Here is a 144,179-nt window from a genome sequence, read left to right on the forward strand (position 1 = left end):
ATCTCGCATACGAGCCGTCATGAGTGTTAGGATCTTAGATGACTAGAGGGGGGGTCAATAGCCTCTTAAAAACTTAAACAAAAACCTTCTACAAAAAACTTGTTAGCACAGCGGAATTAGAAAACTAAAACAAGAAGGAAACAAGCACACTAACACACTGATTTACGAGGTTCGGGGATAGCTTGCCCCTACTCCTCGGCGTGTCCGTAAGGTGGACGAGCCCTTGATCTTCGGTAGATCACACCCCGGATGACTCCCGCTAATAAAGCTCTCCTTCTCGGTGGAGTAACCTCTCCACAAAGTCTCAAGAAATATATATGTTAAAGCACAAGACTTACAGAGCTCGGTGACAAAGAAGAATGAACTAAAGCTTACAACCACGCGAGGATCAGTGGAAACAGAGAACTCACAGATCGCAGTTTTTCACCCGAGAGCTCAAGAACTTAGCACACCACAACGATCAACAGAACGTTTTTCTTTTTCTTGCTTTCTCTTGTTCTTTTCTCTCGCTTTTTACTGCTTCTTAAGCCCCTGTCTTCCGCTGTCACGGATCGTGGTCAAACTGCACAGAATCATCGCTGCAGCCAATCCCTCTTCCTCCTTACCTGGTTCTCTGAACTCACACCAATGAAATCACAGTCTTCACTGGTGTCTTCTGAGCTCGAACCAATCACCAGGAGTCAAGCGGATCGCAACCAGATCACACCAGTAGCCGTTGTTGCTTCAAATACACCATGCGCCGCGAATCACAGCAGAAAGACCATTTGTCGTATTCCTCTTATGGACTTAATTTGAAATTAAGCTCGGAATGATACCTGTGATCCTGCAAACTCAAAAGCTAACAGCACAGAGGGTTATATGATTCAGGCAAATCAAATGCAGTGGAGGAATCGCAGAAACAACAAATTTGATTGTGTGTGGATCGGTCACCAGACCGATCCATGGACCGATCAGGGCATATCCTGATCGGTCCGAAGCTTGTCTGATCGGTCGTGGAGACCGATCAGACTGCCGGTGGATCGGTCTCCACGACCGATCCCCTCCTTCTTCTCTTCGCAATACCCTCTCCTGATCGGTCCAAAGACCGATCAGATTACACTCAGTGTGCTACTGAGTGTTTCCTGATCGGTCCGCAGACCGATCAGATTACACTCAGTGTGCTACTGAGTGTTTCCTGATCGGTCACCAGACCGATCCATGGAAACTCAGTTTCACAGTTTCACTGGATCGGTCTGCCGACCGATCCACTGTCTTATGTATCACTGGATCGGTCTGCCGACCGATCCAATGTACCATGGAATGTCCACTTAGGTCCCTCTCTGACCTAATTCGGTCCAGAGAACGAGCTCCCGAGCCCTCTCTGACCTAGTCCGGAGAACGAGCTGCCGAGCCCTCTCCGACTTCGTCTGGTCCAGAGAACGAGCTACCGAGCCCTCTCTGACCTAGTCCGGAGAACGAGCTACCGAGCCCTCTCCGACTTCGTCAGGTCCAGAGAACGAGCTACCGAGCCCTCTCTGACCTAGTCCGGAGAACGAGCTACCGAGCCCTCTCCGACTTCGTCAGGTCCAGAGAACGAGCTACCGAGCCCTCTCTGACCTAGTCCGGAGAACGAGCTACCAAGCCCTCTCCGACTTCGCGTGCCAAGTTTCCAACTTGGACTTTTCCCTTCCACTTGATCAACCTTGATCATTAATCAAACCGAGTTTAATTAACATCTGATACAAACTTAAATCCGTGTCAACATCAAAACAACAGCCAGGTCAGACTGTATCAACAATGAGCTCCTTGACAGTTGCGTGCCTGACTGAACGAGTTTGTGCACCATACAACTCTTGTAGGTGTATGTGAATATCTTTAGCATCCACAATCTCCTCGAACCGTCTTTGCAGTTCATTTGACATTGAAGCTAGCATATAACATCCTGCTTGATTATGGTCCGACCATTTTTCAAGTTTTTCCAACTCACCAGGGGTGGCATTAACAGGAGCCTCTTTTGGAGGTTCCTTATCCAATGTATATGTAATCTTTTCAGATGCCAAAACAATCTTTAAATTTCTTAGTCAGTCAGAATAGTTAGGTCCAGTTAATTTGTTTTGATCAAGTATCACAGATAGTGGATTCCGAGATGCCATATCGAAATATACTGAAATGAAAACAAATCATTAATATTATTGATTATTTTAAATAATTCATAAGACAAAATATGTGGGCTTTTATATTTTGAATTACCTCCCACTATTTTTAACATTTCCATCACCCTCTAATGGAAACGGGAAATTATATTTCCTTAATGAGTACATAGAGCTCAATTAACCAATTGTGATCCCTGAATGATATCAGCCGATCATAATTCCTAAAAGGTAGAACTCAATTATATCATATGCAACCTCTATGTAATTCGCCTCACATTTGATAAGGGCCCAATAATATGACGTCAATTGTCTTTACGTGTCAAGCCGACCCATCAATGTTAGATTGTAATGGACGGTCGTCATGTGTCCCCTCAATGATATGAGTCGAAGTCATGGGAGTTCCACCTAATCCACATCATTTATATCAGTGGAAGACACAGCTTTTTGCCGTTCATGCCTCCCCAATGATATGAGTCAGACACTGACTGCGGGTAACTTTCATCATGCAACCATCGTTGATGGAAGGCAGTGAAAAATATACTCATATATTTTTCTCGTTATGGCTTGATATAAATTTTGAATCATATTCAAAATGAGACATTTTAATTTAAATATTTATATCATCACTCAAAAAATATAATATGTTTTATGTATGTTTGCCAAATTCAAGCAAATATGTTATAAAATAACATACATACATATATCTCATACTATATATCAAATATATCATATTTTAAGGTTATGATTTGTTATGTAGAAAGAGATCTAATTCTTCCAATATGTTATTTTTTATTTATAGTTATAAATTACCATGACATAATAGATGGATTAGTTATTTAACATTTGATAAAACGGGGAGAGAGACTCTCAATCACATAAAAAATTGATAGAAAAAAGCGGTGAGAGCCATTTAATCATCCTTCTTGCATCGGATGCATAATATCAAATATTTTATATCAATTAATTAATTGATCAATTTATGCTTCTTATTAATTCTTTAAATTTGACCACAAGATTATCAACTAAATTGATAAATCAATTTATCTATAATCAATTTTGATAAACCTATTATTACAGGTAAAATCAAGTTTCACCATAATATGCTATCAAATATTTACGTGATCAAATTAATTAACAAAAACATATATACTTTTGTCTTAAAGTACATACAACAAACAAAGATAACTTGGCTCTGATACCACTGTTAGAACCGAATTCGAAATTCAGTGATCGTGTTTCTACACTCTTATGCACAACGAAAAATTAAAATTTTATTTATGATTTAACAATTAAATCAAAGGAGTGTTCGTATGGTTTTTAAAACAAACATAAGGATGATCTTTATCTAAGCATGCATTACAATCTAATCGTATAAGTAAGATCCTAAAAGCATAACAAAAATAAAGTATCATGTGATTGATTCATATAATGCTAATTTAATCATTTTATTTATACATGCTAAATTATCTAAAATAAATATATTAGATCATTTAAGCATAACATAAATAAAACAATTAACATACATATGAATCATAGTACAAGCATAAACATACCTTCCAAATAACCTGTGTTTGGGGATGACTCCAACTATTTCGGTTGTAGCAAAATAACTCTTCGTCGTTGTCACGAGATCATATTTCCTTCGTCTAATACGGGCCACGATCGGAGTCCTCTTTCCAACATTTGATTGCACTAGAGATCAAGTGTCATTTTTAGTCGAGACGATCAAAACGACTTCCTCGAAGATGAGGAAGGGGCTGCCCAATTACCCTTCACAAGGGGTTGTCTAATAGTCCTCAACAAGCGACTACGCCTTCCAAAATTTTGCAAGAAGGTGGATGGCAACAATATTTTTTGAAGAGGAGAAGTAACAATAAGGAGATGGAACTTTTTGATGGAAGAGAGAGAAGGAGATCTCTATCTTCTTCTTTGGAAATGGCCGCCGAAATTCTAAAGAGAAGATGAAGATATGGCTGCCGAAACTCAAGGAAAGGAAAAAAATACTTGAACACTCCACGAAAGAATCCCTTTCTGTCTAAATTCAGCCCGCACACAAAAATATTGCTATTGTATATATTTCTATCAAGCAATTAGCAAGCAAAATAAGTAAAAAACGTGGAGTGCATTTCATGTGTTAGTGGAGTTAATAGGTGAGTGGGAAAGTGGAGGACAAGGAAAAAGACAAAACAAAATTAATTATTTTTTCTCTTGATTTCATTTCAAGTGGAAATGAAATTCCTTCTTTTTTTATTTATTTTTATTTTCTTCTCATGATGCAATATTTAATGTAATTACATTTTCTCTTGATGCAAACATTAATGTATTACATTTTCTTTTGGACTTGAATTTTTAAAGCTCAATATCTCTTCCATCTTTACCTCTTGGATTTTTAGAACTTTTCTAAAATCCAATAATACAAGTCCATTGTAATCATATCAACGATCCAATATCGTTGACATGACAAACACATTTGCTCGCTATTACAATAATATAAATCTAATTTATAGAGTTCATGTGGAACTCGTCCACTCTCCTTATTTTCATTGACTGGAAATCAATCTAACATTTGATCATATCAAATTTAATTTGTCAATTCACTATTTGATCACATCAAACTTTATTCGCCAAATTCAACTACTTGAATTTGATTTTCTCAACGGGAAATACGGAAACCAATACTTGTGTGACTCTCAATGGTTCAAGGATACAGTTAGCCATGAGTTCACAACTCTTTGTGATTCGGGATTATACTTTTCCTTTATTCGGGCATACCCTCAATAATCTCATCCTATGATTTACTCCTTAATTATAGAATGTCAGAACGAATTCTGATTAACACTCAATGAATCATGGTAAGAGCGTCTAGCAACACCGTCCCATGATTCCCTAGGTATCACTTAATAGTGTCTACAAGAACCAGTCGATCATGGTTAATGTACAGTCTGGTCCCTTCATCTCATATATCCCAGTCGAATCTACAACCATTGGTACATCGAGGGTTGTATATTGATTCAACAACCATGTGATATATCTTATAGTGATATCGCATGTGTAATTAGGAAACTCCGGCCTTTCCTAATGTACATCTTACAACTCTGATCAAAGACTTCATTCATTATAAAATAATATATTATATAGGATATCCACACTTGTAGGTGTGTGGTGAATCCCCGACTACAATACACTGACTCCTATATGTTTCATTACTACACCCAATCTCACAACCTGATGACCATATTAGAGTCGGTAAATAAGTCAAAGTGCAATCCTAACATATAGAGTCTCAGTGTTGTCCCAGTTCATAAGGACTACTAGTGTACAACCACAATCAAAGACTTATCCACTCGATAAATGATAACCACTTAGAAAGTCTGTGTGAGGGATGTTCGATGAACTCATCATATAATCACCCATCTATATGTTTGAACATCTTTATGTTCTTACCAATGAAACATGATACACTACATCACGGATGCTAGTCTCTAACTCAAGCAGCCTTTTATCCTTATTTATTAGGCGACCCAATTGACTAGGAACAAATTTAGAATATACAGTGAATATTGATGTATTTCATGATGACCATCATATATACCACCACATCTTACTATAATATATTCAAGGACTTTATCTATGCATATCGCATGGGTATAAAGATAAAGTAATGTCAAACTGAATTGAATTATATTAAAATAAAGGTTGTTTATTTACAAAAGTCAATAAAGCCCTAGCCAACAGTTGACTTTACAGGGCACCTACTCTAACAAAAATATTGTTCAATTAGGGGGGAAATATCTATATTTCTCAATGTCTTAATGGAAGTATATATTTGACTTGCTCAAGGAGGATGGTATGTGAAGAGTAAAGCTAGTTGATATTCCCATAGATTCAAATATTATATATTGATATCAGGATAAAAAAGAGTTATTATCAAGTCCAAAGAAATATAAGAGAAAGTTAGATGCTAAACAACCTCACCTTCACTAAGCTTAACATTTTATTTATTGTATGATTGATCGGTGAATTCTTGAAGCTTCGTATCATGATCATAGAGAAGCATCCTCAAGAATTCTATGACATTTCAAAAATTATCTAAAAAGGATCTTTTAGATCATGATGATGGCCATTTTCAAACAATAGGTACATCAATGTTGATCGGGCAAACTCTTCACAGTTTACATTAATATTGTGCTCTTCTTGGGGATAACTTAATATTTTGAAGAGCAAGAATAAAATTGTTTTGGATAGGTTATGTATAAAAGCATAGTACAAAGTTATTACTCTTGTTACATCTAAGCTTATCTTGTTTAATAATAAATTCAATAGGTAAAGCTCTTACTATTTCTTTACTTTTGCAAATTGTCTGCTATCTTTGGAATTTCATCTTCGTTTATCCCCTATACCTAATTCCATTAAAATAACAAAGGATCAATGACATGTAGCCCTATTATAGCAATCACATTAATGGAATGATAAACTCTAGGCTTGTGGGAATCGGTCAAAACATTGCACTGACTAATGTAATATGACTAGTTACTTCATCTTCTTTTATCCTACTTATTGATCCATGAAAATTGACCCTTAATGGTTTAAAATAAGCATTTAAGAACTATTATAAATTTAATGATATAATAACTTTAAGTAAAATTTTAATGAAGTTAGTGACTATTTATTAAAAAAAAAACTATTTTTAAGTTATGACATGGTTTAACTAAAATTATAATTTAAGGGAATTTTTATCTTTCTATTTTTTTTTAGTCCTAATGATTTGATAATTCCGTAATAATCCATCATTTTTATATTTTTTTTATATATCCCTATTTTAAGAAAAAAATTATTTTACTAAAAAAAATCATGACCGACATTAATGAAAATTTAAATCATTCAATATAACGTAACTTAACTTTCAAAAACCTCAAAAATAACAATAAAATATTTAATCTTTTAACTTAACATTCATAAAAGTTAACTTATAGACTTAAGACTTGACTCCTTAAGCTTCCCGGAACTGACAATAAGCATCAACACATTCAAACCATAATAACTAATACATAAATATAGATTTACATATATTTAAAAATACTTTTAAGAAAAATACATTTAACTTTAAAATCATTTGTATTTACATTCACATAAATCTTTAAAATACTTTAAGCTAGATATAACTTTTTCCTCATAATTAATCATAAACATTTTAGGTAAAATTTATTCATTGAAAGTGACTCCTTTATCCTTTGTTTGATTAATCAATTTATAAAAAAAAAAATCATGGTACCAGTCGGCAAAGTTCAACGACTATTTTTTCGTCACATCTCTTTGGCCTGAATATGGAAATCCAATACTAGGCTCCCTCTAAGGCATTTTCCCATAAACAGACTCCCTCTTAGGCCTTTTCTCTCATGGTATTCCCATCAATCATTTGTAAATTCACCTCCCACATTTTCATGGATTCCTTACATATCCTCTTTGTTAGAGTCAAATCACATTCCTCAAAAAATATTTTTCCTTTCCTTTCTTTTTCTTTTAAAAATAAATAACTTTTTTCTCATTTTCATGAAATAAGCATGCATCCGAAAATTTCATACATTTAACATAATGTCTCGAAACATAAAACTTTTCATATAATTGTTCAAGCAATTATTATGGTTACTTGGGACACTACTAGGACTTCTATTTTTTCCCCTCAAACATAACTTTCCTATTTTACCCTTTATCATACCCATAAACTCCTAAACTTTACCCTTTTGACTCTTTACCATATATAAACTTCGACTCGAGCCCTTCCTAAATAATTCCATATACATTTTTTTTACTTCTAAAAATTCCTCAAATATGTTGTCAAGCCTCTCAACTCATTCAACACGACTTAACTTCCCATACAAATCCTATGCTCGCTTTTGACCCTAATTGACTCAAATCTTAAAAACTTCCTCCCCAACTCGAACCACGACTCGACTATACCCTTACAATCATCCTAGGACTCTCCTGGACCACAACAAATCAGTATCCAGCCTGCCCCCATACTCAGTCCTAGCCTGTTTTCCCTCAAATTGTGTGCCCTAGGTGGAGAATAAGCCCATAGCCGAGCTCTCCATGGTTCCCTCGACTCCAAACTGATTAGCACCTTTTCTAAGACTCCTCTAGGCCTTGACATGACCTACAACCACCGTTGCACCTAGCCATGCACAGTCCCTCTCCTTCCTTCCATTAACCTATGGCCTCATGACTCAAAAACCCTAGCCATTCGACCACTTCCCTCTCTATCCAGACCCCTCCATCATACATGAATGACCCGTTCAAGCGCCAATTCAACCCGTGGTTAATGGTCGATTCACTTTTAAACATTTTAATAATATTAATGGTGTGATTCACTATAAATAAACCCTTTTGCTTTAAATTTTCAATATGAATTATTGTACTTATGAAGCTAATTTTTCAATTTATTTGCCCTAAATTTTCTAATATGGAATTATTCTACTTTTCGATTAAATCACTTTTCAACCTCTTGAATTTTCTAATGTAAATTCCACATTTAAATCCTTAAATTTATTGATTCATTTAACTCTTTTAATAGACCACTCGTGCCTTATTTTTTTTATTCATTCAACGCTTAACTAAGCAAGTTTATAGATATCATGTTAATTACATAATATATTTAATATAATTTATTAAAAAATATAATATATTCAATAATAAAACTATATAGGACTATCATCAAAATTAATATATAGAGAGAATTTTTTTTTATCCTAGGTGACATTCGTACGCAACGTGTGTGAACACCTCTCTACATGGGAGACGTCTCCAATGAATGGAAGTGCCCCCTATGCAGAGAGGCATCCACGCGCGCCACCTACGAATGTCACCCAGGATATCAAACTTGCGTGTGTAAAAAAATCATTTGTAAAATACCGGAAATAGGCGAATATGATTTAGGGAATTTTTCCGGAATTTTTGGAAATTTTTCGGGAATTTTTTCGGAGCTCGTACGGATGAGTTGACGGGGATAAAAACGGGGTCCGGAAAAGCCTGTTTAGGCTACCCCATTTAAATGAGGAAAAGTTGAATTTCTAAATTCCTTTTTCTTTCTTTATTTTTCTTTTCATTTCTTTGTGTCGCCGTTTACTCCTTTCCCCTCGCGAACCCGAGCCCTAACCGCCTCTTCCCCGGCCGGTACAAATTTCCCCCGAGCCCGATGCCATCTCCTTCCTCTTACATCTTCTCCTCTGCCGACGCCGAGTATCAGCCACAAGAACTCCGACGGTTTCGCTCTTTGCCCTAGCCGACCCCTTCGTTTGCCGGCGATCTTCCCTGAGCCTTAGTCATCTTCTCAGCCGCGTTTTCTCCACCCGACGGCGTCGCCATCCGTAGTGTCGCCGGCCTTCTCCACCCCGTCGCCTCTGCCCTAGCCGAACCTTGAAGGTAAGGGCTATACCAAGCTGTGTTGTGGATTTGATCTACGGAGGTGACTTCTTATTTCTTGGGTACTGATTTTCTTCCTTGTTTCTGATCTCGTCACCAGAAATTGGAGAGGCAGGGGGAAACAGTGAGGAAGGGCTCTGCTGTGCAGTGTTCCGACAGCAACAATTAGAGTTCCAGCAGCAATAAATTTAAGTTGGCAGCAACAGACCTGGTGTGGATCAACAAACACAGCTACGAGATAGGTAAGGAAATTTAGGTATTTTTGGTTTGAAGCTCAGATTTACAGAGTTATGGGTGCTGCCTAATTGATAGTATAGGGTATTTAATTGTTGTTGTGGATTTTATTTTGATCCTGGTAGTGTGGAGGATTTTTCAGCAGCAAACAACCTTTCACTGCAGTCATTTGGATTGTGAACTGAGGTAAGGTTTAGGGTTTTACTTTGATCATGTTGTTGATGATTGATTGATAGGATTAGGTAGTTTGGAATTGATCTAATGGTGGATTGGGGATTAGGTAACTAACCCTAATTTATCGTTAGACTTTATTTAGATAAGTTGATGATTATTATTTAGGGTTTTGCCCTAAATGGTTTTAAGGATTTATTTAGCAATTCATTCGAATTTTAGCTAAATAAAAATGTATTTATTGGATACAGGATTTTGACGCGAGACGAGTATCTCGATGTCGGATTTGGACATTCCTATTGGAGGCGGGTACTTTTGACTTATGTCATTTGATATGCTTAGTAATTAAATTAACATGTTGCATTAATTGTGTTTCTTATCTGTTTCGGTTAATCACTACCCAAATCTTACATGCCTGATTGATTGATTGGTTTTGCATCTCGGGTATATTTTACCTGTCTATACATGCTTATAGGGGTAGTGATATGTCATGCTTGACCATGTTCAGGACCTAGGTTTTATACCTTCTGTATACCTTTGGATTGTTTTGGATTCGTTGACCTTTGATGCATTTTTATATATATGTGGATTAGGTCAGGATATTCTTGTGGTTAGTGCCATGCACCATTTGCATGATTGCATGCTGTCGATAGTCCGCTCCATTATTGTTGAGCACATCGCCAGTTACATGGATCTGCACACACCACCACTCATGGGTTAGTGGTCGATTCAGGTCGAGTGTGTTGCAGCAGGGACTCTGTTAGGCACCGTTGGTCCGCTCATGGGTAGTGTGACACAACGTGTTATCCGGCAGGCCTCCCCGTCTTTGAGTACCGGAGTCGATCCTGGGCTCCTCTATGATTAGTGTAATATGAAATTGTTAATTTGATAAGCCTATTCGTGACATTGAGTATAGATTGTGTGCATTGTCACCCTACCCACTCGGCCTCACTATGTGTGTGAGATGATCGATGGCGTCTGGGGTGACCAGGACGCATTCATATGCATGATGCATTTATTGCTTGTGTTTGTGTATGCTGCATATTGTTTGGATACCTATGTTTGACATGCATACAGAGTTTCCTTATCCCTCGACCGTTTGACCTTATACTCAGACTGTTAGTACAAGATTCTCTGCTTATTTCGATGCATTCTTATCTTTCTTATCGGAGACCGCATGATTAGTGCTAGGTGTTGTTTCTTTACTTTGCATATCAACTGCACTGAGTGTTGGACTCACCCCGCCTCCATTGTTGATATTTTCAGGTTGATGCTGTCAGGAGGGAGTTCCAGTCGCTAGTCTCACTGCACGTAGTGCTGGTCCTGCAGACCTCCAGGATATGTTTGGTTTTCTTTGGTTCTTTCTGTTCTAGACTGTTTGAACTCGTTATGTTCTGGATTTATTTGCTTATGGACATGATATAGATTTTATTATATTGATGGATTTGGATTTGGTTTTTATTCTACTACATGCCTGCCTGGATGACAGAAGAGGTGAGTTCGTCGATTTTGAGCTTTACGAGTGTAGTTGAGTAGGGTGGTTTTTGAGTCAGAGTATTATTACTGCGTGGTTGTGTCAGCCAGAGGCTGAATATATATATAAACTGCGTGGTGATTGGTTTTTATTATTGTTATGATTCCAGCCGCATGTGGCTGAGTATTTAGTGCTTGTAGAAAATTTTTGATTGTCCGCCGTACAGGGGAGATGCTGCCGAAATTTTCTTGGACAGGGTCTCCTCTGGGGCGTGACATCATTAGTATCAAGTGCAAAATCAAGTGACATGAAAATTGTATAAATAATTTTCAAAAATTAATTTTCAAAAGAGGAATTATAAAATTTTGGTACCTAAGGAATTAACAACTACATGTACTTTAATTCCCTATCTAAAAAGATTAACCTAAATAAGTTTACATTGTTTTAATTTATATTTATAATTTTTAAAAAATAATAAAAATATATATAAATCATAATCTTGAACTATCATAAATCGTAAATCAGACTGTAAACAACGATTGTAAACTGTGTATTATAACCATCTTTGAAGATTGAGATTAATGGGCAAGATTCTTTGAACTATTGAACTGGAAAGATCTAAACTGTTAAACTGTTAATTCCGAGCTATTGAATCGTCGATTTTGAATTATAATCAAATTGATCTCCAATTTTACACACCATGTTCAAAATTTTACCAACAAGCTCCTTGATGGTATCTTTCTTTTTTGCACAGTTCTAAAACTCGAATTCAAACAAAGTGCTGCATCCCTTGTCCATCCTTTGATCATGTCCCCTCCATTTTAAATAAACAATTTCATTTCAACACTTCAAATACTTACAAATTCAACCAATCAATTCGTCTCATCAGTTCTCTAAAAAGTTCCAAAAAATTAAGGTTCACTGAGCACAAAAATGAATGGTTGTACAAAAGTCTATCACTTTTGTTTTTTAAAGTTGGCACCAAAGTCATCACATTTTATAAAATATAAGTAGGGCAATTAAATTTAACTCTCGTTTTGACCATACAATTATTTTCGACAATATTGCCATATCTGGACAATCTAAAAAAGTGCTATGACCATCCAAAAGAATGAAGCAATTAAATAATCATGACCAAGAAGTCATCAATCCCTCATCCAGCCATTGCCAACTATAATGATTCAATGAGCAGGCCCCTTAGAAGACAGCTACACCAACAACACATTCCTAATCTCTAGTGAGAATTTACTATGGAAAAGATGACTTCAAAAATCTCTCCCAATCAGTTGATTAAAACATAATCACAATCAAACATGTTCATTTCTATATAGAATGTTTGACCCCAATTGTAATAAAGACGATTACGCTCATCTTAGATACTCCTTACAGTCCATGTGAAGAGAGATAAATCACATGATCAACTTATAACCAACCGCCAAATAGCTAAATAGAAAAAGTTTTTTTTAAGAACATGTGTCCACTAGAAATTAATCTCTACTCATAATAAATCTATCACCTTTAACTAACTAAACACCCCATAGGAACAAATATTTGACCACAATGAATGCAAGTTTAGGCATTTTACTTGACAAAATGTGCAATTAACCTGAATAGGAAAGTAGCATGAATTCAAAGAAGGTATTTGAAACATGTAGCGCCGGCGATCTGTTTGTTCACTATATTTAATCTGTTAGTCATCTTAGTGCAATATGCATCTTGCCACATGAATGAATTTATCGTGACAGCAAAAAAACCAATTGCTGTAATGATGTTACAAGGAAAAAGAATAATCTGATCAAAGTAGAATGGGCAAATCCCCCATCACTTATAATGAGATCTGTATTCTGTATCATACAATTGTACACTTAATAGTATGGAGGTCAACCACAAAACCAATTGTTTTGACTTGAGTCAGTCTGCATCTCATTGTCTTGTAGAAGCCGTCAATTTGTTCATAGAAACTTAAATGACTGGGATAATCGAACAAAAACTTACAAAGACATTTTCCCTTAGGCCATTTCTCCTGAAAAACACTGAAAGATATTAATTTTACTGTAACTAACTACGCAAAATAAGAGAACCAAATGAAGATACTGCAAAGCAGGTTCAACTTTCAGTGTAAGAGGCATTTGAATCAGCTCTAGGACGTAAGGTCCATCAGAAATGTGATCAAATCTCATTGACTTTATGGTTTGGGTAAATTTCAGATGAGAATAAGTGATGACAAAATTTCTCCCATAGTCTTTTCAGGAACATCTTCATTATCCAGCTCGATTCCAGACTCAAGGACTGCAGCATCCAAAACCAATTTCCGCCTTGCAATCTCATATATGTTCTCATCAACAGTATCCTTGGTAACAAGCCTGTTAACAGACAACTGAGTACAGAAATGAGAAGTCCCATGATAGAAGTAGCCTTAGGATTTACTAACAATTGTGCATGTAAATTTCTTAAAACACAATTTACGCATCCAGAAAATTCACTTTAATTTAATGGTGCAAAGAATAATACAAACAAGTTTCTGAATGTCAAAGGAACTATTGTATCAGATGTTTCCCATTATGTACTATTGTTGCATATAAGAAAGTTGCACTGCCTAAAGCGAACTGTTAACTGATGGCAGTCTCTAACGCCACAGAAAAGTAAATTAGGGATAAGGAAAAAACTATGTACTCCACAAGTAGCACTGTAATTCCAGGCAATTGGAAATTGAAATATATGCTTTTGCAACTGAATGACTGAAATTATATTGATAGTTCCACATGTTATGCTAACTCAAGAGACATCTCTTTTTCTCCAAGGCTTCTTAGTCAGCACTATTTAGCTTTCAATTAGCCTTTGACCATTAAATGTGAATAACCCATTCTCCAGTTGGAAAAAAGGACGTTCCAGTTTTGTGCATGCTTTAAACAATTTTATCTTCTCCATATTAACATATCTCTAGAGTTAATAATTTTCTAAAATGAATTCCTAAACTCAATTTTCAGTTGTCGTTAATCAATAGTTTTCTATTAAGATCTATCTCAAAGTGGTGATCAAATTGGATTATTTCTAGCTTTCATCGCAAGCCTAATTGGTTGCTTCTAATTATACAAATTCAATAGTTTAAACAACATCCAAAGGTACCATAGCATTTCCTATTGAGATAGACACTACTGTACTAGTTATAGCCCCTCTAGAATGCAAAATATATCTCTTCTCACCATACTTGTAGTGTCATAATCAGTGGATGGGTTTAATGCACCTCACTAGAGACGGTTGAATAAGCAACACCCTTAAATGCAAATACTCATGCAAAACACGGTTAGTTGTTTGAAGGTGATCGTGTGGATTTGATCTTGTCAAGTAAATAAGTACGCAAACACAGCATACACTAACACAATAATTTAACATAATTTAGATATCTTTCAAATCCGTCCTATAACATGTCTAGAACCACCCCTTCACAAGATGCATTGGGGAAAAACTCTTACAATTCCAACTTGAGATCTTTTAAATAATATCCTCTCAAATTCAATGAAAGTGTAGAGAGAATACCAAGAGTTTGAGTTGAAGCCTTCAACCTTGTCCCCTTGATGACCTTTGAGCAATGTTAGCATTTGATTAGAGAATGAGTATGTTTCTATGTAACCTCTATGCAGCTCAAAGCTTCTTAAGAATTTTTATAAGAGGACTCTAATGGCTATATTTTTTCTAACTCTAATTGACTAAAAATTCTCCATTCAATTGATCAAGCAAATGTTAACATTATACAGCTAATGATTAGTCGACACTAGATTTCCCTTCAAGTCACCTACTCAATTCTCCAACCAACTGATACTTGAACAGGAATATTTTGTTTATCGAACCCTTCACTCGATTAATTGACATGCTTTAGTTGACTAAACTCACCTTCAACAAAAACCAATCGATGATCCATCCTTCAATTTACCTACTTGTAAAACTAGGCAATGTTTGGGACTGATCAAGCAACATATTATGACTTGGGATCAATAGTCATTTGGTGGAAGGCTTCAAACTAAGCCAATATGTAGTATCTAGCTAAACAACACATCAACAATAATGCTACCCAAAAATAAGCCCTAAGATGACATTTAACTCACATAATCTCTAATGCTCTTATGCTTAAATCCTAGCCCTAAATCATCTCACATTAGGCCTCTGATATAATATGCATCAAACTCCTTTGCATCTACCAAGCCCACTCATACTAGGCCTCCGAGCCACACATGATCTCCATAACTACATCCACAACCACTCAATGCTCAATCTTGTTGACTAAATAAGCTGGAAAAAAAAACTCCCACCATCTAGTCACTTGGCGGTCGACTATAAGCTGACCCCGTGATTTACGTCCCTTCACATAACCTAGGGACGAGCTGTGAGAGGCACCTGAAATGAAAGTAATCACCTTTTGTTACAATTGTTGACTACATAAGCTCTGCAAACTCTATGTGCAATGTGTCAAATCCATGTACACTTGATGCAACATCGTCGAATGCATCAACTAAAAAGCATAAAAAGCAACATGGTCAAATCTGAACACTTAGCAACATCATTTCCCTAACATATAATACATGAGACATATACATTCAATTATGATCATATTTTATAGTTATGACTGTACTAGATATATCTTTTTCATTCTATATAAAATCAATTTTACAGCATACACACTTATTGTTATATATATATATATATATATATATATATATATATATATATATAACAATAATAACAATAATGAATCAATTAAATCAACAAAAAAAATAATATAATAATAATATGATAATAATAATGAATCAACAAAAAAAAAGAGAATCAATATGAACCCTAACGTCTTTCCATTTACCCTCTTATATATATATTTATTTTCTCCTTTTACTTCCAAGTGCTCTCCTCATAGACGATCAGTAGAACATTGTCACGAAGTGAGGTGGGTAATTCTATCCTTTGACCTCTCCAATTTACCTTTGGTGCATGAATAGTTAATTAATAGGATTATATAAGTTGTAATACTGTTTTCAAAAGGGGTGCTTTAAAAAAACAAAACTAACAACTGATGCTCTATGTTACTCCTCAGATTGACACCTATCATTTTTGTTGTTTGTCCTTCCATACCTATTGATATCTAGGTAACTTTGTTTATTATTTATATTGTACTACACTTACCTATATGTCTTGGGATACCATATTTGAATTAGTTGAACCTATGCTAATTGTTAATTTACATTGTCATAGCCAAAATTCTAGTAGATAAACCCTATAATGCTATGTTTGATTTAGTAAGACTTATATTCACTATTGATTTTTAATTACAATAGTATGAACTCTAGCAATTAATAATGAAAACTCAACTGCCCACGAAGCTGATGTGGTAACATGTCGCCCGTAGTTGATTTTTATCTATGCATCCTGACCACCCACAAAGTTAACGTGGTAGCGTGTAGTCGCTCATGATCAGTATCTATTTTGACGGCTTTTAGTTCATATGACATTAATATACTTTAAGGACACTGGCTCTAGTAGTCCACTTCTTAGGGATTTACAATTATGATTGCATTACACCCTGCTTGTTTTGATTATACTTGTTATGGACTTACTTTTATTGTTGTCCTATAATCTAATTGTTGTTATTATGCTTTGACTGGATGATGACCATCTAGTAAAATGATCAAAGGTCAATAACTAGTGTTCTTTAATTTCTAAAAGTTAACAAAGAATTCAAAGAGAAATGTTCAGTGGTATTAAAAATGATTTCGTTAGTTTCCCTTGACCTCTTTAAGATATTAAATTCATGCACTTCTTTTCTGATTACCCACTAAGAAATTTGTGCTTAATTTCTGCTTCCTTTGACCCCAAGTTTGCATGTTAAAGGAGTATTTTTGACTAAAAAGTCAGATAGTTGTGTCTAGAACTACTTAGAGATCCTAGCTTGCTGGTCCTGGTTTGATGTTGTTTTGTGATTCTTTATTTCGTTTTGGCGTTAACTGTTTTAAACTTTTTCTCTATTTTGGTTTTGTGGTGCATACATACATACATACATACATACATACACACACACATATATACATACATACATACATGCATGGACATTTAGTAGTTCGGTTAATTATCGATTGTCTTGATTGGTGTTCTGTGTAATTGGTTTTGGATTTCTCTTTCTTATTGTACTGTCACCGGGTGGGATACCTTCTGGTCTACCGGAAGCGTGGCACTTATGACCTCACCTTTTATCTCATATTGTGATGATTTGTCTAACATTATGACCTTTACTAAAAGTGATATTGTCTATAGAACAAATTATTTCATTGACTGGATTTTACTACTCGAGACACCAAAGCATATAATTAGGGTAGAAATTTTGCATACATTTTTTACCATAATGGTCACGAATAGTATTGGTACAAACATGACTCAAGTGATCGAGTCTGACCAGCTTGTTTTGATGTAGTTAGCAAAAGGTTTTAGTTATGCTTATTAAGATATATTTGTTAAGCGTGTAGGTGCAAAAGCTTGAAAGGCAAGTGCAGGTATGGTGATGACTGAACAAGTATTAAGGTGGCAAGTTGGATAAGCCCAAGTAGATTATGGTTAATAAAATATTTCACAGATGAAAAAGTCTAAAAGGTTTTAGCAAATGAAGAAGTTCAACAGGTGTTGATAAAAATGCAAAAGGTCTTGGCAGATACAAGCCCAAGAGATCTTGGCAGATAGAATAGTTCTACAAATGTTAGCAAAGTTCAAGAGGTTTTAGTATATGGATCAATCCAATAAGGTGTTAGCATAAGTCCAACAAGGTCCAGGTTGATTGACCCATAATTGGTATGATACGCAAAAATCCAAAAGATTTTGGTTGGATGCTCAAAAGGTCAAGTTGGACAAGCACGACTAGCATCGTTGATAAAGACCTAAAGAAGGAACCTTTAGGTGGATGGATGAAAACCTAGGGACAAGACCTATAGGAAAGCAAATGAATATTGGGAGGAAAAACCTTTAGTTAAGAAGATAAGTGAGTCTTAAGAGGTTATGAGGGACTCTAAACTTGATTTTTTGGGGTAGAAGTCTACCTAGACATCTACTAGACCAAGCACGTGTTTTATGTCATAGTCAACAAACAATCTTGATCTCAAGTTATCTTAAGATCCTCAAGCAACTTTAATTGATTGAATGTATTTTTAATCGATTAAGCAGCGAGTCGACTTGGAAGACAATTGTTGGCATTCTACTCGTAAACAAAAGACTTCTATTTCAGCTTTTGTCAATTAAAGTTATTTGAGTCAATTAGGAAGTTAGCTGTTGCAAAAAAATTGCTCTGTGTTTGAATTCATTCAATAGAAGTTTTAAGTTAATCATTGGATGAATAAGGTTCTTGTCACATCCAATTAAGTCCACTAATTTAGATATAAAATGACTAAACATGGTTTCAAGCCGCCTAGAAATGTTAACAGTAGGCAAATAAATTTGCATTCTTATCTGGTTGAATCAACTAAATACGATTGAGTCTATTAAACAAATATTGAGTTGATTAAACAAGTGCAATTAGCATAAGGATTTCGTTATTAGCATTTCAGTCAACTGAATTCAAACAAAATAATTGTGTGATATTTATCCAAGCTTGGTTTGAAGGCTAGAATAGAGGAGTCAAGGGGAGTTCAAGAAAAACACTCCATCTTAGGATATTAATATTCATACTCTTTTGGTACTCTTGTTGAAACCTCAAAAAATTTAAGATTTTTATCCTTGAGTTTCTTTTTTATAAGTTTCTATTTTCGTACTTGTTTTTATATTTGTATGAGGTTTCTTTACCTCTTAACAAAGAATAATTTTCTAAAGGGATTTCTGAGGTGTGACTCAAAAAGCCATGGAGTAGGACAAGAGTGTCTGAATTGTGTTAAATTATTAATATTGTTTTTTTTTAATTTCTGTTGTATGTTTATAAATTTATTTGGGCCTTGTAATTTATACAAGAGTTATTCATTTTGATTTTTTATCTTTGTTTATGGATATTTACCCCTCCTCTCGTAGCGCCACAGATCCTAACAAAATAGTTGCTACCAAACTGGGTAATAGGGCTTAATGGATATAACTATAGCATCTATATTAACAATTATAATTTGACCCTTTTTTGTGCAATTCAAGGTATTAAAAACATTTCAAGGACCCTAGGCAGCAGCCTAGGCAATATTATTAAAATAGGATCATACATTACAACTATAAATATAATAAAAGATTATTTAATGGATTTAAAGTAACAGAGTGAAAAATATAAGATCCATATAAGCGAAAATAGGGTAAGGTAGAAAATAGGGTAAAAAGGATGAAGAGGATAGAGGTACGAATGACCTTATAAGGAATACTAATAAAAAGCAGAGAAAAATAGTAAAAAATCTAGAAAGAAATGTTAAATGGCTAGGATGAATGTTGAAAAACTAAAAAATATATGAGGAAAAGAAACAGGAGGGAGAACAAACTTAAAGAACAAAAGAAATTTTAGCCAAAAATAAAAAGTAAAAAAGGTTAGAAAATGGTCACGAAGAGAGAGCTCTGGTGTTGCTAAAAATAATAGGCTTGGTTGAAGTTAGATGTTTGTGGCAAATATGAAGATTTAGGGTTTAATTTTTCTTAATAACTGAACCTCAAAACTAAACAAAACTAATTTTCATTATCTAACTTCATATAGATCTCTGAGGCAAACCACATGTGCCACCTAGGTAGGGCAGTCCACGTACTCCATCTTTTAAAACCCCTGCTTACCAAAGGCCACCTATTAAGTGATGCAACACCTAGCTAATTGTGCCCAGGTGACACCTAGATTCTTTTTCAAAAAGATGGTGCAATGATGTAGTTCATATTTGAATAAACATACATCTTAACAAAAAGATTATCCAAAAATAATTACTTTAGATATCTCTTCCAATCCTAATAATTGTGAAGAAGAAAATGTCAATTCAAATGGAATGAATTCAAAATGATGTTTTCAGATGAATCTAGAAGAAAAAAAAGGGATTTTAGTTATAAGATACCTACTGAAACTTTAGAGGGAATTGAGATATTATTCAAAGAAAATGATAGCATTTAATATAGTGATAACCCAATCCATAAGGACCATGATTAGAAATGGTTTGATTGCCATTCTTTGAGGAAGAAAAAAATAATTAACATGAATTGAGTACGACTATTGGAATCTTAGAGAAAGACTTGATTTCATATCTTATGTTTCTTTTTTCATAAAAAAAACCAATTGAAGGGAGGGTTTCTTCAAACAAGGATATAAGACAACTACTCAATTAGATGATATTTAGCATTTTTCTAATCTATTATTGAGAAATAAGTGGGGTATTCCTTTAAAAAATTGTGCTCAATTTCATGTGGCAATTCTACCAATAACTCTTCATTAGTTGGGTGATAATGAGCACAATTAATTTTTTTTAAGAAGGCATGAAGAGAGAAATTGATTTGGTTAGATAATGTGTGGTTAGCAAACAATGATTGGACTTTTAGCAAGGTAAGTAATATATTGTAAAACATTTAATATAATTTCACAAAATTTATTTTTTGTTCAACAAATTCTAGTCAATTCAAATGATTTTCTCCTCAAATGAGAGATCATTTTGATCCCATTGAAAATGAGGTTCTAGAATAGCTCACCATGACATTTAAAAAATGAGTTGTGATACTCATCTAGAATTTTCATCTAGAAAATTCATCTAGATAGAAACATAAATGATGGGACCCACCATTTCACTTTTTGTGGGTCCATCATTTATGTGTCTATCTAGATGAATTTTCTAGATGAAAATTCTAGATGAATATCATTTCTCTTAAAAAATCACACAGAGATTTAACAATTAAAAGAAAGTCCAATTGTTCAGATTCTTTCATTCTTTACATCTACAGATTAGAAAATGCTTTGGAGTTCTTCTATTCAATCTTTTTCCTTCTTGTTGTTGAATATCTCATTCGTGTATATATCTTCTCTTTGTTTATGAAGTCTCTACTCAGTAATAGACAAAGTAAAAAAAAAAAAAAATCAAATATTTGATGATTCCATCATACATCATGGGAGTTCTAAAAAATATTTGATATCATCTTAACTGAATCCCTTAGGAACAAGAAAATCTCCTTGCTTTCATTTTTTTCCTTAGGTTCTATCAAAAGCTTTTGCCAGAAAATAACACTTTATTGTAGTTAATATCTTTCCTTGAAAAAATAGAAATACAAAAAATCTAGCAATTTACAATCTAGCCCTTCAAAATTTCCATTTCTTGAGGATAAATTATTGCATTTACGTTATCTGTGAGGTATATGGATACAACATCCGTCAATATGGAAATCTTAATGCAAATGCCTTAGTCGTAGATCCAAGATGTTCTCTTTATATTTATTTCAATTTCTTCTCCACAAATATTATCACATTATTTCAAAGAAATTATTAACATGCTTTCAAAAGAAAATGAGACTTTTTTATGTATATGAATGTAAATTGATATGAGTGTTTCTTTATAAACAATCTTCGCTACGCTTTTATAGTCATTTCCAAAGGCTCCCAGAGGTATGCAACCAATTAGTCCATTAGTTGATCCCATTCGAGGGGTCCCCTCTATGCTAATGTCTTCTATTGGTAATTACCTCTGGCTTGGTTTGATACAATTTAATAGGGGTATTCCTTGGTCATGGAATTGACATTGGCAAAATGGCTTTTCAATTTAATTGAACACGTGGTAAACTAACCTTAATGTTATGTGCAACTAGCCTTAACATTTTATGTGCACTAGCCTAAATGTATTGTGTATTTAAGGTGCTGATTTTTAACTTCCACCCTGGGGTGGAATTTTGGAGTCTTTCTTAAGCATATAAATTTATGTAAAAATAAAGTGTGTTTATACATAGCCTATTAACAGTTAAGGATCCTAAGAAATAACTCACTTTTTTATGCTTGTCAGTTACAACCCTTTCTAGTTGCTATAAAACAATTAAGGGGTTTTTAAAGAAATATTAGGATCTGCTTCTAGTGGTACCGTGCTATAGTTGGTGGCACTACTTATAGGGTTAAATTAATACATTTTATGAAGAAATATTTGAATATTAAGCTCATTCAATCTTAGATGCATGGTACAAACTCCCATCACTCGAATCACTTTTTTAAGAAATATTAGAGATCTAAATCGTACATAGAGAGATTTATTCATCACCAAGAAAAAGAAAAGGACTGAATGGCGATTAGATTTGAGACAAAATAGATCAATCATGCAAATAGACAACCATGTTTTATCGTGTAGTTTACTAGCTTTGCATTATTTCCTTCTCTAAGATATTTCACTTTCTTCTAGTCATCTCAATTATAGATTTTGTCAGCGTAAAGAGTTGACTGTTCCTATCACTCCTGGACTTGAAAATCCATAAATGACCAATTAGTTAAATAAAGGTAGACGAGCCTAATACCTACACTCAGAGTCTTTGCATTTAGCCCATTTAAGCAAAGTTAGACTCATAACCAGCCTTGCAAAAGAAAATTAAACCACTTGTAAATAGGTAATACCCTCCATTAGCAATGATTGACTCCTTATACCAACTCCATATCCACACACTTATCATACATATACGCAGGTAATAGATTTCATACCTATAAATGGTAACAGGCTTAGTTTGGCCAATGCGATGACAACGATCCTCAGCTTGTCGGTCCATTTGTGGGTTAAAATCCATATCATGAATGATAACTGTGTCAGCTCCAATCAAGTTAAGACCCTGTCCTCCAGCTCTAGTTGAGAGCAAGCATGCAAATATGGAACAATCATTGTTGAAGGTATCCACTATAGTTTGTCTTTCTAGCACTTGAGTACTGAAATGAATCAAGAATTCACTGAAAAGTTAGAATATGTTAAATCCAAAGAATGAATTGAAAAATAAGTAAAAATGACTCTACCTTCCATCCATACGTCTGTAAGTTACACCTATAACTTCTAATGCCCACTCTAGAATGTTAAGCATTGATGTCCATTGACTAAATATCAGAACTCTGTGCCCTTCCTTTTTCAAACGAGGTAGGAGTTCTGCCAAGACCTAATGGAAGTTGTCAAATTTGAAAAATAAGCAAACAATTCAAATCAAACTGTACTAATTTGATTTGGAATATCATGGTATAAATATTGAGAATCAAGAAGATGCCCAAGGAATGAGGAATGGAGGAATAATTTTCTTAGTACATATAAGTGACAGAAATATAGACTAATAACCTAACTATATAGGAACAAGTTGCTGAATCATAACATGAAACTTTGAAAAAGAGTTATTGAGAAAAGAATAAGATATGACACAACTTTATGAGAATCAATTTAATTTATGATGGGAAGATCTATTATAGATGTTAATTACTTAACAAGACAACTAATGGCAAGATATATAGAGAAAGAAAATAGTGAATGGCATATGATTTTTATTAACTTTATAATAGAAACCAAAAACAATTATTGTGATGGGGGTATAAAGAAGTAGTTATATAGATGTGACAAAAGATATGTGTGATGAAATAGTTACTAGTGCTAAGGTAATGAGATTGTGACAAATACGTTTATTTTAATTCTAGATTTACATCAAGGGTAAGTTTTAAATATCTATCAAATTATGTTACACTGTAGTGCCTAAAACCGGTTCTAGAAAATTTGACTAAATTGAGTTTTAAATTTTATTTTTTTAAATTCTTTAATTATGCACCATGACTATAATAAAGGGGGCTGGGTAAATAACATGCTAAGTAATAAAATTAACGGACCTAACCCAATTTGTTAGAAAACCTCTCTTCCCTACATTTTAAATAAATCCCTTGATGAGAGAAATTGAGGTTTCCTCATTTTGTTTGTTTTGTTGCCGCCGCCGCCCATCCGAACCCTAGCAACCTTTGAGGAGAATGAGGAAGAACCTTATCAAAGAACTTAACATCGGTTCCCCTACATCTCGCTAAGGATCTTCTCACACCAAATGCTAAGGTAAGTTTTCTAACAAGTTTGTCTACCCTATATGGGTCGTAGTATGAATGTTGAGGTTGGTTGCATGCCTTTTTGTTAAAAAGTTTGTTTTTCAATCCTTAGAAGGTTTTGATGAATTTCTATGACTTTCTTGCTCAGAAATTTTCATGTTGGAAATCTGTTTGTTTTGGGAAGTTCGGCTGCTATTTTTCATGCTAGAAATTTGTTTCGTTTTGAGAGGTTCGGCTGCTATTTTTCATGCTGAAAATTTGTATCGTTTTGGCAGGTTCGACGGTTGCTTTTCATGCTGGAAATCTATTTTGTTTGGATAAGTTCAAATGTTGTTTTTCAAGTTGGAAATCTGTTTTTTTTTTGTATTTGTTTCTTAATTGTCTGCATGCTGATTTAAGTTTCATTTTAACACTTAGAGATGGTACTTTTTTATTTATGACTAAGCATAATTAATTCATTTAACATATCATGTAGTAATGATTTATATATTTTTTAATTTTTTTATGCATGAAAAGCAAACCGTGTTGTTTTAGCAACGACTCTTGATGCATGAAAAGTAGATTGTTTTGTATGCAAAGTAAATTATCTTATTTTTTTTAATGACTATCAATGCATGAAAGGTGAGCTATTTTTCTTGTTGCTGAATGTGACAATGTGACGAGTAAAGGAATTTGGCTTAGAGGATATTGAAATTCTTTATCAAATCAAAAAAAAGGGATTGTGGGATTCGGCTTAGAGGATACCAAAAATCCTTACCTAAGGCAAGTGGACCCGACTTAGAGGATACCAGAAAACCCTACCAAACCTAGTACTATGGTAAGGATTTGACTTAGAGGATATCGGAAACCTTACCAAAGCTTGTGGAACCCGGCTTAAAGGATACAGAGTAACACTACCAAACCTAGTACTAAGGAAAATATTTGGCCAAACGAACGAAGGTTGATGTAAAAGAGCCACTTTTAATGAACTATACTCATTTAAATATTATGAAGTTTAATGTTGATGCGAAAGTAAATGTTTGATGTTATTAAATTACAGTATGAAGGTGCATGGAATTAAATGATGGCAGGAAATTCTAAATTTCAATTTAAATGTTCAAGTTATTTCCTTAAAGATATATTAAAAAGCATGTGTATGTGTAGTTATTTCTTGTTATAAAATGTTGAACTGGCTGAGTCATTAGACTCATTAGGCAAGGTTAAAAATTTCGACCCGTGCCGAGGTTTCGATCCTAGATCGAAACGATACAGTTTCGGTACCGTATCGTGTTGTGCCGATATAGTTTCAGTGTTTTTAAATATAAAATATATTAATTAAAAAATAAAATATTTAACATAAATATTTAAAAAATAAGCAATATAAAAAAATGAAGGGGAGCCTTGGCGCAATGGTAAAATTATTGCTTTGTGACCAAAAGGTCACGGGTTCGAATCCTGGAAACGGCCTCTTGCAAAAAAGCAAGGTAAGGCTGCGTACAATAAATCCTTCCCCGGACCCCGCATAGCGGGAGCTTCGTGCACCGGGCTACCCTTTTTAAAAAAATATATAATATAAAAAATAATCTTTAAAAAAAGAAAAAGATATAAAAATAGATAATAAATAAATAAAAAATTTATGAGAGTTTAATAAAGCCTATTTAGATTATCTCCATCATAACTAGGAGTTGATTAAAATAATTAACCTAAGTTTAATTAAAAAAAATCCGAAATCTGACACCACTAGCGAGCTCGCACTACTTTGGTGGTGCCTTGTGGTTGTGCGACCCCTCAGCCATAGCCGCGGGGTTCGCGTGACTCCTCCGGTGCAACCACGGTGGTTGTGCGACCCCTCTACAGCAGCCACAGGGTCGCACAACGTCTCTGTGGCGGTAGCGAAAGGGTTATGCGACCTCTCTGATATTGTTGCGAGGTCAACCGACCCCTCCGTTGCAGCCACGGGGTCACACAACACATCGCAACTGTCGTGGGTATGGTGTCGGGGTCGTGCTGACCCCTCCGTTGCAGCCACGAGGTCAAGCAACACATCGCAACTGTCGTGGGTCTGGTGTCGGGGTCGTGCCGGTGCCGGTCGTCAAGCGGAACGAGATGTTTTGCCCGTTTCGACCATCTCCACACGGCACTTTAAACCATGTCACTAGGTCTATATGGTGCAGGTAATGAGGGGACGGAGAGTCTTGATGGATGAGCTAGCTCGTACCAAGTAGTGCACACCCAATGGCCTTTTTATTTCAGTTTATATCATTCTCCGTATTAGGATGTTGAGTTTTCTTTTTTGAGTCAATGATGTAAGTTGATTACTAGATGTTTTACAACCCTTTAATTGGTTGGTTGCACTTTTCGATCTTTTGGATATTCATTTACTACTATGATGTTCAGACGCAAATAGTTTTTTTTTTTTATTTGGGTTTCTAGTTGAACATGTTCGGAATGCATGACATTGGAGTTGAGTTATTAAATTACGAAATTTCGGATGTTTGGTACTAAATGTTTAAAAAAAAACTTAAAAATCATAAAGTGTTAGGATGTTTCAATTGGTATCAGAGCATGATCCTAATTAAGGGTGTGACACTGTCGGTTGCGAAGCTCAAGAAGTCAAGCCTTTATAAATTTAAAAGTTCAGATAAGTCACACTGAGGAATTTAAGAACCTAATTGATGTACCTTTTATCTTAAAATACATATGGTTTATGTGCTTGTTTTGGACTGTGTACAAGGATGCCTCCTAGACGGTATGTAAGGAGGAATAGGGGGCATGGGGAGGAGAGGTATGAAGAGGCGCAACCTCCTCCGCCTCCGCAGCCACCGCCATCTGACAATGGGGATCGAGTGCTTCAGAAACCTTCGCCTTCACCGCTATCGTGTCTGACATTAGAGATCGTGTGCTTCAGGGGATGGCTTAGTTGTTGGAACAGCACGCTGAGACTCCTCACAGAGGCAATGTACGAGCATTTCAGGAAAATGGATCCGAAGAATTTTACGGGAATGACTGACCCACTAGTTGCCGAGGGATGGATTCAATCTATAGAGGTGATATTCAAATTCATGGCCCTTAGTGACGCTGACAGAGTAAGGTGTGTTACTTATTTACTGAAAGAGGATGCATTATTATGGTGAGAAGGAGCGGAGCTTTTTGTGGATATGAATATGCTATCATGGGATGGGTTAGAGAAGGTATTCTATGCCAAGTATTTCACTACAGATGTACGGATGACGCGGGAGTTTATGAACTTGAGGCAAGGAGACTTATCGATGGCTGAGTATGTGAGGAAGTTTAATCGGGGGTGTCATTTCATGCCCCTAATTGCCAAGGATGCGGCGGAGAAGCCGAAGCACTTTATGGATGGATTACGATCGACTATTCGTAGTGATGTCATGATGGAGGACCCTACGTAGTACTCTACTACGATTTCTAGGGCCTTCCGAACTAAGCAAGCTCTGAAGGACATTGCTTGTGAGATGCAGAGGAAGAGGCCACCATCAGTGCAACTACAGCAAGGGAAGAAATTGTTCAGAGAGCCACATAACAACAACCTCACAAGCATGTCACCCCTAACACTGAGTAAAAGCCCTTATACAAGGAGTGCAAGCGCAAGCCTTACAGTACATGCATGTGGGGATCGAACAAGTGCTTCAAATGCGGAGTTGCTAGACACATATCCAAAGATAGCCCGCAATTGAAGCAGCCTGCTTCAGGGCGGATATATGTAATGACACTCATTACAAATATACTTACTCATCAGCATTAATTTAGTTCTTTTTCCATTATTAGTGATTGAATCTTTAAAATTTTGAACCTACCTTGAAGTCATGAGGAAATTGCGTGTGACCAAGCACCTGCAAGAAAAATCTCCATAGCAGGGGTAGCCACTAAGGCATTATTGGATTCAGGGCTAATCACTCTTTCATATCTAAGACCTTTGTGAAACGTAGGGGCATTCAAACTGTTAAACTTGTTGTAAGTTATACTGTGACCGTCCCATAAGGGGAAGCACTTTGGTCTTCCAGCATGGCCAAAGAGCTTAAGCTTGACTTCCACAGTCACCCAATTTATGCCAATCTTATCATACTGCCACTGCCAGAGTTTGATGTTATACTCGGAATGGATTGGTTGTCTGAGAATGGGATATTGATTGACTACTAGCAGAGGTAGTGTTGATCAGATAGAACGGAAAAGAGCAATTCTGGTTTGAAGTATCGAGATGCTCGGCTTTGCCCAGAGTGATATCCTGTATAAGAGCAAGGAGACTCATTCTTAAAGGTTGTCGGGCTTTCTTAGCCGGTTTGATTCCGGCCCCTACTACAGGCAGTCCATCATTGGAAGAGGTAAAGGTGGTCAGGGAGTTTCCTAATATTTTCCTTGACGTTATTGGCATTCCACCCGAGGGAGGTGGAGTTTACTGTTGACCTTATGCCAGGTATAGTGCCAATTTCTAAGGCACCGTATCAATTAGCACCCCCAGAGATAAAGGAGTTGAAGGAACAGATTCAGGAGATGTTAGAGAAGGGTTTCATTCGCCCTAGTTTCTCCTTGTGGGGTGCGCCAATACTGTTTATCAAGAAGGACGATAGTATGAAGCTCTGTATTGATTATCGACAGTTGAACCGAGTCACAGTGAAAAATAAGTACCCACTCTCGAGATTCGAAAACCTATTTGATCAATTACCGCTGCAGTATTTTCAAAGCAGACCTTCGATCAAGGTATCATCAGCTGAAGGTGAAAGAAGCTACATAAGGCAACCTTCAGAACTCAGTATGGGCATTATGAGTTCCTATTGATGTCATTCGGGTTGACCAATGCTTTGGCGATCTTCATGGATCTCATGAATCACATATTTCAGCCACATCTCGATCAATTTATCATTGTCTTCATAGATGACATACTATCTATTCTAGGGATAGAGAGGAGCATAGTCAACATTTGAGGACAACACTACAGATTTTGCAAAACAGGAAACTATTTGCGACGTCCAGTAAGTGCGAGTTTTGGTTAAAAAGGGTAGCATTCCTTTCGAAGGAAGGGTTAGAAGTTGATCCGTCGAAGGTAGAGGCCATGAAAGAATGGACAATGCCTAGGAATGCATCTGAGATTCGTAGTTTCTTGGGCTTTGCGGGCTATTACCGGAAATTCATTAAGAGATTTTCGAGCATTATAGTACCACTGACAATGTTGACAAAAAGAATGCTATGTACAAGTGGGGAGCCTCCTGTCAAAGGAGCTTCAATGAATTGAAGCGAGTACTCACAACCACACCTATGTTATCCATGTCAGGGCAAGGGGACTTTGTGTTGTTTACTGACACTTCTAAGCTTGGGTTGGGTGCAGTTTTGATGCAGCATGAGAGCTATTGGCTATGTGTCCAGACAGTTGAAGTTGCATGAGTAAAATTACTCAACTCATGACCTAGAGTTAGTAACAGTGGTTTTGGCCTTGAAAATTAGGAGACACTACTTGTACGGTGAGAAGTGCAAGATATTCACCGATCACAAGAGTCTTAAGTACTTCACATAGAAAGAGCTGAACATGAGGCAGAGGCGTTGGTTTTAGCTTGTAAAGGTATGATTGCGAGATTAGCTATCACTCGAGAAAAACTAATGTCGTTGCAAATGCCTTGAGTCGAAAGACAGCCATTATAGCACAGATGGTATAAAAAACTTTCCAGACATAAAGAGGTTTGGACTGGAGATTTATGCAAGGGGCGACGCTCCGCGATTGTCCACTTTAACAATGCATCCTACACTGAGAGACCGTATTCGAGATGAGCAAACAACTGCAGAAGTGGAGGCAACGAGATGAGGCCAAGGGACGTGCCCTCTACACGGTGGAGGATGGTATCGTCAAGTTCAGAGGTCGTCTCTAGGTGCCAGGATCGAACACCTTGCGAGTCGATGTGATGACTGAGACTCATTCCACCCCGTCTTCCATTCATCCAGGGAGTACAAAGATGTACCGAGATCTACAGCAGTTGTATTGGTGGTCGGGTATGAAACGAGATATTATACGTTTTGTATCTGAATGTCTAACGTGTCAGCAAGTTAAGGCAGAATACTAGAGGCCAACGAGGATACTTAAGCCACTCCTTATTCCGAGTGGAAGTGGGAAAATATCATGACTAATTTCATAGTGGGGTTACCGCGGACAGAGAGAGGATCCTATGTTATATGGGTGATAGTTGACCATCTCACCAAATCTGCACATTGTCTGCCAGTAAAGACGACTTTCTCTATGACAGTATGCAGAGTTATATATTAGGGAAGTAGTCAGATTGCATGGCATACTCCATGACGTAAAAAGATCCATATAGCCGACCCCACCTAATGGGATAAGACTTGGTTATTATTGTAATCAGATTGCATGGCATTCCAATCTCTATAGTGTCAAATAGAGATCCACGATTCACTTCGACATTCTGGAAGAGTCTCCATTCTGCCATGGGAACGAAGTTATTGTTCAGTACAACGTTTCATTCGCAGCCTGAAAGGGTGATACAAATTCTAGAGGACCTACTTCGAGCGTGCGTGATAGACTATCCAGGAAGTTAGGAGAAGAAGCTATCGTTGGTGGAGTTTACCTACAACAACAGTTTCCAATCGATGATAAGTATGACTTCATACGAAGCCTTATACGGGAGGAAATGCAAATCGCCTATCCATTGGGACGAAGTAGGGGAAAGGACAGAGATGGGTCCGGAGACCATACAACAGATAGCAGTGGTAGTCAGAATCTGAAATCGGATGAAGACGGCTCAAAGTAGGCAAAAGAGTTATGCAAATAAAAGGAGAGACCTTGACTTTGCTGTTGGTGATCACGTTTTCGTGAAGATAGCACTCATGAAGGGTGTTATGCGATTGGGAGGGGCAAGCTTAGCCTAGGTTCATTGAGTCATTCGAGGTCCTAGACAGAGTGGGAGTATTGGCATACAAAGTGACTTTACCGCCGAATCTTGTAGGAGTGCACAATGTGTTCCACGTGTCAATACTGAGGAAGTACATGTCGAAGCCTTCGCATGTACTGAATTATGAGTCATTGCAGCTTACACCAAACTTGTCCTACGAAGAGAAGCTTATGCAAATCTTAGGCAGGCAAGAGAGGAATCTGCGGAATAGGGTGATCAAGATGGCCAAGGTCAAATGGTTGAATCATTCTGACGAGGCCATTTGGGACCGAGTCTGACATGAGGAGTCGTTATCCAGAACTGTTCTGTAAGTTTTAAAATTTTTAGGACGAAATTCATTTAAGCGGAAGGAATTGTAGTGCCTAAAACCAATTCTAGTAAATTTGATTAAATTGAGTTTTAAAATTTATTTTTTAAAATTATTTAATTATGCACCATAACTATACTAAAGGAGGCTGAGTAAATAACATGCTAAGTAATAAAATTAATGAACCCGACCCAATTGATTAGAAAACCCTTCTTCCCTACCCTAAATATATCCCTTGATGAGAGAAATTGAGGTTTCCTTATTTTTTTTGTTTTGTTGTCGTCGTCCCCCCACCTCATCCAAACCCTAGCAACCTTTGAGGAGATTGAGGAAGAACCTTATCGGAGAGCTTAACATTGTTTCCCCTACATCTCACTAAGAATCTTCACCGACACCAAACACTAAGGCAAGTTTTCTAACATGTTTGTTTGCGATATATGCATCGTAGTATGAATGTTTTGAGGTTGGTTGCATGCCTTGTTGTTAAAAAGTTTCTTTTTCAATCGTAGGAAGGTTTTGATGAAGTTCTATGACTATCTTGCTCAGAAATATTCATGCTAGAAATCTGTTTGTTTTGGGAGGTTCGGCTGCTGTTTTTCTATTTCGTTTCTGTTTTTCATGCTGGAAATCTATTTCGTTTTGGGAGGTTCAGCTGCAGTTTTTCATGCTGGAAATCTATTTTGTTTTGGGAAGTTCAGCTGCTGTTTTTCATGCTGGAAATCTGTTTTCCTTTGGGAAGTTCGGCTGCTGTTTTGCATGCTGGAAATATTATTTTTTTTGTGTTCGTTTTCTAGTTGCCTGCATGCTGATTTAAGTTTCTAAAATTTTAACCCTTAAAGATAGTACTTTTTATTTATGACTAAGCACAATTAATTCATTTAACATATCATGAAGTAATGATTTTTATTTATTTTTATACAAGAAAAGCAAAACGTGTTGTTTTAGCAACGACTCTTGATGCATGAAAAGTAGATTGCTTTGTCTTATCATGCAAAGTAAATTATCTTATTTTTTTTATAACTGTCAATGCATGAAAGGTAGCCTTGGCACAACGGTAGAGTTGTTGCTTTGTGACCAAAAAGGTCACAGGTTCAAATCCTGGAAACAACCTCTTACAAAAAGCAGGATAAGGCTGCATACAATGGATCCTTCCCCGGGATCCCGCATAGCAGAAGCTTCATGCATCGGGCTGCCTTTTTTTTTTTTTGTTAATGCATGAAAGGTAAGCTATTTTTCTTGTTGCTGAATATGGCAATGTGACGGGTAAAGGAGTCCAACTTAGAGAATATCGGAATTCTTTATCAAATTAGAGAAAAAAAGGATTGTGGGATCTGGCTTAAAGGATACCGGAAATCCTTACCCAAAGCAAGTGGAACCTGGCTTAGAGGATATCGAAAAACCTTCCAGTACTATGGTAAGGATCCAACTTAGAGGATACCGGAAACCTTACCCAAGCTTGTGGAACCTAGCTTAGAGGATACCAAGGAATACGACCAAACCTACTACTAGGGAAAATATTTGGCCAAACGAACAAAAGTTGATGTAAAGGAGCCACTTTCACTGAACTATACTCATTTAAATATTATGAAATTTAATGTTGATGCAAAAGTAAATGTTTGATGTTAGCAAATTGCAGTCTAAAGGTGCATGGAATTAAATGATGGCAGGAAATTCTAAATTTCATTTTAAATATTCCAGCTATTTCCTTAAAGATATATTAAAAAGCATGTGTATGTGTAGTTATTTCTTGTTATAAAATGTTGAACTTGCTAAGTCATTAGACTCACTAAGCCTATATGGTGTTGGTAATGAGGGGGCGGAGGGTCTTGATAGATGAGCTAGCTCGTACCGACAGTGCACTCCCCATGGCCTTTTCATTTCGTTTATGTCATTCTCTGCAATAGGATGTTGAGTTTTCCTTTTTTTTTGAGTCGATGATGTAAGTTGATTATTAGATGTTTTAGGACCCCTTAATTGATTGGTTGCACCTTTCGATCTTTTGGATATTCATTTACTACTATGATGTTCAGATGCAAATAGTTTCTTTTTTTATATGGGTTTCTAATTGAACGTGTTTAGAATGCATGACATTGGAGTTGAGTTATTAAATTACAAAATTTAGGATGTTTGGTACTACATGTTTAAAAAAAACTTTAAAAATCATAAAGTGTTAGGATGTTTCAAGCACTGCTTGAAGTCACCAATCTTATTCAATATAAATCTCCATCAAAACAAATATATACTACTTACAAAAATAAATTTGTAAAAAATAAACAAGACTAAATAAAATAAATTCAAAGCTTAAATTGTGAAGACCAACTTTGGGAAGTAAAAATGCTTAGTAGAATTAAAACTAAATAAATGAAATGTAATCTAAATAATAAAAAATATCTATATATATACAGAATGATTAAGATGGTCAAAAAGTAAATTCCCATAACTAAAAATTTTATCTTGAATGTATTATTCAGAAAGAAAATATTCAAAAAAGTATCATTAATATGATAAAAGAATGATAGTCAAAAGAGAGAGAAGCTTCTTAAATGTACTAAGAATGTTGCGTGCTTAGACTAAAAAGAAAACTTTATAAGACACTAGGATAATCTACCATACTTTATGGATCAAACAATAACTGGAAAACTTAGCTGATTCATAATTAAAGAAATGGCCAGCATGGTTGTTTGCCATGTCAATTCCTTGGCAATTTGAAGACAAGAATATGGACCATCATGCAATCCAGAAGAATTAAGTTAGAGGTGAAGAGATCTACGTTTAGAGCTTGCTAAGACATACTTCCCATGCAAGGGCACCCTGTGAATTGGGTGTATTTGCTTCATTTCAACAAATCAAATTAGGGAAGCACTGCTCCTGAGCTTGTAGATCAAATCAAAAGAATGCAAGATTCTACTTTGGATATAATTGTATTAATGGATCTGGATCTAACGAACACTAGGGGAATGCCACCTGTAGAGACAACGAGAGCTAAGATCTGAAGGATTTGGAATATTTCATTGGGTATAATGGTAATTGATCTAGCAGCTGCTTATTTTGCTTATTCCTTCATAGTTTCAATAAATATAAAAGGAGTGTTATGAAAGAGCCATGTTCACTCAATGATCTTGCTCAATCCTTATCACCTTGGAGGCCTTGTTTTCAGTTCAAGGGCTTCACCTTCACTTTATCTATCCAGAATTCTTCCTTTGACTGTTGCAGTGATATACAATACAATACTATAAGAATTGACCAGGTCACTGCATCAGATATGATTGAGATAATTTGCTATGTGTGTTCTCGTGGATAATATTTTGCCATGAGAACTTTAGAGAGAAGATTAGGGAAGTGATTTATTTTAAATCCACTGCAAGATTGGGCATAAGAGCCTTGAGTTCGTGCATGCTGTGAAGAGTAGGTTATTTTGGAGAAAGCCATGTTTGATGCTATGTCAGTAGATAGAGGTTCTGATGTGAAGAAAGATCTCTCCAATGCAAGGATAAAAGATTCTAATTGTTTATATGACCCTAAGATTCATGTTAGAGGTCGCAAAAGGAAATAAGGAAGGCATACAATAGCTCCAGTTGGATACAAGAAAAGGTATCTTGTGTTGGGACCATGAGGTTATAATTGTAGCAAAAAAGATGATTACGTTCATCTCAGACGCATCATGAGGTTACAATGGTTAGCTGGGTAGAGGGGGATGAATAGCACCCGACCTGCAATTTGATGATTCTTACTCTTACTAACACTCTATCAAAGTCAATCAACAATGTTAGTGCAACAAAAAGCAAACAACGTAAATGTAAATCCTAACATGGATGGTCAGGATCCTCATTCCTATTGCACAGCCTATGACTCTTTTGGCAACTCACTCTTGAATGCCCACTAGCTTCTCCTTAGATCCTTCCAGAGTTGGAGAACCCTTTTACACATCTTCTTATAAGGGATGAGAACAAAAAAGCACAACAATTAAGGTTTGGGATTACAATGAGAGCTTAGAGATGTAAGAAGTTAAGTGCAAACTACAAAACTTTGCAAGCTCCCCTGTCATCCGTTATAGCCTCCAAGTTACCTTCAACTTAACTGTTTTATTGTATCACTGCTCAGTCAGCTGCCTGCCATCCTAGTTGACTGCAATTGCTATAGTCTTCAGTCCTCCAATCCATCTCTAAGTTGACTCTATTTGTCACCAGTTGATTGCTCTCCAAGCCAACGACTACTTGAGTCAACTGGATCTATCTTCAATTTCTTACTTTTCAAGTTTTGCATACCTACATTCATGCAACCTTATAGTTGAAAATAATTCATCAATTGTATTTAAATTGAGGTCCTTCACAAATAAAAGTGATCCACCATGGTTATTGTTGCATCTGTGGGAATCCATTGAGAGCATTGTGAAGGAGATCCTAGTTTGATGTTTCATCTCTAATACTAATAAGCTCATGAATGAGCTCCTTGTATCCTGCATGCACTTAAGCCACTTTTCCCCTTCATTCTAAAAGTGTTTACTTGCATCAATAGAAAATCCCTCTTCACATGTTTTGCCTCCAATGTTTCTTCATGCAGTTTGACTACCCTTTCCCAATATTCTTTAGTATTTATGTACTTTCTAATCTTAATTATCTCTTACTCAGAAAGTGTGCTCTTGAGTGCCAATTTTGCTTTTAAATTTGAGGCTAGCTCTTCTTTTTTGCTTCTTGGTTAACCTAGACAAAGACAATATCTTTCAATTATTGTCTAAATGATGTTCATACCCTTCTTCCACCACTACTGCCGTATCAATGTCAATTCTAAAATACAGAAACATCCCCCTCTTCAATGAGTTGAAAATTCCCCTCGAGCTTCAATATTGAAAATTTTACTCTGGCCATTTTCTTTGATGCCACTTATTATAACCGTGAGGGTTCAATGGCCGAATACAAGAGGAGTAATAGCACTTGACCTAAAATGTATATTCCTAATAATTGATAGCAATGTCAATCAACAATGTTAGTGCAGCAGAAAGTAAATAACATAAATACAAACAGATTAATCACATGGTTCGAAACCCTTGCGCCTAAATGCCTACTAGTTTTCTCCTTCTTAAATCCTTCCAATAGGTGGAGAAGACCTCTTACATAAAATCCTTTTACATGAAATGAGAACAGAACAAGTAAGATGCACAACAATTGAGGGTTAGGATTACAATGAGAGAGGTTGGAGATGTGACAAGCTAACAAATCTGACTCAATTTTTTCAGTCATCAGTTGAGTGCTCTCCAAAACGATTGTTGCTTGAATCAACTGGATTCAGCTTCAATTGATTGCATCACTATAGCTCCTAGGTTATTGGTGGTCACAACCTTTCTATGTCAAATCAACAATTTTCTTTCAATTTCATGTTGGACCATCAGTTGAATAGATCCAACCCCCAATTGACTATTTAGTTGACTCAGTCATGATAAGAAATATTTGGTTCATCAACTAATTAGCTTGAATTGATTGCTTAGTCAACTCAAACATTAGTCAACTAAGACTAACCTTCGGTCAATTGGATCGACAATGATGACCATTCCAACAGTCAAGTTTTTACCTAATTCAAGAGCTACCCTAACCCAAGTTACACGTCTCTTGACTCTTATAACTCATTTAAGAGTTTACTTTTACATCTTGACACCACCCACGAAACCATCTCCTCAAAGTCAAAGTCCCTTGAATGCACTGAGCCCATGCTTTGTTCCACATGTCATCCTTATAGTGGTCGGTGTAGATAGATGGTCAAATAGGCTAGAGGGGGAGGGCAAGTAGTGATTGTACCATTAAAAGGTAATACTATTACTACTCTTGCTACAAGCTTAGCAAGGTCATACAACAATTGCACATACCACAATCGCTAACAAGACATGTAGCATGGTTCAGAACCTTAATTCCTACTTCATAGTCCATGACTCATAGACGAGTCACTCCCGGAAAGAGCACTATCGTTGTCTTTGCAGATAAAATTTAGAGGCGAAGAAACCTCTTGTAACATCAACAATTAGAAGAAGATTAGAGGAAGTGTTAGGGGTTACAATAGAGAAGCTCCATAAGATTTTACCGATCTAATTTTGACCGTCATTATTTGTCCACCTTACTCCCCTTTTATAGCCTTCACCCCTCTTCAATCTTCATTTGTTGTTCAGCTAATTTAACACGGATGAGTCAACTAGATCCATCGCTCAGTCCATTGCACTCTTGATTGGTCAAGCAGTCTGCCAATCACTACATGAGTTGACTAGATTCCACCATCAGTCCACTGGACCACTATAGCCCCCCTTACATCATTTGACTATTGCAACAACTGTGAGATCAACAACTCCATTGTCCTATTATAGCATTAGTTGACTGACCAGTCGATTCAGCCACTAATACAAATATCCTATCGGCCACTAATACAAATATTCTATCAGCTAGTTGATTTCCTTGAGTTGACTCCATAGTCAGCTTAACTCTCTAGTTGGCTAGAGTCAATTCTAATTGATTAAACTCAATTTTAGTTGATTAGAAATGATCGAGGCTCACCTAAGTTGAGATCTACCGTCTCCTAAGAATGCATTCTCTTAACTCCTACAGCTCACATTCCAAATGTTATTTTCTGCAACTTCACTACCACAACCGTCTCCAATCATATTACAAGTCCCTTTGATGCACTGAACCCTCAACTCACTTTACATATCATCCTTCATGCATCATCTACTAATATGTCGCCTCCAACGACCGTCAACACTACTCCTCGATGCTTGTCTTATAGTCCCAAAGATATCTCATATCATTCTTCTCCGAACTCCATCAGGCCTCAAGCCACCGAGCTACCCACTTAGTTGCATCAAGTGATACTCCACGAGTTGGTCTAACATCACCTTAGTGTTTCTCATCCAAGTCATCATCTACATCACTCAACCTCATCAATGCACAAGCTCTCTAATCTCTATGTATGACTTGTCAAGTCCCTGCACAACTAAAGCACACATCAAATACATGCGACGCTTTAAACCCTTTGCACAAACATCAAAAATCAAAGTCAAACATGACCACTTAAGGCACTTATTGTACCAACAATCCTTCATTCTTCACCTATGTAGTTTGCTTCTCTTCAGTTGCTGTCAACATGACCACCTTAATGCTTCTTGTTCTACAGTCAGATGTCTCATGACATTTGGAACAATATTTTAAACCTTGGTTTAATGGGCAATTATTTAGGGATGGCATGCTAGTTCCTTGTAAAGTGAGGGGTTAGTATTTCACATATATGATATATGTGGTTAAATTGTTAGAAATATTTAAGCTTATGAGAAGTCTTTTGGAGTCCATCCTAAAACTTTTTTTGCAGTGATACAAATAAAGGATTTAGATGAAAAAAGTTTGCAGTGCTTTTCCCAGCGAAATGTTGTAATCATACTACCAAGAGCATAGGCATCAAGGTTGATTATTTTTCCTTTCAAGTATTTGGGTGCATATATCTCCTCTTAGAGTTCTTAGTACCGTTCAAAATGTAGTTGTTGAGAAGGTGGTGACTAAAGGAAAAGTTGAATGGTAATTAATTATATCTCTCAAGCTAGGAGAGCCCTGGTGATCAACTCAGTAATACACACTATTCCCATCCACTCTTTGACTCCTGTTGGGTATATGATTCGATTCAGGGGATATTTTATAGGATGCACCAGAAGTATTTTTTTTAGGAGCTTTGGCGCAACGGTAAAGTTGTTACCATATGACCAAAAGGTCATGGATTTGAATCCTGGAAACAGCCTCTTGCAAAAAGCAAGGTAAGGCTGCGTACAATGGATCCTTCCCCGGGACCCCGCAGGGCAGGAGCTTCGTGCACCGGGCTGCCCTTTTTACCAGAAGCTTTTTTTTGAGGATTAATTCTGGTCAAGTGGGGAATTTCCACTGAACAAAGCATTTTTGGTGTTTTTGGGGTAAGGGACAATAAGCTTTTGAAGTTTACATCTAATGCAGAAAGGATGCAACCTCATTTGAATGAGAAGGCATAGTGCAAATATTTAGATTCATTGTAAATTTCATCCATGGAAGGTGGTAAACTTGCATATTCTTTGATAAAAATGTAACACATAGGAGGATCCATTTTTTTTTTTTTTTGGGTAATACAAGTATCCAGCTCTTCAAATCGACAAATCTTGAAGTGACCGATCCCACCGGCCACCAAGATAAATCCGGAAGCACACATGTTCAGCCACTTGTAGCCAGCATCCCAGATTTCTTCCCACTGTGGACAGAAAGTCCCAACTGGGAATCGACCTGAGAACCTGAAGTTTGTCCTATAAAGCAGCTTACACAGCACCAAGACCGAGGGGCATGAACAATACATTTAAGGCTAAAGTTGTTCCAATCAACATATTTTATTGATAATGGTAACATATTCAATTGAGTAATTGAATTTAAGGCTAAGGTAACACATAGGAGGGTCCATGAATGATACATTTAAGGCTAAAGTTGTCCCAATCAACATATTTTATTGACAGTGGTAACACATAGGTTGATAACGGTATGGTTGAGTAATTGAATTTAAGACTAAGGTTGTTCCAAAAGCTTTCAAATCTTGTATGGCTAATTTTGATGAGTTGCTTGTAAATTAAATTCCACGTCTAATATAGCACACATATTAAGGTTTGATTAAAATAATCTATATTGCATGTGATTAAGACAATATAAGAAAATAACATTATTTACATTATTAATTAATCTTAACTGATACTTTTTGATTAATAAGTCTGCCCATGGCAAATAACTCCACTATGGTTAGTTCCAATGCCCCGGATAAAAGAGAAGAATAATGTTAGTTAAGTTACCAGTCAACCTAAAGCAAATATTATATATAGATCCATTAAACCAATATGCTGGCAAGCATCAATACATTTTCATGTGAAATTGAGTGTAGTATTAAATATGATTTAAAATCTCAAGCCGTATCGAAGATTCGGTTTATGACCGAAACGATACGGTTTTAGAACAGTATCGTATCGTACTAATATGATTTTGGCATTTTTTTATATATTAGTTTAAAATAAAAATATATTAAAAATTAAAATTACAAAAAAAATTTACAAAATCATTGTTATATATTTTTAAAATTAACATAAATAAATAAAATATATATTAAATTAATGGGATAATTTTATTAGGATTTGATGAAACCTATTTAGATTATTTATTTATAATTGGGAGTTAATTGAAATTATTGACCTAAGTATCAGTTAATTTTTTTTTCTTTTCTGGGCATCGCATGAGCATCTCCATCAAGGCAGCGGTCGCAGCGGCCTCCACATGTCACGGGACCATCCATGCCATGACGAAAGGCAGACACGGGGTTGCAGCACCCTCCGCAAGGGCACAGAGGGCCACCATGAGGTCACGAAGGGCACCCTCCACAACCTCGCAACAATCTCACGGTCATCGATATGTACCAGTGTCGATCCCGCACCAAAACGGTAAATACCGCCCGTTTCGGGCAACACGGTTCGATATTTCAATCCATGGTATCCAATATGCAAGAGTTGTTACACGGTAGGTTAGATAATAGCGGACATTATAAACATTATATAAAATATCGATTATTTTATATTTGGAATATGGAACGTAGGAACCTTCATAAACAATAGAGGTATCAGATACAATGATTAATTGATAAATTAATATTTTGTATATACAAAAGATAAAACGGATAAGGGAGAGAGTAAAAGATAATAGAAAACCCATATTTGAAGTGGTGGTAAACAGGAAAGAGTAAAATTAAAAATAAAATAAGTATTGTTGTAGATAGTTTGTTAAGGGAAAAAGTAGTATGAGTAGTTACGAAAGGAGATACAATTATAGCTCTCAAAATAGTGGTAACAAAAGAAACTATTATCGTAACTAACATATATGCACCTTAAGTAGAATTAGATAAAGACACCAAACATAAATTTTAGGAAGACGAAGATAAGCCCTCTCCCATGCAATGGTCACTGTTCAAAGGCAAAGCCATATGTGATTTACCTCTCTACAAATGACTATGGGACCGGCCGTGTAGAGCGTCTAAGGTCAGCGTATGACCTTTTACCACCTAGGAAGACGAAGATAAGACAGTATTTAAAAGTCTTATACACAAGATGATTTTAATAAGAGATCTTAAATGACATGTAGATTAATGCCCTGTTTACATAAGAGCGTGGAAATCAAAAATAGGGAAAGTTTTCCACAATGAAAAACTTTCCACCGTTTACTTCATTAAATTTTTGGGAGAAAAAGGAAACATAATATATCAGTGGTTGATTTTAAAGCAAAAAATGATCATCGCCAAATCGGGCAGAAAACGAAGGAAAACCAAATGACACATGTACCCTCTCTTCCTCACAAAATTACACACTTTATGCGACTCTTCATTTCTCTTCCCCCAACTTGTTTTCTCCGTCCGAAGAGGCAGCGTCTGTGTGTCACGCATCTGCGACAACGTCTTCGATCTTTCCTCGGCAACGTTTCTGTTGTTCCTCGGCAACTTGTAGCAGCATCTTGTCTTTCCTCGGCAACGTCTTCTGTCTTTCCTCGACAAGGTGTGACTGCATCCTTTGTTATTCTACGGCGGAGTTCTGCGATACAACAATCTGGTCTCATACTTCTCCCTTCTTAACTTTTTGTTTCATTTCTTACCAGATTCATCGATCTGGACAACGAATGTCACTTCTTTATTTTTTTGTATGTCACATTCATCATTCTTCATCATGTTCGGCAACGAATGCTTTTTGAGTTATTTTGAAGCAAGCATGCACATATTTTCAGTTTACCTAAACTGCAAATACTAAATATTCCTTTATAACACATAAGGTTCCTTCAATGAATCCAATCTTTGTATAAGGTGTCATGATTCTGTCAAGGAAGTTTTTTTAAATTTTTATAAGGTGTCTTTAATTTTTATTTTAAAATTATTTAGCATTTTAAACATTTTTTACAGCAATCTATATTATTATTATTATTACTCTTTGTACAAGTTTAAGAAGATGGAGTGGGATAATAGCGAAGAAGATGATCAAAATATTAATGATTATTGTAACGAGAATGATGGTAGTTCGGATGATGAAATTTTTATAAATAGGAATTGTATAGTTGGTCTTTGGATGGTATTGAAGGAGATGAGAAAATATGTAGATAGGGATTTGACGGAGTGTAATGAGCAAAAAGATAATGTTCGACATGTTTTATTGCATAATCTGATGACTTCTAGCGACGCATGCCATAGTATTCTTAGGGTAAATTTGGATAGTTTTAGACGCTTGTGTGAAATATTAAAGCACAACAATAGGGTAAAAGGCAATAGGAATTCAAGTGTTAAAGAAAAGGTTGCTAAATTTTTATATTTGCTCGGTCATGATGTCAAAAATCGAGAATTGAGATTTTTCTTTTGTCATAGTACAAGGACTACTAGTAATCACTTTCATATTATTAGTCTTCATGCTAAATTTATAAAACAACCAAATGGATCTGAAATTCCTCCACATATAGAGAATAGCAACAGATTCTATCCTTACTTTAAGGTATTTTTTTAATCATTTTGAACTTCAGAAGTTTTGTAATATACTTTATAGCCACATATGTCGATTGTCTCTTAATTGCAGGATTGTGTTGATGCATTAGATGGAATTCATATACGTGTTAAGGTATCTGATGTAGATGCACCTCGATATAGAGGAAGAAAGGATTGGCCAACTACCAATATGTTGGTTGGATGCTCCTTTGATTTGAAGTTCATATATGTCCTAGCCGGATGGGAAGAAATTGCATCTGATTCTCGAAACATAAAAAATGCCCTATCTAGACGTGATAAATTGATAATTCCTCATGGTATCTAGTTTATAATTAATGTTCATTAGTGGACAATATTTGAAGTAAATATGACTAACTTATATCTTTGATTTCGTGGTAGGTAAATATTATTTAGTTGATTCTGGGTTTATGTTGAAGAGGGACTTGATTACCCCTTATCGAGAAATTCATTATCACTTGAAAGAATATTCGAGGTGCGGCCCTACAAATGCAAAAGAGCTATTCAGTCTTCGACATGAATCTCTTCGAGGTGCAATTAGCTTTTGGGGTTTTAAAGAAGAGATTTCCAATTATTACTAGTGGAACAGAACTTCATTATGAAGTTGACATTCGTACAGACATTATCTTAGCATGTTGTATTCTTCATAATTTTTTAATGGGGATGGATCCAAATGAGAGATTAATTAATGAAGTGGATCGTGAATTGAGTGCAACTTCCAACGATGAAGTGAGTCACAATGAAAGACAAGACGATGACCGGAGGCAAGGAAGCATGATTAGAGATAACATAGCTAATGTTGTGGTTAGATTACAATATTAACTAAAGAAGGGTTATTTTGATTTATTAGAAAATTATCAAAAGAATCATGATGTCATGGATTGAATATGTTTTTTGAAGGGTTATTTTGATTCGAACAATGTCATGGATTGAATATGTTTTTTGATAAATCTTAATGTTAGATGTTCATTTATTGGATTTTAATTTTTTTGTATACATGCAATTTGCTTGTCAGTCCAATATTATTGTACTTGAAAGTTTACAATTGTGAATAAGCTTTGATTTTTTTCATGTTCATGTGTGCATTTGATGTAGGTGTTGATTAAGAATGGATACACCAATTGAACAAGTCAAGAGAGATGTGATTAAGTGGACTGAAGAGATGGATAGAATTTTTATAGATGCTATGTTAGAACATGTTAATGGTGATCGAATAGATGGCACTTTCACATCTACTGCGTACAAAGATATAGTTGTCATTTGTAGTGAAAAGATTGAAATCCCATTGACGAAGGATAATTTGAAGAACAAAATTAAAACATTAAAAAGTCATTTCAATTCAAGTTATGATTTATTTAAGAATGCAAGCGGAGTTCAATGGCATGCTGAAAGTAGAAGATTTGAAGCTGAGGAGGCAGTTTGGAAGCAACTTATTGATGTAAGTATTAATTATAAATATTAATTCATATTTAGTCAACCACTGTATTTCTACTTATGTTTAAAATTGTCTAGATTAATTCATCAATCAATTATTTCCATTTATTTTCTTCTAAATATTTTGGTCAAACTAGGTCACTTTTGGCAATGTCTTGATACATTATCTACATCACTTTTGATACATCACTTTTGACAAGTTCATTTTGCTTGTAGATGATAGAAGATATGTATGACATGCATTTGTATATTTCATAAAAAGTATTATATAAGACATTAATAAAAAAAAATCAAATTTTAGGAGGTGATGGAGTTAATTGAATGTAATCCAGTTTTGGAGGAATACTACAAACTCCAATTTTTGTCAAGTTCTATAGCAACGTAATAGCCAAAACCAGAACTCCACGTGCAGTTTCTAGCTTTCTGCAAGCTGAAACTAGCAAATAAAATTTGACGGGATGTTTTTTTGCTAGCATGATAGCCAAATCCATACTCAAAAATCCCTTCTTTTTTCCCTCCTCTGTTACACTGCTTCACCTGCCTACTTGATTGATTTGCTTCACTCGGACCAACAGTAAATGTAGTTACTATTGTATTTCTAATTATGTTTAAATTTGTCTAGGCTAATCCATCAATCAAGAAGTGGAGATATACCCCTGCACCTCATTATGAGAAGTTGTTAGAGTTGTTTGCTCATGATAGGGCAAATGGTCAAAGAGCTTCTGCTACTGTAGAAAGAAATGTTGAAGTTATTTTAAAGGAAGAACAAAGAGATTTTGGACTAGATGATGAACATGAGAATTTCGAAGTGATCCCTGATAGTCCACCATTTGACGATCGATCAAGGAATAGAAAGCTAGCATCTTTTGAAATCAATGCGAAGGGTGTTTTTTAACCTACCGTTGTTTTGATCGCCTTAAACAGCCACCTTAGACAAAAAAAGGGGCGGGTGATGTTTGCCTCCCGCCCGCCTAGGTGGTTGCCTCAAGCGCCATTTAGAACACTAGTCTTCAATAACTCTTATTGGTTTTTGCTTAATATTAAAGGTTTAAAGATAAAATTCAACAAAATATACATTATTAATTGTGTTACTTTAACTCTTACAACTATATACTCATTATGTTGTTAATAATTTGTTTTCAAATAAAGGCATATTTCAAGTGACATTTTTACAAGGGATTTAAGTGGAGAGTATCATAGTTCTTATAAATTTTTAGAAAGAGGTTATCTTGTAAATGTCTTTTGAAATATATATAGAGATACTACTTGTAAAGATACTTCGAAAGCTATTAAGAAACTAGAGTTTGTTGTGACATTAATTTACTAGTTATCTTCCATGTATGCTAATGTCATACGATCAAAGCATTGGCAGTGAAGCAGCAAAAATAAAAATAATAATAATAAGGTAGCAAAGAAGGCAATGTTACGATGAATGTCTCTTATTCTAGAAAGGTAAAGAGGTAATAAAATCTTATATCAATTAGATGTTGCTTCATAATAAAAAGAGTAGCCCAGTACACGAAGCTCCCATCAATGAGTGGTCCTGAGGAAGGGTCAGACCACATCGAGTCAATTGTACACAACTTTAACTTGTATTTTTGCAAGAAGCTGTTTTTGCGACTCAAAAGGTCACATGGCAACAACTTTATCATTGCGCCAAGGCTGCCCTTCTAGATGTAGCTCCATGATAAAATAAAAAAAAAATAGCGAAATAGTATCCACATTCTCAAAGGAATTAAATTGATCCTATAAGAGAAATCAATTAGTATGGAAAATTATAATAGGTACAAGGTGAAAATAGAAAAGTTCAATTAATTATAATGAAAAAATGATTTAATTGATTTAAATATTAATAGTGATAAAACCTTTCAAAATCTAAATGACAGGTAGAATTATGGATAATGATGATTATATTCTGATTCTGATAATTTTTGCAATGCTTCTTTATCTTTACTAGTATGCTCTGTATAACAATATTCTTTTTATATTACAGAGCGTAAAAGAAGGGGCAGATACCTGACACTTAGCTGATCCCAAGATATGTTCATCTGTCACCTTTGTGTCATTGTCACCATGTAAAATTAGTAGCTGGAAACCAAAAAAGGGTAAAAGATGAATGAAAAGACATACAGATTACAGGGAGAATGAACATTTCATCGTCATTTCTCCTATCAACTTATCATGATCAAGAAAAAAAATTTAGAATGGATATGCCATAAAGTGCAATGTATCTTGTACAAGAATACAGTAATGGCAATAGTTCTAAGACTTCATCATGCCCAAATTATTTTCAAGTGAAGCATACAAGTGTGACAAGTAAGAATGCGAGCAATGCTCCCAATTTCTGATTAGCACTTGATGCGCTAGTAAAATAAACAGCTAAATACAGTAATACTTTGAGAATCAATCATAAGTACATTCTGTCTCACTAATAATAGCAAATAATTCATAGAATAGTATTTTAGCCAAAGCCACCCAGCATAGTCCTTCAATCTTGCCCCTATTTAAAAGTTTTCAAGCACTTGTAGACCTATTTAAGGCTTTAATCAACATATCTCTCACCTATATAGTCACTGTAAACACAGCTTTCATGGCTTGGAATTTCAAATTCAGAAAAAATGTTTTTATTGACAATCCATATATATCCTCAATATACACAGGAAATAAAACAAATATATATATATATATATATATATTCATGCAAAAACAATGTATTTTTTGACTACTCTAGTGAAGTTGGCCTCCAAATCTATCAAAATGGACAGAAGTTAAATATGATATTGAGAGCACATGATCAATTTCAAGGCATAATTATGAGTATTTTGGTATGAGCAGGCAGACTTCAGCATGGACAAGTAATTGTATGGACTATGGCCACTCATAGTAAACACTTTATTATATATTTTTATTTTTAATTCACTATTAATTTTCTTTCTTCTTTGATAGACACAAATAAGAGAATATAGTGTCTTTGAAGAAGATTAAATGTTTAGCTAATAATTTTGCAATATCTGCACAGTTTAGATATAGTAATAATGATGCCTCTTAAAATTTTAAGGTTTAATTTTAAGTTAGTTTTAGTTCCAAGTTTAAATTTTTAAATTTCAAATTTGTTTAAAACAGTATGTTATATTTAGTAGGATAAGTTAGATCATTTCTTTTAGTGTAAGCTCATCTTCCAGTCAACTTTTTCAATTTCAGTAAGCTCCTCGTGAGCTTCATAGTTGTCAAAATCTCGGAGATTGAATAGTTGAAAATTTGAAAATTTCAATAAGCAAAGTATATAATATTCAAAATTGTGTGCATTTACGTCCATTTTTATTTAAGATGCCTATGAGCTTTGGTCTAGAAAGAAAAAGCAAGTACTTTCAAGCATTTGATTGTTAGGAGTATATTCTTAATACCAAAAATTGATAGGGGTATTTTCATTGGATACCCCTTATCAAGCAAAACTTATAGTATTTACAGTAAGTGATTTTTGAAATTTAGAGTTATCTAATATTGTGAAGGGGAGCCTTGGCGCAACGGCAAAGTTGTTGCCATGTGACCAAAAGGTCACGGGTTCGAATCCTGGAAACAGTCTCTTGCAAAAAGCAGGATAAGGCTGCGTACAATGGATCCTTCCCTGGACCCTGCATGGCGGAAGCTTCGTGCACCGGGCTGCCCTTTTAGAGTTATCTAATATTGTATTTGATGAATCTACACGTGTACCCCAAGCTCCACTTATAGATGATGACATGGAAGAGAAAGTCTATAACAAACTCAAATGGACATGGAGACAAGCCTAAGTGACATGGATAACACACATCAAGGGAGGAATCAAATAAGTTTAATAAAGGAGAAAAAGGCTAGACTACTTCATCTATAAGCTTTCCTCCAGCATATAAATAAGATTCCAAGCATTCAATAATCAACTGTGGGAGATCCATCACTAAGGATACAGACTCATTCACTTTTCAAACATTTAAATAATAATGTAGCATTAATATCTCACATTTAGCCAAAAAGCATGAAGCATTAGACAATGTTGATTAGGTGTTTGACATGAAAAAGGAGAGAAATAAAGTTCAGAAGTTAGTTCTAAAGCTTTACGATTATTGGTAGTCATTGGGTGCACATGAACAAGTTAAATGAAATTGAATCAATGGTTTGTAAGTTTTAACTATGCCAAGGGGTTGAACATTGATGACACATATGTACCCATAGAACATTTCAAGTCTTCCAAGTTTATTACCTTTTTGCACCCTTCCATGGTTTTATGTCACATGGATATGTTAAATTACATTTAATGAATTTTTTTATAAAACATGTTGAATCTTGGTCGTGGTTTTATGTCATATAAAAGGTTTTATATGATTTAAACAATTTTCCTCATATTTGATTTTTTGTGGATTCAAAAGAGTTGTTATAAATAACATGTTATTTATAAAAAATCATGAAAAATAAGTGTTTTTATCACATAGGTTTACATCAATGATATTGTTTTTGGTTGTATTAATAAATATTTTTGAATAAGTTTGTTACTCTTATGGAGAGTGACTTTGAGAAGAACCTAGGAGCTCAATTGAATTTGTTTTGAGCTTCAAATCAGGCAAACAAAGAAAGGAATCCATATGCAACATCGAAGTATGTAAAGAAGCAACTAAAGAAGTTTGGGATGGAGAATAAAAAGTTGAAATCCACTCTCATGAGCATGAATAAGATTAATAGCAACAATAAAGAAAAGCTAGTTAATTCTAAGCATTATTGGAATACAATAGGTATCTGTTGGACTCCGTGGTTGCTTTGATATGATCAACCAAGTTAGGTAAGGTCCTGCTTGGTTTTAATCCCTGTGTCTAAGTGTGCAGGAGCTTAGGAGCACAGGAAGTCGAGCGGAAAACGCAGCTGGCGAGAAGGACGGCACGAGAAGGGAGTCGACGGACTCAGTGCGTCCGAGGGACGAAAAAGTTGCGGAAGAGTACACCGGTGGACGAGAAGAATGTACGCGACATTCGAGGGACGAGAAGCCGGAGCAAAAGTCTGCTCGAGGAGAAGACCGGAAATTGGGTTTGGGTGAGCTCTATTTCGGTTGGCCGCAATAACCCAAGCGATCGAATCTTCGGAAGAAGAAAAGGAGTCAAAAGGAGCTGAAAAAGCAAGCTGGAGGCGCCCTCAACGCAGTGTTGAAGGCGCCTCCACCTCTTCAAGCGGGAGGGCGCCCTCCATGCCTTGAGGGCGCCCTCCATAGCGTCCGAGGCGCCCTCAAGGCCATTGAGGGCGCCCTCGAAGCAGTCAACAAGACTGTTTCGCATTTGGATAAAGATTTATCCAAATGCTTCGGTGGAAGCGCCCTCCACCCCTTGGGAGGCGCCCTCAATGTTGTAGATAGAATTTCCAGGAGCTATAAAAAGATCCCTGGAGCTAGGAAATAAATCATCAACTCTTGTATTCAATTCCTAGCAATGTTTGAGCTTTCTTAGTGTGTAAAAGGTTTCTCCACCTTCAGAGAAGGAGATTGTTTCTGAGCTTTTCAACCGCCTTGGATAAACAATCACCTAGGTTGTAACCAAGTCAATCTCTTGAGTCTTTTCTCTATTTTCTGTCTGTTTTTTTATTGTTGCATTTTTAGAGTTAAAAGAACAAGGAGGGTATTTTTTTTTTATTTCAGGCAATTCACCCCTCCCCTCTTGCCGGCCCGCTGCGCCAACAAGTGATATCAGAGTCCAACGTAGGACTAACCGCCGTCTAAAGCAGCAAAGATCAAGACGATGATCGGTGCAAGTATTCCCCCCCCCCCCCCCCCCAATTCGACGGAGACTTCGCTACATGGAAACGCCGAATGGAGATATTTTTTAAAACGGATTTCGATATTTTATTAACAATGAAATACGGCTTTGCAGTCCCAAAAGATAAAGAAGAATACCACTAGACTAAGAAGGAGCAAGCCAATCGTGGCCAACGGAAAGGCAGAGTTCCATCTGCTCAGTGTTCTGCCGCCCTAGGAGGTAAGTCGGATCGGAAGCTATGACTCTGCCAAAGACCTCTGGGAAAAATTCCTAGAGCTCCACGAAGGCACCTCAGAAGCGAAGTTAACAAGGCGGGGCATCCTCCGGACTCAGCTTACAAATCTCCGGATGAACAATGGAGAGAAGATAGCGCAACTCCAAGCGAGAATCAAAGAACTAATAACTCAATTGAACAACCTCAGAGAATCGATAACAAACCGAAATTCGATTCGGTATGCGCTCAACGCCTTCCCAAGAACGTCAGAATGGACGTCCTTAGTAGATGCATACTACATCTCTAAAGACTTTGACGTAAGTACGCTAGAAAACTTATTTTCTACTTTCGAACTTCACGAGTCTCGAATTACAGAACCTAAACAAATAGAGAAGTCAAATCTCAATGTTGCCCTATAAACCGGGATGGACGATCCCGACTCCGAAGCGTCAATCGATAAAACTGAAGCGACGCTATTGGTAAGGAAGTTCAATAAGTTTATTAAGACTAATAAATTTAGATCGCAGTCAAGAAAGCATCAACGCAACAGAAGGATGGTTCGTTGCTACAATTGCAATGAAGAAGGACACATCAAGGATGACTACCTAAAAATAAAGAAAAAGAACAAAAAGGAGAAAGGAAAGTACCAGCCAACATCCTCCAAGTACAATACCCTGAAGGCCACGTGGTCAGATTCATCGTCCTCCGAATCTGAAGTCGAAGGTCAACCATCAAATTGAAGAAGAAACCAGCTCAAAGATGAGCATAGATGAAGGGGGAGAATCATCAGAAGAAAATTGCGATGAAGGGGGAGCATCAGAAATAGAGATAAGTGAGGTACGTACTCTAAACCCGAAACAGTCTTTTCATTTTATCAAAGTTCTTACAAAAGACTTAGTAAAATCAGAAAAAGAAATTATTGATTTAAAAATACTATTAAATAATTTACAAACAGAAAATGATAATTTAAAAATGCAAATTCAAAATCTGAAAACTGATGCATGCTTAAAACCTAACAACTTTCAAAAATCAAAACTTAGAGTTTATGGAAAGTTAAGTTGGTATATTAGATAACATCAAGACAACTTAGAAAGATTTCCAAAAATTATGTACCCCCTAAATTTTTAGTTAATCCAATAGGAAGGAACCTATATTGGGTTCCCAAGTCTTATTTAGATTAAAAATTCTCTTATGTTTAGGCTTTCGGAGAAATTAAAAGTTTATATTCCTTAAAAGGCTTTGTCTAGAAGTGGTTAATGATCCAATAACCAAGATGGCCTAGTACCTCGCCACAACTTGGAAGCCGATTATCGAATTGAATATTTAATTGACAAACTAATAAGCATGAAAATTAATTTAATGCTTTTAAATTCTTGTCAATTATTAGAAAATTTCATTTTTGAAAATGTTCAATTAACTTGAAAAATGTTTTTAAAACTTGACCATTTGTACTTTTTTTTTATGTGATCAAAGGGGGAGAGATAGGTACAAGTTTAGGGGGAGTTAATTTTTTTTGTTTTACGGATAGATTTTTTTTCAAATTTAATGTTGCAATTACTTATATTGCAAATTTATGCTTAAATGTTTTATTTGCATTTATTACTTGTCTATTTTTACCCTAAATTGAACTTGGGTTGATACACATCAAAAAGGGGAGATTGTTGGATCCCGTGGTTGTTTTGATGTGATCAACCAAATTAGGTTAGGTCCTGTTTGGTTTTAATCCCTGTGTCTAAGTGTGCAGGAGTTGAGGAGCACAGGAAGTCGAGCGGAAGACGGAGCTAGCGAGAAGGAAGTCAATCTCTTGAGTCTGTTCTCTATTTTCTGTCTTTTTTTTAACTGTTGCATTTTTAGAGTTGAAAGAACGAGGAGGGTATTTTTTTTTGTTTCAGGCAATTCACCCCTCCCCTCTTGCCGGCCCGCTGCGCCAACAGTATCTTCATCTATTTTACTACAAGTGAGCTTGATATTCTCTTTTTTGATGTTTTGTGTGATTATTTTCAATCTAGTCCAAAAGAGTCTCATTTGACTATCGTCAAAGGCATCTTGAGGTGCCTTTATATGGTACGCTCAAATGGATATTTTTTAACCTAGTGGGCTACACTAACTCCAATATGTTGGTTGCAATTTTAATCGAAAAGACAAGTGGAGGTCACTAATCTTATAGATCTTTTGTTTTGATAAAATAAATTGGCACAACCAAATTTTATCTTTTGACTTGCGTTATAATCTACTATTTTGACAAAAGTGGTATATGATAATATTTTAAAGCACTTTGTTCGTAAGTTTATTAACTTTTTAAAGTTATATTTCGATACTATGATAAAGTTTGTTTTTTTGTTTGTAAAATGGGAAGAATATTTAATGGTTAAGTTAGTCTACATCCTAGCATGAGAGTTTATTGATTAAGATATTTCTATACATGCTGAAGGCTAGGAATGAATGGTTTGATCTCTTAGTTTGCTTAACTAATGGGTGTGATACATTTATTGAATGCCTAATTTGAGGGGATCTTCCTAATATAAGGTGTCATGGTTCATAATGCCCAAGTCAACGAGTAGCGGCCTTGTAGACATGATGTAGTCATTCAATAACTTGATTATGAGGGTGCTATGCTAGGACTCGAAGGCACAATGTAGTCGGATGTCTTGATTAAAGGGGAGCTATATAGTTGAGGGGAGTCTGAACTTTTCATGTAGAAAGTCAATAGAAGTCAATTGGTTTTTTTACCCTAGAAGTGAAAAAAACTAGACTAATTATATCATTCCAATTGACTAAAGGAATTATTCACATATAACTAGAAGATCTTTATATGGAAGAAATCAATTTTCATATAAAATCATTGTTTTTTTGCCTCTAATATAATTAACAAAATGGATTAAAATAACTAATTATGAATTTGATAGTATATATGTTATTGAATTAGGAGCTTTTAATGCAATATACATATTATTGAATTAGGTGTTTTTAATGCAAAAATAAGAAATTTTAGTGAATCAATCATTTTTATATACTTAGCACCGATTTTTGTTTTCAAAATGTCATCATGTCAAACCTAATATTTTCATTTTCAATCATATCATTTGAACTAAGTGCACATTTTTAGTTCATTACAAGTAAATTTTCAACAATGATCATTTTGAACTGCGAGCGCATAATCAAGTATATTAGTTTCCTCATGATTGGTCATTTGCATGATTAATTCATAAATTTGATAATGCATCTCACTAATCATCTAATATGTGTTTATTTTTTTGAGATGACTAAGTTTTATCGTAATCTTTTTAATGTGATCATGTGGCCCTCAAGTTGGAAAATAAATATTGATCATGCCCAATTTGTTACAAAGATAATCGGCCCAAAGCCCATTAAAATTTTTGTGAAAATATTTCTCAGTTTCTCTTGTATTCACATATCTTGGAGAGATCAAACCTTTTCACAAAAAAAAAGAACAAACAATTTCAATATGTTTAATTTGCTCATGAAATACAAGATTGGAAGCAATATATAAAATTGTTTGGTTATCACACCATAATTTAACTAGTACTGAAGTTTTAAGACCTACTACAGTCAGAAGTTAATATATCCAAATTATCTCTCACACAACTTTCACCATAACTCTATATTTGATTTTGCACTCGAATGCAAGGCAACATCACATTCTACTATTTACTTTTCCATGAAACCAGATTTCTTGCAATAAAGACACAATAACCAGATGTGGATCTTTGATCATCCTTAGATCCTGCCTAATCGGCATTTAAAAAACACTCAACTTTAGTATAGTCATAATTGTTGTTCTACAACTATCCAATGATTAACTGTTAAAGAAGTCATATTCTAACTCACAATACTAACTGAATATGTAATATTTGGACAAGTCATCGTGAGATAATTTAACTTTTCAACTAATTTTCTATACCTATCAGAATTCTCAAAAAAATCACCATTTTTCGTGAGTTACAAATTAGGAACTATTAGAGCGCTACATGGTTTAGCCCACAATTTTCTTATCCACGGAAATAAGTCGAGCATATATTTTCTCTGAAATAAGAAGATTTCTTTCTTCTTGTTTCCTCATCCTCCAACTGGTTCATTAATTTTGGTGTCACAAGTAATTGTAACTTGTTCTTTACTTTTCAATCATATATCTCCACTTTTATTGTTACTTTAACAGATGAGTCAAACTCTTTTATTCTTAGGTTTTCAATTCTGTCATACTATGTCTTAAGCTTACCTCAATTCTCTTTTAATTTAACTTTTATAAGCAAACTGCAAACTCACTCGTGCACTTACTGTTATGTCGCACTATTTCTTGATTATTGTCTTTTTTTAGGATCTTATGACAAAGAAGATTATTGGTAAAGGACATGAGGCCTCTACATCCTTGATGCACATGTACCTATTGCCTGTTCTGGAATAATCACCTAATTCAAAGCACATAGTCAGTTGAGTTATCCTTCTCTCCTAGTATTGAAGAAACTTTGTTTGCAATTTTAAAAGTTTTTCTTATTAGATTGTGAGTTATGTCAGTTTGTTAAACACCATTTTCTTAATTCAAGTCCAAGAGTCAATAAACGAACTAGTGCTCCTTTCAAATTAGTTCATTCGGATGTTTGGGGACCTTGTCTTATTATGTCTCAAACTGAATTTAAGTATTTTGTTACTTTTAATTGAAGATTATTCTCGCATGACATAGTTATATTTGATAAAAAAATTATTCCGAATTATTCTTTCATTCATCTACCTTTTATATTGAGATTAAAACCCAATTTAATGTATTTGTACAAATATTGTGAAGTGATAATGCTAAGGAAAACTTATCGGAATCTTTTAAACTTACATAACTTAACAAGCAGACCTTTTTTGTAGACATGTCATCTCAAACTGGGATCATTGAGAGAAAGAATAGACATCGAAATCTAGGCGATGATAGAGTAGTGATTGGCAATTCCGCCTACACAAGCGGCAGGTAATGGAAGAGAAGAGTTATCGGCATTGATTAATAATGAAAGAGAAGAGGAGGGTGAGGTTTAGAATGACAGCTAAGGTTTGGATGACGGTTAGGGTTTTAGAGGCAACTAGGGTTTGCTTCACTACCAATCTACCATGCTAAGAAATTTTGGAGCAATTAAAATATGTTATGTTTTTTATTCATCAATCTATATATATAATAAACTCCCTACAATTAATCCTTACAATTTAAGGTAAATCATAACCCTATACTTGCTATTTCTATTTATATAATCTGTACACTACTAAATTTAAATTTTAAAATTCCATTTTTCCAACTAAGATTTGAGAAGAGTATTTACTCCTTCACATGTCTCATCAACCAAAATAATATTATCTACAAACAACATGCATTATAATAATGCGTTTTAAATTTGTCTAGCAAGTTCATTTATAACTATTGTAAAAAGACATAAACTCAGATGATCCTTAATGTAACTCTATCTTTATAGAAAAGATTTTGATTAATTACTCGAGAGCGGTGTTTGAAATGTCAAGTCATACCGCTTGAAACGGGTGGTATTTACCATTCAAATGCGAGACCAGCACTAGTACCTATCATGAACATGGTCATGGAGAGTGTCGTGACCTTGGAGCGGCCCTTGGCGCAGACGGTGTCAACCCCTCAACAGCTCTCTGCTAGGGTTGCAGTGTCGCAACGGCCCTCCACGAGGATCACAGAGGGTGCCACACCCCACAACAGCCCTCCGTTGCGATTGTAGTGCCATGACGACCCTTTGCAGAGTCACGATGCTACAACAACCCTCTGCGAGGGTTGATGGTGCCACACCCAGCGACATCCCTCCGTTGGGGTCGCAGTGCAAGGGTGGCCCTCAATGAGCCGCAAAGGGTGTCGCAACCCTGAGACGAACCAGTAATTTTTTCCTTTTTTCTTTTTTTAAATATAAATAAAATATTAATTATATATTGTAACACCGGAAAAAAAAAAGGGGGATAATTAAAGCATTAATACGTTTAAGTAATTAATGTATAAATAAGTTAACGAACCCGACCCGATTGACTAACAACCCGACCCGGCTTGTCCTTTTAAATACATGTTTTAATTCCCCTCCCCTCACCTTAGTAGCCGTCGACCACCCCCATCCAAACCCTAGCAACTTCAGAGGAGATAGAGGAAGAACCCGGTCGGAACGCTTAAGGTCGTTTTCCTTACGTTTCTCTAGTCATCTCCTATACACACAAAAAAATATATATACCAAGGCAAGTTCTCCTTTGATTGCTTTTGATATTTACTGCACTATATGGATCGTAGTATAATACTTTGATTTACGTCGTAAGGTTTCCTGTTCCGATTTTTATTCCACCTCATGGATTATATTCACTTTTCACTACGTCTCTATTTTGCTGCTACATGGACTATGAAATCGAAAGCATGCATACTACATAATTACGTAATAACGAGATAGATTAAAGATAAAAGGGGTTAAATTAACGTATGTTTACCTTGCTCTTTAATTCTTCTGAACGCGGTACATCTGGACTTGCCAAAAAGAAATATTCATCTGATTGCATCGTTTTATTTGCTCTTTAATTGGTTGCAAGCAAAATTTTACATCGTTTGCGTTAATTGGTTGCATGCAGAATATTGCATGGTTCGGGTTGCATTTGTTTGCACTCCAAATGGTTGCATGCAGAATTTTGCATCCTTTTGTATTAAATGGTTGCATGCAGAATTGTGTAGCTCAGAGGGTTATTGCATGGTTTGATATCAATTGCCAACATGCAAAGATTTGGTAGAAAAATAAATAAATAAATAAAAAGGGATTATTAATGCACATGCACCTTGATAACCAGTCATGTAGTATATTCATGCAATACCCAGCTTTGAATCGACACTAAAATTTCAAGCTTCACACATCTTTTAGTATTTTGGTGCATTATTTATTGTCTAAAAGTTATGTCATTACTGAGGTCCTGGCTCGATGAATCTTAACATGCTTTTGATAGAATGGAATTGTTGAAAGGTCAATGTAAACAACTTAGTTTTTGACAGCTTTCTAAACCTATTTAGTTTAACGATGTAATCAGTATGGGATTATGTGATGGTAGAGGAATCCGGCTTAAGAAGGGTCCGGTGAATCCTACCAAAATAGAGGGGTTAGGGGATCTGGCTTAAGAAGGGTCCGGTGAACCTTACCGAAACAGAGGGGTTAGGGGATCCGACTTAAAAAGGGTCCAATGAACCTTACCAACCTAGTACTAGGGCAAATGTTTGGCCAAACGATCAGAGGTTAAGGTATAAAGTAAAGACATATGTTGATCTGTATTCTCGAAATTTACAAGTCGTACAATTATAACGAAAGACAATGAAGGTTAATTTGCACAAAGATAAATAAAAAAAAAAAATTGGAGGTTCATGAAACTAATGACAGAAGTTATTCTCTACCACCATTTAGCTCAGTAATTGTCGATATATATATATATATATATATATATTTCTTTTTGTAAATGCAACGAACATTATTTATGAAAAAGGGTTAAACTTGCTGTGTCTTTAGACTCACTAGATCTATATGGTGCAGGAAATGAGGAGACGACAAGACTTGATGGATAAGCGTTCTTGTACTTGGCAGTGCACACCCGCATTCTTCTTTTATTAGTTTTTGTTTTTCCTCGCATTGGGATGTTGGGTCTTCTGGTCGGAGTTGAGTTTCTCTATTGGTAGTTGTTCGAGTTTATCTCACTAGTTAGTTGCCTTTTTTGTCCTGTAGAAGGTTTAATTTACTATTATGATGTTAATTCACAGCTTGTTTTGGGTTTCGTGTTGAATCAGGTTGTAATGCACTTTTATTCTAAGTTGTTGATTTAAATTTGAGTCTCTTTAAGCTTGCAATTATGAGGTTTGTCCATGTATCGGTCTAGGATGTTTCATAAATAGTTATAATTATTATTAATAACAGTTATATAATATTGAAAAATATTTTAAAATTTTAAATAATTTTTTAAACTAATAAAATAATTTAAATTTTTAATATATATTGTAAATTGAATATAAATTTAAAATAATTTTTTAAAAATATATATATATAATTCTTAAACATTTTAAATATATATTAAAAATTTATAAATACATTTAAAAAAAATAAAATCTTTAAATAATTTTATAATTATCTTTCAAATGATTTTATAATTTTGGAATTAGTTTTTAATTTTAAGAATTACTTATTTTTAAAAAATAAATTTTATAAAAATTAAATAGGCATTATCTTATGAGAAAATATTGAAATATAAATTAAACATCTCAAAATATAAAGCATATTTAATAATTAAATATTAATAAAATGAATATACACTTATATTTAAAATTTAAAAATACCAAAATTGTATCAATACGATATGATACCAAAATCGTATTGTTTCCATCGGAGATCGAAACTCCAGCAGGAGTTGAAATTTTAAATCGTGCTCTTGGAGTCTTCACTTTTGTCATTATATACTTTTATAGAATTCTCCATATTATTTCTCTTGGGAGTCGATCACAAGCTTTTTAGAGGTTAATGGATATCATATGTAAGTGTGGTTTCTTTTCTTAATATTTTTCAATCAGTTGTCTAAGAAGATGTATAAATTCTATCAAACTTTTCAGGTACGAATTAAAATCAATTTTCAGTCACCTTTGTCTCCTTCCTTAATTTTTTTCTATTATTCTTTTTTAAAATTTCATGGTATGGCTAATAGCTTAATGCCCTTATAATTCGCACAAGTTTATGCGTCTCTTTTGTTTTTATCCAGGAGGCATAAAAGTACTTATCCTCCACTAATTTAGCATTTTTTTTCATTTTCCATATGAGGTTGAATAACTTTGTTAGTCATTCACTCTACTTTCCTAGACACTTCCATACCTGTATCAAAATATCATTCAATCCAATCGCTTTTTCATTTTCATCTCAATAAATGTTTATTCTACTATTCTACTTCTAAAATTCGAAATCCCCAATAAAAAATTTAAATTTTTATATTTTTATACTCTAGTCTACTTAAATTTTCTATTTTAAGTTGGTCACCTAAATCTTCATTAAAAAGTTGATGAAGCTACCCTTCCATTGCTCTTTTATTTCCTCATCATTGTCTTCCTCTCTCTCTCTCGATTTAGCTAAATACTAGATATTTCATTCTCCTTTTGAATTAAGCTATCAATTCAAATGTTTAAAAGTTTTATTGTTGGCTTTATTTACTACTTTCTTAGCCTTTGTCTTGGCTACTACATATTTTTTTAAGTTTTTATTTTGTTCCTACAAGTGTATAGCAACTTATAGGTTCTTCGTTTTCACAATCATTTGTGGGGACTGCGATCGCGACCCCACGGATGCCTCCGACTATGCCGGAGACGTCCGGTGGCACCTCCGACGGCACCGGAGGCGTCCGACGACGCTTCCAGCGCGCTGCCGGAAGCGTCCCGCGACGCTTTTGGGGCCGCCAGAAATGTCGCGACGCTTCTAGTGACGCTGCCCATGCTGTCTCGTGCGCGCGCGATTCTTCCTAGCGCACGTGATGACGCAACGAAACCTTCATGGCTTGGTGTCAATTTCAATGCGCGGGCGGAACGGTAAGTTTCGCCCGTTCCGCCCGACACGGAACAAAATTTTGAACGTTGATCAAATGTGAGTCAAGGAGATTACAACTACTTTTTTTAACAATGAGGATAGTGGTTAGGTAGGCAAAGATGGCTAGTATTGTTAACAGCAAAACATGATGATAGTTGCTCGTCGGCAATGACAAGACTGAGAGGTTTGAAGGTAAGGGAGGTAAGGTTCTACTAAAGAGAAATGTCAAGTTTATTGTTAAGATAAGGAAAAAGGGGAGAGGGAAAAGAGGAAAACAGCCCTATAATTGTAGGCTGCAACGAACTTGCACAAGCCATGGTTACAATTGAATGTAGGAAGAGATGATCCTTTGAGTGGGAGATAGGATTTTGTTAGTGGAAATGTGATTTCATTTGTATAGAAGGATGGTCTTGAAGATGCTAAATAGTGTGCAAGGTGCATTGATCACTAAATTTAAACTCAATGAAAGGTAGAGAAAAGATCTTCTCTAGTCGTTGTGATAGACTAGCAGGTGTTGGGTTGAGTGTGAGTCTAAAAGATACCCGCAATAGAGGAGTTGTTGTTCGAATTTATAAGGTAGACAATGAAAGCCACCTTTGGAGGAGAGGTGGAGGGGAATAGTGTGGATTTGCTAAAAAAAATAGAAGTTTTTTTTTAAAACCTTAAAAAAAAACAAAATTTGCAATGTAATGTGATGATTAGAATTAGTCATAAAAAGTAACAAAACCCAGGGTTCCTTAAATTGTTACCAAAAATTTTTATCAAAGCTTGTAACAACATTCTGGAATTTACATCAACTGTAAAAATCAACTATATAAAAAAATGTAATGCTTCCATTACAGCCAGCATGATATTAAGAAGTGGTATTTGACTTTAGGAGAATCAAAGGACATCAACTAAAAGCAAATAAAAAATTCTAATGTTCATAACGTATTCAAAAAGCTAGTAGGGAATAATGATTGCATAGAATGGGGAAGATAAGCTCTGGTGAAACTGTATACCTGGTGAATTTCAAAATCATTATAACTCTTGATCTCTTGGATGGCTCTTTCTATGCTACATTCAAAACCAAATACACCCTTTGGATACAGCACTTCAGCAACACGAACAACATCTTCATCACTGTACACGTGTCTAACCAGCAATGGATGATTTGCAATCTGACAAAAGAATGTCATTCATCAGGTTCAAAAGCATATTCTATGTAAAAATGAAATAAATTTTAAGCACCTTGCGAAACTGCATAAAATAATTGGAAATTTGACGTTTGGGGAGCAGATCAACTCCAGATGCAGAAGCAGAAGACTTTGAGACCCGAGCCTGGGAAGCTGCACGGTATTCATTTATGGCATTAACATATGCCATAGACTGTTGCGAGCCCATGTGAACATAATGAACCTGCAAAAGTATTGAATGCATGTTGAACGTGCAAAACCAAAGTTAAATCAGTCATAAGGCTTACATGTCGTATCTTTGGAACAAGTTGCTGCATAACATCGGACTTCAAGCGCCTTAATATGAATGGCCCTAAAATGGATTTTATCTGTGAGATCATATCATTATCTTTTGCATTCAACAACTTTTTCAGGTCCACATCCCCAGTGGAAAAAATATCAGGCATCATAAATTCTAACAATGACCATAACTCCTGCAAATGTTAAAACATGTTATCACAATGTTGTTGATCACTCAGGAGCAGAATTATGACATACTAGCCAATGCATCTGACAAATGGAAGACAAGGAAATATAGGAAATGCTTGCATAGATAAAATGAACTCAAGCATACAAACAATTCTCTTATCACTTCTCTATTCATGGTTCAGAACCCCAGACCCTACTTCTTACACTGGCATATGACTCGCTGGTAAGTCATCCCTTGAATCACTTCTATTTTTTCTCCTTCTCAGAAACTTCCGAGGTATAGAAACCTCATACAAACCTTTCTTACAAGATAAAAACAAGAAGATAATCTAAGTAATACAACAAAGACAGTATAACCTTAAAGATCTTCTTTGGACTTGCTTTTACTTATATTCATTCATACTTATTGGCTTTCAACAACCTCCAAAGCTGCTTTACTTGTAGCCTTCATCCGGCAAAGGTGATATCACTCATCCCAAGCGGTCAAGTATCGTCAACCCCACGACAAGATACAAGGTAAATCATGGTACGCAACGGCCTCCTAGGTGGGAGGGGATAACCCAAGGCGATGAAGCCCCCGAGAATCGACCCATGCCCAATCCAACAAGTCTGCCACCCAAGTACCAACTGCGCTATGCCCGTGGGGGCATACTTATAGCCTTCATGTTCTACCAGCAACTTGTTCTATACGACAGCTTCTACCTTTTCCTACCACAATTGCATATGCTTCATGTTGACTGTTTGGCTTTCCAACAACTTAAATCGAATGAACCATCTCTCAATAAGCTGATGTAATATAGTTGGTAGAATATTTGATTGCACCTATCAACTCAACAGTCTTATTCTAGTTTTCTCACTGGACCAACCAATCAACTAAACCAACCAATCAACTAAATCCAACCCAGTTAACTGTCCAAAGTTGACTAAGCCACAAACAGAAACATGTTGTTAATTGATAAATCAGCCTAAGTCAACTCTCTAGTCAACCCACAAACGCATTGAGTGAATCCTACCACAAGTCTACTAAATCATCAACTATGATCAATTCTAAGGACATGTCCTCATCTAAATCGAGGAACTTCTTTATCTTGCCAAGTGGTGTTTCCTCCAGGACTTCCTCATCTTACCAAGAGCCCAGCCCTTGCATCCCAATCTTCTCTTTACTAGAAGCCTTACCTACGGGACTTTCTTGTCTTGCCAAGAAGCCTAGCCTAGACTTCCTTAGATTGTCAAGAGGCCTTCCCTCCAAGATTCTCTCTACCAAGCATATGATCAACATTACTTCCAAGACTTCGCTTGCAAGAGGCCTTGACTTTGAGATTTTCTCTATCAAGCATTCAATCAACTTTAACTTACCAAGACTTGCACTGCCAAGCATCTAATCAACCTTAACCTATCAAAACTTTCACTTACCAAACATCGCGTCAACCTTGAACTATTAAGACTTCCATTTGCTAAGCATACGGTCAACCTTGACCTGTTAAGACTCTTGGAGTGTAAGTGTCGAGACAACTTTAATCCATTAGCACTTCATTCACAACCTCCACTTGTTACTTCTCATATATCAACACTTGTTGGAATTCTCGGATTGTCAAATATTCAATTAACCTTGACCTAGTTGACAAACTATATTAACCAAACTTAAACACATAGGTCAAACCAAACATCAAAACACCATGGTTGATCATGACCAACTTGAAGCACAATTGCATCAAGAAAAAAAATACATGAGTGAAATTTTGAACTTTTTTCTAGAGGCGCACTATCATGCTATCTATAGAAAGAATTCAAATCTTGACACTATGCCAACTCTAGTGCCTAAGTGGAGACTAGTGGAGCGAGGTTGTACCAATAATGACCCATTTTGACATATGTCGTAGGGAAGGAGTATATGATATGTCGATCTTCCTTATCCTCCTCCCTTCCCCCTTTGTCCTATGCTTCTTCCTTCCAATGGTCACTATCCGTACTATGGGAAAGGTTGTCTAAGTATCAACATGGAGAACTCACAAGTACAAGCTGCCTATATCAAGCCATATCGACCAAAGTTATATTCTTGATATATAGTGCTGAACCTCTTAAGATCATTTCATCATATATGTTATTGCCTAATGTTACATAATCAATGAACATAATTCAGAAAATATTCATAAGTAAACGTGTGTCTCTAACAGAAACAAATAAATAATACAAAGAAAACCAGAGCATCTCATAAGCCAACATAAAAGGAAAGAGCTGATATGGTGACCAGAGAGTTTTAGATGAAGATGGCCTTTTACTTTCTACAATTAGTATACAAATAAAAACAAGTACTATATAAATATATATACATGTATATAATTATAGAAACTCTTTTTGCTTTAAAAACAAGTACTTTCTAAATTATATACATGTATAAAATTATTCTTGGTTTCATTACTGACATCACCCTAAAAACAAGAATGAACTATAATAATGCAGGGAAAACTTGGTGCCTGGACTTATAGGAATATAGTCAAAACATTTCCAAACTCATTAAAACAGCATTAAGTTTACTATTCACTTAGCGTTTTGCTTTCTAAGCAAGTCACAAGTTTAAACAGAGAAAAAAAGCTCCAAGAAGGCTGTTGGCATACATGTAAATCATTTTGAAGTGGGGTTCCTGTTAACATTAGGCGTTGTCGTGCATTTTGAGCTACAGCCATAAGGTTTTTCCATCGGAAGCTATTCTTATCCTTTAAAACATGAGCTTCATCCATTAGAACACAACTCCATTTCCATCGCTTCAATGCCTTACGATCATCTCTCTGTTGTGAGCTGAAAGTTAAACATCACAATATTCATTGCAAATTATATATCAAATCCTCAAAAAATAAACAATTTGGATGAACAAACCTGTGTCGTTCAAACAATGAGTAGCATGCAAGTAATACATTGAAGGAAGGAGGCAAGCCAGCCTTGCCAAGAGAGGTTAATTCCTTTGAATAAGTTGTTCTCCCACTTCCGTGAAATAATAAGACAGAGAGTGATGGACACCACCTAGTCAATTCTCTTTTCCAGTTCTCTAAAACTGAAGCTGGGCAGACGATTAGGTGAGGACCTCGGTCATTGTTCAAGTGCTTTAGCAAGTTTAGATATGTCACGGCCTGGATGAGAAAAAAAGTAATCAAAGCTTATCCAATCTCAATTATGAGGTCAAACTTTCATTGAGCTAGACATACCTGCACTGTCTTACCAAGACCCATCTCATCTGCCAAGATGGCTGAAAATGAGGTACAGTTAGAAGGCCTATACGAGTGTTTTATAAGTGAAGTTAAAGAAAAAATGTGAAACCAATGAGAAAGCATCAGCCAACAACAGACACAGTAGAGGTCAAATTGCTCAATTAATTGATTCTGTTTTCTCATAATACTTTAAGAAATAAGCCATCACAAAAAAATATATCAGACACATATTATCAACTTCCATGAATCTGTAAATCAAATACATCATAGCAGCATTTTTTTAATATATAGTACATATAATTTTGGATTAGAAAATGATTACTAATTTTGGACGGGAAACTAATCCTTAAGATATCATCAACTCTTAACATTCCAAAGGATGAAGTGCTAAACAATATTGACATTATAATAGTTGAGAAATAGCAATTTTGTTATTCTCATGAGGAGAAAGACTACAACCTGTTTACATAATTCAAAGCCTAACAACGAAATACCAAATGACAATGTTCAACTTTTAACATAAACCAAGCTCCATTAAATGGTTTGTTAAAAATTTTGGTCATCTGTTCTTGAGAAAATGCATTGAGTATAATTCTTCTTGGACATGGCATATTGAATGAAGTGGCAGACAATTTCAATGAGTTTAGTGTGTTTTTGAAAGGCTGAATTGTCTAATGTGTTTAGTTTATTTTTGAAAGACTGAATTGTTAAGTGTGGATAGCCACATGATTATTAAAATTGGTATTCATTAGTTTGTGATTATAAAACTACAGTGTTAAGAAAAGATTGAATAATCTTATAGATGTTATGTAATTCAAAATCTTGAAATCAATGATTTGCAATCTCCTACATGTCAAGTGGCACAGTAAAAAGTATTGTTGCAATAATTTTCAAAAATCCGATGCCACCGGTATCAAGTATGTCAATAAGTCATATCATGCTGGTATGACACGTCTTGGCACACTACGCCATGTATCAAAAAAATTAATTTAATTGATTCTCTAATTCTTATAGTTTTATTTTTATAAATAAGTGGAATAATATTATAAACCTAATATAAATTCATTTTGACATGAAGTTGAATAAAACTATTTTTAATTCAATTACTAATTATATAATCATTTTAAAATGTATAAAATTTAACTAAACAAAATTGAATAAGTAATTCTTATCCAAATTCATCTCAGCGTGTTAGAATACATGTAGAATGTATCAATTATTGGTACGATATAATATGAAATTTTCAATTCGACTAGTTAATATTAGTTTATTTTTACAACTAAATAAATTAAGTGAAAGGGGAATTAAAAAAATAAAACTTATCTAAATTTAGCTCAGCTACTGAATGTCTCTGTCGACTGTAGCACAATATGGTGTTGAAACCATACAATTCCAGTTGGGACATAAACTCCAACATAGAAAAATACATTAAATCTTACCTCTAGTTATGTAATTGTATTTTATTCTTTTTTCTTCTTCATTTTCTTCCTCACTCCGTTGCCAATTGGCCACATGCACCATATGTCAGCACTTTGGAAGTACTGAAAAAGTAACAATATGCTTAAAGCCTAAACTTAAATAGACCTTCTATAAATAATACACCAAGCATAAACAAAATCTAAGAATTAACTGTACAAATATACTTTTTATAAATAAGTCTTTTCCTTTATACAGCATAATAAAGCACAAAACTTTTAGAATTACTTCCCAATAAAACATAAGTTTCTACATGCTGATTTACATAATCAGAGATTAACTCAGACATGAACCTCGAACATCCCTTCTATAAATATTAGACCAAGCATAAAGTACAAATACAATAACAACCAAGTTTTATCCCACTAGGTGGAGTCGGCTAAGAAAATTAATTGTACACATGAATATGTTTTTTTATAAATAACTCCATTTTCCTTTACATCCTTTAATAAAGTATAAACCTTTCAGCATTATATCCCAGTAGAACTTAAGCTTCTACATGCTGATTTGAAACATACCACACAAAAAAAGACATTCGACATAGAAAATGAGCTTTCTGGGCAATCCTTGATCATATGAGCAATCATCACCATCATCTAATAAAAAAAATATATGATTTGGAAAAATCAAAGTATCTGACGATTCGCCTCCAAAAAACTACCTTGTCGCAAAACATAGAGATACCCCAGATTTATAAACAACTTCAACTTCAAGAAATTATTCCAAAATATTGATAAAAATTTAGCTATAGCAATCTACAAATGTTTATGATGCAAAAATATCTCCTGTATGTTGTGTCTATTGTATCAAAGAGTATCACATCATGCCAATGCTCAACACCTCTTGGTATGCTACAACACGATGAATTCAAATTGAGATACTGTTATTATTTTTTTATCTTGTGACAATACAAATAATGTCAAACCTATAGCATTCCAAATATATTCGAAATAAAAAAACAAAGTATGACATTAAATAGTTGTCTCATTTTTCTTTTTCTTCTTCGTATTCTTTAACCTTTCACCTCCAATTCTCCACCAACACCATCCAGCGAAATGTCTACACGATGCCAACACAGAATTGTTCCAGTCTAAGATTAAAGCTCTGACATAACTCAAGATTGTGAACCTCACTTTGTGCCAAGATTTAAAATTTCTGTATTAATTTCATTGGTCAATCAATGTTGGAACCCCAAGGTGTTTTTGGTATGATCAACCAAGTTAGGTTAGATCCTGTTATTTTCTGATCTCTGTGTCTAAGTGTGCAGGAGCTTAGGAGCACAGGAAGTCGAGCGAAAGACGTGACTAGCGAGAAGGACGGCACGGGAGAGAGCCGACGGACTCAGTGCATCCAAGGGACGAGACGCTACGGAAGAGTGCGCCGGTGGACGAGAAGGACGTGCACGACATTCAAGGGATGAGAAGCCGAAGCGGAAGCTTGCTCAAGGAGAAAGCCAAAATTGGATTCGAGTGAGTCTTATTTCGGTTGGCCGAAATCACCCAGGCGATTGGAGCAGCGAAAGAACTAGAGTGGAGCTATGGAGCTGCTAGAGGCGCCTTCAACAAGAGTTGAAGGTGCCTCCGTGACCTTCAGGCAGAAGGCGCCTTCAATGGTTGAAGGCGCATTCAACCAGCCATGGAAGGTGCCTTCGATGAACAGTGCAAAGGCGCCTTCAAAGGCTATGGAAGGCGCTTTCAACCAGGCAATTTGACCATTGCGGAAAAGGATAAAGTTGTATCCTTTGGCCTCGCTGGAGGCGCCTTCTAGCTCTATGGAAGACACCTTCAGCCTACGGATAACTTTTCCCATGGGTTATAAAAAGACCCCTGAACCTAGGAAAAAGATAACAACTTCAGTATTTAGTTTCCTAGTCTTTTCTGAGCTATTAACAAGTGTAAAAGGTTTCTCCGCCTTCAGTAAAGGAGATTCTTAGTGAGCGTTCATTTGCCTTGGATTAACAACCATCTAGGTTGTAACTAAGTAAACTCTGGTGTCTTTTACTATTTTTTTTAGTTGTTGTTTCTGTTATAATTGTATTACTAATCCGAGTCGAAAGATCAAGAAGGTGTTTTATTCTTGTGTTTCAGACAACTCGACCCTCTCCAGTCGGCCTACCCGGACCAACAATCAAAACAAGACAAATTCAGTTGGAATTGATGGCAAATTCAAGGTGGAGGGAAGGAAATAAAAAAAGGAAATCGAGCTATTCTACAACTTCTTCCTCAAATTAGTTGAAGTCACTCAAGATTTGTTATTGACTAGTTGAAGAAATCTTGTGCAGTCCTCACAAAGTGTTCATGAGTTGGAAAAACCTTCATGAAGTTGTATTGCAAGTTGTGTAAACCTCAAAAGTTGTTTGCACGTTGCAACAATCCTTCTGGATCTATTGAGTCATCACAGAGCTTAAAAACTCTCTTCCACAAAAGATGTTGACAAAAAGAGCATACACCAAAAAATTTCTAGAATTGAGTCGCATTCCTAGAAAATAAAATCAAAAGAACAATTTACTAGCTTAAACCTATGTTTTAAGCTTTAAATAAATACTGTCTTTATTTATCAAATAAATATCATACCCTACTTTAGATTTTTTTAATTTCCCAATTTGCCCTTAGCCTATGCAATCCTACCCCCACCAAATCGACTTCAAAATCAACTTCATGTGCCATTTTGAAATGAAACATTTACACCTAAAATGTCCATTTTAGGGTATTGTGTTAAAATAACCTAACCAACTCACATTGGCCGACAAACTAGTTTTGAAATTTATTAGGTGCAAAAAAGGATAAAATGCTCAACTTGTTGCTTCATTTTGATATTCAACCTTCCTTATGTGCGTGTAGACCCAACCACAATTCAGAACCGCCAAATCAACGGAACCAACAGTTTGACGGTTCGAAAAAGTCAAGCCTTAACCTTAACCATCCAAACCGATTATAGTTCACGGTTCGAAACCACCTATTACAGTTTGAAACATTCGAAACAGCCCATTACAGTTTGATTCACGATTTGCGATGGCTCACGATGGAAAAAAAAATCCAAAGAAAAGTGATGGACAAGAAATATGGAGGAAAGCACAGAGGAGAAAAAAATCATCGCGTGAAAGAACAGAAAAGAGAAAAAAAGGCGGTGACCACGCAAGCTGTCACCCGTGGCAAGCGGTCACGTAAGGCTTTAAAAATCAAAAAAATACATATCGTACAATTCTTGTCGTCGGCTACCTCCGACACGGGGTCGTCGTCCACAGCAAGCAGTTGTCACCCACAGCAAGTGGCGTGAAGATTTAAAATAAAAAAAAAACACCATTGAATTGGCAGTTTGAACCTCCGATTCAATGGATTGAAATAGAAACCGAACCGAGGTTGGGTCTATGTGTGTGTTCACTCACACCATAGATGTCCATTTTAACACTTGTATCTTCTAAAATGTTCTAAATAATAATAATGATCTGATTTCACTTTTAGAAGGGTCAAAAATGAATAAAATGTTGAACGACATAACTTATATCATCATGAAATGAAATGTTGGTTCATTTGCATCTAAAATATGCATTTTAAGGACTACTCCTCAAAATAGTAAACTGTCAACCATTGAAGACTCCAAAAAAGAATATTTTGGATATGGTAAGCTTACAAACAAAATTTCATCTCAAAATGACACAATCACCTTGTGGGGTGCATGTATTCACAAGCTGTATTGTTAGAGGCGCGAGGCGCACCGAGGCGCAAAGGGGCTACTAGAGCCCGAGGCGCGAGGCGCGCCCGAGGCGCGCGCCTCTTGAACATGAGGTTGATGACTACTAAATTATTGACATACTCATATAATATGTCAAATATAATAACTATTAATATTCCACACACATCAATAAAAAACTTTTGATATATATGTTAGAGTATCACTACTACCTTCCATGATAATTGAATAAAAAAATAGTCTAAAAAATTAAAAATAAAATAAAATCAATACGGTACCAGCAATAAAAAGCATTGTACAGTCTGTACCAGCAATAGCAAAATAGTAAAAAACAAAAAGCAAAACAAAACAAACAAAAATGAAAAAACAGTAAAAAAAATGAAATATCGGACAACAGCATCAATACGAACCAATAAAAATGGAAAAACAATAACAAAAAATCCAAAACCAGACAGCAGTAGGAAGCAAAAACACAACCTGCAAAAATTAAAAAATAGGAAACCAAAACAAAACAAAACCGGACAGCAGCACAGCAAAGAAAAGAAGATACAGAACTGTAGAAAAAAAGAAGATACAGAAAAGAAGGAAGAAAAAGAAGCGAAGAGAAGAAGAGAAGAAGAAGATGATAACAGACAAAAAAAAAGAGAAGAAGAATAAGAAGTGAAGAACAGAAAAAACAGAAAAAGAAGGAAAACATTCTTGGGCGACGACGCAACTCAGCGATGGCGCAACTCAGCGATGGCGGCGGACGAAAATGGGTTCAGGATTCTTCCTCCCTTCCTGCGTTCTCTTCCTCCCTTCCTTCCTGCGCTCTTTTCTGCTCCTGTTTCCCGTGCCCTAATTCCAAACAACGTTGATTTGGAATGTTTTTTCTGGTTTAAAATCCAAATTTGTTCACGATTGATCGCGGCGCCTCGATCGCACCTCGATCGCGCCTTTGTTGAGGTGCAAAGGCGCACGAGGCGCGCCTGGCGAACAGCGCCCGCCTCGCGTGGGAAGAGGCATTTTTCCCAGCACCTTGTGCGCCTAGCGCCTCAGGCGCGCCTTTAACAACACAGTTCACAAGGTGTGTGTGTGTGTGTGTTGATATGTTGCCCACCTTATGGTGCCCAACCTGTGTCCACCTAGTGTGTTTTTTTTAAAGCTTAGGGTTTAAGATTTAGGCCTTAGAGTTTAGGGTATAGTATTTAGGGCTTAGGAAGTGAAAACAAAAAATACACTAGGTGGGTAGGGGCGGGCACCATAAGGTAGGCAATATATCATTCCTATATATATATAGTCAAGCTTCAAAATCTTGAGCTGCTGGAGTTTCAAACTTTAATTAAAACAAAAATATTTTAGTACCATATCGGTATTTCAACATATGATGCTAATGGAGAATTGTATAAAGGAGATGAAAAAATAAGAAAAGAACAAATATAAATTCCCAACTCTTAAATAAAATTGTAAAATTTTAACATTGTATTGCATAGAGTCGCAAGAGAAATTATCAGGAGAATTTTAGAAAAGATAATCGTTAGCGTAACATATATTGAACTAATTAAGGATATGTACAAGAATATAACAACCAGAGTAAAAACTTCAGGCGGAGTAACTGAAACATTTCCAATAAAGATAAGATTACATCAAGAATCAGCTCTAAGTCCCTATCTTTTTATACTAATTATGAACGAACTCACTACACATTCACGACACAGTTCTGTGGTGCATGTTGTTTGCAGATGATATTATTTTGGTAGATGAAATACGTGAATGAATAAATGCTAAACTAGAATCTTGGCAAGAAACACTAGACGAGAAAGGTTTTAGACTTAGTAGAATAAAAACAGAATATATGGAATTTAAATTTAGCAATATTAGACGTAATAAGACAATTGTTAAGACAATTGTTAAGATAGGAGATGATGAGTTGCCCGAAATCAAGAGCTTTAAATATTTAGGATCATATTTGCAAAACGATGGAGGGATTGAGAGAGATGTCTTACATAGAATACAAACAAGGTGGTTAAAATGGAAGAAAGCGCCAGGTATTCCATAAAATACCTCTAAAACTTAAAAGAAAGTTCTACAAAACCGTAGTTAGACCTACTATATTATATGGAGCTGAATGTTGGACTATGACTCGAGCACATTAGCAAAAGATGAGAGTTGCAGAGATGAGAATATTAAGGTGGATGTGTGGGCATACGAGGATGGGCAGAATAAGAAATAAGAGTATTAGAGAGAAAGTCAGAGTTACATCTATTGAGGAAAAACTCCAAGAAACACGTTTAAGATAGTATGAACATGTACTTAGACAACCAATAAATACTTTAGTTATGTGATGCGAATCTATGACAAACGCGCATATCAAACGAGAAAGAGAAAATCCAAAAAAGGCTTGGTTAGCAATAATAAAACAAGATAAAATTTATTTAAGTATAATGATGAGATAGTAGGAGATAGAGCTCAATGGCGTAAAAGGATCCATATAGCCAAGCCCACCTAGTAGGATAAGGCTTGGTTGTTGTTGTATTGCACACGGCTTAAAATCTCGTACGGTACTGTGTAAAACAATCAAAATGTATAGTTCTGATAAATTAACAAAATTCAATACTACTCAACATAGGCAATCTCTTATGTGTGTGTCAATTATGTTGATAAATATTGTCTTATACCAACACTCGACACCTCTTGACATACAATACAAGTCTGCATAAATTAAGAGAATTGTTTTATTTCTTTTGTAAATTATCTTCATACAAGATAATATTAAATTTTAAATTTGAGTATATAGTTAGATTCATGGTTTCCGAACTGTGTGGATTGGCACACGCAAAATTTAATATTCACCCGCCGACCAGCACGCAAGATGACTTCGACACACGACAGAGCAGCTAAAACAAAGGGAGAGACAGGAGGGGAGTACATTGACAATGGCGACGACAAAAAATAAAGAGGGAGTGGGAGAGAAGAAAAAGGAAGTGAAAAGAGAAACAAAGTAAACAAAGAAGTACTAGAAAGAGGAGTATGGACACCAATGACAGCCGTCTCTGGTTGGTGATGGAGGGCACACCATTAATTGAATTGTTGCACTCTAGCGAAAGTTGATGAGAGTCATGAGCAATTGGGAATCCTAAGAGAGTGGGGAAGAATCAAGAAAAAAAACAAGAAATCAATAAAAATAGAATGATGGGAAAAGAGGAATGAAGTTAGAAAAAAAAGGACTCGTAGGAGAAGAATCAGGGAAAATAGGGAAAAATATTGGGAAAAAAAAAAGAATGAGAGGAAAAGAGAAAAGAAATCAAAAAAATTAAGGAAAAAAAATGGGAATGAGAGAGAAAAGGAAAATTAAATAACTAAGAAAATACCATTAATCCTGATTAAATAATATCTAATTTTTAAAAAAATATATTATTAATTTAATTAGATATGATTGAACTAGATTATTTGGTTCAATTTTAAACTAATCAAAATAAATCCAAATTAAGGTCAATTTAAACCCACTTGACTCGATTAACTCCACCCAATGTAAACAAACTTACACTCAACTACTCGAATTTAGAAATAAATTTATTATTAATATTTTTTATTATTATATTTTATATTTAAAAAATATCATAATCATATCGGCACAATATGATACGATACCGAAACTGTATCATTACAATCATAAACTAAAACTCGCTCGAAATTTTAAATCATGCTTCATGCATCGGGTTGTCCTTTATTTTGTAACTTATAATTATTAAATTAAATATATTTTGCAAGAGATAAAACAAATTAGATAGCAATTATATGGATCCTATATATATATATATATGATCTATTTAACATTGTTAAAATATTGATTATATATTTTATCAGCATGAAATGTACCCATTATTTAATGTATGGAAATCATGTTAATTAACATATGCTCCACCATATAGTCCCCACATACCACATAACACCTATGCACTATGGAATAGGTATACTAACTCTATATGATTTTGGCTTACCACACAGAAGACCATTTTGGGAAGATGGAGGCATTCTGAGCAAATAGCAGTTTTCTCATCTCTAGATCTACTGAAAATCTAAAAATCAAGGCTTCTAAAAGAGATTATTATGAAGAATGAAGAGACCCATGGTGAAGCACAGAAGAAGCAAAATAAAAGGTACAGAAAAGGAAAAAAAATAGAGAACTTAATAATACTGCAGAAGCTGAGAAACTACTGTGGAACTAAGTAAAAAAGAAGCAAACTAATCTGCCTAGAATAGAATGAATCTGCATAATCTGTACTGAGCAAAGCAAACAGAGATTTGAGCTGGGAACTCATGAAATAGCTAGGAATTTTTCAAGTAATTGTCAGGAAGAACAAAAAAAAATTGGAAATCACAATGAAGTCTGAAAATCACAATGAATAAGCAGAATCTTGAGGAAAGAAGAAGGAACCAAAAGAATTCTGCGGATTGCTAAAAGAACTAATAATGTGTGATGTTGTGGGAAATTATTTGGGTTTCTTACTCTACCAAGATATATAGCCTCGCTTGTGAATATAAGAAAATATATACATCCATATACGAATGTCAATTTACATAAAATTCCCTAATGGCTAGGTCCCCAAACAAATTCTAAATGATTTCATGAAGCTGATAGCATATGCACCATATATACATCTACATACCACATGCATTATGTAGTGATTCAATCTCACACCACCTAAGCACCTACAAACACTTCATGCAATGCAAGGATGTGCTAGACTTCAAATTTCAACAAGAAAGATAGTCAACACATGAAAGAGCGGTCAATCATGCAATGCAAAGACTAGGACTATCTAACATTATATCCATGGTTATAAAAAGGCCCAGGTTGGACCAGTTAGATAACCACCTAAGCATATTTCGAAAGGGACCACATAGCAGCTGCATATTATCACATATGGCCTATCTAACTTGCATGTGATGGAATCAAATTAACTTAAACCCTTAGGCCACTCTATTTGGTAACCTCTGTCCTGTAAGTGTCAACCTAAACATTTATTTTTTTAAGTGATAGACACTTTAAATATTAATTACTTACATACAACTTTGTGTGTAAGTAACGACCAGAGTAAAGACTTCAGGCGGAGTAACTGAAGCATTTCCAATAAAGATAGGGTTACATCAAGGATAAGCTCTAAGTCCCTATCTTTTTGCACTAATTATGGACGAACTCACTGCTCACATTCAAGACACAGTACCGTAGTGCATGTTGTTTGCAGATGATATTATTTTGGTAGATGAGACACGTGAAGGAGTAAATGCTAATCTAGAATCTTGGAGGGAAACACTAGAAGAGAAAAGTTTTAAGCTTAGTAGATTAAAGACAGAATATATGGAATTTAAGTTTAACAATATTAGAAGTAATGAAACAATTGTTAAGATAGGAGAGGACGAGTTGCCCGGAACTGAGAGATTTAAGTATTTAGGATCATTTTTACAAAATTATGGAGGGATTGAGAGAGATGTCTTACATAGAATACAAGCAGGATGGGTGAAATGGAGGGGAGCGTCGAGTGTTTTATGTGACCGTAAAGTACCTCTTAAACTTAAAGGTAAGTTCTATAAAACCGCAGTTAGACCTGCTATGTTATATGGAGCTGAATGTTGGGCTATGACTCGAGCACATGAGCAGAATATGAGAGTTACAGAGATGAGGATGTTAAGGTGGATGTGTGGACAAACGAAGATGGACAAAATAAGAAATGAGAGCATTAGAGAGAAAGTCGGAGTTGCATCTATTGTGGAAAAACTCCGAGAGACACGTTTAAGATGGTACGGACATGTACTTACGACCAATAAATACTCCAGTTAGGCGATGTGAAACTATGATAAACATGCATATCAAACGAGGAAGAGGAAGACCAAAAAAGACTTGGTTAGCAACAGTAAAACAAGATAAAATTTATTTAAATATAGATGATGATATAATAGGAGATAGAACTCAATGGCGTAAAAGGATTCATACAGCCGACCCCACCTAGTGAGAAAAGACTTGGTTGTTGTTGTTGTTGTTGTACATACAACTTTGTGTGTGTGTGTGTGTGTATGGGGTACACATCATGTGTTTTACATTATATCATTGGCATTATTATATTACTTTCTATGTAGAAGTAGGAATTAGATGAGTTACTAACTATCGGAGTATGTTAGTCTTCTTTAATATTTTATTGGCACAAATATTTTTTTAATATTTTTAATATTGCCCACATAGTCCCTTGGATACTATATATGCTCTATGCTATGGGTCAAATGCATCACTGCCTACATACAATTTTTGAAACCAGAATATTATCTAGAGAGTGTTGCTAACCTTACTATTATCACAGGGTAAGAAATAGAGGCATCGAGTGCAATGTTTTGACTATCAAAATTATTCTATGGGGAATAGTGTAGTGGTTGCCTCTCATATTCATTTTAAATTAAAAAAAGGTTAAATGAAAAAACAAATCCTCTTACAAACAGGAACAAGAATTCAAAAAGGACAGAAATATTAACAGGATTTTACTTGAAGAAGCATGTTTCAACAGAAAATGAATCTACTAGTTAATAATCAATAATCAATAATCAACAATAATTTACCTCCACCGATTCTTTTTCTGTACAACAGAAGAAGAAAATTCACACCTACAATCTGATAAGGCTTCAAACTTGGCTCAAAATCAGATTCCTCACGAGCAAAAACAGCATCAATATCTTCCTAGATGCATCACCACCCAAAACAAGCACAGATGGGAGCATAAGGAAAACGATAATTTTCAAAGAGAAGCCTGCTAATCAATGCCACCCGAATGGTTGTCCAGAAAATTCAGCAAAAGTTGAAGCAAGTACCTGAGTGACAATCCTGCACGAAGAAGCTTCAACTTCAGCATATCTATCGCAATTGGAAATGGAGGAACCATAAAGCTCCTCCCTTAGGGCTGATGATATCTTGCCACATTTGCGGAGAGCTCGACCAACGACGTCCACCTCTTCTACTTCTAGGTCTTCCTGTAGGTTCGTTGCTTCCTCTTCCACGACGTCTGCTTCATCCTCTGACCACGAGATCTCTTCGTCATCAGGCGCAGCCGGCCGGACCTCGACCACTTCATCAACGTCGCTATCGTCATCCACTACGAATCGCCTGCCCCGACTGCCGCAGCCATGTGGGGAACGCGTCACCTTTACGTCGCCGTCGCCCACATCCTCGTCCTCGTCGTCCAAATTAACGGGGCTATCGTGTGACCCGGTTCCCCCGGGGGCATGGGGCTGGTAGGCGAAGGATTCGATGGGGGGAAGAGATGGGAGATTGGTCCTCTTGAGGACCTTCGAAGGCTTGAAGGTGTGATTCTCCCACTCGTCATCGGAGATCTCATCGAAGGCGCGCCTCATATGATCAGATCGGGAAGTGATCGAACAAGGGCCTACGATTTGGGTTTAAGATGGATTGAGAGGCGGGAAGTCGAGAGAGAGGGAGAAGGGTTTTAAGACCATATGACCGTATTTACCGCTTCAAGACTGCCGACTGCAGTGGCGTCCAGTCCGAGACGAGAGAGAGCAGAGGGAGACCGGAAAAGTAGTAAATATAATTAATAAAAATAAGTTCTAAAATTAACATAATTTAATTTAATTATATTAATAGATTAATATTAAAAAAACTTGTTTGAAAATAAAGATTTATTATTTCAATAAAAATTAACTTTTAAAGTATGCAATTTTAACTTTTTATGAAATTTTAATTAATTTTACATCTTAGAAAAATACATTATTATTTTTATATTATTTCACATATAAATCCTATCCTCTTTAAGAATATATATATATAAATAAGTTGGGCAAAATTTGACCGATAAAATATTGATATGCTATTTTACTTGCGGTATGTGATTGTCATGCTCGACTGAGTGAGTCAAGATGTCTAGAAGTGAGTTAGGGTGATCGTAAGTGATTTGGGTCTCTCTATTTTCAATGAGTCATAGATATCATCTCGTAAGGGGCGTCGTGCAACATAACACCTCTCTTGAATGATATCATGCACACTTTACTCTAAATTTTAAAGGTAACAATTTATTGACATAATCAAGAGGTTAAAAAAAATTAAAAAATCAATGACTGATTTGTGAGTGTCGTCCACCACGACCGCCCATGCCTGCCACTCGACCTAATATATATATATATATATATATATATATATGTGGTGAAAGAATTCTAAGGTAAACGCTTTTAAGTAAGTTGAGTGTTAAGAGATTGTACGTAAAGATAGCAACTCTTAACTTAGGCAAAGACTTTATAAGATTGATGAGGTGTGTTAGAGGGGATAAATAGCACTTGGCTAATTGTGCTTACCTCGATTGTTAGTACGCAATATAATAAAACAAACATAAACAAAAATAAAAAACTCAACAAGATTCTCAACTCTACGATTCTGTCTCAATGCAAGTCTATTATCTTTCTCTTTACTGGAAACTCTCAGAATGTGAAGAAACCTCTTACCTATTCTTATCTTTGCATCAATACTAGGGGTATAATCGAGCCGAGCCGAGCCGAGCCGAGCCAAACTCTTTTATGTTTGAGTTTGACACGTTTATAATCGAGCCGAGCTCGAGCTTTATTTAACGAATATATTCATGACTCACGAGCTTATTCGAGCTTTTATCAAGCCTAAACGAGCTTAATAAATATAAATTATAAATTTAAATATTCATTAAAAACTAAATTAAAATATTTTTAAAAAATTATAATATTCTTGTTAAAATTTATAATTTTATTCTAATAAATAAATTTAATATATTTGTCTATGTTTTGCATAAGTAGAGTATAAAATCTATAAATTCAATATTAAAATTATTTTTTTTTTAATTTAAAAGTTGATTTATAATCTTAACGAACATGTTCACGAGCTAACGAGCCAAATATTGTGAAGCTTGAACTTGGTTTGTTTATCTTAGCGAGCCTCATTAAACGAGCTCAAACGAGCTTTTATCGAATCGAGCTTCGAATAGCTGACGAGCGGTTTGGCTCATTTACATCCCTAATCAATACAAAAGATATAGTAAAAAATAATGATATAATAAACTTTATAAAAGATGATCGCTTCTTGAAACCCTAAATAGAAGCAACACTTGTCGTAGCACCTCTTGTTAGAATTTATGGTCAATGGATTAGCGGTGTTGATCCAATAGCTAGGTCCAGTTAATCAACTCAACAATAAGTCATCGGCTTGAATCAATGGAGCTCAGCATGGCAATGTGGACCTTATCCTACTTATACATACCCTTTCAGGCAACAGGCATACCTCTTTTTGGTATTGTCATTACCAACTTAATCTAGTAGTTGTCAAGTTATCCCTTCGAATATCGACGCACCTCTTTGGATAAGCTCATCCCTATGGATAAGAGTGTTAAGGTTGAGGACAGGAGAAGACCAAGTCTTTTTTTCTTAAGATGATATTATCTTGCCCAAGTGCTTATTATTTATCGGTAATCACCTCCCAAGACATAATGGTCTGCCTCTCAGAATATGGGCACTTCAAATTTCAAGCCCTAGTAAACTTTTGAAGTCTTACTCTACTTTCTGCAAGAGACTGTTTTCAGGATTCTAACTCGTAACCTTTTGGTCACAAAACAACAATTTTACTATTGCGCCAAGGTTCTCCTTCACAAAAATAAAATAGATATGTAACAAAAAAAAATACGAGATAATGACTCGGTCAGTTACTTGGTTTATAGTCCAACGACTACTACTTCAAGCCCCACATTCCCTTAGCCTATTTTTGAGTGGACAATTAGCTAATATCCTCTTTCCGAAAACTTTCGGAAAAGAAAGAAATCATTACAAGACTTAGGAGATAATAACAACTTTATTAATCTCCTAATAAAATAAAATGCAAATGTAAATTTACCGACAAGAGATTAGATTTCGAAATAAGTTGTCAGAGAGTTTCTCGACGTTGCAGTAGTAGCACTTGCACGAACGGAGCAACAGGGAAGGAGAGATCGATTAAAGAATTGATTGGTGAGCCTCGAATCCTGAGGCTTCTTTTATAGCATTCATCTGATTGACTGATCATCCAATCAATTGTTCGTCCTATCAGTCAATTGGATCCCTCCTTGTTTGCTCTAATATGATCATCCAATCAATTGTCTAGTTGATTGAATGCCCCATCAATATATTGGACTATAGAATTTCCTTTAGTATTTGATCTGATCTCATCCGATCTGCTCTTTCCATATGTTTGCGGTCAATTGATCCTCCTGATCAAGTGATTGAAACCCAAAACTTTCTTCACTATGTAATTCAAACATATCTGATATACTCTTTCTATATTTGTTAGGTTGACCAATCATCTTGATCAAGTGACTAGACCATTATTTCCTTCTTTACTAGATCTGATTATGATTTGTGTTTATCTGCTCCAATCGATCAAACGAACCATCATGTTCGGTCAATCGAATCCTTCAATCAATAGAAGTCTTTATTTTTTTATGTAAAATAAAGTTAATACAATAATAACAATATTGACCCTATAAAACAGAGTTAGAAATAAATAATAATAATGCATAAATCAAACTAACAGTTAAGACTATCTAATCTCGACTTAAAAACCTCCTTTGGTTTCTTTAGTCGGATTAATTGGACGCATTCTCATTACCTTCTAGAACCTGAAAGGCATCTCCAAGATTTACCTTACTTAATCGCTAAATATTCCATCCAACTTATTGGGTTACAACAGTTGCAAACAAAGTCCACATTGAAAACACATGGAAATGATCATGGACTCATAAGGGGATGATATTTTCATTGGTATGAGGTCTTTTGGGTAGAGTCCAAAAATAAAACCATGAGGACTTGGGCCCAAAATGGACAATATCATATTATGGAAATATCTAAATTCTTTTGGTCATAATAATTCATATAAGAGTTCGGACTATTAGAAGGACTAACTGTCGACTGTGCATAAGAGGTATGGTCCAATTAAGTCATGTGGTTAAGGGGGGATTGTTAGGTTGTAATAGTTGAAAATAAAGTCTCACATTAAAAATATATGAAAATAATCACGGACTTATAAGGGCAAGATATCTTCATTGGTATAAGGTCTTTTGGGTATAACCCAAAAATAAAATCATGAGAGCTTAGGCATAAAGTGAACAATATCATATTATTATGAAAATATTTGAATTCTTTTAGTGATAAAACAACTGCCTGTTAGGGCTTCTACTTAGTGTAGGACATTCCTTACTTGATGTCTGGTACAGCTAACCCATCAAGTGTTCCGCTAGATCAACTCATCTGGTATTCTACCTAGTGTCTGATCTACTAAGACTCCTTTGCCTATTGTCGGATCCTCCTATTTCACTAGGTCTTTCTAATGTCTAATGTTCAATCTTTCTGACCTATTAAGAATTTTCATGTTAAGTGACATACACACTTAACTTACATATTAAATGCATAATATCTAACTTTAAACTCTTTGCTAGACATCAAAATATAAGTTCAATTATCGATAATGACTGCATTAACATTCATAATTTGAGTTTTGAGTGATTTAAATCAAAGTAGAGTTTCTTTTATATGGATGAATGGTTACTCTCAAAGGATAGGGGTTTCTTTTAAGAGGTGAAAAGATATGGGATGTATCTTTTCACTTGATATTATAAAATATCATTAATTAATTAGATTAATTAATAATAATAATTAATTAAATTAATGTAATAGCTATGATTAATCATTCAAATAATCTATTGTAAATATTAATTAATTAATTGATATTATAATCATTGATTAATCTCTTCATCAATTAATTAATCAATCAATGAAATTAATTTCAATTTCACACCTCTCAATGGTTCCACATGGATTGATATTTAAGCATGCTCAAGTTAGCATTCATGTAATCCCTGTTAGTGCAATATTCCCTAGGTCAAAGTTGACCTATTTGACTGAGCTTGAATTGGGTCAAACTCGAGTCTTGATGTTTGGGTTTCGATGTTTGACAATACATGGAGACAAGACATGAGGATTACAGGTGCAATTGTTCATGTGGGAGATTGTGAAGAAGAGTCAAGTAGGTCAAGGTTGATTGGATACTTGACTGGAAAATCCTGGTGAGTAAAGCAGGTGAAAGTCCTAACTGAGAGGTTAGGCAGACTTGAAAATCCTGGTGAGTGAAGCCAGGTGAAAATCCTAACAGTGAAGCTAGGCTGCTGGAAAGTCCTAGTGAGTGAAGCTAGGCAGTTTGGAAATCCTAGTGAGTGAAGACAGGTCACAGACCTAGTGAGTGAAGCTAGGCAGCTGGAAAGTCCTAGTGAGTGAAACTAGGCAGTTGGGAAATCCTGGTGAGTGAAGCCAGGTGAAAGACCTAGTGAGTGAAGCTAGGTGGTTGGGAAGTCCAAGTAGGTCAAAGGGATTGACCAGATACTTGGCACGAGGAAATCCAGATGGGTCAAGGGTTGGCCAGACATCTGATGAAAGTCCAAGTGGGTCATGGAGGACCGGACACTTGGCACGAGGAGAAAAGTCCAAATGGGTCAAAGGGATTGACCAGACACTTGGTGAGGGAGTCCTAGCAAGTCAAGGGTAACCGGATGCTAGGCATAATGTCCCAACAGGTCATGATTGACCGGATGTTGGTTTGAGGGATGTTTGGACTTGATTTGGAAAGTCTTACATGGGCTGGATCGATCAACCGATCGATTGGCTCATGCCCAATCGATCGGTTGATCAATTGGATGAGTTCTGCGGAAGGAGAACCTCCCAATCGATCAGTGGATCGATTAGGGAGAATTCCCGATCGCACAGAATGACTCTGGATTGATCGGTCGATCGATTCAGAGCCTCCAATCGATCGGCCGATCTATTGGGAGTCGCGATTCTGTACGATAAGCCCTGGATCGATTGACCGATCGATTCAGGAAATTCCCGAGAGCACAAAGGCGCTCTGGATCGATCGACCGATCAATCCAAAGCCTCCCCAATCGATTGGGAGCAATCCAATCGATTGGGATCCGACCGTTGTCGCTGTAGACGTTGGCATAACTAGTTAGGATCCGTAAAGGGTAGCTTCGGTTAGTTCCACTAAGCTAAATGCACCAGGTCGAAGTCATATCTTCCTAGACATGCATAGACATAGTTTCCCTAACGTACTATCATCCAAAACTTCACTAGTATCATAGGTCAAGTTAAACTATTGTCCTTTAAACTAGTCCTAATTACCCTGCCGAGTAGGTTAGTTTTTTATTACCCTGTCGGGTAAGTTAGTTTTGGAGGTGTCAGATATTCTAGAGCCTCCCCTTGAATTATTAATCTGATTCAGGTTTTTGTTTTGGTTAAGATTTAATTTTTAATTTGTAGCTTTAAATTTAAGTTTTTAATTTTGAATTAATTAAATTGGTCAAATTGTCTTTCTTTAAAAGAGTGTATTTAATGTTTAAGTTTTATTATTTTTTTTTGAATTAATTAAATTGTTTGAATTATATCTCCTTAAAGGTTTATCTTTTAACCTTTTATTTAAAATTTCTAGATTATCTTTGTTTAACCTGTTATCTTTAACATTTAATTTTAAATTTGTTAAATTTAGTTTTGATTTTATCGAAGTGTTTGATTTTATCCTTATATTTTCTTTGCCTTTTAAGTTGATATGATTAGTTTTTTTTTTTAAATTTAATTTTTTGTTAATTAAATTATCTTGGATTTGGATAGGATTTTTTAGATTGATATTATTTAGATTATTAAATAATTTATTAAGAAATTTATTAATTTTATCTAGATAAATATTGACCTTGTCATCATTATCATTTGAATTTTAAAATTTATTTAAGTTTAAATTTGAATATTTAATATTTAACTTTTTTGAATTTGTTAATTTATTTAAATTTTTGTGTACAATAATATTTTTAATATTATTAGTTGAATTTTTCTTAGAGATAGAGTCATTGAAATTGATTTGGTTATCATTTGAATTTTTAGGGTTATTATTTATTTTCATATTTTTTGAAATTTCTAAATTAATTAGATTTATTTTATCAGATAATATCCTAGGGGTATTTTTGTATGTATTATCAAATATAATATTTTCACGTATATTTTCAGAAATATTAAGATGTATATAATTTAAACTACTACTAGCAGAGGTATTTTGGTAAATATTACTAACTTTGAGCGCAACCCCTAATTCAGTAGGCTTTTCGATTGGGTTTGACTCGTGTCCAGATTTGATTTTGACTTGATCTTCTAGTTCCATCGACTCATCGTGAAGTTTCATCAACTGGGTCCAAAGCTCATGTGTATTCTTGTACTTTTCTAGCCTACATAAAACATTGTTAGGTAAACTATTACAAATAATTTTACTTACCTTTTTGTTTAGTTCCGAGTCTCGAGAAGGTTTTCTCAATATCAGCCAGTAATCAAAATCTAAACTTCCTAAGAAGCATTCTATTCTTCGCCACCGGTAGTTGAAATATTTTTGATCATATAGTGGTGGTTTGTGGATGCTCCATCCTTCTTGAATAGACATTGGTATATGCAAAAAAATAAACAAGAAACAATTTCTAAGATTTTGTCTTGGGGTAAGCCGTGTGGAAGATAAAGAAATAAGCGTGAAAGAAAATAATAGATTTTGATATTTTTTAAACCCAAACGATATCTATTTTACTTTTTGAAAAGGACCCCCCTTTCTTGATTGGTGGTTGCACAAATTCAGAGCGGTACCTGCTTTGATACCACTTGTTGGATCATGAATTCGCTAGAAGGGGATGAATAGCGATTAAAAATTTAAGTGAGTAAGCAGCGGAAAATACGAAAACAGAACAATGCTGACACAAGTAATTTTTTACTTGGTTCGGAGCCTATGTCGACTCCTACTACAAGGTTCGCACTCGTCGAGTGCTTTCGTTGGGTAATCCACTAGCAATTCGAAATATTACAAAAGTAAAGTACAAAATTGCTTTTAAGGAAAAAGAAATACCGACAATAAAGAGTAAAAAGAGAAACAACACTTTGTCGATCGCAGCGTCGCAGGAGCACAACAGAGCAAGCAATGGAAGATCTTGTGTTGTCTGCTATCTTTGCTCCAGCCTTCACCCTCCTTATATAGGAGGCTCCAGACGTCCGGATCCCTTCCGGGCGCCTGGAATGTGATGTAGCCCAGCCAATCACAAAGCTCTACATGTCGACATGCGTTGGAGGATAAAACTTACCTCCGGGCGCCTGGACCCTTGTTTTCCAAGAATCTCCTTCCTGCAAGAAAACGTTAGTCCGGAGGCAAATGTAAATTATATATCCTGTAAAACAGAGTGTTAGTATAATTTATAATTAAACAGAATAGTAATTAGATTCTGTCTCACCGAGACCGGAATCAAGTCAAGATCTCAACTTAGAGTTTCGAAATGGTTCTAAGTTGGATCGGCGTCTAAGTTCCCTTCCTAGGAACGCGTCCTCACAGTCACTCCCCTCCAGTGACTTACCTCAACTTACCTACTAGACGTCCGGTCAGTCCGTCGACCCGTCTGGACTTCGTGCTAGACGTCCGGTCAGCCCTTCGACCCGTCTGGACTTCGTGCCAGCTATCAGGTCAGCCTGTCGACCTAGCTGGACTTTGTGTCAAACGTCAGGTTAGCCTGTCGACCCGTCTGGGCTTCTCCTTCACACTTGGTCAAAGTGTTAGATCAATATGAAACTAACTTAATCTAGTTTGTCATTTATCAAAACTTGAGTTAGACCATTAGTGTTAACCGCACCAACAGTACAAACTCTCAATACAAGAAAAAAGAAAGGAAAGCAAATACAAGTAAAATCTTACAAGATTTACAACATGAAACTCTAACCCTAGCTTCTTCTTCTTGTGTGGAACGCCTCTTGATCTTGGAAGTGCAGCAACTCTTTGCTCCAAGAAAGCTTCAAGAAATGACGTGAATCTCTGAGAGTGGTCACTAGAAGTGGAGTGGAAGAACTGCGGAGAAAGACGCTCGCCAACGGCTTTATCCTGCGCAATGATCGCCTCCCAATCGATCGACTGATCGATTGGGGAGGTTGAATCGATTGGCTTATCGATTCAACCTTCTTTTGTGCTTTCTCGAAAATGCTTGAATCGATCGATTCAGATTTTCTCGTGATCACGTAAGAAAAACCAACCCCCAATCGATCGACTGATCGATTGGAGGTGCCCAATCAATCGACCGACCGATTAGGAAGCGTTCTGTGCCTGTGACAAAGGCTCCCAATTGATCGACCGATCGATTGGGTCGCTACTTGTCACAGTGTAGTGCCAATCGATCGACTGATCGATTGGTCTCCTCTTAACTTGCTTAAACCAAGTCTTGGGTCCCCAAATCCAACATCCAGTCAACCGTGATCTATTGGAACCTCATGCCTAGCATCCGATCAACCTTTACCTGCTATGACTCGTTCACCAAGTGTCCAGTTAATCCCTTTGACCCACTTGGACTTTTCTCTTGGTGCCAAGTGTCCGGTCAACCTTGACTCACTTGGATTTACTGTCTCGTACCAAGTGTTCGGCCCTCCATGATCCACTTGGACTTTCACCAAATGTTCGGTCACCCTTGACCCATCTGGATTTCCTCGTGCCAAGTATCGGGTCAATCCTTTGACCTACTTGGACTTTCCAACACCAGGTGTCCGTTCAACCTTGACCTACCTGGATTTCCACATGCTTGGTTTCACTCACCAAGACTTTCACCTAGCTTCACTCACTAGGATTTTCACCTAACTTCACTCATCAAGATTTTCTTCTGCCTGACTTCACTCACCAGGACTTTCCATCTGCATGGCTTCACTCACCTGGATTTTCACCTAGCTTCACTCACTAGGGTTTTCACCTGGCTTCACGCACCAAGATTTTCTTTTGCCCGGCTTCACTCACCAGGACTTTCACACTGCCCAGATTCACTCACTGGGACTTTCACCTGACTTCACTCACCAGGACTTCCAACTGTCTAACCTCCAGTTTGGACTTTCCCAGTCAAGTATCCAGTCAGTGTTAACCTACTTGACTCTTCTTTACACCAATCTGGTCAAACCCTGACCAGAGGGAAATTGCACCAACAATCTCCCCAATCAGACGATTGCACCTACAATCTTCACGTATTGTCAAACATCGAAACCCAAACATCAAGACTCAGGCTTGAGCCAACTCAAGCCTAGTCAAACTGGTCAATCTTGACCCAGGGGATATTGCACCAATAACAATCATTTGATTGGAGTGCTGATTATATTATATTTACTCTTCAAGAGATACTCGACTTAATTTGGCCAATTACAACACATATGATGCAATCCTTCTAAGTCATCTAGCTTAACTGCCACTTGAGTCTCCTTAAGTTAGAATCAGCCCAGTGTGCTTGAGCTTCTATTTGAAACCTTTCATTAGCCCTCTTGTTGGATAGTTAATTAAACTCATTATCCTCAACTTAACGGCCAAAAATTTGATCTAGCTGATTTATTTGGACTTCTTCTACTTAAATGTTCAATCGATCCACTAGAACTTTCCTTGATGCCCGATCTAGCTATCTATCAAGTGTTCCACCAGATCAACTCATCCTGTCTTCTACCCCACGTTTGGTCCTAATCCACCAAGACTCTCTTGCCTAGTGTATGATCCTCCTGACCCACTAGGTTTTTTCAATGTTTAATGTCCAGTCTTCTTAACCTATTAGGACTTTCTATGTTAAGTGACTTGCACATTTAACTCATATATTAAATAGATAATGTATAATTTTAAAACCCTTTATTAGACATCAAAATATAAGTTTGACTATCAATACTAACTGCATTAATAATCTTCCTCTTTTTGATGTTTAGTAATATAATTTAAAGTTAAAAAAAAACATACCTCTCTTTTACCAAAGTTTAACATGCTTTTTAAGAAAGCTTAATTTTAGCTCAAAGTAGTAAGACTTAAACTAGAAAGATTTAGCTAACTTAAACTTAGATCACAGTGTTTAGAGTTTAAATTAAACTAGATCTAGATTTGGTAACTTTAACAACTTAAACTTTACAAAAAAATGGTAGGTAATTAATTTATGCTTTAAGTTGAAAGTTCAAAGAAATTTGAGACAACTAATTTAAACTTAATTTAAATTTAAGTCTAAGTTTCAGTTCAATTTTCTTTCTAAGTTTATTTTCTTCTCAACTCAACTTTAAACTAATCTTTTCCCCTTTGACATACATCAAAATAGGGATCATTGTAATTTTTCAAGGAATAATGTTTAACCTTTGACAAAATAATATCAAAATCTTTACAAAAGCTTTTAAAAATATTTTCCAAGGCAATAATATATTTTTTAAAAATTCTTTGAAAAATAATTTTATTTCAAAATAATAATTCATCTAATAATTGTCCTTAATCAAGATGTCTAACCCCCTTTTTCCTTTACTCAAGTGATATTAAATTATCATTGAGTTTAATTTGGAGTTATTTACCTTAGCGTTCATTTTAATTTTAAACCCCTTGGTTCATGTCAATGTACTTATTTACGTCTAGAACTAGGGATAGATTCTAACATCTCATGTCCATCTATGTGGTTTAGTACATAAGCATGTTAATCTTAGATATTTGTGAGATGCAAAGGTTGTCTAGATCTATAGATTTATGAATTCTAAGTTAGATCTCATGCTAGTTCAATTTGCATATAAGATATCATGTGTAGTAGTATATACAAAATAAAAGGATTCTATTATATTAAACAAATTGCTAATTGTCTTCTTATAGTGTTGAATTCAGCTTCATGTAGGAGTTTAGTAAATATGTTATCTAGGTTTAATTTTGACTCAATATAGTTGAGTTCAATACTTCTTTGGCTACATGATCTCTAACAAAAACTTGTACTTTTTCTATCTAATATATAGTCAATATAGTCTGAATTAGAATAACTTATAAGTTCGAAACTGTTAATCATAGAATACCACATTCTTACATTTAAAATTCCTTTAAAGTATCTAATATTTTTTTGACAATTGTTAAATGTGATTATTTAGTACAAGATTGATATCTTGCTCACATATCTACTGTAATAGTATGTGTCTGCTAGGTTAGTCGGATTTGATACGCAGGACAGTGGGCATGATCCAAGCAACGACAAATGCGGAGCGGTGACATCAAGGGCTAGGCAGTTGGTGGGTTTGGCAGTGGTGTAGTGCCCCTTGCGGTTGCGATGACTGATGACATAGCTTCCGTGTAACCTAGTTCACCATTGTCTTTCGAATCATCAATAGTAGCAACAATAGGGCATTCAACCAATTGAGCCGCTGGTGCGTGCCACACTTCTTGTGCGCATGGTAAGGTTTCTTAGTGAACCAGTACATCAAGGGCAGTCTGCTTGTCAGGTGTTGTTGGAGCCGACTGTTGTGATAGAGGTTGCAGTGGTGCAAGAAGGGCTACAGGCTACTGTTAAGCCATACGAGTAGCTTGTAGCTACAAATGAAGGAGCCTAGGAATAGTAGGTTGTTCAACTTGTGGAGGGCTACAAGTTACACTACTTGGTCTGGGTGTGCAACATGTGTTGTGCAGGAGCCTAGGAACAATAGGTCGTTTAGTTCGTGGAGGGTTGCATTCCAGAACCGTGCAATGTTGAACGGAGTGGGCAGGTACACTCGACTCGTGCTGAATTTGAAACGAGTTGTTCAGCCATTGTGGTGGTTTCTTCTTCAACTTTAGGAACTACTACTTCCATCTCGGAGAGTTCTACCTCAGAGTAGCATCTATAGTTGATGAGGACAACACATGACATATGACACTCGTATCTATAAGACGCAAAGGAAGCAATGTGTTGTTTGTGTGCACAAATGAAGATCGCTAGTCGGAATACAAGAGGTTTTTACAAGCCTCTTAAGCAAAAGGAGTGCAACATCTCAAGTAGCATGGAATTGGTGTTTTGGGCATGCTAGAGATCAAAATGTCTGAAGGGGATTTTGTTAGTTAGAGCCCTAGAGCCAATCATATGATGATTGTTGTATGGACTCGTTGTATCATATTCTTGTATATAAATAAAGATATTTCTTTATTGTTATTATACTTATTTGTATTGGTGTCAAATAACTAAGTATAATAACGTCCTTGAGTAGAAGGTTCTTATCTATATCAATCGATTGGTTGAATCGATAGTGAGATGATATAGAAAACACTACTCTTAATCATTCATAGTCAAGTATTAATATTCAGGGGCAATGTTAATACGATGAGACTAGCATGTAGGTCAACTCGATGACTTGATCTCATAAGTCATGGATATAGAGATATCAAGTTGACACATGAGTATGCATTGGAGAATGTATACTAAATGACCCGCCATGAGAAAGTATCATGGATCGTTATATGAGTGTCATATACTTTCTCATGTGACTATTAGTATGACTATCAGTCCTTGGACCTGAAGTCACCATGGTTCCCTACATAAGGAGTTACATACTTTAGCTTTGTCAAACGCCATCCGTAACTGGGTGGACTATAAAGGCGATTACTGGGTATGTAATAAATTATGCGGAGGGATGTGAGTGATATAGATGAGATCTATCCCTCCTATATGATGAGAGCGACATCATTATTCTTGATAGAGTGAGATCACTAAGTGCATGGTCATGCCCAAATGAGTCAATATGAGATATTGAGCTCATTTGATTATAGTGAATCTACTTGGAGTTCAAGATTTAGATTGATTAGAGGATAACACGGTCTATGCCTCAAATTGATCAATCTAGATGTCAAGGATAGAAGGGCATTATCATATATTGTGAGGGTCACAATTAGTAGTCACAAGGTGATGTTGGATTTCAACATTCTTGTAACTTGGGTAGTAATGATGTATTGCTAAATACTGCTCATTACTTATGCTTCTAAATGGGTTTAGGAGCATTGCCAACGTTACAAGAACTTATAGGGTCACACACTAAGAGCAATTAGATGGAGATTAGGTTCATATGATGAACCAAGAGGATTAAGTTCATGTGATGAACCAAATTGGATTAAGAGTAATCCAAATTAGAATAATTGAGTTGGACTCAATTTGATTCTTGTGTTGAATGAGTCTAATTTAGATTATGACTCATTGAATCAATTTAATTTAATGAATAGAGATTTATTAAATCAAATTGACTTGAATCAATGGTTAGATTTGATCAACCATGGGAGAATTTAAGTCAAGTTTGACTTGACTTGAGAGGGAAGATGAAGGGTCAAGTTTGACTTGACCAAATGTCACTTCATTGGTCAAGTTTGACTTGACCAAAGCCACTTGGCATGGGGCCAGCCAATGATGGTGTTCCACATCATCAAGGTGTGCCACCTCATGAGGGAGATCAAGAGTCATGACTCTTGATATTCCATGGAGGTATTAAACCCCTCATGAAGTGGCCGGCCACATTATTACATGAAGGAATCACATTAGTGTGGATTCAAGCTATCTTCTTCTTCCTCTCTTCGTCTCTTCCTCTCTTCTCTCCCTCTCTTCCTCCATTGCCGTGACCTTCTAAGGGTGCTAGCACACTCTTAGTTGTGTTTTTCTCCACCTATTGTTCGTGTGGATACACATAGAGGAGTGTACATTTGACACTCTCGAGATCCGGCAACCCTTCTGGACGAGCGAGATTTGCGAAGGGCTTCGCTTCAAAGGTATAAACCTCTTTCTTGTAGATCTAGTGTAGATCTAGGATTAGGAAACATGTACATAATAATTTTTATATATCTTCGCACAGATCCGTGGTAAGATTTCGGAGTTTTCGCAACGCAAAAAATGATTTTTACGATCCGAAAGTCCCAACATATTTTTCTATTGTCCTTCAATGACGGTTTACAAGTATGAGAGTCGTTCACAATTTCTCCTTTGCGAGTGCATTTTGGTATGTGGGATGTGCAACTAGCAAATGTAAATATTCAAACGGCAATTGATCAACTTGTTCACTATCGAATACACTGCAAGTTGCTTGATGGACAGCACTTGCGACATTCGTTTACGGACTGCGGCACCCGCTTTGGAATTCCTTGACTCGATTATCAGAAGCTCTCTGACTCATCCTAATGTTCCCATGACTCGGCTCAATTTCCTGAGTTTTCTAACTTGACCTAGTGTCCCGAGCACCCCAACTCGATTTTGTCTCCTAAAAACCTTAACTAAGCTTAGCACTTGCTCGACTCAAGTCCTCGAGCTCTCCAGTTTGAGCCAATATTCTCAAACACCTTGCTCTCTCTTGACAGATTAGATAACTGATTTAAATTCGATATTTTGTATTTGTAATATTATTTTCCCTCAATCATAAGGTTGTAATATATATATATATATATATATATATATATATTCGAAACGTCCATCTGTTAATAGCTTTTCTTTGATAATGGCTTTTGATCAGAAGCCTTTCAAAGACAAAACAGGCAATCGCCTCATAGTAGATCCTATCCTATTTGGAGCTATCAATTCACCGTTTGAAATGATTCGATATTTTCTAAAGAGTCAACCCTTAATCGTAATCTTAATCATCCAAAATAATTACGATTGATGGTAGTTTCAATCGTAATCTTAATCATCCAAAATAATTACAATTGATGGTTCGAAACTACGAACTGATTCACGATTCATGTATGGTTCAAGATTACTATATTAAAAAATTAAAATAGTTAAAAAAATTTACACTTATTTAAATTATCTATATACCCCCTTAGGATGTAAAGACTAAATCAAATATCTAAATTGTTAAAAAACAATTCCATCCTTGAACCATCAATTTAACCTTCAAAATTGCATTAAACTTTTAAATCACACTTAAATGAAATATCTTTTTTTTACACTTTTAAATAGCACTTACAAGAAATATCTTTTAGGTATAAAAAATAATAATAATTAATTATTAAATAATTAACTATCACTCATAAATATTAATTTAATGCAGTTTAATTGGTAAGTAATCTTGTTCCTCAATTAGGAGATCTGGTGGGTTCAAATCTATTTTTAATGGTTAATTCGGCCATTGAACCAGACCGGTTACGGTTAGGCCCGATGACCACGTCAAGACCCAGTTACAGATTCAGACCGCCCGGGATCAGGTCTATCACAAATTTCTCAAAACACGTTTTTTTTCTCTTTTCCATTTAACCAACTTGAAAAATGCTTTCTGCTTCGGCAGCCAAATGCGCTACAATTGCAAGGGAAAATTAATAGAGCAACAACTTGCTACAAGCCAGAAACATAATGGACAGAAAAGTGAGCTAATTAGTCCAGGGGATAAAGAGGTATGAATTCTAGCAAATACTAACGAGCGAGGAGCAGATTGAACAGACATAAAACCAATACTACCTGTGGATATGCAAATTACTTCAGAAACTCTACAGTTTCCGCAGCTGCAAAGGAAAGATTTGGCAAATAATGACTAAATTCTGACAAAGGTGATCTCACTCCTACCCTCTTGCATAATCTTTAAGTAGCAGTTCCAGTTATTTATGTACTATTAGTTGCATCTGGAGAGTTAGGTAAGCCACACTGTCTATTACAAGTTTACAGTCAACTGAAACTGAAACTCTTGCAATTTTAGATAGTGAACTGATAATGTAAGCCATAGAAAATTTGGTATAACTGATTCGGAAGAATCAATCTAAGTCAGCCAGCTGAAAAGTGCACACAAGTACTCAGTAAAATTTAATAAACTCGACACAGTTATGCACCAGGTCTAGTAATCCCTGCAGTTCCAAAATGATCTTGTCTCCTAGTAAAGATTCATTATGATAACTAGCTTAAACTATGCTAGCCCAGTCAATCAACTCAGATTGATGGCAAATGCTTTAACGATATGTTAGTATAGTAGGGCCAAGCCCTGCATCTCTAATTATCTATACACCCAATTCATATACTAAATTAAGTTTGAAGTTAATCCACCTTCCGGAAAATGCTTCATATATTGAGTGTAGAACAAGTTATGGAATTATTTTACAAGCACCTAACAAAAAAATATCAAGGCAAAGCAACATTCTTTTATAAAACAAGTGTTCTAGTTTCCATCCATCATTACACAGGAAAGACAAGCTCTTGAGCTATTTTGTTGGTTACATGGAAGATCTCTACAACCAAGACCTGCTGAGTGAAATTATAAAAATTGAAGAATTGAATACTATTGTTCTTTCTGAGTAGTAACTGGAGCACCAAGGTAAATCTTGCATTTTGAAATGCACTTGAGCTAATAAAAACTAATGCATGTATACCAAGCTGTATATAAAGTTTTGATTTAATTCCTCTTGACAAAAATCTCAGAAGGAAGAGATGAACCTCACCCAAGTAAACAATAAAAGACTAAATTGATCCCCAAGACCTCTGGCATCCCAATGAAGGCTCTTACAACCTGACCTACCTGTCACCTTCAAGGTGTTAAATACATCAAGTTTTTCTGAGTCGAAGCAAAAGCTTCAAACCTAAAGAAACTTCTTTGTGAGAAAGAATAAGACTTAAAGGAATACTTCAGATACTTAACTGAGTACAAATAAAAGAAGATAACCTTGATAAGATACAGACAAGATATCAGGAAAAACCATCTTCAGAGTACCTTGAGAACACAGAACAACAAGCATCAACAAAGAAAGGAATAAATTGTATGGAAAAGGAATAAATTGAAACTTTAAGCTCACAGTCTTAAAACCAGTCTTATCCAGCTCACACCTATTAAAATTTTCACCAGAATGATGTGCACATCAATTTTGGAAGTGTTCATATTGTAATGGGATGTCTTCACCTCAGCCTAAACATGACTATCACCATTATAATATCAATTTTACATCAAATAATGCAAAATTTACAATGCAGAACAACTTAAAACCTGACCAAATTTACTACTCAATTTTAAAAATTGTTAAATCAAGTCAATCTGGTTCATTGAGTTGGCAAAATGGTTTGGTTCTCAATCCTTGTCACAAGTAGATTGCCTTAATCACAACAATACAGTTTAGCCAATGTTTAACACTATATATAGCTTCAAATCACAAAAAAGTCAAGATCCTTCTTTGGGCTATTTTTTTCTAGTAGATTTTCATGAATACATGTCCATTAATCAAAATAGAATCATAAATTTTTCTCAATCAACACCAAGGTGTACGCCAATATTACTGTTACATAACTGGCAGAATTAAACTGAATATTCAACTATATTTGACTAAGCCAATTTTGTACATTATATAATAATAGAATTAAATGGGAAAAAATAACCCACATAAGTAACACTATCATATTTCAGCCTAAAATATCATGACAAATATGTGCTTCCATAACATAATTCATTTCCTAAAGAAAGGGCTAAAGAATAGAAGGTAATAAAGTAGATACTACATCAACACTATTTTATGTTCAAAACCCAATCTTTTTTCCTCTCATCTGTCATCTGCAGAAATAACTCCATCCACATATAATCCTCATGAAATCTCTCCACTGCCTTTGAATAAGCCAGTCCATCTATCCCTTCTAATGCATTAAGTGCTTGCATGCTCTCTACTATAAGCATCTTGAGACTAGCTCCTGTTGCAGAAACTGACCTAGATGGTGAGGAAGTAGTTTCCAATTTTTTATCTGTAGCCCCAGACATCTTCAGATTTTCACTTGAAGAATTCACACAAGGAGACAGAATCGAATAAGTAGTTTTCTTTGCCCGATGAGAGATCGATGGAGTGCAAGACTGGCTTCGTATAGGAATAGCAGGCAGTGCACGGGGACCACCAGAGTTCTCAGTAAATGATGCTTCCAAAGTCCTTCCCTCCACTTCCTCTCTATCATCATTGTCCAGGGAATCACCATTCAAAAGAGGATTGTTAGTTATATGGGGGTCACAACTTGAAATATTCTGGTTAAAATCAGACGTTGCCATGTCTCCATATATATAACATAATTTATTAAATATTGGGCATCCCTTCTTACGGAATCTCTTTGCAGATTTGTACACCTACATTGAGTCACAAGACACTACTTTATTGACTCAGAAAAACTAATGAAAAGGAAATGTGTTTAAATATCCAAAGAGCTAATTTACCTTACATAAACGTTCCCACACCTCATCACTAGCAGATACAGAGCCTGTCATAGAGTTCCAGCTAAGTCCTGACTCCTTTATTAGGTTTGAAAATTCCCTTTGTCGGGCTCTTAGCTGATTAAATTTATTTCTGAGTTGTGTATGAGTGTAGTGTCTTTTTGTTTGTGCATTGAGTGTTTCCTCTATGGTACGCCAAGCAGGCTTTGAAAATGTTGTTGATGTTCTGTTGCCTTTAGCAACTTCAGCCTCCATGATCATGATGAACCTCTCTTCGATCTCATCTGGCCATACACTTACATTAAAACCACCCTCTTCAACTACATCAATATCATTGTCTTCCCCCCCTTGCAAATCACTTCCCATATCAGCCATCTAACATGGGAATAAAAATGCATGCGTAAATGCTAATTCATAGAATTAAGAAGCAAAAAGTATGTACCTGTGTAAAAAATTGCAAAATGCAAAAAAAGTAAAATATCTCAACAAACAAATAGATGAAGAACATTAGTTTAAGGAACAAGGTTAAAATGGAATGGATATTGGTCACATAGTTAAGGTTCTAAGAGGATGGATTGGTAGAACAAATACTGTTTAAAAAGTAAATTAGACTGCATTTCACCAGTGTCCAAAATATCTATTGGAAGGAAAGCTTAAACATATAAACATCAAATAATGAATGGGCATGAGTAAGGTAAATGTTATTTAGAGGGCTACATTAAATTATACAAGCATGCTGGTTTAGCAACAGAGACAGAAAATAAAACTCCTTCAGGACAAAGGGAATGTCACTCCGGTTACTGAATAAAGTATGTCTAAAAGGAAAGGAAAATGTTGTCTGAGGATTGAAACAAAATTGAAGAGATAAAAGAACATTAATTTGGGCATACACCGATATCCAAATGGTATGCCAATCTCCATAGTTCAGTAAGAAACAAACAGCAGAAGAATAACTCATAGTTACTGATTAACAAATGATCAAACCCTATCAGAGATTAATTGTGCATAGCTTTAACAGAAGCACAAGATGCAAAAACGTCGCTAAAGATTTAAGCAAAATCGAAGATATAAAGGGATACTAATTTTGACATGCATCTTTTTTGAGCCACCAGAGAGAATTACATGAGAGGCTAGAATGTTATTTTTTTCTGCCTCGAATCAATTATCCTATCGAAACAGGGGAAGAGAAAAATGACGAACAAGAGATTTGGTGAGTATGATATCGTGAGCCGACAGCCTGCAGCACAACCAAAGCTAACAAGTTCCATTCGAATTGATTTTGAGGTATAGCGCAGAGAGAGAGAGAGAGAGAGTACAGAAGAGGACAAGGACGGTGAGGAGGATCGAAGGCGATGGGCAATGCCGGCGGGCAGGGAAGGCCGACGTTTTTCCTAGGGCATTGCTTTCGTTTTATGTTTTTCTAGTTTTAGAAACAAAACGTGAAACCAAGCCCCCCGCATTGCCCAAGCGAGTGTAAGCCTCTTTTACTTTATATTTCTTTTGATTTTTAAAGTTTTATACTTATAAAATATGAATTTTAAATTTTATAATAAATAAAATAATTTAAAATATTTTTTACACGTTAAAATTTATTATACATGGATAACAGTGAAAAATACTAAAAATATTGACACAAAATTAAAAGGTTCTCGTTTTTGTAATTCTAGTCTTGAATTCCTGATCTCCTTCGGTCCTTCCAAAATGATAGACGTTAGATATTGTTAAAATAGTAAATTTGTGCTATTTTAAGTTTAGATATATTCTTTCATAAAATATAGGTATTTTATAAATGTTGGAGTTTTTTTTTTTATTTAAAAATTTTGATTCCTTAAATTGGTCATGTTTTAAATTTAAATATGTTTAATGTAACGTTTTTATCGAAATTTAAATTATGAACGTAAATTTAATAGTATGTAAAGTGTGTCGTTTTAAAAGGGATAAGGAGAAGATCAGAGATTCAGATAAAAAATCCGAATGACTTTTTTTGCATGGTGTAGGTCATTAATTTTTAAAATTTATTAAAACAATGCTCCATCTATAATATAATTTGATTCCAAAAGTATCTTTGTATGCTACAGTAAAGAACCATTTTAAATTAAATTATACCATTTTAATCCCCTCAATGTTGCTCACGCTTTTAGAATGATGAATCCACAAAGTAGAACATCAAAGTTGTACTAACATAGTAAAACTTAGTCAAAATTATTCTAATATAAATGTTAGTGTATCTATTTATGTGTCAAGACACTTTTATATATTTCGTAGATAATTATTTAATAAAGGTAATAATTTATCATTAATTATTTATTTTTTTTGTACATATATGATTAATAATAAAGTCCCATAGATTAATGGGTATATTAATCTAAAAATCATCCTTGGTCGGATAGATATCTAGAGGGAACATAAATATCTAGATCCACGCTGAGTATGACTAGGTCGAGATAGACCGAGGGATGGATATCCAAGTTGTACTTGGGGTGCTTTGAATTTAGAGGTACACCGGACACGACCCGCTCAAGAGGAGACTACATATTAAGCATCATTGGTTATTCTTCTTATGAACGAGTGTAACTAATCTTTTGACTTGAGCCCTTCATTTATTCTATGCGTGGAGTTATGTGCTTTGACGTTGTTAAAAGTAGTCTTTAATCGGATTGTGATTAATACAGTAGTTGGATGTATGACAAAGCGTAAAGAGAATAGTGTTCAGTCAATAGAGGATTCATCACTCTCTTGGATTAGGAGTTAACATCCTGGCCACTTGATAGAGATATTAGTGACTCGAACTCTATGGTCATGGGAGGAATGATTTATCATTCAAGAGGAGTCTATTATATCTTGAAAATCAAGTAAAATAATTAATTTGGTAATGATGCATAATGTATCGAATTAATTGGGATGTAGGTTTAGATGAAGAGATTGAATTACACAGTAATCGGTTCATGGTGGTTTATAGTTTATGACTGATATTAATTTTATCGCGTTGGGTGGCTAAAAATTGTTGCTAGACGGTTACCTTAGTCTGTGTATGGATTTACACTGTCTTCGTGTATAAAACCTAGAAGATCGCATGCATAGCATGTAGACATGAACAATGGTATTGGAAGCTAGTCAAGATCACGATCAAATATGGATTTATTTGATCCAAAGAAGAGAGAATTCGAAGAGTCATAATCATAATGATTAATGGAGAATTCGAAGAGTCATCATAATGATAATTAATGAAGAATTTGAAAATCCATCATAATGAAGGTTATAAATGAAGAATTTATGGAGTCTATAACTCTTCATCTTCCTAATTAATGAAGATCACAAATGATGAATTAATTAAGACTTTAACTCTTCGTATTCCTTGGAGGCTATAAGTAGTCATCCTTGGAAAGATGCAAGAGTATAATTCCTTCTCTCCATTTCTCCCTCGTCAACTTCTTCTTCGTTTTTCTTCCACCGGAAGAGATCGTAGTGCTTCCAAGTCTTTGTCGATCCAAGAGGCTAGCACCTAACGGATCGTATCAAGTTCAAGTCGAGTGATATCATTCAAGCCTATTGAGGACTCGAGGTATGTTTTTATATTATTATGTGTAAAACTATATGTACCATGAAAAAATTCATGATTCATTATATGTCTTCCGCTGCGCTCCGATCCAAACAATAAACACATAGGAGCATTTCAAATATCAAATTATAGATGAGGTGTTATTTTAAGATTTTTTTTAAAATATGGATAACTAAGACATCCTTTTGATTTTTGATTAAAATGTTTATATTTTAAAATTTAAATTATTATATTTTATTTTTTAAAAGGTGCATATTGAAATATTTTTAATTATGAAGGTTTAAGATTTTATAGTTAAATATTTAAATAATTTTAAAAATATATTTTAACCTCTATTCTATAAAAATATGATTTTGTAAAGTTTTAAATAAAAAATGTTTTTTTAAAATAAATTTGTTTAGAAAAGTATATTAGAGTTTTTACAATGTTTATTAGAAAAGTATAGTATTTTATGAAAAAATAAATTGTGTTGATATATTTTTTGATATACAACATGGTACTAGATATTTAGATTTTTATATTTACCTTTCTCTATATTTATCAACTATCTCTAGAAATTATTGATATGATAATTCGGTATTTTCTAGATTTAATTATTTATTTATTTTTTCTTCTTCTACACCTGATCCGTTTTAGGATTTATTATTGACAATTTTCCTTGCTATTTTTACCAACATTCATAACTAGATTCCTTTTATTTGAATTTATAACAAAAAAAATTCTTGTCAGTTAGCCTTCATTATCGATTTTTCCTCATTTGTTTTACTACTCTTCATAATTAGATTCTTTTTAATCCACCTTTATAGTTTAATTCTTCTCCCTTACTCGCCTCCTTCCTTTTCCTTTTCTCACTTCTAAAAATGCTAGAAGTTTTTAATGTTGGTGTAATATAGCTCCATGTTTTGATATTTATTTAATAATATATTTAATAAGATCTGATCAAGGTTAACCAAGTTAATTAAAAGTCCTTATAAGTTAAAATTGACCTAGATCAAGGGAAAAGTCTAATCAGGTCAAGGTTGATCGGATATTTAATAAGAAAAAAGTATAGTCAAGCCAAGGTTAACCGAATGACTGATAAAGATAGAAACCCTAACAAGTCAAAGCTAATATAAACAAGTGAGAAGTCTTAGAGGAGTGAATTCTAAATAAGAGAAAAATCCTAAAAGAGTGACTCTTTAATAGTGAAAAGTCTCGGAGGAGTAAACTTTAAGCAAGAGAAAAATCTATAGGAGTAAACTTTAGGTAATGAAAAGTGTTAGTAGAGTAAACTTCAAGCAAAAGAAAAATCCTAAGGAAACAAACTTTAGGTAGTGAGAAATTTTGGAGAAGTAAACTTTAAGTGTAATCGAAACAAGATTTTCGATTGATCGCATGAGGTCAACCGGACCAGCATATTTGATAGTGTTGCTAACACTATTTTAACTTAGTGTTGTAGGGAGTCTTAGTGGATTGGGTTAATCAGATACTGAGTAGAAGAAGAAACCCAAACAGGTCAGTTAGATCGGATGTTTGCGGGTCAGTAATGTAAGAATTTAGAGAAAGAGAAGTCCTTCTGAAAAGAAGATGTAAGGACGTGCTCTCATTTCGAGAACAACCTTAGGTGTTGATCTAGTTGAAAAAATCAACGAAGATTTCTAAATCGAGATCAGATAGTTTTAACTGTAAGATGAATTCATGCATAAATATGTTTCTAACTATGTTTTGGAGGATTGCTATTATGTTTATAATGTATATTATATTAACTTTATTTCGTAGATAAAAAAACTTCGGTTGAATGAAGGATTCGGTCGACCAAACATGGTGGTTCAATCAATTAATCTGAGCAGATAGGTACAAATCATATCCGAATTCGACTGATAGAGAGAATCAGTCGACATAACACATTTGGCAAACAGAGATTCGATATGATCAAATTAGTTAACAAAGGAAATGTTGGTGTAATTTCCCTTGGGTCAAGATTGACCAGGTTGACTAAGTTTGAGTTGGCTCAATGTTTGAGTCTTGATGTTTGACAATGTATATAAATTGCATGTGCAATTGTCCGTTTGGGGAGATTATTGGTGTAATTCCCTTTTGGTCGAGGTTTGACCAGTTTGATATGAACAATAGTCAAATAGGTCAAAGTTGACTAGATATTTAACTAGGAAGTCCTAATTGGAAGTTAGGCAATGACAAGTCCAACGGAAAGGTTGTCGGAAGAGGAAAATCCAAGTGGGTCAGTGTAGACCAGACACTTGGTGTGGAAAGCCCTAGTGAATGAAGTTAAGTAGATGAAAAATCCTAGTGAGTAAAGTCAGGTGAAAAGCTCTAGTGAGTGAAGCTAGGTGATGGAAAGTCCTGGTAAGTGAAGCCAGACAGTTGGAAAATCCTGATAAATGAAGCCAAGTGAAAATCCTAGTGAGTGAAACTAGGTACTGGAAATCCTGGTGAGTGAAGCCAGGAGAAAAGTCTTGGTAAGTAAAACCAGACAATGGAAATTCAAGTGGGTCAAGGTTGACAAGACACCTGATGTTTGGAAGTCCAAGTGGGTCATGGAGGACCGGACACTTGGCACAAGACGATAAATCTAAGTGGGTCATGGTTGACTAGACACTTGGCACGAGGAGAAAAGTCAAAGTGGGTCAAAGGATTGACCGGACACTTGGTGACGAAGTTCAAGCATATCAACGTTGACTAGATGCTAGGCATGAGGAGGTCCCAACAGGTCACGCGTGACCGGATGTTGAGATTCAAAACCCTATACTTGAGTTAGTCAAGTAAGGGTTGATCAATCAATCAACCAATCGATTGAACCAACGACCAATTGATCAATTGATCGATTGGAGGCTGCTCACGCGAAGAACACAGTGTACTCCCCAATCGATCAGTCGATCGATTGGGATATTCCAATCGATCGATCGATTGGGGTTGAGTTTCTCGTGATAATAGGAGGAAGCCATAATCGATTGGTCAATCGATTCCGAGATCTTTTGTGAGAACATAGAAGCGCATTGGATCGATCAGCCAATCGATCCAGATGCTCCCAATTGATCGGCCAGTAGATTGGGAGATGATCGTTGCACAGGTTGCAACTTTTGGATGAGTGGGATTGCTCAGATCTTACGCGGCAATCGATTGGAAGTAAATCCAATCGATTGAGAGCCCTAGATCATGGAGTATAAAAGTGATGACGAGATTCAAACACAACAGTGCTTACACGATTTCTTCTCCACTACTGTTCGCCAAACTTCGAGCTTGGAAGATGAGTGTTGTTGCACTTTCTAACTAGTCTAGAGGTATTTTCATCAACAAGAGATCAAGAAAGAAGAGGTTTTGCATTTATATTCCTGTATTTACTTCTTGTTTCAAGTTGTTTGAGTTATATGAGGTTTCTCCACTCCGGATTGTTCCAAGAAGGAATGTTTTTGATAGTGGAGGGTGTGTTTGTATGTGGATCCTTAGATTAGTCACCTTATCTTGAGATGAATACTAAGAAAATCCTCTTGTTAGCATTGGGAGTTTGCTTGGAGTTTATCCGCTGCAAAATCTGTAGGATCGAAAGTGCTAGAGGGAGGGGGGGTGAATAGTGCTCGTGGCTAATTCATTCGTTAAGAGTAAAACACGCAGCGGAAAAATAAAAACAATATATGAACACCAAGGATTTACTTAGTTCGGAGCCTGTGGTGACTCCTACTCTAAGGCCCGCATGTAAGAGTACTTTCGATGGGCAATCACTATAGCTTCGAAAAATATTACAACTTTGAAGTACAATATCAATGCAAAGATTATACCGACACGTAAGAAATGAGAATTGAATGCTTCTGGTTGTCGGAGTTGAGTTACGGCGTTGTCGGATCATTTTTTAAGCAGCACACAGAAGAAGGATTGCGATTTCCAGTGTTGTCTAAGCTGCTACTCTAACCAGGCTTAAATATCCTGTTGAGGGCGCCTCCAACCGCATGGAGGGTGCCTTCAACCCGCCGAGTCAGCTACGTTGATATGCTCCGCATCTTCGCTGCTTATCCGCCTGAGGGCACCTCCAAGCTCCATGGAGGGCGCCCTTCAAGCAGCGTCCAGGGTGTCTCCAAACTCTATGGAGGGCGCCCTCACGCCTTGCTGCGGGGCTGTCAGCCAAGTCACCCGAGGCGCCTCCAAGCTCCATGGAGAGCACCTCGGGACTGTTCATCTGAGGTTTTTCTTGTGTAATTTCCATCCTGTAAGGCATGTTAGTCTACAAACAAGGTATACCCTACAAAATAAAGTTAGTACAACAAAATAAGATAAATAAAAACTTATTTTGACAGTCTCCGAACTGCCCGATTCTAACTTCGGATTTCACCTATGGAAACCTTAGGTCGAATTGACGCCTATTGTTCCCTCACCGGGGAACGCGTCCTCACCTACTCTACTCAGGAGAATTTACCTGTTTGCCAGATTGATCCTCCAGACTAACTGGACTTTTGCTCAGTGTTCGAATCTCCAGGACTTTCTGCTGGACGTTCACTCCATGACCCATCCAGTCTTCCACCCGGTCCGCGACATCAGGATTTCAACCTAGAGTCCCCCCCCCGACTCTAAGGTTTTTGCCCGAAGTGTTCGACCCGTCAAGACTTTCCACCTGGAGTTACCACCTCCTAGGACCTAGGGTTACCACCCCCTAGGGGTTTCCACCTGCCTAAGCTCAGCTAGGACTTCTCCTCACCTAACGTTACCGCTCCTAGGACCTAGGGTTACCACCCCTAGGGGTTTTTACCTGCCTAACTGCAGCTAAGACTTTTACCTAAGTACACTTAGGACTTTCCTGCAAGCTCAATGAACCTTGTTAGATAACAAGACAACTTAATTTTGAACCTTTTGACATAATCAAAACACATATTTGATCGTCGGATACTTCCCGCACCAACAAAATCAACATTTACAAAGCAAGCAGGCGATTGAGACGAGCTATTCACCTCCCCTCTAGCTCCAAAGTATCCCAATAGGAAATTCAAAGGTTCAGTCGATCGATTATGAGGGTTGTCAACCAAATATATATGGTAAATGTAGATCGGATCAAGTAGGAAAGAAAGTTTTGATATCCGATTGATTGATAAGGAGAATTAATCAACCGATCAAGCATATATTGTGGAAGATATACGATCTGGGCAAATTGTGAACCCGGACATAAACCCAGATATTTTTTGAAGGTATGTTTGTAACGACCCGACCCCTCGGCCCCTTGGGCGGCCCAACTGACAACCCATTTGGCGGTCCCTTAGGCGGCCCAACTGGTGGCCCAATTGGTGACCCCTTATGTCGTCGACCGACGATCCTCGGTCGTGCCGTTACTCACTAGGACTTCCCACCCCTGGTCAGTGGATTTTTGTCTTCCCCGGGATTCGAACTCTAGACCTCCAGGCTAAGTACTAGAGTTTATGAATCCTGGTAGCAATAAAGAGAAGAGTCGTGAGCGTGACCGAGCGAGCGCTGACCGAACGACCGTAAATCATGACCGGGCAATAAAGAGAATGATGGATGCGCAAAGTCGTGAGCGCGACCAAGTGATCGTAAATCATGACCGAACAATAAAGAGAATGATGGACGCGTAAAGTCATGAGCGCGACCGAGCGACAGCGGTGAGCGAAATGCGAACGATGAGTGCTGAGCAGAGTGGCGAGTGAAGCGATAAGTGCCGACCGAGCAACAACGGTGAGCAAAAATGCAAACTAAGAATGCCGGGCCGGGCCGCAAGTGGATCAAGTGTGATGAGTGTCAGGCAGAGCTGTGAGCGGTGAGTGGCGACCAAGTAACAGCGGTGAGCGAAAACGTGCACTTAGAGTGCCAAGCAGAGCGGCAAGTGAATCAAGTGTGATGCGTGCCGGGCAGAGCGACAAGTGAAGCAAGTGTGATGAGTGTCAGGTAGAGCTGTAAGTGAGCGGTGAGCACCGACCGAGAGGTCATTGGGCCTGAGAGCATGCTCACTTATAACTCACACTGGGGCAAGAGTCTGGGACCCGACCTGCCGGTCGTTGGCATAAGAGCATGCTCACTTATACCTCGCATTGTGGCGAGAGTTTGGGACGAACGACCTGGAAAGGTCGTTGGACGTGAGAGCTTTGCTCACTTATAACTCGCACTGGGGCGAGAGTCTGGGACGACCGACCTGGAAAGGTCATTGGGCGTGAGAGCCTTGCTTACTTATAACTCGCACTGGGGCGAGAGTCTGGGACGACCGATCTGGAAAGGTCGTTGGGCGTGAGAGCCATGCTCACTTATAACTCGCACTGGGGCGAGAGTCTGGAGGCGTGAGAGCAGAGCTCACCTATAACTCGCACTAGGGCGAGAGTCTGGAGGCGTGAGAGCAGAACTCACTTATAACTCGCACTGGGGCGAGAGTCTGGGACCCGACCGGGAAGGTCGTTAGGCGTGAGAGTCGTGCTCACTTATAACGCGCACTGGGGCGAGAGTTTGGGACGACCGACTTGGAAAGGTCGTTGGGCGTGAGAGTCATGCTCACTTATAACTCGCACTAGGGCGAGAGTCTAGAGGCGTGAGAGCAGAGCTCACTTATAACTCGCACTGGGGCGAGAGTCTGGAGGTGTGAGAGCAAAGCTCACTTATAACTCGCACTAGGGCGAGAGTCTGAGACCCGACCGGGAAGGCCGTTGGGCGTGAGAGCCGTGCTCACTTATAACTCGCACTGAGGCGAGAGTTTGGGACGACCGACCTGGAAAGGTCATTGGGCGCGAGAGCCATGCTCACTTATAACTCGCACTGGGGCAAGAGTCTGGGACCCGACCGGGAAGGTCGTTGGGCGTGAGAGTCGTGCTCACTTATAACTCGCACTGAGGCGAGAGTCTGGGACAACTGACTGGGAAGGTGATCCGGAGGCCTGACCAATACTTGATCTGGAGACCTGACCAATAATTGATCTGAAGGTCTGACCCAAACTTGATTTGGAGGTCTGACCAGGAATTTGTCTGGAAACTCGACCGAGAGTTGGTCTGGAAGCTCGACCGAGAGATCGTTAGCGATACTTCAATCTGAGACCGGTGGTGATACTCTAGTCCAAGACCAGTGGTGATAAGTCGACCCCGACAGGGGGAGGATAAGCCTTGAAATCCAAAGAAGAGGAGCCTATAGCAATATGAGAGGACAGAGCCTTTATCATACATGATGGCGAAGTGATGTCAACCGGCTGGCTCGATTCTCAAATGCCCGTACAGTCAGTGAGAGAAATAATGTCGATCCCTTGACTCTCAAATATCCGCGGAGTCAGGGAGAGAATAATCTGAACCTTGACAGTCCAAGGGAGTGAAGCCCATAGCCATATGAGGGAACAGAGTCCGTAACCATAGAAGGAAGAAGAACACCGCGGGTAGAGGTAGCAGAGCCTGTAGATGTAAGAGGATGCAAAACAGGTGGAGGATGCAGAGCATATAATAATAATAGAGTGCCTATATCAGTATAGCAGTAAGAGAATGCTAAGTCCCATGGTGAAGGATGTAGAGCCGATAGTGTAGAGCCGGTAGTAGTAAGAGGATGCAAAGCCTCATGACGAAGGGTGCAGAGCCAATAACACACCTGATCGGGGAGCTGAGCCCCTGGTCCCTGATCGGAGAATAAGGCCCCTAGCCTGTAATCAAAGAGCGAGGCCCCTAGATCCTGATCGGGAAGTGGTACTACGAGTCAATGATCGGGAAGCTGTACCCCTAGTGTATGAGCGGGGAGCTGTGTCCCAAGTGTATGTGCGGGGAGTTGGGCCCCTAGTGTCCGATCAAAAATCGAAGGCCCTAGTCTTTGATCAAGGAACTAGGATTTTACTCTCTTATCAGGGAGCTATATCAGTTCCTATAATCGTAAAAAGGGAGTCAAGCTTGTAGCGTACCTGATCGGGAAGCCATGCCAACCAGCTAAGGGCTTGTCTCGGTCCCTTAACTCCCGAATACCCGTGGAGTCAAGGAAAAAACATAACGGAAAAACTAACCTGTTAGCCAGCTGAAGCTCCACTCGATCCCTCGACTCCCGAATATCGATGGAGTGAGGATAGAAGATAATATGTGCGTCGAGATCCTCCAGGATTATGATAATAGCAGAGAACCTCCTGGCGTTGTCCATCTTTACGTTCCAGAACAGGTGAAGGATGTTCCCACAGACGACGGCAAATTGATCCCGTTCGGAAGCTGAGTCAGACGGACCGTGGGGTGAGGTGGATGGAATGTTGACGGAGTTGCGACATCCCGGAGGGGGGGGGTGTGCTGAGATGCTTTATGTGTTGACCAAGTCTTCAGAAGTCCTTTGGTTAACGCTACCTGCAGCCAGTGACCGGGTTGACCCGGCCCCCGATACCCCAATGCTCGAGGCAGATCCAACGAATATATGAGTACAAGACTAAGCCATAAAATAATAAAATGCAGAGAGAATATGGAGGGAAAACATACCCTGGCCCAGGGGGCGCCCTCGGATGGGACGCGACTCGAGTTATCATGGCCCGGAAGAGCAGATGACTCTAATTAGGTTGGAGAGCTGGATCTGACGACGAGGAGCCGAACACGGCACAAGCCCGGAAGATGAGCCGCGAGTCAAGATAAAACACCGGCACGTAGGCCGGGAAGTACTAGCGGCACGCAGGCTGAGACATGAGATAAGCACACAGACCGGGACACTAGATTGGCACGTAGGCTGGAACACGAGATCGGCACGCAGGTCGGGACACTAGGTTGGCATGCAGGCTAGGATATAAAGCATCACACAAATAAGGACAAAATATAATGACAACGAGGGCTCGAAGGCCCAGTCAACATCAGAATCGTACGACAGGAGCAGATCGGATATCAGACCGACCCTGGAAGTGTATGATAGGGTGTATCGGATGTTGGACCGATTTTAGATGCATAAGACGCTGCGGATCAAGAGTTGGAGTGTCGGATCACCGGCTTTGAGATGCTGGCAGCGGCACCGATAACAAGGGACTGCTCGCCGTGGATTATGGAGTGCATGATGACGCGGGAAGACGAAGAGATGATCGGCGGAATGTTGGACCGGTGATGATAGTACGACTGTAGAGAAGAGATGGAGGAGGCGTGTGAAGATGGGGAAGCGCGGCTATGGCAGTGGACTGGAACGCCGGAACAAGGGCGAAGTCAGCGCATGATGGCTGTCGGCGAAGGGAGGAGGAAGAGAGGGCAGCAGGCGGTGGTCGACGTCCTCATCGGCGATGATTGTGAGAGGGAGGAGGAAGCGATAGCGGCAGCGACCCCCATCCATGGACCCCGCAACCCCCTTTGAGCTTGGTGTGGTCTGTTCGCGGAAGAAGAAATAGAGAGAGAGGAGAGGAGGCATTGGACGGATGAAGAAGAAGAAGAAGAGGACGACGGGAGGCTGGCATCGCACCGGCGAGTAGTGTCAGAGGAAGAAGAAATGCCCTCTCCTCCTTTTTTCTTGGCGGCGAACAAAAAGCACCGAGAAGAGAGGAGGAAGAAAGCTGCGGCAGGCGTCACGAGGCGAGGAGAAGAGGGAGAGGAAGAGAGGTGGTGGCCGGCGGTGGCACTGGCGAGGAATGTCGCGTGAGGGGGCTGGCGGCGGAGAAGAAAGCATGCACAACCCTCTTTGCTACAGTGCCTCCCTTCCTCTCTTAAAGCCCTAACCAATAAAAAGATCAAAATGCCCTCCCTTTCTCCCCTAATTTCTTCTCTGCCCTTCTCCCAATATCCGTATCAGTCGGATCCCAATCGATTGAATGACTCTCAATCGAATGGGGAGACTTTGAATCGATCGGTCAATCAATTCAGAGTGCCTCTGTGCTCTCTGAAAATGGCTGAATCGATCGACGAATCGATCCAGCCTTTCTCGCATCTGCGCGCAAGAAATCCAGTCCCCAATCGATCAACTGATCGATTGGAGATGCCCAATCGATCGACTGATTGATTAGGAGAGGTTCTGTGCTCGCAATAATTGCTCCCAATCGATCGGGTGATCGATTGAGCCAAACCTTCTTCGCAGCACACATCCAATCGATCAATCGATCGATTAGACTATGGTTCAATCAATTGGTTGATCGATTTACCCACCTTTTACTTTCCTAAAACCCAAGTCCAAGGTCCCCAAATCCAACATCTGGTTAACCGTGACCTGTTAGAGCCTCATGCCTGGCATTCGGTCAACCTTGACCTGCTAGAGCTCCTTCACCAAGTGTCCGGTCAATCCCTTTGACCTAGTTGGACTTTTCTCCTTGTACCAAGTATCCGGTCAACCTTGACCCACTTGGACTTCCACCAGATGTCCGGTCACCCTTGACCCATTTGGATTTCCTCATGCCAAGTATCCGGTCAATCCTTTGACCTACTTGGACTTCCCAACACTAGGTGTCTAATCAACCTTGACCCACCTGGATTTCCACGTGCCTGACTTCACTTACCAGGACTTTCGCCTAGCTTCACTCACTAAGATTTTCACCTGACTTCACTCACTAGGATTTTCCCACTGTCCGACTTCACTCACTAGGACTTTCACCTGCTTGGCTTCACTCACCAGGACTTTCACCTAGCTTCACTTATTAGGATTTTCACCTGGCTTCACTCACCAGGATTTTCCCACTACCTAACTTCCAGTTAGGACTTTCCCAGTAAAGTATCTGGTTTAGCCTTGACCTACTTGACTCTTCTTCATATCAAACTGGTCAAACCCTGACCAGAAGGGACATGCTCTAGCAATCTCCCCTATCGGACGATTGCACCTGCAATCTCCACGTATTGTCAGTCTCCATGTATTGTCAAACATCGAAACTCAAACATCCAAACTCAGGCTTGAGTTACCTCAAGCCTAGTTAGCCTGGTCAACCTTGACCCAAGGGATATTACACCAACAGATGTGACTAATCCATGATTTAAATTTTCAGTTGTACATTTTATAGCTATTTATTTTAAATTATAACTATTCTTCTCAAGTTCCATTACAATTTATTTATCGTTTCAATATATTTTTTTATGCTTGTTAATTTTCAGTGACGCATCATGTCATATTGTAGATTAGCAGGTTATTATATAGCATTCAAAAGATGAGCAAAAAAAAAAAATACAGCAAAGCATCTATAGATAAAATTTAGGTGATATTGTATTTTTTTAAAAATTTTAGTTTATTTTAATAAATTACACTTATACATTTCAATCTCTTTATGCTATTTTGCAAAAAATTATAGCTAATAGATTATTGGGAGTGGACTCTAATATTTCACCTAATTCATCACAAGATTTGCATGGTAAAGAATGAATTGATGATGATACAATTTATTAGATAAAAAAGATGGGGTCCATCAAAGTTGAATTTGGTTAGTAGTTAACAAAAGCCTAAAGAGCTGGAGCGTAATAAGTTTGGATAACCGATTGGAGATAATTTAGTGAAGTACATTTCTTTCTATATTTAAAGGAATTTGGGTCATATATATTAGATGGATGAAATTGTAAGATTGAAAAGCATGATAGAGAGAGGGGGAAGGGGTGAATATCACTTGTTTGAAAATTTTCTTTTCTTTTAAAACAAAATAAAAGCATAGATGTAACGGAAAATAAAAAACGCAAAGACAATCGATTATTTAGTTCACAGTCCAACGACTACTACTCTAAGGGCCACAATCCCTTGAACCATTTTTGAATGGGTAATCAACTAAAGTTTATCTCAAAAAAAACTTTTGGAGGAGGAAAACTCGTATAAAATGTGAGGAAGATAGTAAAATACTACTATTTCTTTAAATAAATGTATGTAATAGATTATATTGACAGCGTAGAGTAGAATGTAAGCGTACGTTCTCGTAGAAAGTTAACGATTAAATTTAACTTCTCTATGTTTAAACATCAAACTCGACCAGACTCTGTGTCATGTTAGCTTGGTTTGGTTGACCGAATCCTGTTCGGTCGACCGATCCACTTGGATTCCCTATTCTATGATATGTTTATGTCTTGTTCTTGTTTGATTGAATGTGTGATGTGTGTCCTATTGTATGTGGGGGATTTGGTCACTATTAAAGGAAATTTCTCTAGTTTATTTGACCATTGATCCTCATATAATAGGGGGTAACCTTTAAGCGAACTTTTTAGAGTTATACCTTGAAGAGGGGCTAATTCTTTTCAAGGGATAGCTTACTACTATTAATGGGGTTCTCCAACTTAGTATTTAGAAGTGGATTGAGTAATCTAGACTATATTACTGTTGAGTCTCATGTGACAGGGGGTAACCTTTTAAGTAGAATTTTTAGTGTTATCTCTTTATTTAATAGCATTAAAATTAGGGTAAACAATCTGATACTACCTTCATGGGATGGTATTAGTATTTTGGTTAGAATCCCTACAAATATGTAAATATGGAGGTAGGAAGTGGACAATACTTGGGGATGTCAACTAACATTAGTGAAACCAAAATCCTAGAATCGTTCCCCCCAATCCAACTTCTTCCTTTGACCACTTACCTTCCCTCGATCTTCTCACTCTCTCAACTCTCTTTCTCTGTTTCTTAAGCTTTCTCGTGACCATACACAAATTTGATTGTGAGCAGGAGTTTACACATTGAAGTCTTGGAATGCCCCTAAGGGAGTTGGCTCGAACCATTGGAATGGTTGTGGTCAAGTAGGTATTGAGTCATTCTGAAATTCAATCGACCTATGATATGATGGATAAGTTTAATCAATTTATTGCTGTATTTCACCATAGAAAAAATTTGATTGATCTTTCAAATCTAAGACATATGTACTGAAATTTGAATGATCTATCCAGCCATAATTGTAGGTATTTGACAGTAAATCATACATATCTTGTTGTTGGGGTTGAAAGTAATCATACTACTCAAGAATCTATTAGGGTTACTAATACTGGGTTGAATGATCTCCCCCATTATAGTTATAAGCACTAGGAGCTGGAACATACATGTTTTGATGTTGATGTTGGTAACACTGAGGTTTGATAGGAAAAATATTTACTTATGCTCTTTGATTAGTGAATAGATACTCATCATTTGGGTACAAGATGGGGCATTGCTGAATTTGATGGATTGAACTGCCACACATACGATAGGAGCTTACTTCTAGCACTAGCTGCATTTGTTGAGATTGGTTCCTGACATACTGCCTAAGAAAAGCACCTATCTCATCCAACTAACTCTTTATGCTCTGTCGTCCAATACTCGAATCGTAAGCTTGATTAACACCTCTAAATTGCTAAATATATATATATATATCTATGGTTGCTAAAAGTAATGCATTAGTCTCACCTGAAACACTGAAACAAACAAAATCACCAAATGGAAGCTTAAAAGACAAAATTCATGAATACAATAGAATTAAGTCCTATTTTTTTTTTTGAATTTTTATAAAGAAACAGAAAAACAATCCTAAGTTATCAAATGTTATTAATTCCCTAGCAACGACGCCATTTTGATAAGCACTCATAAGTCATACTACGAGCATATCAAACTCAATTAAGTTACCGAACCCTCTCTAAGCTAATGTAGCATAGAGATAACTTGGGTTGTCTCTTATAAAAAATGTAACAACATGATGTTAATCTTAGGATCGTGTTATTTGTGATTTTGGATTTTTGCTATGGAAATGGGGGATTTAGATTTTGGAACTATACCTAACAAATGAAGAGTAGTGCAAGTAATGAAAACCTAATCTAACATAAACTATAATTACAGAAAATTTAAAAGGCAACATGAAGAAAACAAAATAGTTAAAGATTCAAAAGCATTCAACAAAAATCTAATCAACTATAACCTACTTGCATCTAACTTAATGACCAAAACAAACATCAATAAATTAAGCATTGTATGAAATTAAACTAACCTAATTGCAACAATTAAAATCTAACTAAGTTAAAGAAATATTTTGTCGAACACCTTATGAGCATAAATCAAAGAACCCTAAGTGCATGCAAATTTAAACATGGAGGCTAATATGAGTACAATATCAACAAGAACAAAAAAAAATTCGTCAAGAAACATAAACAACACAAGAAGAGATCGATCCAAGCTCACGGATGGACAACAGTTGCGGGCGCTTGCGGAGTGGATGAAGTCAGAGAAACTACTGTCCGAAAAAGATGGAGAGCTGTGCGCTTCTAAACCGAAAAGAAAGGAGAGAGCTATGAGAACATAAAGGGGGATAATTGGAGGTGGAGGAAGCGAGTTCTCCTCTTCTAACACGAAGAGGAGATGAAGATAGGGATGGAAGAGCTCTTCTTCTTCTAACCCGAAGAGGAGATGAAGATGGGGATGGAAAAGCTTGGTGGAGAAGATAGAGCTTTGATTCTTTCTCTTCTAACCTGAAGAAAAGTGGTGAGAGGTGAGGATGATGGCTAGAGATGATGGATGGTGAGGAAGAGAAAGAGGGCTCTCCTCTTCTAACTTGAAGAGGAGAGAGGAGGGGGGAGAGAGATGGTCGACCAGTGAGATGGAGATGGGAAGTCGATGTTGGGACCCTTGGCGGCCGGCTAGAGGGGGGCGTGAATAGCCCCTGCATAAATCAAAATAAAAAAAATACCTTTCTCGGCTTATAACTTAAACAAACGCTTGCATAAGAAAATAAGGAAACCAAAAAGACAAAGGTATAGAAGTTTTTTACTTGGTTACAATCGGGGAGGTTGTTAATCCAAGGAAGTAGAGTGCACTAATATCTCCTTCAGGCGGAGAAATCTCTTTACAGCAATGATCGCACAAAAACAGAAAGCTAAATGGAAAACTAGAAGCGTGCAAGTGTTGTTGCAAGAATGCTTGTTGTATTTAGCTTTTTGGACCAAGGCTGTATTTATAGCCTTGGTCGGATCGCCTGGAGGGGGATAAAATTTTATCCCCTTCACAACGGATCACGGTCAAATACGATCCGGATAAAACTCCATTCCAGGAGCCCGAACCAGGAAAGTCAACTATGTTGACTTTTCCCAGTCCGGGTCTTCCGCTCCAGCTCTGCTTGCTTGGATGATTTCGGCCATCCGAAATAGGGCTCACCCAAACCCAACTTCCGGCCTTCTCCTCAAGCAAGCTTCCGCTCCGGCTTCTCGTCCCTTAGAAACACCGCGCGCCTCCTTCTCGTCTACTTGCGTACTCTTCTGCAGCACCTCGTCCCTTAGACGCACCGAGTCCATCGGCTCTCTCCCGTGTCGTCCTTCTCGCTAGCTGCGTCTTTTGCTCGATTCCCTATGCTCCTAAGTTCCTGCACACTTAGACACAAGGTTAAACACAATAGGACCTAACTTAACTTGTTTGATCATATCTAAATAACCTTGGGGTACCAACAATCTCTCTCTTTTTGATGTGAGCAACCCAAGTTAAATTAGGGTAAACCAACATTAAATAAAAGTAATAATTTTGCAATTAACGTACAAAAAAGATTTGAAATTACTACCTCCCCCTAGACCTAATCTTCCCTTCTCCCCCTTTGACCACATAAAAAATGGGGTACCAAAAAAATCTAAGGGTTAAATTTTTCAAAAAATAGGAAAGTTTTTTTTTTAAAAAAAAACTGATTTTTAACATTTTGAAAAACTCTAAAACTTTTGAAAATTATTTTGATAGCACTTAAAATAATTTTAGAAAAATTTCTAAGTAAAATTTTTTCATAAAAAATATCAATATTTTTCTGAGTTTGCAAAAATTAATTTTGTAGAAATAATTTTGAAAAAAAAGTAAAGTTGATACTTAAAAAAAACTTTTAAGTTAAAATTTCCAAGTTTTAAAAGACTAAAAAAATGAGTAATTATTTAAAGCATTTTTTAATTATAATTAAATATTTTATCAGTTAGTCAATTAAATATTTTATTTCGTTAATTGACTTCCATGCTGTGGCGAGGCACTAGGCCTTCTTAGTTATTGGATCATCGACCACTTCTAGACAAAGCTTCATAATAAAATCAAATATTTAACATACTCTCTGAAAGCCCTAAGTCTAATTAAACTTTAATTTAGACAAGTCTTTGGAACTTAATATAGGTTCCTTCCAACTGGGTTAACTAGAAATTTCTTTGATATATATTTTTGAGAACTTTTTCTAATTTATCCTTTGTGGTAATAAAAATACAAATTTAGACCATAAAATTTTCTACTTGTATTATATGAGCATGCATGATTTTTCAGGTTCTTTATTTCTTTTTACAAAATATCATTTTCTAATTTTACTTTGTCAAATTCTTCTAATGGATAAGATTTATCTAGAATTAATTTCAATTCTTTATTTTATTTTTCAAGTTTGCAACAATCTTTAGTTAATAATTTAATACATTTAAACAACTTATCAGGTGGAAGAGATCATACATGACTTATCTTGTCGATCTCATTATCTGTAGCTCCCCCTGAACTGCTGCTTTCTTCTGTTGACGCTCCCCTTTCATTGATGCCCTTGATGCTCATTTCGGACGAGCTTTCTTCGTCTTCATCTTCTTGATGACTTGCCATCATCACAAGTTCGGAAAAATATTCAACCTCTGATTCGGACGACGTTTCGTCCCACGTCCGTCTTTAGGGTCTTGTACTTGTTCTTGCCTTTATCCTTTTTGTTGATCTTTAACTTAGGGCAGTTGTCTTTAACATGCCCTTCTTTATTGTAGTGGTAGCATCTGATCGCTTTTCTTTTTCTACCCTGCGGATGGTTAGTTTTTCTAGATTTAAGTAACTTTTTAAAATATCTTACCATTATTACCATTTCGTCGTCATCGAGAGAGGACTCTGAACTTTGTTCGTCCATCTTTTCCTTAAGGGCAATGTCATACTTCAGCTCCTTTTTGTATCTGCACATCTGGATTCATGGACTTCAAAGGTTGAAAATAACTCTTCGAAGGTAACATATTCTAAATCCTTAGAGATATAGTAGGCATCTACTAATGATGCCCATTTTGTATTTCTAGGGAATACATTACGAGCGTACCTTAGCGAATCTCGATTGCTTACCTTTTCTTTGAGATTCAAAAGTCCAGTGATGAGCTCCTTGATCCTCGAGTGAAGGTGTGCAATTGTTTCATCTTCTTCTAATCGGAGGTTGCTGATCTGGTTACGAAGTAAGTCCCGTCTCGTAAATTTCACCTCCGAGGTTCCTTCATGAAGTTCCAAGAATTTTTCCCAGAGCTCCTTGGTAGACCCGTAAGCTCTGATCCGACAAGAATTTTTTCCAAGAAACTCTACTTTGCCGTTTGCCACGAAATCTGCTTGTTCCTTCTTCGTACATTGATATTTTTGCTTGCCTTCGGGCGCTTCAAAACTAAATTCCATTATTAATTATAAATCAAAGTCTGTTTTAAAAAATACCTCCATTCTCTTTTTCCAACTCGCGAACTCCCCCTCAAACTTTGGTGGGTAAATGCTTGGTCTGGCCATCTCGTGTACTTCGTTTAGTGGTTAGTTCTCTTGAAGCGAACCTTACTCTAATGCCACTTGTTAGGACCCTTGGCAGCCGGCTAGAGGGGGTGAATAGCTCCTGCACAAATCAAAATAAAAAAATACCTTTCTCGGCTTATAACTTAAACAAACACTTGCATAAGAAAATAAGGAAACAAAAAAGACAGAGCCACAGAAGTTTTTACTTGGTTACAACCAGGGAGGTTGTTAATCCAAAGAAGTAGAGCACACTAATATTTCCTTTAGGCGGAGAAGCCTCTTTACAGCAATGATCGCACAAAAATAGTAAGCTAAATGGAAAACTGGAAGTGTACAAGTGTTGTTGTAAGAATGCTTGTTGCATTTAGATTCTTGGACCAAGATTGTATTTATAGCCTTGGTCGGGGCGCTTGGAGAGGGATAAAATTTTATCCCCTTCTCAACAAATCGTGGTCAAATGCGATATGGATAAAACTCCATTCCAAGCTCCCAGAAGGGTTCCAGGTGCCCGGACCAGGAAAGTCATCCATGTTGACTTTTTCCAGTCCGGGCCTTTCGCTCCGGCTCCTCTCTCTTGGGTGATTTCGGCCATCCAGAATAGGGCTCACCTGAACCAAACTCCGACCTTCTCCTCGAGCAAGATTCCGCTCCGGCTTCTCGCCCCTCAAAAACGTCGTGCGTCTCCTTCTGGTCTGTCCGCGTACTCTTCCGCAGCACCTCGTCCCTCAGACGCACCGAGCTTGTCGGCTCTCTCCCATGTCGTCCTTTTCGCTAGCTGCATCTTTTGCTCAACTCCCTATGCTCCTAAGTTCCTACACACTTAGACACAAGGTTAAACACAACAGGACCTAACTTAACATGTTTTATCACTTCAAAACAACTTTGGAGTACCAACAGTCGAGAGAGCTTGGCGTTGGGTGTCTTCTTGCAATGGCGAGCCTATATTCGTGTGTCAAAAGTGGAGAAGAGGTGGTGGTTGACGAGGGAAGGTCGTGAAGAGGAAGGGTTGTCTGGTGGCGGTGTTGAAGTGGATAGAGGCTGCTGGCCGGTGGATGGTGTAACGACCACCCTTCTTACTACTACTATTCTCTAAGGATGACCGTTACTTAACTACTAACTCTACTTAACCGGTAGGATTAAAAATCACATGGAAACCCTTACCGAAAAATTTCGGCAGAGTCTCCCCTGTACCGGTGACCATATTTAACAACACATGCAATATATACTCAGCCACAAGCGGCTGGAACACATATCGATCAACCAAAAGAAATAACATCACCACGCAGTTTAATGAAATCAAATCATGCAAGTAATGAATAGCAGAAACAAAATAAAAACATACAATTAACTGACAGCGGAAGACTAAATGACTCATCTAATACATTCTTAATAAATGACAATCTTAATAAATTCTTAAGCTAAGTCCCAAGGCTACCATAGTCCTGGCATCACACACCATCCGCGCCACCTTGTCGCCTTCCTTGCTAAATCTTCTCTTTTCCTTTATCTGCAGTAAGAGGAAGTGTAGTCTATAAGCAAAATTTGCTTAGTAAGCGCTATCTAACTCACAAAAACTCGATATGCATGTATATAAATAAAAACATGCTAAAACTGAATGCTAACATGTAAAGCTACTCATGCTCATAAATAGCAAATAACAGTAAGCTAACTCATGCTCTTCTAGTAGTAAAGAAACATACTGAAAGGCTAAACATGTAAGACAAGTCTATACTATCATGCTAGCATAAAGAATTTAACTTACTGAATTCTAAACACTTTCTGATTCTTATTAAACTTACTAAAAAACTTATTCTTTTATTTCACTTATTTAAAACTTATTCTTTAATACTTGTAAACTTTTGTAAACACATTGTTTTATTAGTTTAAAAGCTTATACTTATAATACTTCAAAATAATAATCAACTTCTTCTTGGGCCCAGGCATAGTACCATCTTATGCGCGTTCCCTAATAGGTTGGGGTAGCGAGCCACCAATCCTAAAAGAGCAGACCTCGGTCTACCAGGGCCAAGACCTCGGAATTGGACACCTGGATTTGTTTAACGACAACCTCGGAAGTCGGGTACTAGCCTCTTCTTAAAAGTAAAATACCTTTAATCTTAATTACTTCTTCTTTAAATGCCTCGGCATTTTAATAGGCACCTTGTGTGCCAAAAATCCCTAAAGTCTTGACTTTGGGATCTACTTAAGGCCTCGGCCTTTTCTTTCTTTTCTTTATCTTTCTTATACTTTTCTTTATCTTTCTTATACTTTTCTTAAACCCAAAATACTGTTAGGGTATCTTTCGGATGCATCTATGAATGAAATTAACTATGTAACACATAATCATGCATAGAATACAAAGGAAATCTGCACATACAATAGTTATAAAAAATCTGCACTAATTCTTAACAGAAATCTGCATACTAGCTTAATAAAAATATGCATACTAACTTAATAGAAATCTGCATACTAGCTTAATAAAAATCTGCATACTAAGCTTATCTAAAATCTGCATGCTAAGCTTATCTAAAATCTGCACTTAATGAACTCTGCATTTAATGAAAGAAATCTGCATTTAATGAAAGAAATCTGCACTTAAAATTCTGCACGCTAAGCTAACAGTCAAATATTTGCAATGCAAGCTCTAAAACTAGTACACTACAATAATTAGTATGAACCTAACAAATCTGATTCATTCTACAGCTTATAAGAAAAATCTGATTTAAGACCAAAATGATTGCTCACAAAAATCTGCATTAAAAAAAATGAATGCTTACACATCCGCGTTAACTAAGATAACTGCATATGAAAACTGCATTATAAACCATGATGATATTTATCTTTTCTTCTTCAGACTTGGTCTTTACTTTACTTATAACTTCTCATGAATCCCTAAAAGGATTAGATAGAACACTATATGTACATATGAATTCTAGAGTTGCATAGAACGAGTTCACTTCGTTAAGACTTGCTGTGAACATAAGGAATGACATCTAACTGTACATGTTGTTCGATAATAAGGAAATCAAAGATTTGCATACATTAATTTAGACCATTCAAGCTCACTGATTTGCGAGGGAAAACTAATCCTAGGTGCTTAGATTAAGGGTTGTACGTGCCACCTTATAGCACCAAAAGAACTGAACTTGTTGAAGCTTTAACTTCTATAAAACCTGCCCTTAGAGGTTCAATAATAATGGCTTTATAAAATCTATGTAAAACCTATGAAAACTTATTCCTTTAAAGGGCAATAAAAATCTTCAAGCCACCCTAAAGATGTACAGAGGGAAATCCGAACCAAGGAAAACAATAAAGCACTTGCTGTCCTTTAAACTTCAAGCTATCCTAATGATGTAAGAAAACAATGATACACTTGCTGCTCTTAAATCTGAAGCATGGAAACAAAGCCATTAAAATCCGGAAGCCAAATACAAACTGATCAGAAGCAAAGGGAACGTCTAAATCTGAAATGCAATCATAAGACAGAAGGATCTAAATTGCATGCCTAACCTATACAAATTCTCCTTCTTTCTTTAGGTTTCATGGCAGCCAGCACCAAAAGCAAAAACTTCTTTAAACATGCTTCGAAATCCAAACAAGAAGCTAGCTTGAATCCGAAAATAGAAAAGGCAAGGAAACTCATGCAAAGCTTCGGGAACAAGGAGAGGAACAAGCAATAAATCTCGGAGCTATCCTACTGCAGGTGAGTAGCAACTTACCATGGCGTTCTTGGACTTACAACCGAAGCAAAGGCCCTAGGGTTTCCGGAGAAGTCGAGCTCTCGGTCTCTTCTTGTGCTCATGGCTCCGCCTCGACGAGGAAACCTGGTACTGATGAAGAACCTCCGGAGAATCCCCTCGCCGGCCGCCGGAAGCATACCCTAGCTGCTGCTGCGTTTTCGCCGAGAAGAGGTCGACGCCGCGTGAGAAAGAGGGGAGGAGAAGTTTAGGGCACGGGAAAATAATACCTCCCCTTCCTCTCATAACTTATCTCCCTTTTATAACTTAACTATATTACAGGTTCTTATCTGTTCACGAAAAAATCGCGGAACAGTTGGTCCGTTGGGTTTTGCTCGAAACCGCGGGTCTGGGCTTCGATTCTCAGCCGCACCCGTTTTTCTCCAATTTATTTTAAATGTTCCAATTACAACTTAAATAAATTCGCTTCCCTTTTTAATAACAAAACAACGGCAGACCAGTTGGTTGGCCATGTTCTGCTTAACACGCAGCTTGTGGGTTCAAACCTCTGCTTGGCCCTTTTTCTGCAACCTTTAATCTCATTTTATTTCCGTTTCTAAATACTGCTTAATATAAATTTATTTCCTTATTTGATTAACAATGACCGCTAGCAAAGTTGGTTGGCTGCGTCCGGTAAAGGTTTGGTTCGAATCTCCTTATTTTTTCCAACTTCTTCCTTTTGGTAAAAATACCAAACGAACTCCAAAAATTACATAAAAATACTCTATAAATTCCTAAAAATCTCTAGAATTTTTCTAAAGCATTTCTAAATATTTTTGAATTATTTTTGAGGCTCAAAATGAGGAAATTTGGGTCGTTACAGATGGAGGAGAAGGGAAGCGACGATGTCGGTCAATCTTGAGGAAGGCTTCAATCCGCCTTCTATTATGCCTATTTCTTGTTGCTGTAGTTTTCTTAATGGATTGGGTTGAAGAGAGGGGGAAAAAAGTGAGACGCGAATACATTAGGGCTTGAGGTGAACACTTTGATCCTTTGTTGATCCAAGCCTTCCATTGAACCATTTTGATTCTAAACCATTGATTTAAGGGTCGTTGAATCAACCCCCTTTGAACCAACTCTCAATCTTGAACCCATATTTTATTGAACCAACTCTCCTCAACCCTAGCAACAGTTTCAATTGGTTCAGCTCGACTCGTATCCATGATTCTTTTTTAATTCTTTACAAAATCATAAAATAATATTAAAATTTAGGAAAAAAATATAATGATATAAAAAATAGATTATACTTTTAAAATATGATATAAATCAACAATTAATTATTAGATCGAAAGATGAGAGAGAGGAGGGGACTCTCATTTGTTTTAAATTCTTCTTTTATTTTTGTAAAACAAAGCAGCAGTGGAATAAGTAAATACAAATACGAAAAATACAAGTCTTTTTGCTTGGTTTGTAGTCCAATAATTAGTACTTTAAGGATCGCGATCCTTGATCGTTTTAGGACGGACAATTCAGTATAACTTTTCTTTGCGAAAACTTTCAGAGAAAAAGCAAACTCATACACTAATGGATGTGGATAGTAACAAACTACTCTCACCTTAAATGAATACAAGCAAAAGTAATGTATACTAAAAACATAAAGTAGAAGACGAAGCACTGGTTTTCGGAGAGCCTCTTAGTGTCATAGTAGCAAATCTTGCACAAATAGAAGTACCAGAGGTGTGAACAGATGATGTGTGAATTACTGTTGAGCCAGTCAACTGAACCTCTATTAGGCGACTAGTCATCACTCCCTTCCTTACTCGCTTAGATCCGATCTGATCAATCCCTCTAAATCTAGGTTTTTCGTCGACTGAACCTTTATCAGTCAACTGGTACCTAGTGGTTTCCTTTGCTGTGACGATCCGATCATATCTGATATATGTTTCCATATATGGGGTTTAGTCGATTGATCCCTTTGATCAATCGACTGAACTAATCTTCCTTCTTTACGGAGATTTAGATTTGCCTATGCTTATCCACCTGGTCAACTAAACCTCCCTATTCAGTCGACTGAACCCCTCGGTTGACAGAAATTGTATATTTCTATAAAATAAAGTTAGCACAAAAATAACATAAATAATGATCATGCAAGACAAAGTTAGATAATGGATAATAATATTCATGAGTAATATAGACAGATAAGATTGTCTTGATCTTGACTTAGAAACTTCTGTTAGTTTTTTTAGTTGGATCATCACTTAAGGTTTGTCTCGACTGATATACAACCTCATTGTTCTTCTTCTTAGAAGAACCACTCCATTCCAAGAGCTTTCCTCAATTTATCTGCTTAGAGCTAACCTCAATTTATCCACCAAGTAACTTGTCCTTCAGACCTATTTGGACTTTGTCAGCTCGATATCTGATCGACCTATCAAGGCGTCCTCTTGATTTGATATCTGGTCTCTGTTGACCTATCAAATCCATATTGTCAAATGTCTGTTCCATTGATCGATTTGGACTTTCTGTCTGGTTTTCACGATCTACCGAGACTACCATTTCCTAGTATCTGGTCCAGCTTACCTACTAGGAATTTCCAAATCAAGTAATCTATAATTTGATCAATCCATTAGATCACAATATGATTTAACTTGAATCTTTGATAACATCAAAATATAAGTTTGATTTTGGTGTACTATTACACCAACAATCTCCCTTTTTTAATGATCGACAATATGGTTCAAAGTTTAGTTAAAAAAATATATCCTTGAAACAACTCCTCCTCAAGTTAAACTCTCCCCTCGAATTTAACATCTGTGAGTTTTTTTTAAGAACACTAAAATTTCTTAACTTCTAATTCCATTTCTCGCTCTTTGGCATACATAAAAAAGATTGGGATTATTGCTTTAAATTTTCAAAAAAAAAAATAGAAAAAAATATTTTTAGTACTTAAAAAAGATTTCAATTTTTTTTTTGAAATATTTCAAGTTTTGAAAATTTTCAAAAATATGCTAAGTATTTGAAAATATATCAGAGTTCAGAATACAATGTATTTTAGTAAAAGTTTGAAAACGAAATTTTAACAAAGTTTTGAAACAATATTTGAAAAGGTTAATCTATGATTAAAATATTTTTCAAGATAAAAATAATTTTTAAAAATATTTTCTAGGTAATACATTTTTCAAATTGTTCAAAATATTTACACAAGATAATTTTAGATTTTAAATGGTTAAGCTATGCTTTTAAAATATTTTCAAGCTAAGAGTAATTTTCAAAAATATTTTCTCAGTTACAATGTTTTTAAAAACATTTCAAAATGCACTTTATAAAAATGTTTTCAGAAGGAAAAGATTTTTTAAAAAGAAATTTTAAAATAAAATATTTTTCAAAAAGAATGAATTTTAAAGAAAAAGAATTTTTCAAAAAAAATTGCTCCCTCTTAGCTTGACATTCTATTGAATTTAAGGAAAAAGAAACAAATAATAAAAGAATAACATCCTAAAGTCCAAGTATATATAATATGCATAGATTTAAAATATTTTAAAAATAAAAACATCTTACAAATTGTTTTTATTTTAAAATGCCTAGCCTTAGTTTTTTGCTGATGAGCATAAGATGACAGCAAAAACATCTTTTGACTAAGTTAGTCAAGTTGAGTACTAATTCCAAGCTAGTTTTAACTAAAAAGAATCACTCAACTTTGATCAATATCTATTTAGATATTTAGCCCAAATTTATATTGACGTATTGATATAAGCATCTAAAATCTAGGCTTTAACCTAAGCATCTCACACCATTCTAAGTGCCTCAATATATAAGCAAGGAATCCTAATGTACTTGTGAAATATTGATTACCTCTATCTATAGGTTCATATTATCTATGGTATATCACAGGCTAATTCCATTTTAAAAAAGAAAAATATCTAAGTTTTGAAAAAAAATGTAGGATCAAAAGTGCTAGAGGAAAGATGAATACCGCTCATGGTTTTTTCACGTTTTTCGTAAATCAATAGTATACGCAATAGAAAGAAAGAATTAAAAAGAAGAATCAATAAAGACAAAGCTAACACGTTATTTTTTACTTGGTTCAAAGCCTGTGACAACTCCTATTCTAAGACTTGCGATCGTTGATCGCTTGCATTGGACAAGCTACTAATAGTTCCAAATAAGTATAAGTATAAGTGCAAAGTGATAATAGTTTAAGTGCTATAAACAAAAATTATACTAACAACTAAAGATTCAGAGATTCATGCTTTCGGTCATCAAAGTAGTGTTTCAACATCGTCTTGTAGTCTTTGGAGTAGTGCACAAGACTGGTCCCAGGCGCCCTCACATGACATCCTCTTATCAAAACTTTATTTAGCAACTTTTATCCTTACCCAAGCGCCTGGACCACTCCCGGGAGTCTAGATACTAATGTGTGTAGACCAATTAGAGTGCACCAACTCATCTGCATGGGCAACCGAGTTCGGTCCAGTCCGGGAGCTTAGACCCAGTTCAGGCGCCTGAACATCCAAGTGCCTGGATTCAATTCGGGTGCTTGGATGCCCATTTTCCTGCTAATCTTTTAGCTTCAATTTCCTACACTACAGAGTTAGCACAACAAGTAAATATATCATTTGAATAAATTTGATAATCTCGGGACTATCTGATTCTGACTTTCAGATTTTCATGAAATCCTAGGTCAAACTGACGCCTATTATTCCTACAATAGGGGGCACTTCCTTACCCACTCCTCTTATGAGAGTTTACTTGATGTCAAACCGATCCTCCAGGCCATTTGAACTTTCGCACAGTATTCGAGACTTTAGCACTTTCTGCTTGACGTCCGATCCCTGACCCGTCCAGTCTTTCTCCTAGTGTCCGTGACCTCTAGGGCATTCACCTACTATCTTCGTCCAGTAGGATTTTTTGTCCGATGTCCTTGACCTCCGAAAACTTCTACCCAACCCCTTTGACTAGGACTTTCTTGCTTAGCTACAACTAGGGTTTTCCATCTGCCTAGTATTCACTAGGACTTTTACATTGCCTAAACTCACTTAGGACATTCCTGCACACTCAGTTAGACTTATTATAACCATAGTAATCTTTAACTTTGAATTGTTTTCCATTATTAAAACTTGGGTTCGATCATCTGGGCTTCTTATACCAACAATCTTCCCCTTTTTTATTATGATAATATAATTTAAAATTAAGTAAAGCATAACTAATTAAGAATAACTAAAGACCAATACAAGTAAGAATTTTCAATTGAATTTTTAAAGTTAAAATTTCTAAGTATAGAAATGGAACTTAGAAAAGATTCATGCTTTCAAAGTTAAAATTTCTAAATTAAAATTTTCCCAAAAAATTGTTAACTTTAAGCTTACCCTAAAAAATAGCACTTGCTTCTTTTCTTTTAAAAAAAAATTAGCTTTTGAAAATTATCGACTTAAATTTTAATATTTTTCTCTCCTTTTGACATATATCAAAAATAATTTATAAAAGAAATATAAAGAACTCCTCCTCAATTAATGCTTTAGTTGAAAAGAAATTTTCAAAATTAAAAATTTTGAAAATACAAGTGCTTAAATAATTGTTTTGTTTAATGGGGCAAAAAAAGTTACAAAAATAAAAAAATAGGTAAAGTTAATAGCATGAGTATAACCCTAAAGTCCAAGTATAAATGTAATTTGAAAAAAATAATTAGGTTTTGAAAACTTAATTTTTTTTTTGAAAAATTAATTTGGTTAAGAACTAATTAATTTAAGTTTTGAAAATTAATTTATGTTGTAAAAATTAATTTATGTTTTGAAAATTAATTTATATTTTAAAAATTAATTAATTTTTTAAAATTAATTTAAGTTTTAAAAATTAATTTAAGTTTTGAAAATTTAATTAAAGTTTAGAAAATTTAATTAAAGTTTTGAAATTTAATTTAAATTTTAAAAATTTTGTTTAAGTTTTGAAATTTAATTTATGTTTTGAAAATTTAATTTAAGTTTGAATTAGATCAATTGAATTAATTAGGTTTTAAATTAGATTGAGTAAATTGATTAATTAAATTAATTAGTTTTTGTTAGGTGAAATAATTGATTAGCTTGCGTTGGGTTAAGTATATTAATAAATTAGTTTGAGTTAGGTTAAGTAAATTAATTAGTTTGAGTTAGGTTAAGTAAGTCTAAATTGATTAATCCTAATATCTCACCCATTTTTAGATTTTTAATCAGAGAACCTTATTGGTTTTTATAAGATGTTTGATATATATTTTTTCAGTTTAATTTAAAATTTAAGAATTGATTTACATTTGAGTTAGACTTATGTTTAATAGTTAGTTGGTTAAATATCCATGTCAATAATCAGCTTCCAGGCTGTGACAAGGCACAGGGGCCTTCTTGGGTTTCGAAGTAACAACCACTTTTAGATAAAATCTTTTAAAGAAATTAAATATTTAGTTTCCTTTTTGAAACTTCTTAGCCTAACTAGTCAAGTGTCGATCAAACCTAAGTCTTTATCTAACCATCTTAATGTAGGCAGAAATGGGGAAAATAGTAAATCAAGCAATAAGATGGTCTTTCTATTGACTCCTCTGGATCATAGCTTCGATAAGGTCTATCAAGGTAATAGATTTGATCTTTAGGGATCAAATATTGATTAAGTCCAACTTGAGTCAAGTTAGACTTAAATACCTATGCTTGGACTAGATTTCTATTGGTTCGATTTACTAAAGACAAGTAAGATCTAAATTAATGTTTAGCCTTGTATACAACCTTTTATTTTCTAAGAATCAGATCAAGGTTCTTAGAACCCAAAGTGAATGGTTCTAACGTGTTCTTAAGTTCTTTGACTTGAGTTTTCAAATTAAAATTTTCTTCCTCAAGTTGTTAGACTTGAGTTGAAGTTCCAATTTAAATAGGCTCGATCAAAGGACTTGAGTTAGTCTCCTCGTTGAGGGCTTTGACCACCTTTTGGAGTAACTTGACCCAGATATTGGACATGACTAATTTTATAGATAAGTAAGAAATTAAATTATACAATCTAACTAACAATGGACTTACAATGGAGTTGGAATTATCTGAACCGGATACAGATTCATGACTTTGCTTGGACTCGACTTCTAATTTGTTCTTGGACTTGGTTTCGACTACTTGTGCTTGTACTGGTAATGCTAGAAAATTTGCTTGTTCTTCCTCGTCTAATTCGTTAGAAGACTTATACCCCGTTGCTTTCAGAGTCTTCCTTCTTCTTTATTTTTTGTTTGGACATTCAGGCTTGTAGTGCCTCTTATGGTTGCACCCATAGTAGGTCACTTCTGATTTGGGCTTCGTGGTTTGATTTGGACCCAGCTACTTCATCTTCATTTGGATCACCTTCTTGATCTCTAGTTTGGTGATCCCCTTCTTCTTCTTATATAATTTTCAAACCAAGTTCATGAGCTCGGCAGTGATTTCGTCGTCATCTTCTGAATCTGATTCACATTCAAACTCGGGTTTGGTTCAGTACTTATTATTTGATTCCTCTGTATTGTTTGTACCTGCAACTAAGGTGTAACGCCCGAAAATTCTCAAAATAATTATTAGAAATATCCTAGTATTTTTCTGGAATTTTAGGATATTTTTACAGAATTTTTAGAGTAGCGGAAGTAGCAAAAATAAATAGAAAACGAAAATAGCCTACACGGGAATTGAACCCGAGACCTATTGGGTTCTACGACTTATGGTGAACCTTAGTAACCAAGTGAACCCAGCAGGGCCGTGCTGAAAGGAAAGGGAATCAATTAAATTTATATTAGAGTTGGGCGAAATTACCCACTTAATATAAAAAGGGAGGAATTAAGTGAAGAGTTATATATTTTTTTTAACGCAACTTCTCCTCTCCTCACCCTAGCCACGCCACCCCCTTCCCCTCTCATTCTCTCGGCTCCAACCACAAGAAGGAAACCTAGGGTTCCTTTCCTAGGGCTTCAAGGACACCTTCCAGCGACGACTCCGACTCAAGGACGCTTCTCTCCGCGAGAGGAACGCGTAGACGCAAGAGAATCGTCGAGAAGATCGTCTCCACCGGAAAACTAGCGACTAGATTCGTAAGGAAACTAGCGCAAGAGGTAAGAAACCCCTCACCTGCAGTATAAGTAGCTTTTCGGATGATTGTATGCTTTTCATTTAGGGATATGCAATTTTCCGACACAAAGGATGCGAACTAGTGCATACCAAGTGTTCGATCAAATTAATAGCACAGTTAAAATGCAACTTAGGCATTTTAGTAGCCTAGATAAATGCAATAGAAGCATTTTACAGCTTATTTAGTCTTGCTACAGTTATAATGGACTAGATGTTCAACGGGTGGGCTCCCACAGTCGCCTCTAGGTTCAGATAACCTAGTTCTGGGTTTAGACAACCTAGTAGAAGCAAGACAATAGTTATTAGCTTATGTTCAGTATTTTACTTTCTCATGACACTGCACTGGATTAGATATCCATTGGGTTGGACTCCCATAGTCGTCCCTAGGTTCAGCTAACCTAGCAAACCCTACTAGATTCGAAATTTACAACCCCGGGTTTAGTTAGGGATGCACGCACAGCAAGTACAGTCATCGGGCCCAAACATCAGCATGATTATTATTTTAATCTATTATGTTATTAGCTTCTCAAAATTCACAAAGATCAGTTATATTAGTTGAGTTTGAATTCAGCTTCAGTCTAGCTCAGTTCATGTTTCAGCTCAGTTCTTTCTTATTGATACACATGATAGTTTATGATTAGCTTTGTATGCCATGCTTTAGTGTTCATGTTCAGTGATTTCAGCATGCCATGTTTTAGTTCAATCAGTATGTGTTTTAAATAGCATGTTTTCAAAGCATGATTTGCATCGATTGCATGTTTTAGTGAGGTAGATGGTTTCTTACTAAGCGAAAGCTTACAGATACTTTCTTTTCCTTATACTGCAGATAAAGGTAAAGGAAAGATGGACTAGCGGAGGCTGGAGGGCAATGCTACGAAGATGTGTGTGGATGAAACTTGGAATAGAGATCTTAGGGAATTTCAGCAAACTTGTTTAAGCACTAGAACTTTCTAGCATTTGGTTATTTTGCACCTTAGCATGTTAAATGTTATGAATTAGTTAATCAAACATCCTATCATGTTTAGAATATTATTTTTGTGATGTTAGAATGTTTGGCATTTAGGTTGGAATTATTATAGGTGATTTTGACACGAACAAGTGCTGAAATCAGATCTTTGGTCGAAATCAGAAACTTGAATCGATCAGCTGATCGATTCGAGAGCCTCCAATCGATCGAAGGATCGATCGGGCAATTTGCCTCACGAACAGTAGGCCTCTGGATCGATCAGCCGATCGATCCAGTGAATTCTGTCACGAACAGAAGGCTCTGGGATCGATCACTGGATCGATTGGCCAGTATGGATCGATCAGCCGATCGATCCAGAATATTGTCCCGGGCACAGTAGCGTGCTGGATCGATCACTGGATCGATCCAACCCAAGCCCCGCATACAGTAGCCGGCTGAATTGATCACTGGATCGATTCAACTGTTCCAATCGATCTGTGGATCGATTGGGAGGCTCGAAAGGTGCTAGGAAGCCTCTAGTTCAGTTCCTTGACCATGGGGGAAGTATAATGTGTCATGAATAGTTAGATTACACCCCTGAGCATGTATAGAATCAAGAAATGTCAGTAGTTTAGCAAAATTTTAATTAGTACAGCTTCCGCATCTAGATTTAGTAATGGTCAGGGAATAGTTTAGCACAGATTAATGTAACGATCGGCCTCACAGCTTAGCCAGTAGAAGGTGGGTCGTTACAGAGTGGTATCAGAGCAAAGTTCCATACTTCCTACACACACATCAGCATTGAACCTGCAGCTTCCATGTAAGAACATCTCTCACTTTCTTTATGTTTCTTGTTTCATGTTTAGATATGACTAAAGCATGCTTGTTCATGATAGTAGTTGACATGATAACAATAGTTACTCCCTTATGATTGTGTTAGTCATGTATGCCCTCCATGTCTCTAGAGATGGCACGAGGACGCCCAGCTAGGAGGGCACCAGTCACTGAGCCCCGACATGAGGCAGGCAGTTCAGTGCCTCCCCCAGACCTAACAGCATTGGTGGCTCAGTTACAGCAGCAGTTAGCTGAACAGCAGCAGGAGATAGCCACCTTAAAGGCTAATCAGCAGAATACTCCCACTGTCACCCCGGAACCAAACATAGCAACCCCGGTAGTTATAGAGGTTCCACCAGTCCAGCCTACAACACCAGTGGCCCCAGCAGCAGAGGCAAAAAGAGAGGCCTATCTGATCCAGTGGCAGAGAGTTAAGCCCGATAACTTCTCAGGCACCAGTGAACCATGGGATGCTCAAGCCTGGTTCAAAACACTAGAGAGTACGATGGAGCTCCTGGACTGGCCAGAACAGGAGAAGGTGAAGTGCGCCTCCTTCTGCCTGACAGGAGATGCACGCATGTGGTGGGAGAGAATCAGAGCGAAGCGCCCAGTGAACCAGATGACATGGGCTGACTTCGAGAAAGAATTCTTCGAGGAGTTCTTTCACATGCGGGTCACCAACCGCCACTACGACGAGTTCACTGAGTTTCGTCAGGGCAACCTATCAGTTGAGGAAGCCGTGAAGAAATTCAATAGATTGGCTCGTCTATGCCCTGAACTAGTCAGCACAGAGAAAGAAAGAGTCCGGTTGATGCTCAAGATGCTGAGGCCGGAAATAGCAATGAACGTGGCTGGCGGCGTTCACAGGCCGCAAACCACCGAAGAACTAGTCAGCAGTGCTCTGACCACCAAGCACTACCAAAACAGTATCAAACAGCAGAAGCAAGTCCTCTCAGAGTCAAAAGGGCAAGGAGGCTCAGGCACTCAGAAACAACAGGGCCACAGCTCCAACTGGAAAGGGAACTCCAGCAATAAGCTCAAACCAGGGAGTTACCCAAAAGGAGGGCCAGCTAACAAACAGCCAAGTTATCCAAAGTGTGCTACTTGTGGGAAATTCCACCCTGGAGTGTGTCGTAAAGGCACACGAGGATGCTTTGAGTGTGGACAGGAAGGGCATATGGCTAAGCAGTGCCCGAACAAGACTAGTCTTCCTCCACCACAGCCGATTCAGTATGGAGGCCAGCTAGCTCAGTTACATCATATGCAGGCCGCTCTAGATGGTCCACACATCAGCCAGGGCAGACCAGAAGCCCCTCCAGCTATGACGAATGCAAGGATCTACTCCTTAACCAGAGAAGACGTAGCAAATGCCTCGACAGTGGTTACAGGTCAGATTAGTATTTTACAGCAAAGTACAACTGTATTATTCGATACTGGGGCAACCCATTCTTATATATCCAGGGCATTTGTTGAGAAGTTAGCAAGACCTCCAGAGGTACTCAATAGTCAGTTTCTGATGACCTTACCTTCAGGAGAAATTATGGCATCCACGCACTAGCTCAGAGCAGTGCCAGTCATTATAGCAAACAGAGAGCTCTTTTGTGATCTGATAGTGCTAAATATGACTGACTACGATGTCATCCTTGGAATGGACTTCTTGATCAGATACGGTGCTTCCATCGAGTGCCGTAAACAGAAAGTCGTATTCCAACCTGAAGCAGAAGCACTGTTCGAGTTCATCGGAGAACCCAAGAGAAAGGCCAAAAAGTTTCTCTCCGCTATGAAAGCACAGAGATTAATGAATTCAGGATGTACGGGATTTTTTAGCACATGTGGTCAGTACCGGTCAGGACAAGGATCGACAGCTAGCAGAGGTCCGAGTCGTACGTGACTACCCAGCAGTCTTCCCTGAAGAGTTACCAGGCCTAGCACCAGACAGGGAGATCGAATTTGAGATAGAACTCATTCCCGGTACAAATCCTATCTCCAAGGCACCTTACCGCATGGCTCCAGCAGAACTGAAAGAACTTCATGAGCAACTACAGGAGCTGCTTGACAAGGGCTTCATACGTCCGAGTCACTCACCATGGGGAGCGCCTGTATTGTTCGTGAAGAAGAAGGACGGGAGCATGCGTCTGTGCATAGATTACAAAGCACTGAACCAAGTCACGATCAAGAATAGGTATCCTCTTCCCAGAATTGATGACCTGTTCGATCAGCTGAAGGGAGTAGCAGTGTTCTCTAAGATAGACCTCAGGTCAGGTTATCATCAGGTGAAAGTTAGAGAAGGGGATATACCTAAGACATCATTCAGGCCTAGATACGGACATTACGAGTTCGTAGTCATGCCCTTTGGCGTGACAAATGTTCCAGCTACTTTCATGGACCTCATGAACAGAGTATTCAGAGTGTACTTAGATAAGTTCATTATCATCTTCATCGATGACATCCTTATCTATTCAGGAACTCAGGAAGAACACGCAGAGCACCTGAGAATAGTACTGCAGACCCTTCAGCAGAACCTGTTGTACGCCAAGTTCACAAAATGTGAATTTTGGTTAGATCAGGTGTCCTTCCTGGGTCACATCATCTCAAAGGATGGTATTATGGTAGACCCCAGTAAGATAAAAGCTGTGAGTAACTGGAAAAGGCCCAAGAACGCTAGTGAGATCAAAAGCTTTCTGGGATTAGCAGGTTATTACAGAAAATTCGTAGAGGACTTCTCCAGGATAGCCTCCCCACTGACAGCTCTCACCAGGAAAAACAAGAAATATCAGTGGACAGAGGACTGCGAGAACAGCTTTAGCGAGCTAAAGAGGAGATTGACCAGTGCACCTATTTTGACTCTACCAGAGAATACAGACAACTTTGATATATATAGTGATGCCTCTAAGTTGGAACTAGGAGCAGTGCTGATGCAAGACGACAAGGTAATCGCCTAATGATTACGGCCCAATTTTGTCGCGAATTGGGCATCAAATGATGAAGTACCAAACCCCTCCTACACTAATGTAGCATAGGAATGACTCGGGTCGTCCGCCAACGAAAGCAACGATAGGATGGTAAACTTAGGATCGAATGTTATTTCTAGTTTTTGGGGTTTTCAATATGGAAATGGGGTTTGGGTTTTAATTCTAAATCCTACGAACAAAAAAACAAATTAAAAGCAAGACAAGTAAGAAATTACTCTAATGCGGAACGAAATCTTACTAGGTGCAAATAATTAATCCACAACGCATTGTCACTCTACGCTATGGGTTAATTATCAACACGATTAATCTAGGGAATGAAATAGCGAAGCATCAAATAAAATCTAACCTAAATAATGAAAGACAATACAAGTAATGAAACTAACCCTAATGAATAAAATACATTGCAAGTAAAGAAATCCCTATCTAACCATTGACGATTTTCCTACATCGCATTGTCACACTACGATACAAGATTATCTATCAATGGGCATAACATGAAGTAAAGCATTAACGAAACTAAGAATGCAATGAAACCTAAAGCATGTAATGAAAGTCTAAACTAATCTAGCCTAATTGCATTAAATCAAAGCTAGAACTTAATGAAATTGAAAGTATAAGACAAAGCAAGAATTGAACAAACTAAAATGCGTCAAATTAAACCTAACTATTGGTTGAAGCATTTGATCGAACACGTTGTGAGCATTAATCTAATTGAACATAGTACGTGCAATTTAAACATGGAAAATCTAATTCAATACAAACATTCAACCACAAAGCAACACAAATAAACTAATCTAATCAACAGTAATAAACTAAGAAAATTTAAACTAATCCAACCACAATCCACACTTCAATTCTCAATTCCAACAACTATCTCCGCCGTCACATGGAGACTCGACTCCGAACCCCGAAAGCCGGTGGCAGTAGCTCACTGCCGGAATGCTGCACACTTCGACAACGGTGAAGCCAATCTTCCAACAGAGAACCCCTCTGCTAGATCTTGGCTGGAAATGAAATGGAGGTGCTGGAAATGGTGGTGGACTGCTGTCACCGCTTCGTCCCCTGTAGAGGAGAAGAGAGGTCAAGGATACAAAGTAATAGAAAATGTGAACGAAGAGATCGTGAAAACTAACGCTCCTTAGCGAATCAACCGCTGGAAATCGCAAGGAGAAGGGTGGAGAGGGCTGGCCGGCCGGCGGCAGTGCAAGCAAAGGAATAGAGGCCGCCGGCCGGAGAGAAGAGGAAGAACGGAAAAGAAGAAGGTGTGGGAGGAGCGTGCCCTAGCCCGCGAGCAGAAGAGACGCGAACAGAATGGGATCGGCACTGTGCATCCGCGTGAGAAGAAAAGGAAGAGGTAAGTTTTTTAATGAGTCGGGTTTGGGTTAAGGAAAAGGTATCCATTAGAGCTTAGATCCGAATCCAATAAGAAATTGAAATTGGGTTTTTGAAATTGGGCTTGAAGAGTGGGCTTTAAGAGTTGGGTTTGAAGAGTAGACTTTTGGATCAAATTTAAATTGGAGCTCCACTTTTTAGATGAACCCTTGGATGCCTTAAGCTCTAGATCAACGGTCCAGATCGCTTTAAATCATGATGAAGGGCTGGATCATTTGATCTGACTGAAGGGACAGGATCTCACTGAATCTTGATCAACGGCCCACATTAATTCAGCTTGATCTTCCTCATTTGACCTCCAAATCAAGCCAAATTTGATCTGGTTCAACCCTAATCCATGACTCTTTGAATTTCCTACAAAATCACATAAAAACATGAGATTAAATTCCATAATTATAGGAAATTTACATTTAAGTCCAAAATGAATTCCTACTCACAAAATATAATATAAACACCAAATTAAGTATGTGAGAAGGTAAAAATACTAAGTCTAAGAGCCAAAATAACCAATAAAAATGCTCATTATCAACTCCCCCACACTTATTCTTGCTCGTCTCGAGAAAGTATATAAAACAAGAAAGACAACTAAAATGCATTCCCTTAACTATTCTTAATCATACATAGAAAATAGTGAAAAGAGAGTTATCTAGGATTGTCCAATTCAAATGACCAAAGCATTCATGGATTCAATTCATACATTAATTAACAAACATGATAATTTCAATCCACAATCAATAAATTGAGAATGATAACAAAATAAACCTCACAAGGAAAGTAATGGTGGCTCTCCACTCATATATGTGCAATAATGGAGCTCACTCAAGCTACTCATGGATTCATGCACTACCATATGCTTGCTTTGCTTCTAATCTCCACCACTATATACATAAGAATGCACAATAAAATAATGAAGGCTTATTTATGTAAGGGAAACATGAATCAAAGCAAATGATAGTATAAGAAAAGAGATGAAGAAGATAAAACAAGTTATTAGTGGAAGACATGGACATAATGGAGTGTTACATAGATGAGTACAATAGAATAATGCCCAAAAAATATATCTCATCCAAACTCCCAAACTATCTTTTCACAACTCAATAAAAATGTGAACAATCTTTACGATAGCTTTTCAATAAACAATCATTCATGATCTACAATAAAATCCAAATTTTGCTACCATAAAGATTGTTACTCACAAAAAATTCTACCATCTTTCACCAATACAATAAAAATGTGAGCAACTCTTACTCTAGCATTTCACACTAAAAATCCATACATGATTTGCAATAATATCTCAATATTGCTAAAGTAAAAATTGTCACTCACAAAAATTCTACTACAAATGAATAAAAATGACACTTGTCAACATTTTTCACAACTCCAATAAACATGTAGACAACCTCTACTATAGCTTTCCAATAAAAATCACTACTCATGATATACAATAAAATCTAAATATTGCTACAATAAAGATTGTCTCTCTAAAAAGTTCTACCACACACAAATACAAAAGGGCACAACATGTTAAAGCTTTTTTTTTTTCAATTTTATTTTTCTTTTCACTTTTTTTTTTTCATTTGCTGTTCTCTCTTCTTTTTTTTTCATTTGCTTTTTTTTTTCTTTTTTTTTTTCTGATTTGTTTTTTTTTCCCAACATGTTGTGCAACATTATACAACATCATCAATAGCTCAATAAAAAGATACAAAGCATGATTTACCTATGATGATCAAGCATGGTTCACCTATGCTTCTCCTAAATTCCACTAAGCTATTTCTCTCCCCCACACTTAAACTTTTGATCGTCTCGGGCAAAATACTCATCATGTACATCCAAGATATTCACATCCCAAGAGAGTAAAAAGTGAAATAAATGGAAATAAATGGAAGAGAGAAAAGAATAAAATGATAGATGATATGAATTTATTCAAGAAGCATGTGATAATAAAAGGGATTAATAAAAGAAAGTGGAATAGCCTTCATAAAAATCATGCAAACCTATGATAATGTGGTCTTGAAAGAATTAAGCAAATTCTAGAGTAGCATTAACCACAAGTGCATCACACATCAATAGGAATAATAGGCTCAAAAATATCCTCACTAGGTATATCAAAAATTATCATCTCAATCTACCAACATGAAATCCATTATCAAGTTGTAATCACATGCAATCCAAGAATCCAATCATGACAATAAATCATCAAATTCGACAATCAAATTTAACTAACTTTCACAATTTCTAAAATGATAAAAAGAATGCATAGAGAATTTATTATGAAAACCGACAAAGCAAACTAAAAATGAACTACTAAGCAAAAGCAAATAAAGCAAACAAAGTAAAGAAATATATACAAGTAGAAAGAAAAATAGAAGTGAGATGGAACCAACTCCCCTGAATTTCTGGTGGTCGGAGTCGATTCAGTTCCAAAAGCCATTCTGGAAGTGGAATGAATGTAGGTGAAGTGAAGACCGCTCCCTTCACCTTCGTCTCCTTAAAAATTTTCTCTGGTGGACGAAGACGGTTCAGTTGGAGTGTCCACTCCAGGAGCTTCATTATTGCATAAAATGTTAGAGCTTTCTTCAAGTGGTAGAATGCATCCTTGCGTGATTGACTGTAAATGAAATATCTAAAAAATTCCTGCACACTAAAAAGAAAAGGATGCATTCCCTGCACGCATGCTGTGTGAGATGTATCAGAAACAATATCAATATAAACAGAGCATGAATCAAAAGATATGTCACATCCACTACAATCAAAATGAACTACCTCCATGGTATTTCCTAAATATTTAGAAGAAATATCAACCTTACCATCCTGAAAGATATTTGGAGGCTCTAGTATAGTGAATGTGGCATCATCTTGGTCAGGTGAAAGAACTAGCTCTGGATCAAGTTCAATTAACGGAAGTGATTCTTGAGTTTCCCCTACACTTCCATCATCATTAAGTAGAATAAAAGGCTCAATCGGTGGTAGAATAATCGAAGGAAGCGATTCTTGGGTCTCCCCTACACTTTCATCGTCATCTCCTATACCTACAACATCAAGACTATCTGAAACAACATCATCAACAACAAAATTATCAAGATCAACTACAACATCACAATGTAAAAAGCTAGAAGAATCATGCAAAGAAGCAAAATAAAAGTCAGGAATATCACAAACTCTACAATCCATCTCCTCAGGAATTGATGCAGTAGCTTGATCTGAATGCAACTGTAACTGTGTCGATGAATGTGTTCTTGGCTTGAACTGTGCTTCTTGTTGTTGCAAATATTGTTGTGACTGCTCCCTAAAATGTTGCTCAGGCTGATGCTGAAGATATGACTGATAATGTTGGGACCAATCAGAATCCCCTTGTTGTGTGTTCCCATACCCGAATCCTGCAATTAAATTATACCTGTTCTGCTGATAGATCTGATAAGACTGAGGATCAGGCTGAAAATACTGGATCTTGGTCGGGAATACACTGGCAAAGGAATGAACATCCTCGATAATCGTCGGTCTAGTCCCATATTGCTGATAATTTGAAGCCATAATCTCGATAAGTTCTCTGGCCTGAGTATATGTCTTGTTAACTAGAGCCCCTCCACTAGCCGCATCAACCATACTTCTGTCCATGGGACACAATCCCTCATAGAAGTACATAATCAGTAGTTGATCGCTAATCTGGTGCTGAGGGCAACTAGCAACAAGTCTTTTAAATCTATCCCAATATTCTTGAAACGGTTCTCCTATAAATTGTTGGATTCTACAAATACTCCTCCGAATAGTTGCAATCTTAGAAGCAGGAAAGAACCTCGCCAGAAATAATTTCTTCATCTCGGTCCAACTGAAAATTGAATTGGGTGGGAGACAATACAACCAATCTTTTGCTGAATCTGCTACTGAAAATGGAAATGCTCTAAGTCTGACATCTTCATCCGATATACCATGTGGGTTCCATGAAGAACAAATCATCTCCAAATCATGCAGATGTCTGTTGGGATCTTCACCAGAAAGTCCATGAAACTTCGGTAATAGATGAACAATTTTCCATAGCTCAAAGTCTGCCTCTAAATCAGGATAATGAATGCAGAAAGAATCAACTGATAAATCTGGTGCCCAAAACTCTCTGAGAGTCTTTTCAGTGTTCTTCTCCATGTTGCTCATCAAGTCTGAAGGTCTGATCACACTGAATCTCTAAAGCTGCTGATCACACACAGATTTCCTGGTCTTTCCTGAAACACTCATGCAAATACCATCAAAAGACACAGGAAATAGACAAGATAACACACATGCATACAAGAGATGAAATAATCAAGCCCTTAACAATGTTTTCGAATTTTTGCAACCACAAAAAATAGACACAAGAAAAGAAAGAAAATAGAAAAAACAATCCTAAGATTACCAAACACCACTACTTGTCCTCGGCAACGGCGCCAATTTGATTTAGAGGCCCAATTTTGTCGCGAATTGGGCATCAAATGATGAAGTACCAAACCCCTCCTACACTAATGTAGCATAGGAATGGCTCGGGTCGTCCGCCAACGAAAGCAACGATAGGATGGTAAACTTAGGATCGAATGTTATTTCTAGTTTTTGGGGTTTTCAATATGGAAATGGGGTTTGGGTTTTAATTCTAAATCCTACGAACAAAAAAACAAATTAAAAGCAAGACAAGTAAGAAATTACTCTAATGCGGAACGAAATCTTACTAGGTGCAAATAATTAATCCACAACGCATTGTCACTCTACGCTATGGGTTAATTATCAACACGATTAATCTAGGGAATGAAATAGCGAAGCATCAAATAAAATCTAACCTAAATAATGAAAGACAATACAAGTAATGAAACTAACCCTAATGAATAAAATACATTGCAAGTAAAGAAATCCCTATCTAACCATTGACGATTTTCCTACATCGCATTGTCACACTACGATACAAGATTATCTATCAATGGGCATAACATGAAGTAAAGCATTAACGAAACTAAGAATGCAATGAAACCTAAAGCATGTAATGAAAGTCTAAACTAATCTAGCCTAATTGCATTAAATCAAAGATAGAACTTAATGAAATTGAAAGTATAAGACAAAGCAAGAATTGAACAAACTAAAATGCGTCAAATTAAACCTAACTATTGGTTGAAGCATTTGATCGAACACGTTGTGAGCATTAATCTAATTGAACATAGTACGTGCAATTTAAACATGGAAAATCTAATTCAATACAAACATTCAACCACAAAGCAACACAAATAAACTAATCTAATCAACAGTAATAAACTAAGAAAATTTAAACTAATCCAACCACAATCCACACTTCAATTCTCAATTCCAACAACTATCTCCGCCGTCACACGGAGACCCGACTCCGAACCCCGAAAGCCGGTGGCAGTAGCTCACTGCCGGAATGCTGCACACTTCGACAACGGTGAAGCCAATCTTCCAACAGAGAACCCCTCTGCTAGATCTTGGCTGGAAATGAAATGGAGGTGCTGGAAATGGTGGTGGACTGTCGTCACCGCTTCGTCCCCTGTCCGTCCGAACCCCAGGAGGAGAAGAGAGGTCTGAAGGATGCCGTAAGGTGGAGGACACACCGGAGAACCCCTCCGGTGAGGTGGATGACTGGAATCGCTGTTGAAGCTAGCAGCTGCCGCCACTATGCTCACTGCCGTCGCCGCTGGAAATCGCAAGGAGAAGGGTGGAGAGGGCTGGCCGGCCGGCGACAGTGCAAGCAAAGGAATAGAGGCCGCCGGCCGGAGAGAAGAGGAAGAACGGAAAAGAAGAAGGTGTGGGAGGAGCGTGCCCTAGCCCGCGAGCAGAAGAGACGCGAACAGAATGGGATCGGCACTGTGCATCCGTGTGAGAAGAAAATGAAGAGGTAAGTTTCTTAATGGGTCGGGTTTGGGTTAAGTAAAAGGTATCCATTAGAGCTTAGATCCGAATCCAATAAGAAATTGAAATTGGGTTTTTGAAATTGGGCTTGAAGAGTGGGCTTTAAGAGTTGGGTTTGAAGAGTAGACTTTTGGATCAAATTTAAATTGGAGCTCCACTTTTTAGATGAACCCTTGGATGCCTTAAGCTCTAGATCAACGGTCCAGATCGCTTTAAATCATGATGAAGGGCTAGATCATTTGATCTGACTGAAGGGACAGGATCTCACTGAATCTTGATCAACGACCCACATTAATTCAGCTTGATCTTCCTCATTTAACCTCCAAATCAAGCCAAATTTGATCTGGTTCAACCCTAATCCATGGCTCTTTGAATTTCCTACAAAACCACATAAAAACATGAGATTAAATTCCATAATTATAGGAAATTTACATCTAAGTCCAAAATGAATTCCTACTCACAAAATATAATATAAACACCAAATTAAGTATGTGAGAAGGTAAAAATACTAAGTCTAAGAGCCAAAATAACCAATAAAAATGCTCATTATCACCTACGCCTCCAGACAACTCAAGGATTATGAGAAGAACTATCCTACTCATGACCTTGAGCTTGTAGCAGTGGTGTTCACTCTCAAAATTTGGAGACATTACTTATATGGAGCTCAGTGCAGAGTGTATACAGATCATCAGAGTCTGAAGTACTTCTTCACTCAGAAGGATTTGAATATGCGACAGCGCAGATGGCTAGAGCTGGTCAAGGACTACGATATGGACATCCTCTACCACCCAGGAAAGGCAAATAGGGTAGCAGATGCACTTAGCATAAAGTCCAGTGCTGCCCTATTATCTTTGGCAGTCATGTCACCGCCCCTACAGAAAGAGATCACAGACTTCGGTCTTGAACTCATAGTTGGACAACTCTCTACTATGACGTTAGAGTCTACCTTGCTTGGTGACCTTCAGACAGCTCAGGAACAGGATCCTGAAATGCAAAAAATCAAGCAAGGGATAGCAGAATCAGAAGGTGGAGAGTTCAGAATATCAGATAGTGGGGTATTATATTTTGGTGACAGATTATGTGTTCCAGATCAGGAGGAACTACGCAGGAAGATTTTAGATGAGGCTCACAAGACTCCCTATGCGATGCATCCAGGCTCCACCAAAATGTACCAGGACTTGAAGAAGCACTTTTGGTGGCCTGGGATGAAGAGAGACATCGCTCGATATGTCAGCATCTGCCTAACCTGTCAGAGGGTTAAGGCAGAACATCAGAGACCAGGAGGAGTCTTGCAGCTTATCCAGATTCCAGAGTGAAAGTGGGAAGACATTTCTATGGATTTCATAGTGGGATTACCCATAACCACGAATGATTTTGATACCATTTGGGTAATAGTCGACAGGTTGACTAAATCAGCCCACTTCTTAGCTATCAGGATATCCTACTCCATGGAACAGCTAGCACAGTTGTATCTCAAGGAGATCGTTAGACTACATGGAGTCCCACGAACCATTATATCAGACAGAGACAGTAGATTCACATCACACTTCTGGGAGTGTGTACAGTCAGCATTGGGCACGAAGTTAAAGTTCAGCACAGCTTTCCATCCTCAGACAGATGGACAGACAGAGCGAGTAAATCAGGTACTTGAAGATATGCTCCGAGCATGTGCCCTAGATTTCAAAGGAAGTTGGTGCAAATATCTGAGTTTAGCAGAATTTGCATACAACAACAGCTATCAGGCCACTATCGGTATGACACCTTACGAGGCTCTCTACAGGCGGAGGTGTAGATCTCCAATATGCTGGTATGAGAGTGGTGAACAGAAAGAACTAGAACTTCAGACAGATCTAGTGGCAGATACCACAGCAGCTATACAGCAGATCCGCCAGAGTCGCCAAAAGCTATGCCGATACACTACAGACCTTTAGAGTTCTCGGTTGGGGATTCAGTGTTTCGGAGTAGCTCCCATGAAGGAGTAATGCGTTTTGGGAAGAAGGCAAACTAAGCCCCGGATATGTGGGACCATACCTTATCGCCAGTAAGAGTGGGCAAGGTAGCATATGAGTTAGAGCTACCCAGAAATGTCACCGTCCACAACGTATTTCATGTCTCTATGTCAAGAAGCATATCCCGATGCCACCCAGGTGATTGAGCCCTAGTACAAGTCCGCGAAGACCTCAATTATGACTCAGATAGTAGACCGAGCAGTTAAGAAATTGCGGAACAAGGAGGTACCATTAGTAAAAGTCATTTGGCACAGTCACACAGTGGGAGACAGAAGCCAGTATGAGACAGAAGTACCCAGAGTTATTCTAAGTTCGAGGATGAACTTTTTATAAGGTATGGGGGATTTTAACGCCCGAAAATTCTCAAAATAATTATTAGAAATATCCTAGTATTTTTCTAGAATTTTAGGATATTTTTATAGAATTATTAGAGTAGCGGAAGTAGCAAAAATAAATAGAAAACGAAAATAGCCTACGCGGGAATTGAACCCGAGACCTATTGGGTTCTACGACTTATGGTGAACCTTAGTAACCAAGTGAACCCAGCAGGGCCGTGCTGAAAGGAAAGGGAATCAATTAAATTTATGTTAGAGTTGGGCGAAATTACCCACTTAATATAAAAAGGGAGGAATTAAGTGAAGAGTTATTTTTTTTTTTAACGCAACTTCTCCTCTCCTCACCCTAGCCACGCCGCCCCCTTCCCCTCTCCTTCTCTCGGCGCCAACCACAAGAAGGAAACCTAGGGTTCCTTTCCTAGGGCTTCAAGGACACCTTCCGGCGATGACTCCGACTCAAGGACGCTTCTCTCCGCGAGAGGAACGCGTAGACGTAAGAGAATCGTCGAGAAGATCGTCTCCACCGGAAAACTAGCGACTAGATTCGTAAGGAAACTAGCGCAAGAGGTAAGAAACCCCTCACCTGCAGTATAAGTAGCTTTTCAGATGATTGTATGCTTTTCATTTAGGGATATGCAATTTTCTGACACAAAGGATGCGAACTAGCGTATACCAAGTGTTCGATCAAATTAATAGCACAGTTAAAATGCAACTTAGGCATTTTAGTAGCCTAGATAAATACAATAGAAGCATTTTACAGCTTATTTAGTCTTGCTACAGTTATGATGGACTAGATGTTCAACGGGTGGGCTCCCACAGTCGCCTCTAGGTTCAGATAACCTAGTTCTGGGTTTAGACAACCTAGTAGAAGCAAGACAATAGTTATTAACTTATGTTCAGTATTTTACTTTCTCATGGCACTGCACTGGATTAGATATCCATTGGGTTGGACTCCTATAGTTGTCCCTAGGTTCAGCTAACCTAGCAAACCCTACTAGATTCGGAATTTATAACCCCGGGTTTAGTT

The 144,179-nt window shown here is 36.7% G+C and overlaps 2 protein-coding genes across 7 annotated transcripts; both read right to left on the minus strand.

The window, feature by feature from the left end:
* Positions 1 to 13,222: 13,222 nt before the first annotated feature.
* Positions 13,223 to 77,700, minus strand: LOC121985336 (protein CHROMATIN REMODELING 19-like). 2 transcript variants are annotated; one of them, XM_042538720.1, is made up of 12 exons: positions 77,000 to 77,700; positions 76,751 to 76,868; positions 64,994 to 65,034; positions 64,668 to 64,918; positions 64,409 to 64,589; positions 61,613 to 61,798; positions 61,381 to 61,548; positions 61,152 to 61,310; positions 46,607 to 46,678; positions 23,360 to 23,496; positions 23,057 to 23,275; positions 13,223 to 13,793 (listed from the first exon to the last, which is right to left on the minus strand). In XM_042538720.1, the coding sequence occupies exons 1-12, from the start codon at positions 77,537 to 77,539 to the stop codon at positions 13,634 to 13,636; spliced, it is 2,232 nt and encodes a 743-aa protein (XP_042394654.1). In that variant the 5' UTR covers positions 77,540 to 77,700; the 3' UTR covers positions 13,223 to 13,633. The 2 variants fall into 2 exon arrangements, with proteins under 2 accessions (XP_042394654.1, XP_042394653.1); XM_042538719.1 differs by having other exon boundaries at positions 13,223 to 13,807.
* Positions 77,701 to 94,093: 16,393 nt separating this feature from the next.
* On the minus strand, positions 94,094 to 97,607 carry LOC121985337. Of its 5 annotated transcripts, XR_006113122.1 has the most exons (5): positions 97,462 to 97,607; positions 96,149 to 96,520; positions 94,761 to 96,061; positions 94,607 to 94,678; positions 94,097 to 94,486 (listed from the first exon to the last, which is right to left on the minus strand). XR_006113122.1 is itself a non-coding variant. In XM_042538721.1 (3 exons), exons 2-3 carry the CDS (start codon positions 96,518 to 96,520, stop codon positions 95,462 to 95,464), a joined length of 972 nt encoding a protein of 323 aa, XP_042394655.1. In that variant the 5' UTR covers positions 97,346 to 97,607; the 3' UTR covers positions 94,094 to 95,461. The 5 variants fall into 5 exon arrangements, 2 of the variants coding, with proteins under 2 accessions (XP_042394655.1, XP_042394656.1); XR_006113120.1 differs by having other exon boundaries at positions 94,096 to 94,547; positions 94,631 to 96,061; XR_006113121.1 differs by having other exon boundaries at positions 94,096 to 94,486; positions 94,607 to 96,061.
* Positions 97,608 to 144,179: the final 46,572 nt, after the last annotated feature.

The sequence above is a fragment of the Zingiber officinale genome, chromosome 5B (assembly GCF_018446385.1).
Source record: "Zingiber officinale cultivar Zhangliang chromosome 5B, Zo_v1.1, whole genome shotgun sequence".
In the NCBI taxonomy this organism is placed as follows: domain Eukaryota; kingdom Viridiplantae; phylum Streptophyta; class Magnoliopsida; order Zingiberales; family Zingiberaceae; genus Zingiber; species Zingiber officinale.

Bases quoted from the DNA above. Each gene is read 5' to 3' on its own strand.
- LOC121985336 (XM_042538719.1), bottom strand. From the start codon at position 77,539: ATGAGGCGCGCCTTCGATGAGATCTCCGATGACGAGTGGGAGAATCAC. The intron at 65,035-76,750 runs GTAAATTATTGT...CCTCATTTTCAG, and splicing joins CAGAAAAAGAATCGGTGGAG to CCATCTTGGCAGATGAGATG. The intron at 64,590-64,667 runs GTTTGTTCATCC...TTTAACTTTCAG, and splicing joins TCATTGTTTGAACGACACAG to CTCACAACAGAGAGATGATC.
- LOC121985337 (XM_042538721.1), bottom strand. From the start codon at position 96,520: ATGGCTGATATGGGAAGTGATTTGCAAGGGGGGGAAGACAATGATATT. The intron at 96,062-96,148 runs GTAAATTAGCTC...GACTCAATGTAG, and splicing joins TGTGGGAACGTTTATGTAAG to GTGTACAAATCTGCAAAGAG.